At 48.5% G+C, this 144,179-nt stretch overlaps 1 protein-coding gene and 1 long non-coding RNA gene across 8 annotated transcripts in view; one reads left to right on the top strand and one right to left on the bottom strand.

Moving 5' to 3' along the window:
* The window catches only part of LOC133271277 (uncharacterized), a 24,121-nt gene extending 11,420 nt beyond the window's left edge, over positions 1-12,701 (top strand). Inside the window, exons 2-8 of one of the 7 annotated variants that reach the window (XR_009744051.1) lie at positions 3,609-3,663; positions 4,012-4,202; positions 5,334-5,414; positions 5,628-5,727; positions 6,897-7,030; positions 11,887-12,034; positions 12,491-12,701. This is a non-coding gene — a long non-coding RNA (uncharacterized LOC133271277). Of the gene's footprint in view, positions 1-364; positions 515-3,608; positions 3,707-4,011; positions 4,203-5,333; positions 5,415-5,627; positions 7,031-11,886; positions 12,035-12,490 lie in introns of those variants that run through there. The other 6 variants (XR_009744056.1, XR_009744055.1, XR_009744050.1 and 3 more) reach the window with 6 other exon arrangements.
* A 59,924-nt stretch (positions 12,702-72,625) lies between these two features.
* FGF18 (fibroblast growth factor 18) lies at positions 72,626-143,454 on the bottom strand. The gene is made up of 5 exons (XM_061456471.1): positions 142,981-143,454; positions 142,676-142,712; positions 115,735-115,915; positions 90,779-90,885; positions 72,626-73,697 (listed from the first exon to the last, which is right to left on the bottom strand). The coding sequence occupies exons 1-5, from the start codon at positions 143,010-143,012 to the stop codon at positions 73,431-73,433; spliced, it is 624 nt and encodes a 207-aa protein (XP_061312455.1). The 5' UTR covers positions 143,013-143,454; the 3' UTR covers positions 72,626-73,430.
* Between the last annotated feature and the right edge of the window lie 725 nt (positions 143,455-144,179).

Here is a 144,179-nt window from a genome sequence, read left to right as displayed (position 1 = left end):
GACACCTTCCACTAGGGCAGCTTGCTCCAAGTTCTATCCAACCTGGCCTTTGGGAGAAGGTGAGTGTCCATGGCCATGTCTTAGCCCTTACCAGTGCTTGCTCTCCTGCAAGGCCCTTCCTAGGCTCTGTGTAGGCTCCCTCAATCTCAGGTCTCCAGGTGATAGGACATGAACATCAACTTTTTCTTCCTTCAACATGTGTGAAGGCAGGGTGTGGTGGGGATGAAGTTTTTGTAGTGGTTGCTAATGTGATAATAGGAGCCATTGATGGAAAAATGAAACATACTCCTAAGAAAATGGTTTTTGTCTTCTTATTATTCTATACAGATGATTGACTCTTTCAAACCCAGATTGGTCTGTGGGATGATCTAGGGTGGATCTGTAAGAACCACTGAAATAATCCAAACCCTAATGACATTAAAAGATGTGTTGGTTTGGGTTGTTTTTCAGCATATGCTGCCAAGTGACCTTGGAGCTGCCGTGGAGCCAGCACCATGAACTTGCTCATTGTACTGTAAGTCTTCAGTATTGAGTGGGCTGGGTTGTGGCACACTGTGATGAGACCATGCGGTGTCCTGACCTGTGTAGAGATCTGCAGCAACTGTGACCTTCCAGTGGCTGTTAAAATGAGCATTTAGGATGCAGAAGCATGCACGGTGTCAGCCATGTAGGGAGATAGCAGTAAGGACCGCTGCGGGCAAGACTATGGTCAGTAATAAGAGCTAATGGTAATCTTCTCAAAGCTGGGAGAAGGAATGGGATGGCCTGAAGAGGGCCCTTGGACAGGAGCTGACAAAAAAACATAGGAGAGGTTGGGGATGGGTGAGAGCAGGCTTCTGTGCGAGAGGAATGGGAACAAGTGGGGGTTGAGGACAGTGGCACCTGGGTTTGGAGGGTAGAGGGTCCATGAGTCACGCCCGCCTGAGTTTCCAGCTGCTGAGTGCTTAGATGTGCTAGTCCTTACACCAGGAATTACCTGCTCAAACCATGGCTGAGAGCTTGCAACAGGCTTTGCTTGTTTTTCTAAACAGATCATTCATGTGACCCCTTCAGTCCTTGTTTCTGTTAACAGGCCAAACAACTTCTAAGTGCCAACATACTGAAGAAGTGGAAAAGTTAAGTTTATAGAAGGGAAAAGGGAAGGAAAAGAAAAACAAAACCCAAGTTATTCCCACAATGTTTGCATTCCCATGTTTTAACCACAGTATTCCCAGCACGCGGATTTTTATGATGCATCTGAAAACTAACCACAATGCAAAAGAATAAGGAAAGCAAAGCAGGGATGGAGACATGGAGAGGGAAGCTGGGCAGTGAGGAGGAGGGAATAGCAGCAGTGCCAGGCTTTGCTGCCTGCCTCACACCCCCATCTCCTGCAGTTCCAGCCAGGACCTCCCTCTGCAGGTGACCCAGGAAGCAGCAAGTATTAAGGTTGGGGAGAGCTGTAAAATTAAGTTATTTAAGGGGGGTTAGTTCCCTATTAGCAGGTTGAAATAGCAGGGCATGACCAAAGACAGGACGAAAGCTGGGGTGGTTCAGCCTGGAGGCGAAAAGGCTCGCGGAAGACCTTAGAGCAGCTCCCAGTGCCTAAAGGGGCTACAAGAAACCTGGAGAGGGGCTTTGGACAAGGGCCTGCAGGGACAGGCCAAGGGGAATGGCTTTAACCTGCCAGAGGGGAGACTGAGATGAGCTCTTAGGCAGAAGCTCTTCCCTGTGAGGGTGCTGAGGCGCTGGCACAGGGTGCCCAGAGAAGCTGTGGCTGCCCCATCCCTGGCAGTGTTCAAGGCCAGGTTGGACACAGGGGCTTGGAGCAAGCTGCTCTAGTGGAAGGTGTCCCTGCCCGCGGCAGGGGTTGGAACTGGGTGAGCTTTAAGGTCCCTTCCAGCACAAACCAGGCTGGGATTCTATGATAAGTACCAGATACCTGCAGAAGACCTCAAGCCGGTTCTGCTGCTCACAGGCTGAACTCCTGGATGGCCTCAGGTAAACTCAGAAAGGTGTCTGCACTAACACTGAACTGTACTGGTCTGCCCGGGAGCTCCTCGTCTGACCCCGTGTAGTGCTGAACAGTAGCCAAGTGCAATGAAGTGTTTTCTAAGCAACTCTTATTTGTATTGAGGAGTTGAGACTCTCTGGGAAAATTTCCCAAATTAAATGGAAAACTAATTCCTTTAAGCCACCTGAGCATGACTGACATGACTACTGGTGAGGTGGCTGCCTGGAGCCACCACAGCCTGTCCTCTCTGCTCCGTGGGGCAGCTCAGCAGCAGTGCTTTATGAAATGACTGGGGTTATTGTGTGGCTCTCAAACGTCTGCTTGAGCCGTGGACCAGGGGGAGACTCTCAGCTGGCTGGAAACAGCATCATTTTCTCAAACCCAGTCAGGAGGTAGCAAAGTGCATCAGCTGTGAGTCAGGGCCGCTGTGTCCTGTGCAATTCTTCTGTGGCTTTTTGTATTACATTACTTTGGTTGTCATCTGGGGATTCTGATGCCTGTCCCTCATGGGTTTGGATCTAACAGCATGCTTTGCTGCAGAGAGCGGAGTACCAACGCAAGCACTCTGCACCATGGTCTAAAACAGCATCAGTATGATTTTTGTTACATTGCTGTCAGCCTGGCTTCTGTAAAGATTACAGACCTGCTGGCTTAACACACTGCATGTCCCCAGTGCAGGGGACAGCCATTGCTGAAAAGGCAGTCAGAACTATCATTCCAATTACAGGGAAGAGAACAGAGCCTTAGATTTTCAAGAAAGCAATGCTCCTACAGCTGGGGCTAGGTCATATGTTGCTGGGCATTGAATTAATGTAAGCAGGCTTTCAGAAGAGCATCCTGAACTTCCCAGATTTGCATTTTTCTGGTATAACCTGAGGGAATTGCACAGGTCCACCCTCTCCACCAGCATCACCATGTCTCCTAGCACTGAGACTGCAGTGCATCTGTTGGACAGCTGGATGTCAGGTGGCCTGCTGAAAGCCAGAAGGGACTTTGAGTGTATTTATGTATGTCGTGTGCCCAAGAGCCTGGCTTACATTTTTGCAGGGTAGATTGTCAGTGTATGCACACATTGAGTAGTACAGTATAGGCATCTCGAGTATTAGAGCCCCCAGGTCTGTGTGCTAGACAGCAGACTTGCAGTTTGCGCTCGTGTTTCCATCCCAGGCTAGCTGCACACATGCTTTGGGAGCATGCATCCCGATTCCCTCTGGGATTCCCTGTTAAAAAATACACCAGCTCTAACCATGTTTCACATCATGTGATGCTGCCAAGCACCAGGGCTCTGCAGGTTCCTGTTCAGGTGAGGTGAGTCCTGCCTCTGTTGTTGCTCCTGCTGGGGAGAAGTGTTTGAAGGTACTCAGTGTGATAGCCAGTACCAGCATGTGTATCCCTGCAGCCTGTTTCCCACCACAGCCTCCTCTCCAGACACAGTGATAGTCGTAGTCACTGAGCTAACAAAACATTGGCCCCAACAGTGCCCCAGGAGCCACTTCCCTGGGCAGTGAGTCCGTCCTGTGCAATGGAGCTCCTTTGCTCTCCAAGGGTTTTGTCAACACCTCAGTATTATTAAAATGTTGGTTTTAAAGTCAATTTCCTTTTCTTTTCTTTGTAGTTTATAGAGTGTTTCTGAAGACCTTCTCCCAGGCTAAAATGAGGATCAGTTCCAGGTTTGCAATCATATCAACAGTAGGATAGTGATTTATTTCTGAGGTGCCTGTGTAATTACCCATACCCCACACACACCTCCCATTCACACTGCGTTTCCTTGTAGCTAATGAGTCTTCCCTGAGAGGAAGAGTTGGTTCACTAAACTCCCATGCCTCTAAAATGAGCCCAGCCTCTATATAACAGTGTCCCAGAAGCTGTTAGGTCTTACTGTAAATGGGAATGGCTCATCTTTCTTAAACTGAACATTGCTGCCATGTTTTGCCAGCAGTATCATGTCAGCGTTCCCTCTTTTTCCCGCTGTTCCTGGTTTTGATCAAGGTGTTTATGGATTTGTTTTGCCGTTATAGGTTCTGTCATCTATACCAGCATACTGTCTGCATGAGGCAGTGTTTGGCGAGTGGTGCGGAGCTTACAGCCCCAAAAAGCCACTCCTGAAGGTTTGGTTATCTGCAGCCAACATGCGCTGATACTGGGAAACGTTTGGAGCAGAGGTTACGTTTTGAAATTATGAAGTGCTGGCTTTGGTACCAAGTTTAAGGTAAGTATCTTTGCCACGCAAGTATGGGATGAGCTTTTTCAACCTCAGACCACCTTTGGATATCTTTGTAGGATCACATTTTAGCATGAGCTACGTGAATATGGGTGCATCTATACATTACAGAGAGGTGATGCACAGCAGTACTTACCAGGGTTCCTGGAGGAGGTGGGAGGAACCCTTGGGTAGCCCATTAGAGCCACCAACTCACCAGTCCCATTTGTAGCTCATAGCCCAGCGCAGGGTTGGAAGTCAAAGCTGGCAAGTGGCTGGTGGCAGCAGTGCCCTGGGTCCAGCCGGTGGCCTGCCTGCATGCAGAGCAGCTCAGGGCAGCCTTTGAACTCTGTCTGAAGTGAGCTGTGCATTGGCCCCCAACCTAAATGAGAGCAGCCTGGAGACTGTTCTGAATTACCAGACAGCTGTAGCCCCAGAGGCAGCACACATCTGGTCAGGCTCACATCGGGGGAGCGGTGCTGGAGGTATTACTTTGGCTCTGTCTCACAGCTGGACTTCCCTTTACTGGGGTGATCTTCTCATGGCTGCTGATGCCAGGATTGGGCTATCAGAGCTGGAAAGTCATTTCCATCTTTTCTGGAAATAGTAATCCTGATGTAAAGTGTTGTCAGCCTCCAGGCCTGCAGTCAGCCCTCTGACCAACATGCCTTAGATAGGATCACCCTTCTCTCCCCAGCACCAGCAGCTCTCTTTTGGGTTCCTTGCCAAGGACCTGCCCCAACACTGGCTATTTTTCTGCCCAGGGTGTGAATCAAAACCAGCAAAACCACGTTCAGCTGAGCTCCAGGAGCAGCCTGAGTTGAGGCACCCTCTGCTGATGTCCATGGTGTTGTCCATCCTTTTTGCTGGATTTCTGGTGGAGGTCACCCAAACTAAGATCCCTTCGCAACCTTGCTTCCTCCCCTGCAGGGCTGTGAGGAAGGATCTTCTTTATGTTTAAGCTATCTAGACCCTAGGTACTATTCTACATCTGCTACTGGCTTTCCAGTTTAAAAGGTTTTAAGGTTTTTACATTTTGGAAATGAGTTTCTGAGAAAGCAACCAGGGGAAAACAAACAACAAACACACCACCAGTGCGAAGAGTCACAGCGCTGATAATGTCACTTCTTCCTGAAACAGGGCAGGAACAAAGCACACAGCAGCTCTGGAATGGAATGAATTCTGGTGTGGATACAAACCACTTAATTCACTTACCTGCAGGTAACTTAGCTACTCCTGAGGATGAAAACCTTTCTAAGGATACTTCCCGTCACACTATTTAGGTGGAGAAGGAAGAGCATGGGCCAGTCTGACTGGCAAAGGGCAGCCCATATGCTCACTGTCCCAGTGAGCCATGAAGCCCTTAGCTGGCACAGCTCAGTTTCCCCCTGAGAATTAAGCAATAACCAGTCTTGATGCTGGTTTTCTGCTCAGGAGGAAAGTTCATCTTTCCAATTCAGTGCTCCTGAGTATTCTGAAGCTCTCCAACTGGCAGGAAAATCACATGGAAGAAATGGACAGAATCAGGTTTGCTGTGTATTCAGATCAATCGATACTATTTTGGATATATAAACTAATGTATTTCCTTTTGTAAGCATAATTCTGAGCATCAGGTATGAGTTTTGGAGGTTAAATGTTTGGGATCTGGGAAAAAAAATGTCCCTACTGTTGCAGTGCTGACAATGTGACAGCCAGGCTACCCTCCCACATCAGCTCCAGATGTGCTCTAGAGATGCCGCTGTGAAAGCCTCCTGTCCCTAAACCAGGGCATTTCCAATGAAAGAAGTGTTCAGTTTTTACCTTCTCAGCTTCATCAAGTGGGAAACAGGATTGTTCACAGAAAGGCTGAGTTGCTGCCCACTACGCTCCACTCTGTCGTGGATTTTGAAAGATAAGAGAATATTAATTATAACAACCTTTATAGACGTATTTGCAAGATCACTTCAAAAATACTATACAAATTAAGTGTTTGCAGAGACAATATATTGTAAATGAACAGCAATAATGAGGAAGTGGCAGCACTGACAGAAGATACTGAAAATTTCAGAGTTTTGGGTGAGAATTTTTGACAAATCACATGAAAGCTTTTATTCTGCCACTCCAGGGGTGCCTTGGAAGTTGGGAGCTAGATGTTGCCATTTATAGAATCATAGAATCCCAGACTGGTTTGTGTTGGAAAGGACCTTAAAGCTCATCCAGTTCCAACCCTGCCATGGTCAGGGACACCTTCCACTAGAGCAGCTTGCTCCAAGCCCTGTCCAACCTGGCCTTGATGGCACTTCCTTGATGCCACTTCCAGGGATGGAGCAGCTACTAGTTCTTGGGTCAACCTGTTCCAGTTCCTCTCCAAAGCACTACATTCATCTCCCAGTTCTCTTCACCCATCTCCCAGTTTGTTTGGTTTGGGTTTGGGTGTTTTTTCCCTAGAATTGAGGCTTTTAGTTGAAAAAGGAACAGTTTCAGGAACTCAGTTTCCTCAGAAGATTGAGGCATTGTATTCTATCCATAACCCTTATTGCAGATGTTGATGTGAAACATCCACTGGGTTGCACCTGGGTTGCACATGGGACAAGGCAGTAAAGCACATGGCCCTGCAGGACACCCTTGGTGGAAGAGGGCTCATTTTGCCATGCCCATTTTGTATTGGCCGCCTTCCTGATGTGAACTTAACAATCTCTGCTGTTTATTTGACTGCATGTTTAGGGTTGAATGGAGCTCCCAGGAAATCTCCTACAATTGAGCTGACTTCAGCAGACCTGCCCAAGAGAGCAGAACTGGGCTGTTTGCATCTGCTGTGTGATGTTCTTGGAGTCCCCCAGATGAGAGGTGCTATGGAGGTATGGAAAAACTGGATTTCTTTTCAAGTGCTGGGGTGCCCGGGAGGGGGAGGAGGGCTGTGCATGGCTATGTCGGCCTGGGGAGTACAAAGTGGCTTCCCATATGGTCAGTTTTTAGGATTTCTCCTGTTTCAGATCTGCATAAATGGCCCACTCAAGGAGGCCCAACTATTGAAAACAGCTGACAACGAAAAAGGGGGAGGTGAACGCCAAGCAAGCAGCAAGTAAACTATGTAACTGAGCTGACAGATGGCAAATTAATGTTGTCAAATAGAAAGAAGTACATAAAGCTAAGGAGCACTATGACCAGATTGCTTTCTTGCACATGAAGTCTTTAATCATATGGATATCCTTGCTATTTTTACTCTAATGAGATTGGGAAAGAAAAATAAGACAGAGACATCAAATTAAAGATGAATTTGCTTTGAATCCACAAGAAATTGAAGCCCTTGCAGAAACAAGGAGAATTATTTGCCAGGCAAAATTAGTGTCACAGATGAACTTGTTTGTGCTTCTGAATTTTGACATGTTTATTTTATTGGTAATATTGCTGTAGCAAAAGAGAGTAATAGCCAGTGTAGGTAAGCACTCAAAGGAAGTCGAGCGAAAACTGATGTTCATGATGCTTTTCACCCTTAGGCAAGAGCAAAAAAACCCACCTAAACCCTTCCATCTACTCATTGGTTAAAGGAAACAACAAAGAAAGAACAAAGCAACATTTCTATTGTAAGATACAAATGGGACAAGTGGGACATAAAATAACTGTTTGCTCATTGTGAGTTTTATACTGAGTATATGAATTTACTTTTTTCCATGTATTTCTTTAGTGGTAAGTGTGAGGATGTCTTTTAATCAGCAGCCTAATGTGGGCTCTGACAACTGTTAAGGTATTCACACCTCTGATTAAAGGGAGAATCGGCCTGTATCTGAGCAAGGAGCTTGGTAAACAAATACATCAATCATGGGAAAATATCCCCCAGTATGTGTGTGGTCAGAGCAAGCCAGCCAAGGCAGTTAAAAGGAAGCAATTTTCCACAGTGCTTGGAGGTAGGTAATATAAAATAATCCATAATTAAGTTTAATCGTGGCTTATCAGACCTTTCTAGGACTGTGAGCATTGTGGTTAATGTTTCACATATTACATTTGCTATAAGCTTTCTCTGATGCCATTTCATTGATGCTAGAAGCCCATTTTGTTTGGAAGTGGCAGATGTAACAGCTCAGGAGGCCCGATTCATAGCTGATTGGGCTCAAAATAGCTGCAGCAAGCTCTGATAGTATATGGACTAGATCCTCAGCTAATAAAAATGGGTTTGCTCAATGGAGCCAGAAGAGCAATCCAAGTTACAGGTAGGAGCCTGGTGTAGCTCTTGTGCTGTTGCTGTATAATGGCCAGATCCCAAAACCTAAGTCTTCCTATTGACTTAAGCTAGAAGCTGCTACAAGCCCCTTGAGAGGACCGTAGTTCTTTTAATACAAGGGGAAGGTAGTGCCTGCTGCTTGTAAAGAGGCACTTACCCTTCTTTTATCCTGCATCAGGCAAGGAACAGCTTCTTAGGGTTGGACCTGGATGATAAAAGGTAGGCTTTCAACTCAAGATTATATATGGTAAAAATGTCATTGATAGCCAAGGCTGTGTGCTGCAATTAAGAAGCCTGCAGCTGGTGGCTTTACAAAATGGATTTACTTTAGCAGAGTGTAAAGACATCTCATTGCTACAAAGGGCCTTCCCATCACTACATTTGTTCTAAGTTTTACAGGAAGCAGACAGTCTGTTGTTTCAGGCTGTCCCATAGTAGGCAAGTTGTCCTTTCATGAAATCAGTGCCAGGTAAATACAGAAGCATGAGAGGGAAATGGTGTTCAGCCTCTGTGGTTTCCACCTGATCCAACTGCAAGTGCTCACCAGTTAAACCAGGGGATGACATTCGAAGCCAGTGGGCAACTCCAGAAGCTCTGGGCACAAGGTGCCGTAAATGAGATACCTGCTGAGAGTTGGACTTGATGATCTTAAAGGTCTTTCCCACCCTAGTTGATCCTGTGATTCTAGGAGGAGACAGCAGTGATGGTGAGAAGAGAAGCTTGTCACTGAGCACCAGCACCAGCATTAGCAGCTTTGCACACTTCACTAAGCAGTGACAAAGACTTTTTTTCTAGAGGGAACACCACCAAACTTTCCCATTCTAATAGATACTTCTTGCAGTGTGCAGCCAGCAGCAGCAACAGGTCTCAAGCAAACCTTAACCTATCCATCCCTTTGAAAAGTGTATACCAGAAACATTAACATAGGGGAGCTGATGTGGGAGGATCTGGTAAACCATCCTAACCCAATCGCTACCACCAGTACTGATGCTGGGAGAAAGCTGGTTTACTTCACTGTTGCACCAGTAATGTGTAACATCTCAACCAGTAACATCAGGCTCTCAAAGGCTTTTAGTAAATCAGTGCCTTCAAGAATGATAAATTAAGGCCGTTCAGGTTTAACAGATCTATATACAGAAATATGTTCAGTCCCATAAGCCATGCTAATGGGCTAAATGCTGAAATCTTAGTCTGACCCTAACAAGGGTCATCTTAGTGACCTGTGACCACTGGGACTTCATAGGAATGTGGCTTCATTTTCCCCAAAATGTCAGACTTCTTGTGTGCCTCTTAAAGAGGATATTTCAATATGAGTAATCCCAGGGCTGGGCGTGCAGTTTAGAACTGCTGCTATATATTACAAGTATATAACGTTAACTTCAGTGTAATGCCACAGATCTTTTTTCTTAGTGTCTCAGCATTTAACTAAAGCCAAGCAAATTTTTGCAGGCAGAGAGTTTTGTTTCCCATTTCAGAAAGAAATCCAGTTTGGAGCGAAGTGGGAACTCTTCATTAATCAAAACATGCCATTGTAATACGGGCAAAATAAATGCTCTTATGTACTGAGATGGCATTTACAGAATTCAATTTATAATCTTGAAAATGAAAAAACACCATCCTGAAAACCAGAATTCAATGAAATGCAAAATATCTGATCTGAATTTTGATAAACTTGGAGAAAATGTTCTGGGGAGGGGACACAGTTTGAAACATCGCTGGCTGCTCTGGCAGTTCTTTGGTGGACTGAAAAATGGGTTATTCACAGGCCTCCCCTTTCTAACTAGCTGAGAGAATATCTGTTGACTGTTTTTCAAACCTACCCTCATGGCTTTATGTTTAAATGCTGTTTCCCAGTTTTTGTGTCCAGGCCATCATATTTTCCAGGTCCCTTTGAATTCAGACACATCTGGACTTAGGCAAACCTCCTTCATTTATTTTCGCTCTGGACTTGCTGAGCCATGCCAGGGTTTTTTGTGAGCGTGTGTGTGATTTCAGGCTCCAAGTCTGCAAGTGCCGAGCGTCCTCAGCATCCGCCCAAGGCTTGTGACTCCCCGTGGCACTTGGGGATCGACTCTTGATGCTGTATCACTGAGTTTCCCCACAAAAATCTTGCCCTCAGCCTGCAGGCAGAGGCAGGCAAGCGGAGAGAGCCGGACCCCAGGTCAGGCCAGCTCCCTCATTAGGTGCAGTTAATGCAAGCGCTTCATTTTAAGCATGTCCTGGTGCAGATCTGATTTTAGGCATGTGCTTAAGGACTTTGGTGAATCAAGGCTTGAGGCTTCTCAGGACAGGGCTGTTCTCCCAGCAGTGCTGGGCACTAGCACAGTGGGAAATCGGTTTTTGTCCAGGTTGATCATGATCCAAGTCACAATAAGAGCTTGCAAGCAGCAGAAAAACCAGTGCAGTCCCTCAGCTGTCCCCAAGGTGCATTAGTTTGTGAGTCCAGAGGGCTGTAGGTAGTAATCCTATTTATCACAAATGACAAGGCCTTGGAGAAGGACTCAGAGGGAGGTGTCAGCCGCCCTCACTTGCACTTGACCCTGGTATGGGATGGACCTGTGCCCACCTGGCAGAGCGGCTTCTGCCTCCATGCTAGTCCATGGCTTTGGGCTCAGAGCTATGCATATAAAAACAACAGCTAATAAATAAAGTGTTTGCTATTTCTTTGGCAAAAAGAGGAAAAGCTACAAAGAAAACACCTACAATAGGTTTTTTTTTCACATGGTTGGATGGGAGCTGAAGGTCTATCACAAAGACGCTTCTTTGGCTTTGATTTGACAGTAGATTTCAGTCGGTCCAATGGAATTTTAATGCTATGGCCAAATATAACATCCAATAATGAAAAACTTCAATGGTAAACATTAACACAAACATGCATCGAGTATATTAAGCATCTTTTAGAATGCAGCAGGCCAAATCTGGAAATTGGGAACAGGTCCCTGAGCTGGCACATTATAAAAGCAGGCTTCAGTTTGCCATCTCCAGGACCTGTCGATGGATTACAGTGCATATCTGAGTTAGGCTCCATTATGTGTTTAGGTTAAACTCTGTGTAGCATTGATTCAGTTATTTATTTTGGAAACAAGGGGCCAGTGTTCCAACACGGGTGCCTAAATGGGATGTCCGTGTAGCCCAAATCTGCACTGAAGGGGGGACTAAGTGCTTATTTTGTAAGTCTGGCTACTGAGGCCAGCAGCTGAGCCCAAGCCTTGCAAAGCCAGCGTTGAAAACACAACCAGCTCTTTCAAAACTTGGGGCCTGCAGCATGTGGGTTTTTCAACAGTGCAGAATCCCCTGCACTCCCACAGGGTGCAGGGGTGAGGACCACAGGCAGCGAGTCCCAGCCCCAGAACTATAGACATTGCCTCTGACCTATAGACTGACCGGATCACCCACTTGTTTAAGTGTGCCACACCAAAACAAGCCCAAAACCTGCCACATCTCAAGGTCTGTTCCAGCTGAAGTGGATTAATTTCTTTCTCTTTGACTGCCTAGACTTTAAAAGGTTGCTACCACGCACCAGTGGCTACAAAGCATTAGTTACGGGCTTGGCTGTCCTGTTTTGGGGGACACTGCATGGCTTTTGGGAGTCTGATGTTGGCAAAACGCACTGGATTGAGGAGTGATGCTTCTGCTCTTCCCAGTAAGTAAACCATAAAAAATACAATAAACGTGCTCTGTGGAACAGTCTCTGCCATTACAGTAATTTCTTAGCTATAGAACCCATTCATGCGTGAACCCCCATAGCATGCAAAGGCACATACTGTCGCCTGAGCATTATATCCTTCTGCAGGCAACTGGGCTATATCCCAAATGCCAGCTTCCAGCGGGGTTGTTTTCCCCACTTTGATTTATAATTACTGATCACATGGGAGGATGGAGAGGAAAGGCTCAAGCTCTTTTTTTTTTTTTGTTCCTTGTTTAATAATTTAATTTGCATTCTGATCTTCAAATCCCAATAGCATCATGTGAAGTAGAGAAACTCGGCAGGGGAGGGGGGAGGAGGGATAGAGGAGAGAGCCAGGGCTTTCTATTTCCATATGGTGAGCCTCTCCTCCTCGCGATCACAGCTTGTCATCTGTCTTCTTTTAAACTTCAGATCCCCTGTAAAAATCTTCCCAGCAAAGAATGGGCCATAAATGTGTCAGAAAGTCAGTCCAAGTGAAGAGATTACCATGGGTAATCGCAAAGCATGATTTCATTAGAGGATTTCTTTACACATGGGCATGGACATAAGAGTAACCCGAGCCACGGGAACCGTGTGTTTCTGAAGTAGGGCACAGTGGCAGGAGTGTTATTAATATTCTGGGGAGGTAAGTCTGTATATATGATATTCTCTTATACTCTTCTTTCATTTACTTGGCAGGCAAAATGATACATGCTTTTCTTGAAGTCTAGTTGTGGTCATGTTAAATGGTCAGATTAAATGACCACCTTGATTTACCTCGTTTTAAATAGATAATCACAGAATCATAGAGTCCTAGAATGGGACCTCAAAGCTCATCCAGTTCCATCCCCCTGCACAAGCAGGGACACATTCCACTAGAGCAGGCTGCTCCAAGCCTGTCCAACCTGGCCTTGAACACTGCCAGGGATGGGATATTGATGGGTGGCACAGCAGAGCTACCAGCGCTGTGTCACCCTGCCAGGGACTGCTCAGTGTTAGCAACCCCCAGCAGAAGGAAGGAAATCGATCTAGTTCAGAGGCTTTCAGCAGAGTGCAAGTCTTGTCACCTCCTGATGTACAGCCATGGGGGAGCAGAATAACACATTGCACCTGGTGGTTCTGTGGCCTTAATGCTGCTCACATGCGATGCTTCTGAACTTCTTTCTTTATTGAGTTACTTTCATGCGAACTGTACCTCAACAAAAATAAGTTAATAGTTTGTAACGTGACTCAGTGTAATGCAAGCAGCTCCAGAGTGGGTTCACATGCATGCCTCATGCAGCGGGGTTGCTCGCTCTAATGGCAGGGACAGCGTTGGCTACAGGTCATTTGTCATGGAAACTCTGACATTGTCAAACAGAAGGATTTCTGCAGGAAAGCCTTGCTTTCCTCCTGTGGCTAAGAAAGGTCTGCTCTTGCAGAAGTGGTTTGCGTTGGTGGTGGGGCCGTAGTGCCATGGGCCAGGTCGGGTAGCTGGGGAGTGACAGTGGGGTGCACAGCCAGAGACCTTAGCAGCTGTGCCACAAACATGGCCCAGGCTGGTGTGACCAGGTCCACTTCTGTAAGGAGGTGAATAGGTCATTAGAAACTCATATGGGAGCTGCTGAGCTGAGTCAAGGTGTGCATCTGATTTTAGCTATATGATTGGCTGCTGTAGGTCCCCATATAATGGCACAGCCAAAACATGTCTTTGTGCCCCACAGAAGACTCCAGAACAGAGCCATCACTTCTTTTTCTCCTTGTCTCATGGGTACATTGCAGACCCAGAAGACAACATGGTCTAGTGGAAGTTGTCTCTGCCCATGGCAGAGGGGTGGAACTGCATCATCTTTAAGGTCTCAGCTCAAACCCTTCTGTGATTCTAAGCATCTACAAAGACAGAAGCAGAAGGTTCAGCAGAGCCAGCGGTGGCTCAGTCCCTCCATGTGAGATGTTGTGGATACAGAAGCTCCTGCTGAGAGCCTTCCACCTGCCACTGCTTCTGCCCTCCCAGCTCTCACTGAACCACACTGTCCCTGTAGCAGGTGCCTCTTTTTCCTTCCCTTCTGCACAGGCTCAGATGAAGATGTGCCACAGTACCTGCTGTGGGCAAACCCAGGTCTTCCACCTCTTAGAAACTACACTGGACCTACAGAAGTTAATGAGGAAACCAAGTGACCAGCCTGGACCAGCCCCGAAGCTTGGTCTGTGCCAGGGTTTCCCCATGTTACTGCTCTGTTCCGATGAAACATTATACAGAAAGATATAGGGAAAGCATTATGCTCACAGCCCTTGCCAACAAGTTATGTTTTAATGTAATTTAACTGTAATCTCAGAGTGTTTTTGTTAGCTATAATTAGTAAAATATGTCTGTTTTCTGTGTTCCTTGAAGACGTCTGAACTCCTGCCAGTTCCCTATAGTTTTCCTGACATGCAGTGTAACAAGCAGACCACCAAAATGTATTTACCAATAACTGTTTATTTACATTCCATGAAATCTAATAACATTTGCTGCCTTCATTCGGGATAAATGCTGGCCAAAGTGTAAAGCATAAAAAAATAAACACTGCCTTAATTTCTAACCCAGGCCACAGAATATTTGATTTGTGCTCAATTTGCCCTGCCTGTTAGCGTTTTGGCGTTCTGCTGCTTGCAAGTTGAAAAAATCCACCAAAAGAAGTTGAAAATGTTCTGTAATGGATCTTCCTGTTCAGTCCAAGCCCTTGCAGGGATTTCCTGGACATTTTATTTTTCATTTCTAAAGTCTGCACGAGGCTGGGGTTTTGTTTCTTTGTTTTCAGCTCTCGCAAGCATTTGAAACTGTATTGTAGAGAAAATGTCCAGGGCACTAAACAGCAACGGTGGTTGGTGTTGCACCAGTGCCAGTGTAAAGCGTTTCTCATTCTCCCGGAGTCATTGGCTTTGCTGGTGTAAAAATAATCAGAATTAGGTCTGTATCTTGTTACTAACCAAATCTGCTCTTGTTCAAGAAAGTGTAACTGAGGGCAGGATTGTCATCTCAAATCTTAAACAGGTTCCTCTCCTCCTGTATCTGGTTTTGGTTATATGACTACATGCTTTCTCAGAGCCCAGAAAATTCAGATGGTGCAGGGAGGAGAGGTCACATACAACAGCTGTGGGCGGTATCCACAGCTGGCAAAATCTGATGCAACCCTGTGCCTGTCAGTGGTGCGCGGCCCTGGCCCAGCTGAGGAGTGGGCTGGTGTTTCTGACAGGTTCTGCAACGCCAACGGGCTCACAAGCACTTGTCTCAAGAGCATTGCAGAAGCCAGATGCATGCAAAGGAGCTGGATGGGCTGTGGTGGGCTGCATGTGCCTGGTGGGTGCCAGACTTCCGTGCTGTCACTGGTCTGTTGTGCTAGAATCCAGGCAGAGCTGGGTAGAGCAGTGCACTTGCCGAGTTGAGCAGCAAGATGGGTTTAGAGGGAACTGGAGTTCACAAGTTGCCTGCACTGATCTGAGCAACTGCAGCCATGAAGAAGCTGAATCCCACCACATCCCCTCCCAGGGCAGAGCCCGGGCAGCCACAGCTGCAGGGTGCCTAAAGACCTCATACATTTGGCTGCTGTTGCTGCTCCTCAGCCGCTGTGCCAGCGCCCAGTGTCTGCTGCTGCTGAGCTTTGAGCTGTGCCTTGTGTGGGGAGCACAGAACCGGCACAGTGCTGCCCCACCGCTGCCCCACCACTCCAGCCAGTGCTGGGCTTTGCTGCTGCCTGAAGGACCTGTCTGTGCAAGTTCACCCATCCATCCCGGATCTGGAGTGCCCACCACACCATATAGAGAACATCTGTTTGTTAGGTCTGAGGCCTGAAAAATCTCGGTCATGATATGGAGAGGCAGCGCTGTGCCTTGAGTCATGACAGGGTGATCGTCCCTTTTCCTGGGGCACAGGGTCACTGCTGTGTCTTTGGAGAAACCAGCTCATAGAGGAGCCCTAAACCCCAAGTGAGACCATGGTGCTGATGCAGCTTTGGAGAGCTCATTTCTAAAGCTGCTCCCCAGAAGGTGATCTCCATCTTTCTTTACTTCTGACATACCTGCTATTTTGTTAACACAGAGGCCATTTGCACTTCTCTAGATGCTTTCAGTTAAGGAGCTCCTTACACTGAACTTAAGGAATTGAGCTTCAGATTGTCCAGGAAATGCTGAGCAGCTCCATTCTGTGACAGAGATCATAGGAGACCTTCTCAGCTACATGTTTCCAAACTGCCTTGGGCTCTCTTGTCTCTGTACTCACTTAAATTGAGGGTAAAACTTTTCCTGCCTTCACATGAGAGCAAAATTTCAAAGATTTTGGAGGGCTTCCTTGAAAACTTTGGGCTCAAAGGTAATAAAAGTGAAATTTAAAATCCAGTCCAAGCAAAACCAGATGCTGGTGCGCGATGAGGACCCTGCCCTCTTAGCATCTCCTTCTGAACACGGCAGTGGTGGTGCAGTGCTTCATTCCCCTGACAAATTGCCCATCTCCCCAGGCTCCTGGCAAAGCTCAAGTATAAATCCTTTGGGATAATTAATAAAAAAAAAAGTATGAAAATTACAGGTTATCCATTTTTGGCTTTTCTTTGATTGCATTTCTGGGTTCCTTGTCATTTTCTACATTCAGGTTTCCTGTGTGCAAGGCTCGTGTTGTAACTTGTGCAGTGGAGGCACAGAGGGAGAGGGGTTCAGAATGCATGAAAGAACCCAGAGAAGACTCCTCCTGCTGACCACACTCGACAGACAATGTGCGCCGCAGCATTCCTTCATTGTTCCGGTAGGATGCTCTGTAAATTGAGCTGTAAATAACTCTGTAAACTGTTTACTGCTAAAACCATGTTTCTGAAAGCAGAGAGCTTTCAAAAACTAGTGTGTAGAGTCACAGCATGATGTGGTGGGGATGGAGGTGAAATCAGCAAAGATGAGGTGAGCACATGTGGCTGGCCCTGCCCTTCCAGCACCTTCCTCACTGATCTTACAATCATTGAATTATAGAATGGTTTGTGTTGGAAGGGGCTTTAAAGCTCATCCAGCTCCAACCCCTGCCACAGGCAGGGACACCTTCCACTAGAGCAGCTTGCTCCAAGCCCCTGTGTCCAACCTGGCCTTGAACACTGCCAGGGATGGGGCAGCCACAGCTTCTCTGGGCACCCTGTGCCAGCGCCTCAGCACCCTCACAGGGAAGAGCTTCTGCCTAAGAGCTCATCTCAGTCTCCCCTCGGGCAGGTTAAAGCCATGAAACTCAGCTCAGTGCTGAGCGACCATGTGACCCAGCCACCAGCCAATCAACAGGGCTGATTTTGAATGTTAAACACTGCTATAAACCAGCTTGGGCAAGATAGAGGGAACGAATGTTTACCTGGCATAAATACTGGAAAGCAAGGAATAAGAGGGAGAAAATTGGGATGCGCTGACAGAAAGAAATAACCAGAGCAAAGTGGTTTTACCCATGTTTAGAAATAAGCCATTCTGCAGCAGCTGCTGGGCTTAGTGAAGATGTGGCTTCAGAGTGGGAGAGGAAATCACCTTAGGACTTTTGGACCACATGTAAGTTTTTGGAGGCAAAGGCTGAAAATAACAAACAAAACCAGCAGCACAGAATCCCTCAGTAGAAATGATATTTCCTTCATTGTGGTGGATGGATTCACATGGATATGACTGACCGCAATCCCCAAGCTGCGAGTCATCACATGCTTTGTTGTAAACTGTGGTTCTTTCTCATTTAGGCTGGATATTTCTCAATTTGCTATCTGTAAAAGCAACAACAGAAACACTCTGTGACAGTCCAGACCCATTGACAGTGGTGTGAGATTTGCCATAAATACGAGCTTGTGCCCATGGTGCAGCTTTGCTGATCTTGAGGGACCGTTGAGCATAGCAGGGGGCCAGAGCCAGTGAGGGGGTTTGTTATTTAGTCTGGGGGTGTTTTGCTGAAGAAGCATCACACTTTTCCTGTGAGATACCTGCTAGTGTGGGACATTGCCACTCGGCTTTCTGCTAGGCATTTTTGTCTAAATACTGCCTACACTTTAAGGCATTGCCAGAATATAGAAGTATTTCAGTGTACAGAAATAGCAAGACCAGCTTTTACACTGTTATAGCTGAAACTGCAACATGGCAAAAAAAGATAAATAAGGTAGCTCAAGAATCATGGAATCCTAGACTGGTTTGGGTTGGAAAGAGCCTTAAAGTTCATTTAGTTCCAGCCCTGTACCATGGGCAGGGACACCTTCTGCTAGAGCAGGATGCTCCAAGCCCCGTCCAGCCTGGCCTTGAACACTGCTGGGAATGGAGCATTCACAGCTTCCTTGGACAGCACGTGCCAGTGTCTCACCACTCTCATAGTAAAGAATTTCTTCCTTATATCCAACCTAAATCTCCTCTGTTTCAGTTTGAAACCATTCCCCCCTGTCCTGTCACTACAGTCCCTAATGAAGAGTCCCTCTCCAGCATCCTTGTAGCCCCCTTCAGATACTGGAAGGCTGCTCTGAGGTCTCCACACAGCTTCTCTTCCCCAGGATGAACAGCCCCAACTTTCTCAGCCTGTCTCCTGTATGGGAGGTGGTCCAGCCCCTGATCATCCTCGTGGCCTCCTCTGGTCTTGCTCCAACAGCTCTGTGTCCTTGTTTTAATTCACTAGGACTTGCTAATATGGACTTGTCTCCTTTTTTAACCTTGAAATTGGCATTCTCTGGGGAGAGCACAGAACTGGATGGGTTAGAAAGGTCGCCTAGCTGAGAGTCCCACTGCCCCCAGCCGAGCGTCAGCTCAGTCCCTTCGTACAACACTCGGCAGAGAAGGTGGAAAAAGTAGGTCAGGCTCTGCTCACAAACACACCTCTTACATGTCGCCAATTCTAATGAAATTAGGGAATGAATCAATATGAAAACCTGGGCAAAGGAGATCAAAACTCGGTTGAACTCTCCTAGGGAGAGGGAGTCCAGCTGCAACTCCTGACTAGCCCGTGTCTAAAAAAGCTGTAGAAATAAAGTAAAATAGACCTGTGTGTTCTTAGAGGGGAAAAAAACAGCCGCTTTCACTCAGCGCTTGGTGCAGACGCGGCCCTGGATCTCTCCTTGTCTGTGCCCCCACCCTGGCTGCTTGTTCCCTCTTCCCAACACTCCAGCTCGTATTTGGTGATTTATTTCACAATCAAAAGCTGCTTTGCAGGGAAAACTAAAGCAACAACCCAGAAAGCTGTCTGACTCATCCGAGCAGGACCCGCTCTAGTTTGGATGCAAACACTGGGCAAACAGTGCAGGGTGAGGGAGCAGCAGCCGGAGGCGCGTTTCTGGGCTATCGTTTCAGCCCTGACCAAAGTAACTTCTCTTTTAATTGTTTTTTTTTTTTCGAGTACCCGACAATTAGTGGTGAAAAGGTCACCAGTAAAAATGAGCTCTGTGGTTTTGCAACTTTGCATTAAAAAAACCACCGGGCTGCTGGCACCGCGTCCCCAGGCTGGCAGCCGTTCCGCAGAGCGGATGGAACAAGCATGCAAGCTGAAAAGCCCGTTCAGATCCATCCCTCCAGGTCAGGCTTTCGCTACATTAGCAGGGTATTTGGGAGTTTGTGTTGCACCTGCCTGCAGTACATCTGGCTGGAGAGCTGAGGGAAAAAAAGCAAGGGTTTCATGTTCCCTTAGTCCCAGCTTCGCGCCCGACGTGAGCCCTGGAATATATCGTTTGCAATTAAAATAGAATGAAATCAAATTCTGAGATCATTTCAAAGTTACTGACCCTGGTGTTTAACAGGTTGTGAATGTTTTCACAAAGGCTGAGGTGGTAGAAATATTTTATTCCATATTCTTTATCCTTTAGAGACCTCAGAGTAATAAACAATTAAGTTGAATTCAAACTAACTGTGGATAGCACAAATTCCCTTTTATTGGGTGTCCAATACGTTGCTTTTTTCTTTGCGCTTTTAAAAGAACGAGGACCCAGGCTTGAGGTGTGCTCAGAGCTGATGCAAGCAGCTGAAAACTACAGTTCCACCTAAGGTTTTGCAATGAGAAATGGTATCAAATACAGCCTGGAAAGGATCTGACGATCTCTAATGATCAAGTATCTCAAGGAGTTCCAAACTGGCATTACTTCAGGCAAGTACTTCAGGCAAGTACATCCTAATGCATTTAGGACTTGTCTGAAGCTTCAATGAGCTTTGTGGAAGAAGCTACAAGTTGTTATATGAGGTTTTGAACTTCCAAGGCTAGGTTTTCATTGGTTTTGTCTTAGTCTTCCTCTGGTCTCCATGACATAATCAATCTGCCTCCCTCAAGCGTAGCTGCATCAATCAGGTTTCTCCATGGGGTATTTTTACTGAAAAGTGACTAGTGCCAGTGACCAACCCGATCCATCTTTGGCCGGGCTCTGGCCTTGAAGTGAAGTTATGCTTTCTGAAAAGTTCTAAGTGATGGAATCCATTTCTTCCTGATGGGCAGGATGACTGGCTGTGGGTCTGGGTGAAGGGCACGTGTGTCATCTCCTTTGCTGAATCGGCTTTTCATGAAGGACGAAGCTCAGACGGCAGCCATCAGGAGAAACCCAAGCTAACCAGACTGTACGTTACACTAACAGCTCAACTGTTCAGGTACTTTGAGTTGCATTTTATTCACCAGTGAAAAAATTAAACACAATTATACAGCTATTTAGTATCAACAAAGGGGTTGGGAAGAGCTCTTGGTCCTCAGGCGCTGCAGTCCACTTGGTGGAGCGCACCGAAGTGCTGAAATAAAAGGGAGGATTGTAATGTAAAGCCAGCTGCTGGGACCAGGATTCCCAATGTACCTGGTTTGTTCACATGAGCCAGAGAGCAGGATTTCAGTGGGGATTTCTCTCAGAATCACCAAGGCCCAATTTGCCTTGCAGCTCCTGGCTGCAGTGCTTGAGCAAGTCCAGATTTTGTCTGTGGTTTTTATGATTTATTTCTATCTTTCTAAAACACAGTGATCTGAGGAGTAAACAGTGATGTATTCCTCTTGAAAGCAAAGCATAACGCAAATGAAACACCCAGGGTGTGTGTCCTTCCCTTTGCAGCCAGCCCAGGGGAACATGGACACACTCCTGGATGGCCCAGGGCATCCAGCAGGTTGGGTTAGACTAAAGTAACATGTGCTGGGGTCCATCACGGTAATGGGATCTGAATTCATGCTGATAGCTGAGCCAGCATGCCTGAGCATCTTCCTTCAGCATCGCAGAGGGAGGCTGAAATCCCAGCTTAAGCAGTTTGGGTGAAGCTTATCAAAGGAAATGGCTGGTGGGGCTGTGGCTGACGCTGAAGAACATGGCTTGGGTTGGCCATTTTACCTCTCACCTAGGGGGAAATGCTCATGTTGTAGAGCTCAGGTATCAGCACATGGAAAAGGGAACAGTAACCCGTTTTCTCTCTGAGTTCTGCCCTCCAGGGATGAGCAGATTCCCTCCAGCAGCTTCCCACCCTCCACAGCTGTACCATCAACTGGCAACTACACCAGTGACTTAGGAAAACAGGGAATTCCTGAAAGCATTGAAGCTTGCCCTCACTACCATAACTGTGGCAGGATTTATGGTGGGATTTGGGGGGGATTCACAGTGCTGTGGTCCATCTGTATGAAAAAGCATTGGACAGGCAGGGCTGGTGCTGGGGAGGGAGGGGAACTCGGGTCAGGCTGCTGCCTCCTGCTCCCAGCCCCGGCTGCGTTTGAGATGCACGCTGCTCTTCTTTCATCTCTTGGATTCAAATCCACCATAATAAATAAAATTCTTCCTGTCTGAAAGATACATTAATTTTGGTGGTCTCAAAAGTAATGAAAATAAATACTTGACTTGGCATGCAGAGCCCTGACTGGAGCGAGGAGCAGAATGTGTGTACTTGGAGCTGTTTTTACAAGAACATAAGCTGTGGAAAAACCTTGGCTTTTAGCTCACGGGCTCTGTACATCTGAAGAGAAATGGAGAGATCTGAGAAGTTCAGTCAAACATACAGAAACATTGTCAAATACGAGTCTTCTATCTCTGTTTAAATGCTTTGAAAGCTGCACATCAAAGCTTCTCGATGGGGGCATGGTCAGAATTGAGGTGGGATGCTCAGGGAAGCCGTGGCTCTGCTGACAGAGAGGTGGCCAGTCTGGCCTGCATCGTTTCAGGCCTTTTTATAACACATACGAGGAAATTGCAACAAAACCAAGGTTAACTCAATAAAAGAGAGCCTCAAACCACCATTCATTGTGACTGCAGTTTTAAGAGCCTGATCCTGTGGTCCTGGGGCCGAGTTGCTGGGTACGGGTGTGAGTGGGGAAGCCACTGTTTCTGGTTTTCTACCTTTTTTTTTTACCTTAAATTACCTTTATAGGTAATTTGTATGCACTAGCTAAGGACCTTGTGATGGTCCCAGCATCCTTTCTTCATATGGAAGCAATAGGAAAGCTGGGAAGTAGAAATGGTACCCTAATAAAGTGAAAGACAGTGAGTATTTGAGTTCATCCGTATCTTCCCAAACCCATGGGTACCCAGCCCAGGACTGGGGGGGGAGGGAGGAGACCTGGGACCCTGGGGCTTCTCTGGGCAGAACTTGGAAGGAAGATACCTAGTTGTGCTCCAGCTGTCTCCTCTCCACCAGTGTTTGCACAGGGGGGGGTCTGGTCTCCGGGGCCAGGCCTGTGTTCACACACATACATGTGCACAAGGTCCTTTCCAACCCGAACTGTTCTATGATTCTACACTGAGCAGGGCAGGAGGTGTCTGGCCCTCAGACTTCTGTTTTGCAGCCACAGGGAGTTTGGATCACGGCGTCAGGCATTTGGATGCGACTCATGGCAGAGGACGGGAGGAGGAGGCAATAGTGCTTCTGAAGCGAGCACGCATCAAGGGTGTGCTTGGTCACTGAGTCCCTGCATGGCTTGCTGAAGCCACTGGTGACCCACCAGCACACCTGATGCAGCAAGCAGGAGCACACAGTATCCCCGGACAGCTCTCCTGAGGATGGTGGGAGACATATGATGGGACCACTGAAAAGCTGAGCCGGTCACACTAACAGGCTTCATTGCTGCTTAGCATCAAGTGGGTTTAGCAGCCGTCTTTCTAGAATGATGCTTATTATTTGAGGTCTTCCTTGTTTGAAAATAGCTTAGGTGTCTGCCATCATCTGTGCATATGTGCTATGGCAAATCACATTTCTGTTATTCAGAATACAGGCAGAAGCTGCTGTTAACTTTGGAGTACCTGCTAACCTGCTGATTTTTTCCCCTTTGACTAAAAAAGATGTGTGTTCCTCAGGGTCTGTGCTTCTTACTCTGCAAGCTGAATAAGACCTTTTCCCATAGAATATACCAGATCAGGAGTGCAGTGGGGTGAGTGTTTGGTAGTTCAGTGAAAGATGAAGTATAAAACTGCGTTTTAATCAGCTTTGTAGAAAATATCTGGCATCTCTGTGTCGTAGGATGAGAAAGATATTTCAATCTTGAATTAATGAGTTGCATCACAAAGCCAGCTCTGAGGCAGGCGCAGATATGAATATAAAACAGCATGTGTGTCTTACAAAGAACCCAATACCCTATAAAATGCTGCAGCGTAAAGATGTTAATAAAAAGCAGAGCTTACTTCAGATTAAATTAATAGTGAGTCTCGGGAATACATCCAGAAATTCTTCTCTGTTGATAACCAGAATCATTCAATGGCAGGTGCCGGGGGATGCCCTTCACAAGTGGCACCTACTGTTAAAAGCAATGTCCAGAACCATTCTCAAGATAGATGAAGAAGGTTCCTCTCTTGCAGCAATTTGCATGCACCTGAGCTCTAAGCCAGGGCTGCTGATGGTGGGGCAGCACTTGCTGCAGGGGGACATGATACGCGGCTACAACCAGGTGAGAGCCATATACAGGGTTCATTCTTCTAGCCCACTGGTTTCCCTTCTCCGGAAAAGCCAGTAGAGCCCATGGTGGACTGGAAACAACAGTGGTTCATTCAACATTTCTGGCAATACATTCAGCTGTATTTCAGTGAGTTGTTATTTTGATAAACAGCACAGATGCCAAGACCTTTCCAGATGAAGAAGCGCACACTCAGCATTTCCCAGAAGCTGCAGCATCGCATTTGGATGCAGTGTTTGTGTGATTTCATCTTCAGAAGCCGCTTGGTTTCATTATAATGTTGCTTTGTGCTTGCTGTGTTTTGAGAAGTTGGCTACTGTGATGGACCCAACCCATGACAGGGCTGAGAAGGGGTCAGTTTAGAGGCACAACATCCAGAAAAGCCAGCTGTGGGGCTCGGAGCTCACTGTGTCAGCTCTTTAGCACACCAGTGATGACACAGCACGGTCTTCGCAGAGGGAGATAGTGCTTTCACCAGCAGTACGGGGTCAGGGGATGGTGTTACTTGTGAAACCACAACCAATCAGCCTGGCCAAAGGAAGTCACTGGTGGAGGCCCTCCCTAAACCAGGGGTATTCATCCAGCACCACTACACGGGAAGCAGGCAGTACAGCCAAGGGCATTGAGGGAGGATGTCACTTACTGGCAGGTGGTTTGGTTTAGTTGTGATGGGTTGTCTCCTCTTCACCATCTTCTCTCTTCCAGTGATTGCCTCCAAATAGTCAAAAACTGTAAACTACTGTAATATAAAAACAAAAACCAAGAAAAAATGGGAAAGCCACAGGTCATAATAGATACATGGTGCTAGAGATGCCTTAATTGTTGAACACAGAATCCTAGACATTTTGGGTTGAAAAGGACCCTAAGCTCGTCTAGTTCCCCCTTGTCCTGTCCCTACAGGCCCTTGTCCCAAGCCCCTCTCCAGGTTTCCTGGAGCCCCTTCAGGCACTGGAGCTGCTCTGAGGTCTCCCCTTCAGGAGCCTTCTCTTCTCCAGGCTGACCCAGCCCAGCTCTCTCAGCCTGGCTCCATAGGAGATGTGCCACAAAGGGAATTCAGTTAAATACTGGGAGGCACACATGGCCTAAAGCCATTGCTCCTTACCACTAAGATGGTACCAGCTCTGACCTCAGCCCACATAAGCACTTAGATTTGAGCACGTAAGGAATTGTATCAACTAAGTGGAATCTCCTGATTCAGATACAGAAAACCACAGGGTTGCCTGGTCTGGAGCTTGTGCAGATGTTAAGCTGGGCACAGCTGTCTCCGAACCTTCCCCTATGGGAGCCAGGCATGTGAGGGTGATGCTCACCTCCCTGTTGTCCCTGTTCTCACGCTGCCTCCCCCTCTGCACGTGACTGATGGGGAGAGGAGCTTTGGAAGTATCATTTCAATCAGGTTAATTCAGGAGTTCAACAAGGAATTTAGCCCCAGTGTTGCGGGTCAGGTGACACTGATTTTTGTATTTAGCACTGGGAAGCAGTACACTGATGCAAAAAGAGCTGAAAAAAGGCCACCTGGTTGGTCAACACCAGAGGATCTGCCAACAGGGCCGGCCCAGCCCAGTCAAAACACTGCACTGCACCAGCCACCAAGAAGGAGAAACATGACTGCTACTGCTGAACCCAGGACACTGAACTAATGACCTTTGATACATGAAGCAAATGCTTCATCCATGCCCCTATACAACATTTCATTAGCAGCCATGGGAATTTACAGGTGTTAAATTAGCTGCAAGATAGCTCCCATATTGTTGCCTGACTGTAATAGGACATATTGAACAAGTTAATAAGGGATTGAGCAAAGGGGCTGCAGAGTTCAAAGAGAACCTCCTTGCCAGTTCAGTCTGAGGTCTTCATCAAGCTGAATTCCTGTATGAGCCACCATTTTATGTGTAATTCTGTTTGTTCCTTTCCTAAGCCTGAGCATCCACCAGAGAAGTACCTAGTGCTAGATCAATGAAGCCCCAAGAGAGGAGACACAGAAGGGATCTTGCATTGCTGTCATTTGATGTAATACTGACATACCCTTGCTGATTTTTGTTAACCTTTTTCATTATGAAAATCATTTTAAATGGAAAACACGGAGTTCCTTTTCCAAAACTGTTGCCATTAAAGAGTTGGGCAACTGCAAAGGCTGAAAACTCACCCAGACTTTCCAGTTAGACAGCTGTAATGAAAGCACAGCTCATTGTCTGCATCCGCACAGTACACAGTTATGTATTGAAATCACACACAAAATCTATTCCATATGATTTGCAAATAATAGAGATGACACAGACATCATTGCTTGGAGTCTTCCAGTGCCATTGGTGCCTTCCATGTGGCTGCCCCATCCCTGGCAGTGTTCAGGGCCAGGCTGGATGAGGCTTGGAGCACCCTGCTCTAGTGGAAGGTGTCCCTGCCCGTGGCAGGGGTTGGAACTGGATGAGCTTTAAGGTCCCTTCAACCCAAACCAGTCTGGGATTCTGTGATTGCATAAGTGCTCTTTTTGCTTCCATTGAAGCCACTGGCAGCTGCAGGGACACAGAATTTCTTTGTTCATGTCCTATGTACTAAGTAGGCTTTTCTGTTGGTAAGAGGAGCTGTCATTGTTAAAAAGCATTGTTTCCTCTCCTGGAGATAAAACTATGAGCAAAGTATGTTTTACAATAAAGGCAGGGAGGAGAGGTGAAGGGAGGGGTTTTACATAAGTAAGACTCTGAAACTGCACTACCATTTTTTCCTTAAACCAGTATTTTGTGTATTCAGAAATCCCTTGGGGTCACCAAACCCCCAGATTAAACACACAAGTTCATCTAATAATGTGAATAATTGAACAGTACCAAGTCTTTAATACACATCATTTACATCAGAAATCATGGACTGCTGGTGCCATCAGTGATAATACAAATTGCAGTAAAAAGTGCAATCAAATACTGGAGGAGTTTCAGAAAGCCTTGTTAAAGCCCTGGTGTATGCTCAGAGCATCCCCAGGCCTCTCTGTTCCCCAGACCATAGCATCACCGCCCAGGTTTCATGGTGGGAATAGGCGATCGGGACAGCTCATACTGGTAGACAGATGCTTAGTATGAGAAAGAATAGTCAAACCAAGGGGTTTTGGCTGAATTGAATAGAAGCAGCAAGGAAAACAGAAGAAAAGCAAGGTAGGGAGAGCAGATCCACCTGGTTATTCCTCTGTCCCTTTTTGTGCGTGTGTGAGATCAGTTCCTCTATATCAGAACTTGAATGGCTTCCTCACCAGCAGTGCACTTCTGCAGTGGAGACGGGGATGCTTCAAGGGGGCAGTGGGAATGCAAAGCAGATGACTGAATTACTGAGCAATCACAGCTCTACCTTAGGTAGAAAAGACCACAAATCAAAGCAAAGGAGCTGGGGTAGGAGGGGAGGGGGCATCCGTGTCCATCTGCTGACATTTGTTTGCTAACTTCATGCGTTCTCCTTGGTGCTACGGAGAAGCCACATGTTGTTCCGCAAATACGCTCTTCGTTTTCCATAAACAACAGTCATACCATCATTGCGAAGCTAAATGAGCCTGTGTGCATCATGCAGTGTCCCCCTGTAAAGAGGCAAAAATGTAACAGATGGGGAAATATACTAAAGTAATTTTATGACAGTTGTAACAAGCCAAGAAGCTATATAATGGCAGCAGAAGATAGAAAATGAAATGATAAAATGTATGCGTTGTGAGCTCCTTTCACTGCAAAGAGCCAGTGGGTGAAATCAGAGGACAAGAACCAGGAGTCCCAGACCCAGCAGCCTCTGATCTGCTGGTGCCCTGGAGAGGCAGCAGGATGCCCACGTTTGTGAGGGGTGCAGTGAAGGAAGGTTGATGATCATAATGAGCATCCAAGCGCTGTTTGCCCTCGGAGAGCTTCCAGGCATGGAGGAGCTGTTCTGCATTTGCTGTTTCCTGCTGCTCGGGGTTGCCTTGCTGACCCCTCTGCTGGTAAATGAAACACCTCTGGCAGCACAGTGAGTTTGATTAAAACCCAGGAAATGGAGGAGGTAAGACATTTGCAATAATGCCTCCCAAACTGCGGCCTCATCCGATGGCCCGTGTCAAAGCAGCGAGCACACGAGGAAGAGATGTGGGTTCTTGTCCTTGGTTTGCGATGAAGTCGGCTTTGGAATGAATCTCAGTTGTTTTAATCTTTCTCCTTTTTTTTCTGTGTTTTAAACAAAACTCTGTCTGATTTTCTCTTACAGTGTCTCCTGGGGGTTTGCATTTTCTCTGCTCTTGAGCACTGAATCACAGTATCTTACACTTATATGGTACCCAGAGGATCCCGAAGCATGCAGAAATTATAAGCCAAATTTTGCTCTTGGAAGCATGAGCTCAGCTCATACCAAAGTTAATGGGAGGTGAGCACAAACATCTAAAGAGAAGAATTTGCCCTTTCAGACAAAGAGGAATCGTTTCACCCACCGCTGAAGTGCAGCTGCCTCTGAGGCAAAACATGGCAAATGGTTAAAGGTTCAGAGCTAGGAGGTGCTGATCTCTATCAGTGCTTGAAGACGAGACCTAAGGATAGTCAACACCAGCAGTGGGGTGCTGAGCTGTGTTTCATGTGTCTCGAGGCACTGTCTCATCAATACACAACTTTCTTGGCTTTTACAGGCTGAAAACTAAAGGGCTTTTAAAATTAACTTTCTTTGTTTCTATTTTGAATGGGCTTGGACTTTTCAACTTGAAACATTTCATTTAGGGCCTTTTTTGGGCCAACACTTGCAGACTGGGAAGCCTGAATAAGGCCCTTGGGTGCTTGAGCATAAAGTACCATGTCAGGGAGCTGTGCTAGTTCCACTTGCACGTTGGATGGGAGATCCATGTGTACGTTCAGAAGTTGTTTCTCCGTCTGTTGTTGATGTTGTTCTCTTGCTCTGAACACCTTCAGGTGGCACAGGCAGATTACAGAGGGGTTTAAGTTTCCTTCACTGGCGCTAAAGAAGGTATTGGACCAGAGGCTGGTGGTGTGTGGCACACTGAGCTGGCTGATGCACCCTCTACTACCCGATGGCTCAGACAAGTACAGAGACAGATGATGATTTAAATCCAGGATCCAGCACCCCAAGCAGCAAAGCAAAAGCTCCCTTCCCATGCTCTTGTTTTCCTGCAGCTTTGCTAGCCATGGCTGAATTTCCAAGTGCTCCGAGTTCTTTCCTGGATCACCCACCCCCAAGATGCGATCCAGATGCGCAGCCAAGTGCCTGAAACCCCTGCACTGACTAAACCAAGTTACTGAGTTTGCAGAGCTGAGCTGGGAATCTCGAGCAAGCAGGCGTGCTTAGGGGATTTCCAGCGTTTCCTCCTCCTCAGGCTGGCAGTATCACAGAGCAGCCTCTTCCCATGGTGTTCTGGCACCCTGCACCTCCGTCCCAGCCAGCACAGTCATTTGCAAAGATGCCCGAAGTCAAAGGATTATGGGGGGAAAATATCATTTGGCCTCCTCAGAGCACAGAAAAGCTGCTTTTAAGCATGGGACAAAATGATGGCTTGTTGTCCAGACAGGTCCTCCTTTCCCTGACTCTCTGATGGTTCAGTAAGGAGACTCGTGCTAGAAAGACAAGCGCTGTGGGGACCTGAAAGCGAGCCTAGACGGCTCTTTTTCTTCCTGTTCCATAGTGGACGGGCTTTTATCAAAAGCTGAGGGTCACATTGAATGAAAATTGGAATAAGGAGCCCGGACTCACTCTCGCAGAGGGCCTCTCGCTCTTCATTAGTGTAATTGAAACCCTGAGGGCAAACCTAAGGGTCAGGAGCACCTGAAGGGAAGCCTCAGGGTCTCAGTTCTCAGTCTTAGCCACGTGCTGGCATTTGCTGGGGCAGTTTGGCACTTTGCTAGATACAAATGTGTCTCCACTCACATTTCCAGAGTGACTCTAACTCTTTCTTAGCTCACTGTTTACTCCAGAACTCAGAATAAGCCAGGATCCAGGTCATCTAATACACATGTAGGAGCAGCACCCACTCCCCATCCCTGGCCCAGCTCTTGGGAGCACAACACCCCTGCTGTGCTTCGTGCGGGGATGCTCAAACTCAAGTGCTTTAAACGCCACTGGTTAAGACACAGCAGCAGCGCTGGTAACTGACCTCAGGCTTGCTGCCAAACCAGTGCAAATCCACAGGAACTATTTTAGTTCAGATCCTAGGCTGGGATGAATGGGAGCGTGCGTGCATGCACACACAGGGTGGCTGTGGCTTGGCAGATGAGCGGCAGCTCATTAAGCTGCAATAACTCAATCACCCGCTATCAGCCCAATCTCTATTCTCTAACGCAGTGGTTTGATTTTTTCAGAGGCTGGGGAGTGCTTGCAGGTCCCACAGGCAGCGATGGGGCTTGCAGGTGCTCCAGCCTCCTGAACATCAAGTAGGTCTGTACAGATGGCCAAATACAGCCCTGCGCTCCGTACCCAGGTTTCAACGCCCTGGCACTAACCTTCTGCATCAGGAGCAGCCACAGTGCCTGTGTTCGAAGAGCTGGTGGGATGAGTTGTAAAGCACAAAGAAAGAGGCTTGCTTTTGAATTAGGAAATGCAATACCAGCCCAAATCATGGGGGATGGGGCCGGGGGGTGCCTGACCCCAGTGTGACTCCACAAACCCTAATGTCTATTTATCGTTGTCATTCTGAGCTCGCTTTTTAGGCTTACAAATGCAATGAACCAGTTTCCCTGAGATCATGTTTTAAATATACTGCCCTGGGGCTACTCTTTAAAATTCAAAACATTGGAGGACACACAGAGAGGGCGTTTGGAATCATTTTTGACAAGCAGAAATTCTCCTTGACAACCTGAAAGGTGAGCACCGGGAAGCCTGAACCCCACACATGGCGCAGAACAGCATCAGAACAAGACCACAAAAATGCTGTTTTCTCCTAAGACACTGACTTTTCATCTGTGCAATTTGCCCACAAATCTGAACCATGTTGCCAAAGGCTTAGATGCTGGATAACCCTTCTGAGCGAGCAGAGATGGCAGGGGAGCCTCTGTTTTGCACAGCCTGCCTCAGCCAGCTGAAGAAGTGATGGTGCTGAGGTCCAGAAAGACCCAAATCATAGAACAGTTTGGGTCTGAAGGTCAGCCTAGGGAAGAGCTCAGTGGACACCGTCTCCTCCCATCTTGCACACTGGCTGTTCAGTCTGTCAGGATTCAAAGTGTGGGCAGGGAAGATGCAGGCAGTGGTCTGCGCCTTCCCATCAGAGCACTGAGTCTCCATCTCCCCCCCCCCCCCATGCAGGCGAACTGGCACGGTTTAAAGCGATGATTTCAGAGTTCAATCAAAGCTCTGCACTTCTGCCAGCAGCCATCCCAGTGGACAGCCCGTATACCTTTAAGTGCTGCTCACTTGCCCTCTAAAAGGGAGAAAATAACTTAGAATAATAAGAAAAAAAAAGCTGTTGGGAGTTATATTACCTGCAGCAGCTGAATTTAATTAGTGCCACAAGCACAACAAATATTTAAAGGTCTAAAAAGCTGTGAAGGGAAATTTGCTTTCCTCGGAGAGAGCCGCACGCCCCGTGCAGCACGCATGACTCACCTTGGAGACACCTCACACCGCGGCGGGAGCACGGGGCAGTGGAGGGGAGCTTGGTACCAATGAGGGTTCCCTCATCCTGTTGCCGTGCCCGTTCCGAGCCCTGGGCTGTCTCTAGAGCCAGGGTCTGTCTGTGCTCTCTGTACCCCATCGCTGCAGTCTCTCCCTTCACTTTGCCTCGAGCTGGGAGGAAAGATTCTCTCCAACAAGATAAAACCTGATAACAACCAGCAGCAGGGAGAGGGAAGAGGTTTTCCTGCTTAAGCCCCACAAGCAGCACAGCAGCCCCAAGGGAGACACCAGGGAATGGCAGGACAGCTGAGCTGTTTCTGTTCCAGTGCTGGGCCCTGGATGAGGTGGGATGGAGCAGCTTTCTGCAGCCCTCTCTCCAGTACCCATACCTGATCAGGTAGAAATCAAAGGTGTTTATCCAATTGGGTTACACCAACACCTTTATTCTTCCCAGGTTTCCACTGTGTGTGTGCCTGTGTGTATTTACTAGACCCTGAAAGAGTAAAGATGATGGATTTCTCCTAGGGATGGGCACAGCAGACAGGAGCCTCAATATCCCTTAAAAACATCACGGTAGGAAAGTACCCCTGGTGGACAGGGATCCTTGCAGCCTGTGGGGATCAGGTGATGTGAGTCAGTGTCCCAGAACATCCAAAGAGATGCATTAGTGATGCTAGAGCAGTTTTCTAGCCCTTACTCCAAACAGCTCAAACCCTTTATCACCAGTCCCACTGGGCTGCACCTCCCCATGCAAGCAAGCTCTTCAGTTCTGGCCACTGCAAAGGGCCAGTGATCAACAGCATCTCTGTACTGTGCTGGGTGCCAAGCGCAGTCCTCACGTGTTTGCTGCATCCAGGGGTACTTCCTCCTTCCCTGAAGAGCCACAGGGCACCCTTGGAGATGCAGGCTGAATCCCCTGCCTGCAGGGGTGTTGGCAAGCTGCAGATTTGCCATTTGCACACCCCCAGTGCCTTTCCCTTCATGAATTTCAGGGGTTTGGGTGCACAGAACAGACAACACAGACTGCGAGTTCATCGAGCTCACACTCAGTCACTTGAGAGTAAACGCAAAGGCACTTTGAGCTCTGGGACCCCAAACTGTGACACTGGGGCAGGGTGACCATGTGCCACACTGGACATGTAGGGCTATGGCCAGTGCTACATCACGTGTGTAGAAATGAGGGGCATTTCTCTGCCACGGGGTAGATGGGTGCTGGGAACTGCTTGATGGACAACAGGATCAAGGATCTGGGTGGTCCAAATCCTTCCCAAGATTAGGGTCAGGAGGCCACTTGCAGAAATGGAAGAGAAAGAGGCTTTTTTCCTGCTTTCTTGTTCTATTTTAAGGAAAATATATGACACAGTCTGTGATTGAACATGCTTGACATACCAAAACTGGAGTGAGTATTAAAGAATCATCTGTCTGGGGACAGGGTCTGCTAAAAAAGGAACCAAGGTGGGGCAAAAAGAGCCGTGTAAATAGTTAACTTAAACAAGACACAGTTTGGTGCAGCTTGGCTCTGTGCACAGCCAACACATGGGATCTCTGGGCAAAACCATATTGCACTAGTTAGAGACTCATCTCATAGACATGGAAAAGACTTATTAGGTCATTGAGTCCATCCCACCTGCCAGTGAAGGATTGTTCCCTGCAGAATTTCCTCTATTGCTTTGTACAGTCCAATTCTAAATGATCCAAGCGATGTGGTCTCAGCCACTTCCTTGGGGAGGCTCTTGCACAGATCTATTTTGTTTAACCCAATCCTGTCAATGGTTAACCCTTTTCTGTCCCGGTTCCCCTCGCTTTTTCATTTGATGTTTCAGCTCTCTGACACATGAAAAGCTCCATTTAATGTTCACCGTGTACTGTACCTCCACAGTTGTGGCCATACAACTGTCACTGCTGCCTGCTCTCCAACAGAGCACCAAACCCAGTGGCTAAAAACACCATAATGTACCATGGAAAATAAAGGAACTTTGTTTTAGCCACGCTGTGCATCTTTGCTCCTCAAAGGCACAAAACAGTCAGGACATTGCAGTACAGCATGGCTTGGAGGGCATGGCGTGGGGGCTCAGGTATGTTCCTGTTTGCTGGAAAATTCACTGGTTTCTAGCTTCAGTAGAGTGTCCTCACCCCAGGCAGGATGTAAAGCCACCATAGTTCAGAACTCAATAAGGTTTTGAATGCATTTGAGATTATTCCTGTTACTTGAGTTCAGGGGGCAAAATTTAACCCAGGGACAAGCCTGGCTTGTATTTGCCTCATCTCAGTGAATGTGGCTCTGTAAGAAAAATTAAATCCTAGCTAACCAGAGGCTTGTGCTGCCTGTCAGGAGCTAAATATCTTGAGCTGGCTCCCATTCACTGCTCTTCCTCCTCATTCTTTTCTTCTGGCATCCCACAGTGAAGCGCACCATCAATACTCATCACTGCTGGTGCAGGGAGCTGCTCCGGTTGCTGACATGACTCAGCTCCCATGGAAGCGTGTGAAAACAGGCCCCTGAGGTGAAGTGAAGGAAGGGACTGATGAGGGATTCCTGAATTGAGGCTTTGGGGTTTCTTCTTCAAGCTGCAGAATGCAGTGAAATCGCAGTCATGCGCTCTGTGACTTCAGGAGTTGCAAAGGAATACATACAAGGAGGATGATGCACGGGTGATGGGACAGCCTTCATCCTGGAATGCCAAGAAAGTAACAAAGTGTGTTGCAATGCCTTGCTGGTTTCCCACACATCAAAGGTCAGGGATTGCTCCATTAATCTCATAATCCGTAGGAATCATGGAAATCGTGCGGTGTGTCTTTCTGGAAAGGAATTTTTGCAGAGATAAAGGTAGGATATGTTATCAGACAGGTGTGGATGAAAACATCCTGCCAAGCCTACAGGACAGACACTTGATACTGCTTCTGTCTGAAAAGTTTGGGGGTTTATTGCGCCAGCCAATCGTGGTGACAACACAATTGCTAATGCTTTTGGACAGGGGGATTTCTTACCCTTTTCCCTTACATGAAAAGCAAACAGGTCCTCCCAGTTCAAACACTTCTTCCTTTAAGTGAGCATCAGCAGAAGGAGCAGAGGACAACCCGCGACAGAAGCAGCCCAAAGAACACGTTCTCTCTGAGGATGTGCAGTCCGGTTTGTGTTTGAGATCGTTGTGATCCATGTGGAAAACTCACACCACAAAACACTCTGCGCTGCTCTTCGGGTTCATTGATGCAGAGGCGCACAGGGTCCGTCAGCACCAGCCTGGCCATTGCACCAGGGTGGTTATTTCTGCACACAGACACACGCTTGGCACGGCCCTGTCCACACCAGGTCAAACCTTCCAGCACGCTGTGTGCTGCAGGTACCCACGGGACAGCGTTGGACGTGTCCCCACTTCAGGCAGCAACGTCTGCAGGGGTTTGATGATGGGAGCACCAGCACATCCATTATGTAGCTGAATCCATCCCTGCCAGACACTGGCCTATAGCAAGAGGCTAAAGGAAGGAGGAGATTAAAGTGTTGTGGAACTTGTAAAATAAAGCAAGAGGTGGCAGAAACAACCCAATAGCTGGGGCAGCCAGACAGCAACTTCAAAGCAAATTCAGCCAAATCTTTCTTCACTCTTGAGCTGGTGTCAATAAGATGAGGAGGATTTGGTCTGTTCACTGGGGCTGTCACTGCTTGAAAGCCTCCAGACACCCATCATAGTCACAGTGGCACTTTGTCATGCCAGGAGAGTCCTTGAGACTCCCACATTTGTCCACCCCTGGAAGCAGAGAGCCAGGAAGCTGCCAGGAGAGACCCTGACAATAGGGGATTTTAATTTCAGGCAAGTTTTACTCCTGAGACATCACATGTGTGCATATATATATGTATACATACTGACAGGTTTGGGTTTTTCCGTGGTTGTTGCTCCTGAGCTGCTCAGACGGTGGAGGTGTCGCACCTCAAGTGAGCATTTTATCTGCTTCCCAACGGCAAATACAACCCAAAGTGCTCAGTTCACCCCATGTTGCTCGGCCAAGTGGAGAACAACATTCCTCACACGAGGAACGAGCTGCTCTGGTGACCACCTCCGAGTTGTGCTTTAGCACAGAGCTCACGTACCGCTGTAGCTCAGAAGGGTGGGGATGGGAGAGGCATTACAAGGACCGGGCTCCCTCTTCTGCTAGGACCATCTCAGAGGACACGCACCCATGGCTGTGCCCCTGTGCCGTGCCTGCCGTGTGCTCCGCTGGCTCGGCTCTGCGCGATGCCCGGCAGTGTCTTTGCGCGGAAGGTGGTTTCTCACCCCGGGGAAGAGAAGGGGAAGCAGCGGAAACCACAGCTGGATCCTGGGTGTTTGTTTGGAAACTCCCAGCCCACGGAGCTGGGATTGTCAGGGGGAGGATCGGGAAGCGCTGGGAAGGTGGAGGTAGGCGTGAGGGGACTCACGGGTGGAGATGAAGAACCACAGGGAGTCCACCTTGAGAGCTCCCGGCCCCGCTGCGAGGGTGGAGAAGGGAGAGGGGAGATGGGGTCAGGGAGGTACCAGTGGGTGAAGTGGGTCCCGGGAGGGAGGTCACATCCCAGCGTGGGGTTTTACACAAACCAGGGCGAGCCATGGATTGCTCGGTTTAGCACAACACAGATAACGGCGAAGGAGGCTCGGGCTGCCTCTGACTCGGGTTTCCTTTTCTGAGCTTGCTCAAAGATCACCTTTTATTGCCTCGTCTACAGCCAAGCAAAAGGATAAATAACCCTGTGCCTCTCCCTCAGGCCTTTTTATCGTCAGGGTGTGAGTAAGCCTTGGTGCCTGGATCCAAATCCACACTCCCAGCCTCCTGGGATGTCCCTCACGCTATCGCACTCAGACCTACATGCATCCTCAGGACTTGAACACACACCCACCTGTGGGGTATGGGCTGTCCGTAAACCCCACACCACTTCCCATGGGGGACCTTCTTAGGTGTGTTTCAGGGAGTCCTCCCACAGTCGATGTTAACCTGAGGGGCTCCGTGAGCTTGTCAGAGAAGGCATTTATAGGATGAAAGGAGGTTCTCAGGGGTATCAGGGTCTTTCGAAGCTTCAGATCCCATTAGGGATCAGTTATTAATTCCATCATCAAGAGGCAGAGGTGACCCAGCCTTTGACCGGCTTGTAGGGCATAGAGCAGAGCAAACCTGCCGCAAAGCATCCAACGCTGTTGTGGGAACTCCTCACCATTTCATCTGTGAAGACAACGCCTCTCCTCACCCACCCAGGCACGTCTCAGTTTTACTGCAAGCACAGCATATGTTAGAGCAGCGTCTCTACTCCTGTATGAACGTGAAGGTATGTAATGCTTGCTAGCAAGACCCCAGTCTCAATGTGCTGGATAAAGCATTTTGAGGCTTGTGAAGGAGTTGATGTAAATGAATGATAACAGTCAAGATGTGTAAGCACGCTGCTGCTGCCAGCACACAGCTCTGCGCAGGTGACCCACCAGGCCTACGGGTCCCACTACCTCCAGGATGTGTGAGCATCACCATCCAGTGCTGCTAGTGACTCCAACCTGCATCACCATCCTCCAAAGCCAGCAATCAAGTTTCAAGCTTTTCAAGGTGCAATCAATGGGAATCAGGGAGGATATCCTTGAGGAGCCTGGCCCGAGGCCACAGTGTTTAGCAAAGCATTTAAACATGTTGTTCACTGTCAGCATGTTGGTGTTCGCCTCCATAGAGGGACTTAGCCAGGCAGTTAATTGCTTGTCTGCATGGCTTCTGGCTGTGCTGTTGGACCAAGCCCCCGAGGGCTCAGCTCTAGTCCCTTACCACAGCTCACAAGTTAACCAAGAGCCCTGTGTGCCCTTGAGGGCAAAGCCAAACACATCAGGGTCTGGTCACCTTCCTGGGCTGACCTGCTGTAACCTGCTGAACCACAGTAACCCCACACGTCTCTGCCCCGAGGGGTGCTCATGTACCTGCTCCCTGCGTGCTCACTCCTGGCCATCGCAAGGGGAACCAGGAGCTCCCTGCGGGGCAGCCCTGGGCTCTGTGGGACAGTTACAAGTGCCTGTAGGGCACGGGTACACAGCTGAGCAGTCCTGGGGCTGCAACCATGCTCACCCTGCTCACCCAGCTGAAGGAAAGATGTTGCTGCCTGGCAACTTCTGCCAGTGCCTTCCCTGCAACAAGTGCTACCCTGCGGGTCTCAGTCCCCTCAGCATCCTCCAGGCTAAACCTTCTCCTGACACAGCAGGAAATGCCCTTCCTCTTGTGGAAGCAACAAGGGGGCCCGTGGGGCACTTTTCTTGGGCATTACCGCTTACATTTGAGAGGGCAGGAAGGGCTCAGTGTAACAAATGTGCTTCCTTGCTCCGCCAAACTCCAGTAATTTTAGAATCACAGAATCAGTCAGGTTGAAAAGCCCTTTAAGCTCACCCAGTCCAACCGTTCCCCAGCCCTCCCAAGGCCACCACTAACCCATGGCACTGAGGCCTCATCTCCACGGGATGACCACTTGCAGGGACGGTGACTCCAGCCCTGCCCTATGCAGCCTGTTCCAATGCCTGAGCACCCTCTGGGGCAGGAATTGTTCCTCAGCTCCATCTAAACCTCCCCTGGTGCAGCTTGAGGCCGGTTCCTCTTGTCCCATCCCTTGTTCCTTGGGAGCAGAGCCCAGCCCCTCCTGGCTCCATCCTCCTGTCAGGCAGTTGTAGGGAGCCATCAGGTCCCCCCTGAGCCTTCTCCAGACTGACCCCCCCAGTTCCTCAGCCATTCCACAGCTTCTCGCATTTTAAGCATAGGGAAGCCAATCCCTTCACCTGTGTGTAGAGCACAGTGCATCAGATGGTGGTAAGAAACCAATGGACGAAAAGCATGTTGCTCCTACAACATGACTGAGTAAAGCACGCATCAAACTCACCACCGCTCAGCTAGAATGTACCCACCTTCAGCTGAGATGCCATAGCAGCAGTCTGGATCCTCCCAGCAGGTACAAACACGAAGCAAGATGGGATGCTACCGCCGCGCAGGGTGCACATCCCCATATCTCCGCCGCGAAGCCCGAAGTCAGGAGCTCCTGACCTGATACAAACCAGCGCCAAATGCTCTCGATCCCTTCCAAAGGAAACGGCAGAGTCAGCGCAATCCTGCCTACACCCAGGCTCCAGCAAGTCAGCTCCGGATTGGAAAATCCCATTACCACCCATTGAGACACCATTAAACAGTTTCCCAGACCACGTATGGGCTGCAGGGGAGCCCGGGCTGCAGCAGCGCTGCCACGCTCCGCACCGTGCCCGCTGGGTTGCACAGAGCCTTCTCAGCCCTGCTAAATCCACCCAGGGCAGGAGCACACCTTTCATCGCAGCCAGGCTGGGAGCAGGAGCTCCGAGCACCACCTGCCACCAGGCTTGCTGCTAACCTGGGAGGTTTTGGGCCGTGAAAATACCGCACATACCATGCGAAGTGCTGTGCATCTCAGCGCTCGCTTGGCTCGAGGTAGCACTCTTCCCAAAGCAAGTATTCCAGGCTTGCATATGAATTAGAGCTCATAAATCAGCAGAGAAAAAATCCTCTCTTTGGAAATGGCCAACTTGTTAGAAGGGAGTTAAAGGCTGCAGACGGTTTTCAATGGAGCCTTGCTGGCTGTCAAGAATGCGCGAGGCAGCGGAGTTGTTTGGGTTGGGAGCACGGGTCGGATTTTTCTCCCCTCTTTTGAGGACAATGAAATGTAACAGCTTTCCTTCCCCTCCAAGCCATGTGAGCGACCCGAGCCGGGAGACAACAGCGCAGATACAATCTCTGGAAATCATGAAGTGACTGAAGAATGGCTGAGGAGTTCTGAATAACTAAATAAAGTCCTCTGTGTTTTCGTTAGCAAGTAAAGAAAATACTTTTAGCATTTTAGTGTGACTTCTGGGGTCAAGGGGGAATCTCGAGTCCAAATACAACAAACCGGTGTGGGAATTACTGCCAAGAGTCTGATAGTTAGGCTGGGAGCTTGCCTTGAGGCTCAGATGTGAGAATACCGCTCGCGGAAGGCAGGCTGGGTTTGAGGTTTTGCTCTGATCATGGGAATCTAGGACTTGCTGTGTGCCTTTGCTTTTAAAGCACTGTCTGTGCCAAGTGCCCCTCAGCAGCCCAGGGGAATGGCAGGTGCTAATGCTCCATCCCTCTTCAGAGATGGAGGACAGCACCCACGAGTCCAGTGTCGGGTCTCCACGTCTCTCAGCACAGGTGGGCACATCAAGGACACTGAGTCGCTGTTTTGAAGCCTACAGACAACCTCCCAGAACACATCTTGCCCTTGGGTCTGCTTCAGTACACCTGAAAATGAAGTGCTCCCAAACTGTTAACCGGGGCAGCTGGACTGGGTGCGGATGAGTGCATCACCAGCCAGCTCATGACAGCAACAATGGTCTGGTAAATTTTTTTAGGAAACAGATAATGAGCACAGAGTGGTGGGATCAGGGTCACAGAGTGGTGGGATCAGGGTCACAAAGTGATGGGATCAGGGTCACAGAATGGTGGGATCAGGGTCACAAAGTGATGGGATCAGGGTCACAGAGTGGTGGGATCAGGGTCACAGAGTGGTGGGATCAGGGTCACAGAGTGGTGGGATCAGGGTCACAAAGTGATGGGATCAGGGTCACAGAATGGTGGGATCAGGGTCACAAAGTGGTGGGATCAGGGTCACAGAGTGGTGGGATCAGGGTCACAAAGTGGTGGGATCAGGGTCACAGAGTGGTGGGATCAGGGTCACAGAGTGGTGGGATCAGGGTCACAGAGTGGTGGGATCAGGGTCACAAAGTGGTGGGATCAGGGTCACAGAGTGGTGGGATCAGGGTCACAGAGTGGTGGGATCAGGGTCACAGAGTGGTGGGATCAGGGTCACAAAGTGGTGGGATCAGGGTCACAGAGTGGTGGGATCAGGGTCACAGAGTGGTGGGATCAGGGTCACAGAGTGGTGGGATCAGGGTCACAGAGTGATGGGATCAGGGTCACAGAGTGGGCTAAAGGCAGAGTCAGGAGCCCAGCTCATGCGTAGCTGCTGCAGAGATGGAGCTCCGTGGAGGATGAGTATCTCTAACTGCTCTTTCTGAGTCTCATCTTGTCGTTACTGAAAAACCAAAGACCCTTCTGCTTTCAGCATCTCTGCTGCAAACAGGGTCTTTCAGGTTTCCTTCCGTGGCTGCCATGACACAGCAATAATAGTGTCTGGGGGAACATATTAGCACCGACACAATATAGATGGGAGCTGAAGAGGAACTAAAAAAGGCTCAATGAAGAAACAGGAAAAGAGGAATTCCTGTTTCTAAGCTTCATGACCTTTGATGCATTTTACTCTCAGAATTGTCATCTCTACCTATCCCCCTTAAAGCCTCAGCCTTTTTTTGGCTTGCACCGTTAAGACAGAGCCAATCTTCCAATGCCAGAGTCTGAACCAAGCAAAAATCAATAATTCCAGCTTCAAATATACATTCAAGAGATTTTTTTGAGGGGATTTTGTTTTATTTGCTGAGGTAGCAAATTAATATTTGCAGTGGCACATCCACAGGGACACACCGAGCCCAGGCCCAATTTCATCTGCCCCACCTGTCCTCATTTACATGGGTGGAACAACCCTGATACCATGAAGAGCAGAACTGCAGGTCAGAAGCACACACCATTAACCCGTTATGCTAGCAGTAGCATCACTGTAGCCACAATGGGCTTTTGCAGGACCAATGTAGCTGGAAAAAACAGACGAGCTTTCAAGGGTACAAAGGCTTCTGCTTTTCTGATATTATCACAGCCTAATAAAAGATATTTACCTCTCTCTTCACAGTGGTTTTTGCTATTCATGACATTCAGTCAAATGAAATACAGATTACAAGAAAGAGTATGTGTATTTTGTCTTATTTTCTTCTGTTACGCTGCTGTGTAGAAAATGAAGAGAACCCAGGGTTCCCACCACATTGCCTGTACCTCTTAGGTGGTTATACTATACAGCTCCATCATGAGGCCATCTGCTCCCACAGGGCAAGCCAACATCTGACACACCACGTACCATGCACCATGAAACAGCCTCCAAAGGACAGTAGTGGGCAAATGATACCCTGCGTCTGTTCAGCTCACATTCATTTCTAGCCACCTAAGGTTTGGCTGAAACAGCTCTTCTAAACCCAAATACATATGCTGGCTTAGAGGCACCCGAGTAAAGTAGCCTAAAAAACCAAAGCAATTGGTTTTAATAAGAATCTTGGCTTGTTTAGACAATGCACTGAATCTTCCTGCTGGCACCACAAATGTTTTTTTAGGAAAATGTATGCATCTCTGCAGCACTCAGCAACTAAATCCTCTCCTCACTTCATGGAAAGGGTTTCCTGGCTATCCACTTTCTAATGCATTCCAAGTCCCTCACAGCTGATTGTTGTCTGGGCTGGAACCACTTTTATACGATGCCCAAGAGTTTGCCCCCGTAGCGTGGCGTGTGCGGGTCACAGACCGTGTCCTTTGTGTCTCCTGATGTGCTTGCAAAGGCTGTGGGGAAGTCAGATGCTTCGTGCATCGCATTGTACAGATGTGTTTGGAATGGCTACGGAAGCGGCTGTCTCCTGCTACCCGGCCTTATTACAGGCAGTAGCAATACTCCCAGAGTTCAAAGGCATTTCATGCTCACTGAGCATTTTTCAGCGAGAAATCTGAGATTAAATAAACTTGAGTTCTCTCTGAGGAGAAAGCAGAAGATGGAGGGAGAGGAGCTGGCTCTGCACCGCACAGCATGCATCTCGGTGTACCTTGGAAAACACCCAGGAGAGGTGCACCTCAAACCCGCATCAGGCCAGGACGTTCCGCTGCTGGGGCCGGATCTGTGCCTGCTGCAGCGCTGTGGACTTTAACGGGGTTGTGCCAAGGCTGCCAACCTGCTCAAGTCTGAGGCACCCGGGATGTTTTCTAGCCTGTGGCCTAACATCTCTGGGCTGATTCCAGAATCCCAAGGGCTTGCTGAGGATAGGGTTTGCATTGGATTGACAGCTTTTCTCCCGTTTACATCCATAGAAGGTGATAAACTAGTCTGCCACCAACAGAAATATTTAGCTTTTAGTGAGTACAAGCAGAAGACCCTTTCTCTCTCACTCTTTTGAGTGCTCACCAGCAGAAGACCACATTCTGTTCTTGTGCTAAAGGAGCAGTGCCCAGGGCACATCAGAAGCCATGGGCAAAAAGGTGACTGTGAGTGTTGCTCATCCCGGATGGGGAGAGCACAAGGAATTGAACCATTTGATGTTTTCCTCTCCCTGACAACTCTCCCTCTGTGGGAAAAAGAAAATACTTGAGCCATACAACTGATGGAAGCATCGTTCCCGCTGAGGAGGGATGTTTGTGCAGCCTCAGCTGGTGGAGCACTGCCCTTAGCAAGCTGCAAATGCCATCCTGGGCATGCTCCACACCCTGAGCCAGGGGTGCGTACGGTGTCCCTCGACACCAGCTGAACACACACACACACTGGGGTGCTTTGTCCAGGTACCTCTGCAATGCTGAGGTCCAGAGGGGAGCCCATTGCCCAGGAGCAGGATCAAGCCATGTGCTCAGCTGCCTGGTTGGTGCTCATCACCTCCAGCTTCCAAAGGTGTTTGTGCTCCTAAAAATGCAGATACCTACAGATGTGTCCAAGGGGGCATGGAGACCTAGACCCTCAGCATGCTTCAGTGCTTAACCCCCATTGACTTCACTGAGGCAAAGACATATAATACCATAGAGGATCTGGGCCTAGTGTGGTTTGGGAAGTCCCACTAGATACCATTCCTCATCTTTAGGTGACTAAATACTTCCAAAATCCCATCCCAAATACCCTCAGAGACTTTGGATGATCTGCATGTAAGTCTTTCCTGTGCTGCCCAGTTGAAGGTCACTATCATGATGCTGGAAAAACCTTTCAGATTAAGCTTGACCTTGCAGAAGCCATCAAGCTCATTAAGCTGAGAATGATGTGGTGGCAATTAGCACATCTTCTCTGCTGTAGACAATACGCTGCAGATCCAGGACAGATCTAAAAGCCTGACAGGCAGTCATACAAGAGTGTTATGTCCTCTGTCTGAGAGCTGAATCCCAGGGAGGGTGGAAATAGCAATGTAGGACAGCTGTGAGTATGCTTAGTATTAATATCAAATATAATGGTAATTCAAAACAGAGTCTTTTGGTACAGATCTGAACTGCACAAGCCAAGTTATGAAATGATATTAGCATCTGGATCTGAAAAGCAGCTGAGCCTAAGCTGGCCAGCATTTGCCATATGTCTCATCTGCAGGGAATATTTAAATAAGTAAACACAATGAGTTAATAAATACATGAAATAACTTTGCAAGATAAGCACCTCGCTGTGCTAGTGGCATGGCAGATTGTCAGAACAATCACATCCAGTGGAAAGCCTGAAAAGGGGTAAATTCAGATGGCATGATTCTGAGAGGGGGAGTGCTGAGTATTCAATTCACTGAATAGCATAGCCCAGAATGGTGAACATTTACAGTGATCCTTATCTGTTGGCAGGTGAGAGAATCCTGTTGCCACTGCCAAAGCCTTAACTCATCTTGGAAACATAAGCTGAAACCTTTCAAAGACCTTCTAGCTACATCCCTATGTAGGCAAAAGGGACTATCATTTTAACAGCATCAAAGGTATAGAAAGTCATGCTGCTTTCCAGTAACTCCCTGATAACACCTAGAGGGTGAAACAAACCTGCTGGTGGTCTAATCTGAACAGGAGGGGGGGAAAATGCTAAATGTTGATTCTGGGAAAGAAATTGTTCCTTAAAAACAAGCCAGACAGATCCAGTGTCCTCATTTCAGTTTCATTTGTGCACGTACCAAAACGTCTCCAGCGAGGACTTAACCTAGAGAGGATTTCAGGATTTGGCCCAAGAGAAACTTTTGAGGGACCACCAGAGTTCAGGCTTTTTATTAAGAAATCTCTCCCCTTTGAAGAGCAGATCGAGGGCTCGAGCACAAGGTCAATGGCATCCAGTTGCTTGGCCATATCCACAGGCTTCTGAATGCATCCAACCCCCTGAGCAGTTCCCTCTGACTCTAAATCACATTCCTTTATCGACAGAGAAGGGAGAAAATCACTAATTGCATACCAAGGACATTTTTACCCGGAATTTTTTTGTAAGCTCAGCATCTCCCTAGAAGTTGTCAACAACTTGATTCTAACAGGCTCTGGCAATGTGTCATACTCTGTTTTATCGGCCTCAGCTTTTCTGGCTTGGGTGGTACAAAATGTTCCTGAATATGGACACTGCTACTAACAATAGGTGCTCAAAGTGATCGCTTGCAGTAAGTTCTAGCAGAGTTCAAAGCCTGAGTTTGGTTTGGCTCTCCGAGCTAGAGCACACAACACTGCTTTAAATTAGATCAGGACCTCGCTTCAGTTCTTGCACAGATGGATACAAACAGGACTGAACACCTTGAAGATGTGTAAGCTGAGTCCTCCTGGCTTCATCCTTGCTTGCTCCCCTTTTATGAAGGATATGATAAATTGGGTCATTGATAGAATCAAACCACATGCATGCAGGTTTCATGGGCTGTCTTTCAAACAGGTGTAAAATCCCTGTTTCACACACAAAGCAGTAATGCCTCTCTCTTTTAAGTCTTCCACCCTATAACAAACAAAGCAGAAAGGCAAACAGATGTGTATAAAGATCTGATACACAAAAGTGGGTCATATCTCCACAAACTATCAATAGAACTTTTTCCTTGCCTCTTGCATGTAATTTGAGAGCAAAGTTAGGTTTTACACAGGCCGGTTGCGATGCTTCATGGATTACATGGTTGCGATTCTTAGATGATAAATGTTTTAGAATTGTGTCTGAGTGGTAGAAACTGCACAAATAAACCCAGTTGCCATCCCAGCCTTCTTTGCTCATTTTGCTCCCTCACAGGGAGCTGCACATCTGCCACACAGGGAAAGCAGAAGAGCTCTGCACTGGGGGATTGCACTTCAGTTCACCACACCTTCCCACTTCCAGCTTTTAGGCAGTAACATGAAGGCTCCATACCCACAACAACTGACCTCAAGGGTCATTTGGACTTCCAGTGCCTGAGTTGAAGATGCAAAGCACATTGAGTGAGATTTTGTTGGTGATACAGGAATGTATAAAATGTATTCTAGTGCATGAAGCAGAAGGGTGAAATTGCTTGAACCAACTAGACGAAGCAATCAGCCCAAGAGCACAAACACACAGAAATATGATGGGTATGAAATCATTCGGAGCCAATCAGTAAGCTCCCAACTTCTAAAGCAATTTCATAATTGAGTAATGGGACACAGCAGGGTCTGAACTATTGTGTATTATAATCTGAATGGAATGCTGTGAGAAGGCTGGAGCAATCTGATCGCACCGAGCCCTCGCTCACCAGAAATGCCTTTGACATATTTCCTTAAAGCACAGCAACGAGAGCGGAGTAACTGCTTGTTAATGACACCCTGATGGGTTGTCTGCAGCACTGAAACTGAGATAGCATAGATTGGAAAGCATGTGCCTCTCCTTGGCTGGAGTTAACACAGCAGCCCCCACAGACTGCCCACCCACTTCAACCTTAATCGCTGGCGTGCCTGTACAATCACCAGTTTCACTTCACTACATATTTCCTCCCCCAGAACTTAGCTTATAAAACAAGAGGCACTAATAATCCGAGATGATACTATGCCAGCCTTCTGTCATGGCGTAGTGCTCTTGCTCCGTGCTGGCTAACCCATGGCTATCCGCACAGCTACGTAGGCTGGGCTGTTTCCTATTTTTCAGTCCCTCCTTGGGTATGCAGGCATTAACTCCAGCAAGAAAATACCCTCTTGTTTTTAGAGATCGCCCATTCTGCCTTCCCTTCACCCTGGTTCTTTCCAGACAAGCCTGGAAGGGAATAACAGCTGGACTCTGGAAGCGTTTGACAGTGACGCAGCATGGATGGTTTTGGGTCTGGACTCCCAAGATGTGCTGTGGGAGGGGGGCAAACCGTCTGAATGCCGAGGTGAAGGCTGGAACATGTCCGTTGTGTTAGAATCTGTATTATATCTGCGGTGTGATGTGGAAAAGGCTGTTACTGGGCAACAGACCTTGTCCTGGCTCCTGTGCTCCAGGCCAGGTGGAGCCACTCTGTGGAGATGGTGCAGCTTTCTGGAGAGCAAGGGGCAGACTCTGCTGGAGAAGGCTGCGGTGACAAGGGTGGGTGCAGCAGCAAGGGCAGCATGAGAGCAAACTGGGAGACTCCTGCAAGAAGCCCGAAGCCTGCTTGTGGTGGGGACCCAACCCACAATCAACCTCAGGGGTGATGGAAAGACCGGGAACCAGGAGGGACTTGCACAACCCATTGAACAAGCCATTGAACCTTCTTGGGGTTCAAGAGGTCCTCGCTCAGAGATCAGTTTGTTTTTAAGGTGCTTACACGCTTTCAAGAAGCAGCTTTGAACACACTTGTTCTCATTCAGTATTTCCATGCTCTAAGAAGATATCAGTCTGGAAATCAGGAATCTCCTGGTGTCCTTGTCATAACAAGGTTCTGGCCAGCTCAGGCTGGATGAGAGCAGTCTCAGCACCCTTGTGCTCTCAGAAATGGGTGTTTGCACATCAGAGTGTGATCTGCTGTCAGAAGGCAACATTCATAAAACCAGTAAGTCCGGGAGGCAAGACGGGCTTGAACTGGATGATCTTTGTGGTCCTTTCCAACCCAAACCATTCTAGGATTGTGCAATTGTTCATGCATCCAAAAAAAGTCTTATCTACTACCATAAATCTATCACACATCTTCCAAATGTGAAGCTCCCAAGACAAATCATGATGTCATGTAATAGTCTGAATGCATGACAGTTGAGGAAATCACAAAGTCAGGTGCTATTCTACCTCTTTTGTCTTGCTACATCTTTCCAGGCTGCCCCAGTCAGGCTGTACACACTGTGTGGATGTACGTGGCAGCTCCTCACGTTGAGTTCAGCCTGGGCTGTTTGCACTTCAGACAAAGCTGCACATCGTGATGTACCCAAAACCAGAGCATGGATTTCTCTGACTGACAGCCTTAAGTGCGCAATGATTATTTTTCTTTTTAGCTCTTCCAGTATATACTTTCATTAGTTTAATAGGAATTACTGGAAGTGAGGCAGTTGTGGACTTCAGCATTTTTGTTTCATCTTGTCCTGGAACTGACCACAGAACAATGTGCACTTTCAGTTAAGATCCGTGTGCCACATGAGATCCCTTTTGAGGAGATTAAATATCGGGTTGGACCGGCAGCTCCTCAGAACTGATGTTCTCCTTTGGCAGAGGCCCCTCCAGCGAAGACACGAGAGCACGCTCCAGTACATCTGTTCCAGTGAGCGACTCTTCTTGCCATCTTCCTCCTACTTTTGCATCTTGCATCTGCTTGAAATTTAGAGGCTGATTGAGCAGGCCTGATTTTGGCTCCTCTGAAGCATTCCGACTTGTCAGTCTCTGCAATGGCTGCTGCGAGAAGCCTTGATAACAACTTGGGTCGCATCCACTCTTAGAAGCCAGCGCCTAATGCTAGGCCATCTGGACACCCACAAAGTGCCAAACACTGTCGTTCTCATTTAGTCCTGCTTCCTGCTCAAGTCAAATGGTATTTTGATGAGTGACTGCTAAAACGCTCAGGGTTTGACCCGCTCGTGTTTGCCTCGCTGCCTCAGGCCCTCTCCAGCAGTGACGATGGTCTGCTCATCAGCTGGTGACTCAGTTTTGCAGTGGAGCCAGCTGAAAATCTTTCAACAGAGCAATTTCTCATCCAGTGAAGTCTATTCAAAAAATCAAAATATTTCTCGGCAGTTTGTCAATTTGAATGAGATTTTACAACAGGAGAATGTCAAAACATGGTGTTTCGTCACTGCTGCAGTGGTTCTTTTCGACGGCATTGACGCGCTTCATTGCATTATGGTCCCTTTTGCTTCCATTGCCGCACATAATTGAACATTGACTCAAACCTCATACAGATTTTATATTTTGCACTGCCTAATGCCTTAGTTTTTCCATTTTTGTGCAATAGGAAAATAGAAACAAAACCAGTGCCATTGAAATGAGGCTTTCTTTTCTGAATAGCTCCTAAGTTAACATCTCACAGGAAACTTCCAGATTTCACCTTTTCATCTTGATTCATAACAGAAAGACACGGGGAGTGTCAGAGCTTCCCCTGAAGTGGAAATTCCACCTTCAAGACCAGATCTTGTTACCACTCAGGCCTCAGCCAGCTGAAACCCTTGGCTCTGTGGGAAGGTCCAAGGTAGATTTGATTCACAAGCCTAGCAACAGCTGGAGAACACAACTGGCAAACGTGTCCTTTGTGAAACTCAGTGAATCATCATGGCTTTGATGCAGCCTGCCCTCCTTGCAAGGAAAATGTACCTCAGCAACAGAAATAATACCTTAAATCAAATCAGATGCAGCTTGAAATATCTATCTACTGTTCTTCTGGGAAGATGAACTGTAGTGGAATAAATCCTCAGAGTTATTTTACTCCTAAGATGGGAGGGGAAAAAGAAACATAAATATCTGAATATAGTTTGACCAAAAATGAGGGAGATAGATACAGGAATGCGAAGAAATTCAGGCCTCCAAAGTAATAATACCGTGTGATAGTGGATAGACAGCCTCCCACAGGCTTTGGCTGAGGAGCTAGAACCCAGACCAAATCCCACCACAAGCAGAAGAAACCCTTCCTGGAATGAGTCACATCACAAGTGCCTGTGAAACGCAAGACCACTGAGTGCAGAGAGGCATATCTGGGTGAGATTCAGCCAGTCCCTCCTCTTCCTTTGGACAGAGATGCTCCTTCCCTCCTGAAGGTGCCTTCTTGACTGCTGGAACTCATCTACCATTTGCTCAAGGTTGCTGGTTTTGGATGATGTAGCTGCTTCCTGTGTGATGAGCACCTGGTGGCGCAGTAAAAGAGGGTTGGTGGTCATGTAGGCTGGAGCAACACGGAGTGGAAGTCATCTGCAGAAAGGCAGAGGAAGCACGAGTTGGCAGGATCTAATCCTGCCAACATTCAAACCAATGCTGGCCAATCAACCACAGTTTTCTCCTTTGCTTTCCTCTGCTGTCCTTGCAGTTCCACACTTTGCTGGAAGAGCCATCCCAGAAATCCAGCAGTACTCAGGGAAGCGTTTGCTTAAAAGAATCCCCAAACTTTACACCTGTCCTAAAGGTTAGGGCTGTTTCTAAGACCACCTCTAGGATGACTTCACCTCCCCAAGGCAAGCAAAGTGTGGTGGTGTAGTTCTAGGAGCTGAAGAACCTTGCCCACCGTTGGCAAGGGAATGTAGATCAGGTAAATCCAAGGTTGTTCCTCTTTCCTCAGCTTTTGCTCCTACAGCCGCCAGTATTCAGTTGTACCTAAGCTACAACCTTTGGATCACGCTCAAGAAGAATACATCTAAACTATGACCTGCTCTTCTGTCCACCCTCCTAAGGGCTCTACAGTCTTTTCCATTTGACATCCCACTGGAGATGAGCGCAGTTGTGAAATGACCACATTCCCATCACAAGAGCAGGGGCACCAAGCTTTTCAGCCCACAGATGCCCACCCCCAGCCAAAGGGTTACAAACTACAAGGTTAGATCATAAGTAAAACAGGGTGGGAACTTCCTTGCAGAGCTGGGAAGCCTCTGAGGGCGATTTCAGTGCAAACAAACAAAGAAGAACACATTTCAAATGCGACTGGTGCGACACCCCAGATCTTTGAGGCTGGCTACCCTCAGGCAGAGCCCTGAGGACCAGAGGTGTCCCCTTGAAGAGCTGCGATTGCACTGCACTGACCACGTGCAAGTAGGGAGCAAAGAGAGGGAGCCAGGCTGCGGTTCCCCAGCTGCACGGCACTGGCCTGGGTGATGAAATAAGGCCCAGACAGGAAGCAGTTTTCCTCAACAGTAAGCTGCTATTTTTACCCATCTTGTTCCTCTGACCAGACGCTAGAAGGCTCTGGTTAGAGGAACAAGGTGGGTACAAGTACTGGATAGAGCCTCTGCTCTGCTCCAAGTCACGCCTGGAGGTGTCCTTTTGTGGGGCTGGGCAAGCAGTGCCCTGGGTCCCCACTCTATCAACACCCCTCTGACCATCAGCTTTGTCTCCACAGGTCAGACCACTCAAACCAAAAATCCCAGTGGACATATCTGCCCTGTGTGAGAGGAGCAAGATGGGTTGTGACTGATCTCCCATGGGTCAAGTAGCTCATGGCAAGCCCAAGAGCCAGCAACGGGGTAGCTGGAGGTGTGATGGAGCCTGCTGCATCACCTCACCAGCTGCTGACCCTGCTGCTGCACCACCCAGCACACAGTGTTAGCCTCAAGGAATTACAGAGGAGGAGCTGCAGGGCACGGATGTGTCCAGTGCTTCACTATTAATCACAGCTGCTATGCGAGTATCTCCTGTTGCTGTTTCTACATGGAGGGATGGTTTCCTATAGCCGCAAGCCCCTGCCCCTCGGGTCCCACCCCTGTGGCTGCAGCTGGGATGTCCGTGGAGGCAGGATCCATCTCCCACTTCATGCAAGGTGACAGCCCTGTTTATTCCCCATTTCTTCCTCTCCCCACCCCTCCAGCAGCAATGTGGGCTGAGGGAGTGGCAGCACTTCCCAAATCCCAGAGCAATAGATCTGGAGTGAAGTCACGAATAACTGCAGCTTCTTGGGAACAGCCTGGAAAGAGCTACAAGGGGGGGAACGTGCTGTTTATGCCAGAGCCACTTGACATCTCGTAACACCAAAAAGCAAGGTGTGCTTGAATGGATTCTTGTCTCCTTATTTCAATGCCTGGGTGTGGGAAATCAGCTGGAACAAGACGGAGCGAGACAGGCAGGGTCTGCAGCTCTGGCAAGGAGTCCTGCAGAGGGATGGTCAGTGGAGGCTCTCGTGCACAGCTGAGGCAGGTCGCTGAGGATCCGTGCCATCCTCCTCCCCGCTATCCCACATGACGTGTGTTACTTCAGCTCTCTGCAGCCTGGCTTGCTGTATGTGCACATGCAGTGACCAGAACATCCCATCACACTGCCCTGACACAGCCCCTGTCCATTATAAGCAGATGTCAATATGAGAAAACGCTCCGATCTCAACCACTCTTGCCAAAGCGTCGGTCCCACCTTTGCCTGCCCTGCTCTCCACGGGCCCTACGATGCTGCACACTGCGCAGACAACTGGGAGGCTGAAGACTAGACTCAGTGAAAACATAGAAATTAACATATGCCTCCTGGGGGGGTTGTTGGGCTTAGCTCATTAGTGCCTTAAAGCATACCCAGCGCTCCAAGTTACTTGTTTGTTTGTATTTTTGCAGCTGTCCTTAGTTCTCTTAGGTCAAGTAGAGGTGTGAGGTCCAAAATAGCATCGGGATGGCTGAGCTTATGTTTCCAGCCCTGAAAAAACAATGAAGTGCTAATAAAAAACAACAACAGCAACAACAAAAAAGCCTTGTGAGAAAGGTTCCCTCCAAAGCCCTTCACAAACAGCACACACAACAGCGTGGAAGTGCAGGAGCCTTTGCTCCCCAGGGAGGGGAGCTGCTGCCAGCTACTTTGGAAGGAGGAGAGGAATCTCGTTGGCCCGGGAGCAAGTTTTGGACACAGATCCCAGACTAAGGGAAGTCACTGGATCTTTGCTCCTGATCTGCAGCCTCTCAGCTCAGCTGAGCAGCTGACATTGGGCCAGAGGAAGCCATCCATCCGATCCGGCTGGTTGTTACTGCCGAGACCCAGTTGTGCCGGCACAAGTTCCCCACAGCTCTGTGGGAGCATCCCCAGGTCTTGCGGTGTGTGTGCTGTGCCTCTCCGGAGCAGAGGCACTATAGCCCAAGCTCGTTTTTGGCACATAGCCCTGCGAGGGGGTGCATGCTCTCAACACATGGGGACCACGCTCAGGCAGCTCTTTCCCAAGAGACCTGCATTTCCCGCATCACCTTGTCCTTAAAAAGTAAGTCCTTGAAGCAGGCACAATCCTGTTTTAAGGTGTTACTCCCTTTTCCAGCTGAGCACAGCAGTACAGGTGTGGAAGTGCATGTAAAGGCACAATAAAAGATTATTAAAGGCCTCAAAAAGAGACGTAGAAGTGTCATTGTTCCTCTCTGGGGTGCACGGATTGCCGAAAGCAACTCCCGCACACCCCTGAGCAGTCTCAGAAGGTGAAAAACTCTGATCTCTTCTCCAGCTGGTGATGTTACAGCGGACCTGCACATCTCGGCATCCTGAGATGGACAAACATCAAACCAGAGAAGATCCACACTTCTGGAGGGAGCAGGGCCAGTTCTCCAAGGGGCTTAATCTTGTGTGGGCAGATGACTGCAGGGCACTGTTTTGGGATATGCTGGATGAGAAGTAGGGAAGCATTGACTCCAAGAGGACCAGGGCAGCACCAAAATGCTGTGCTAACTGCACAGGCTCTGTGGCACATTCACTGTTAGAGGATATAAAATCAGCCTGCTAATGCAAAGCCTGCAAACCAACAGAAAGGTTACGTGAGGACCTGTCCCCTTGTTTTGGTTAGCTCCATCATGGATGCGCCATCGTTCGTTAGCAAAGAAACCCCATTAAAAATAAGTGATCTCTTGGCTCCCAATGGACTCCCCACTCCTGGGTATAAACATTGCTGGGAGGTGATGGAAGAACAAACTGTCAAGCAACACTCCAATGGAAACTTTATCCCTGAAAATTACCCTGAGCACAGCAGGAATACTGCTCAGTATCCTGCCTTTGAGAAGAGGTCAGGAAGAGTCTTCCCACAAGATCTTGCTCTTTCTATGACAGCCATTAAATGCAACCATCTTAGCAGAGAGAATAAAAAATGCATCACTAGAGCCTCAGAGGTGAAAGACAGCCTTTCCAGGGAGGGTTTATTGTAGTACCTAGGCATGGGGTGACATTTTGAGGAGCAGTTAGGCTCCAAGGACTGTCCTTTCAATGTTACAGCCTCTTAACAAGCAATCCTCCTCCCTCCCCAGGCACTCCTGTCCCCAGTGCCACCTAATTCCCATTAGGGTTCACTCTCCAATGTCATTAATGGTGGACCCAGCCTGAGCAAAGCCACCAGCACTTCCATTTTCTTTGGTGGACCCAGAACCCCACCACACAGTCTTAGGAAGGGGTAAGAAGAGGCTCACTACCAAGCACAAGACATGCCATGTAGCTGCAGGAGGAACTGAAGGAAATCTCAGCTGAAGCGTGCTGGGGTTCTGCCTCTGTGTCTGGCTGTGGAGGCCCCTTCCAACATGCGGGACAGAAGCTGGAGGCAGGCTTATCTCATGCCAGTCAAACTGAAGCCCATTCCAAGGGTTTTGTTGTTTCGTTCCTTCTTCAAGGGAATGAGCTCAGATGAAACTAAAGCAGGTGCTAATTAAAACCAGGTCTATCCTTCAAACTGGGCTTTTAATTACTGTAAGTATATGTCAAGGAAAGTTGCAAAAGGAAAGAAAAATAGTAATTTCTTGTGCTACCTGCCATTTTCACTTGATTACCATCACACTTTTCTGTAGAGCAAAACCATCAGTCCTTCATAACAAACTCCTCTCTTGGGGGCTAGTGTGAATTGAGAGCTGTGAGGCCCTGCCATGGGTTCCAAAACTAGCAGCATAATGTCTGTAACAGACATGCTACCTAATTAAATTGTTAGGGAACAGGCTTTTATATCTTTAACACCTAATTTACTATTGTTTCTTTGAAAATGTTTGGCTTCCCTGTGGTTTTTTGGGCCTCCCTTCTCAGTTTTACGATGGCTTTTAAGTTTTTCGTGTGTGTTTCAACTAAATAGCCATTTTGGAGGTTTTGTTAGGGTCCCGGCTCAAGTTGGACCCAGGGAAACAGGGGCTTGTTTTACTGTTGTTCATGCTGAGCGAGTTACCACTACTGTGCTAATTATGTAATTACCCCATTTTCATAGCTATTGTATACTGCTTTATTGCTAACAAATCTTATTTCCTCTTTCTTTGCTCACTGATAGAAGGGTAAAAGCATAAGGACACACACAAACATTATACTGCGCTGTAAACCACAATACAAGCTTTGCAAGAGTTAGCAGGGCTCTAACCATAAACAAGCATCTTCAAGGCAGCACTGGCTTTATCCAAATCTACATGACAGTAATGACTGTATTATTTTTGCTTACAGGGAAAACACGAAATTGGATTCATTTCTCAAATACCGAAGTGTTGTGCTGCAATGGCCATTCATCTCAATGTGAGTTTATATGGCGCGCACTGCAAAAAGCACAGCTTATACCCAAGATGTTTAGACTGTCGTGTACCAGAAATGAGTAATGAACACATTAATTGATTACTTCCTCCCTGATATTTGAAGCAAACTGAAATATGCGACCCTGGAGAGGTGGGGGTTCCAAAACATTGCTGATTTCTGCATAGTCTTTTGGGGTCCATGACTGAGAGGACATGGTAGGATACGGTCCAACACACTGAGGGTATCAAAATGCAGTTGGGCAGGATAGAAAGGGGAAATGCTATCAGATTCCTAGGAGGTAACTGAGTGCCACTGAAATCAGCAGATTTGAAGAACTATGCTTAAGGCAGAAAAAGATGAAAAGCATTGCCCAAGGGTATGGAGATGAGAACAGAATCCAGCATTTGCTGTCCATAATAGCATCCGTGCCTAGCAGGTCGAACCTAAGCTTGAAGGCTAAAACAACTGGGACAAGAGCTGGAAACAGCTGCTGAAATTATACCAGAGGTCAGCACAGCCCAGGGAAGAGTTAGATGTCCTCAAAGAAGTTGCAAGGGGAATGAGCTGCATGGTGGTGGAAGGGGGCATGGAGAGCTCAGGGGGCTTTCTCTCTGGGAGAGGAGGCTTTCATGGCAGACTCCAGCTCAGGCAGAAATCCCACATCCTGAGCCCATTTCCTGCAGTAAGAGCAAGGAACACATCTGGGGGGAGCTAAAAGGTCCAGAGGACTGTAATTTCAAGTAAAGGATGCTGCTGTGTTCTAAGATGGTACCAAGATGAAGTAAAAGGCATGAGGCATCTGGCATGCACAGTGATGAGAGGCAGCCTCCCCGGGGTGCAACACCAGGGGCTAGAAGAGGGCAAGTGACTGGCAGGGATGGAGGGGTTTGCTGTCTGACACATAGGGCTGAGGATGGGAACTGAGAGAAGGAAATTCTGCAGGGAGGAATTTCACTCATAGCTTGGTTTCTGACTGCTAAACTCTGCCATTACGTTCTGTATTTATAAATACACACATGTACTGATGCAGTGATTACTTAAGATTTAAAGAAGTCTATCCCATATGAAATTCCATCGTTACATTTACACCTTCTTATTTTTCCCTCTCCTTGTTTTTCACCACAGCCAGCTCCAGATCTCATCCCCCAGTTCATGTGATGGGGATCTAGTCTGCAGGCAGGTAAAACACACTTTGAATTCGGCTTGACTTTCACCTGCATGCTGCTGGTGTTGAGCACCAACTGCACCTGCTCATTTCTACTGACCCTGGTGGGCCCCAGAGCACCCAGCCCACCCTGCACACCAGGAGCATCTCTGCACACAGCAGCAGGCTCTGCTGCTTCACATTCCTCCTTAAATCCATCCTTTGCCAGCATATCTACCAAAGAAATGACAGCAAGAAAAAAACTGCATTAGGCTGCTGGTGTGCTAAGACCACTGTCTATCATAGTGAGCAATATTGGCTCATCGCTCCCCTGCGCTCGATCTCTGTCTGCACCCATCTGCTGCCTTTCCTCTCCTGCTCGGGTTCGGAGTGCTCGTACTGCATGTCGCCTAGGTCAAGGACAAAAGCTTTGGGATGCTGTGGTGGTATCAGTAAAGACAGAGGTGCATACACGTGTGTGTGTATGTTTGTGTGTATTGGTATGTATGTGTATGCATACATGTGTATGTATTTATACTTCTTTCTACTCGTTTCTATTCCTACTTCTATTATTTCTACCAAGTGGGGTCCAGCCTTTGCCCATCAGTACCTTGTTTCTCCTGGCTAGGTGAGAAAAAAAAAACACCAAAACAATCCCATCAGAAAACAGGACTTCACTGAGATACAAATGTCTGCAGAGCAGGCTCTGTTGGACTGTGCTTCTTCACAAGAAAAATCAAAGTGTTTCATTTCATGCTGGACCAAGAGACGTTTCCAGCTATCCCAGCAGCTCTGGGGACACACTGAGTAGTGTCAGCATGACCTGACACAGCACAGGATAACGGCATTCGTCTAAGCTCTGGTTAGAGGTCTCAATATTCTGAATTTCACTGTGTGTACCTACCAGCATCTCTTTCAGCATGGAGAGAGCAGCTCGCCATCCCATACCTCCTGCCATCCCAGGGCAGGCCATGTACCAAGGGCTTGACTCTGCCCTCCTGCACTGGCTTTTCACCCCAGAGTAGCTTTTACTCCCTCAATAACTGTATGGGTTTAGGACTATCCTGGCTTGCACACCCCCCCCCCCCCCCCCCCCCCGACCAGCACCAGAGCATGTCAGGAACAGTCTGCTATCATTTAATGGCTTTATGAGCTAAAACCCACGGTGACAGCCTATTAATATGTGGTCATTAATGATCAGATCTCATTCGTGCTGGTAAAAATTCAGGACTACATTAATTTTTAACAGTGCCAGGCTAGCAGAGCAGAAGCTGATCCCCTCCATCTCCACTTCTGATACCCAGCTCGTGTCGCAGCCACGTGCTTCCAGGGCACATTGGTGAGTTCTCAGAGGGGCTGGAGTCTTTTCCTCCTGGACTGCTTTTTTCATCCAGCCCAAAGCAGGTTAGGAATTCCTGGAAGCCACCCTTTGAAGACCCAAAAGGGAAGAGCTGGTGCATAGAGCCCAAGATCACAGTGTTCAAACTCTTTGGCCACAAGCATCACCTCCCTCTGATTCCTGCTTTGCTGCTCAGGAATCCTGTAGCCTCATCACTCCAATTGTTCTGCAGGGAATCATTGGCATGACCTAGCTGACAGCCATGCCAGGAAGGGGCAAAGCCCCAGCTGACATTGCACAACCCACATCACAATTATTTACCCACAAGCAGCTATTCCAAACTGATGTCCCCACATTACCTCTACCTCGCAGCCACTGGTCCATACCTTGTGCGATCCATCCAGGCACGATGCTGCAGACTAGCCCAGAAGAGCAGCTTTCCACCACCTACTGCTGTAACAACACCAATTACAACCTACCTACAACCTCTGCATTTCAGACCCCATATTAATTTCTGAGCCAGGCTTTTAGGACACCCCTCAGAAGGGTCAGAACCTGATCAATTAATCACAGCCTGTATTCTCAACAGCTGTAGGGATGTTAGGTCCACACGCAAAGCACCACTCCCCTTCCCCAGGTCACAAATGATTTCCACCTGCTTCTGCCTCCCACCCGCACATGCTGCCCTGAAAGAGTTAAGAAGAATTTACAGTACTTTTAACTTCTATTACTCACTTGTATTGAATTATTCTTGGATCAGATATGAAATGGAGATTTTCCATATAATATCTGTCACAGATGGAAAAAAACCCATCATCTATGGTGAGTGTAATCCATTCATTGGTTTACGGACCCAGCCCTCTCCAGGGATTGTCAGATATAAACACGATGTCCCTGTTTGCCGGGTTTTTGCATTTGGATTGCTGAGCTAGCTGAAAAAATGTGTGAAATCACGTGTAAGCCGACAGCTCCCTATTGACTCGGCATACGAACAAGCTCCCATGTGTTATTTATTCCAGGCAAGCCCACGGACTGTGTCGTGCACATGAAATGCAAGCTTGCCCTGAAATTCGAGGGGATAATAATCAATAATGCTTTGTTTGTAACGCAGCTTTCCTCCACAAAGCCCACAGCAGCGTCAGGGCAGGGGCTTTGCAGGGGAGAAAGGTGGTGTTGGGGGGGATGCGCAGACCCTCACCCAAAAGGCAGAGCTGGAACCAGGCTCTCCAGTCCAGCAAATGCTAGGGACAAGCTCCCTGCTGACGAGGCACCTTTGGCATCTCTCAGACACACTAAATTAATGGACTTCTGTTTGTTTGTTTGAATGATTTTTAAGGGAACAGTCTCTGCTAGAGCAGCTTTCCATTTACTTGCTATGATGGACTGCAGCAGTTAAAAACTACTTGCTCTTTTGGGAGCTCCCAGGAGGAATTAAGGATATCGGCATGCCCGAAGCAAGGGTATGGCAAAACAGGAAAAGCCAAGCCTATTTCCACCCAAGCCCTGCTAACGCCTTGCTTTTACTCCTGAACACAGCAGCCTCCTCTTCCCAGGCTGGTCACACCGTGTCCCTGTGGATCACGCAGCTCTCTCCGAAGTGATGCTCCATGCTGCCGCGCTGCATGGCACGGCTCCAGGACAGCATCGCCCTCACCACACAGCTACCGGCTTGGGGGATAATTAGTATCTCCCCCATCTGCTAGATTAGCTCGGGGAGGGGAGGCAGGGGAGCGCTGCCAAGGTGCACTTAACTCTTCCATCCTCAGGCGTTTCTCTGCTGCTCCCCCTTCGCAGGCTCTGCTGCATCATGGCTGGACCCTCCAAACCGAGAAGGTCTGGGGAAGGTGGCCAAATCCTGCCCAGGGATGGGGCTGCTCCTGCCTGCGCTGCTGAAGGATCCATCCTGCTCCCATGGGGCCACCACCAAATCCCTGTCTGCGGCAAAATACCCACCGCTGTGCCCACCGCTGGATGAGCGGATTTGGGTTCCTCAGATGGAAACCCTCCAGCCAGCCCCAGCCAGGCTGGGAGGCACTGTGCCCTGGGCAGCGTCCTCTGAGCACTGCTTTACAGGGGGCACTCACGTTTGGGAGACAAGGGAGGATGCGGACAACTGCAGCCCAAATGTAGATGCAGGATTAATGCTGCTCTCAGCAGCAGACTCCTTTCCTGCATTAAAGTCAACACATCACCCAACACTTACTTCACACCCTCCCTGGGGTGGCCAGAGAGTTCCCTTTATAAGGTTAATACCTTCTCCTCCCCCAGCCCCCCTGAAGAAACAGGATATTTCCTAGCTAATTTGTATGTGTCTAATTTTCATATCAACAAAACCAAAGTCATGATTCGGGGCTTTTTCGGTTTGCTTGATTTCTCCCCATATTCCCACTCCTCCCGAGTCCGTTTCCATTCCTCCGCTCCTTCCCCAGATTCCAGTATCCACAGGTTTCTGGGTTAACAACAAAATAACACAGGCTGGAACCTGTTCAGATGGTTTTCTCTTTTCTTTTTTTTTTTTTTTCCCTTAATTATTTTTATTTTCTTGCTTGGAAAACCTTTTCCCCTCTCTTTCACCCTCCCCGCCGGGGAGTTCAAAGGGACATGTTCTCAAACACGGGCAGCGCTCTCCACACCCACACTTGCCACCTTGAGGGAGGGAGCGGCACGAAAACTCGCTGGTGAACATTTGTGCAAATATTCATTTGGCATCTGCTAATGTCAAGTCTGGCTGGATTGGGGCTGGGAGCTGGGGAAAAGCAGAAATGGGGCGGGCAGACAGCAAAAGCCGAGCTACTTCGTTATGCAAACAGGAGCCTCTCGCAGCAGCTCTTGCTGCGCAGAGAAGGGGCTCTCACGCCGCATCATTTCTTTCCTGCTTTGTCCTACCCTTTAGTCATGATGACTTTTCTCATGCAAGGCCCCCGGTGTGCTAAATGCTAAGCCCCAAAAAGCTTAGTCTCAATAAACTCCTGCCCAAAGCTTTGCAGCCGTGCACAAGCAGCAACGGCACCTGAACGGGGGCCGTTCTGCCCCCTGTCCTTGTGTCTGTCTGTGTTATTGCTGTTCTTGTCACATAACTCTGCAAAGTGTTTCAGGACTGAGCCCCTGTGAGATACCCCGTGGTACATGAGCCTTTGGTCCTGCCAGCTCCCCGGCTAGAGCAGACAATGCACGCAGCTGCTGGCCTCTGCTCACAGGGCAGGTAGCAATGGAGGGCTTGCTGCCAGCATAAGCAAACCAGTCAAATAATTGCAAATAACCCTGGCATTAATGGGGCAGCCACAACTGTCACATGCCCCATTAATAAAACATCCTCAAGTGATAACAGACCCAGGCCAGGACACAGGGTGCAGCCTAAGAGGATCAGTTCCCACTCCTTTACCTGGTGGCAAACCTTCCCTGGGCATCAGTGGGACCTTGTATGACATGGTTGACCTCCCACGCCTACAGAAGGGGTTTCACTGCAGAAACTTTATCCCTTTCATGTAAATTGAACAGCTCTGGTGCAGCAGCTGATGGCCCACATGATCTATAATTTACAAGTAAATTAAATACAATCAGTATTGCTTTCTGGCAGTGATGTCTGCAGTGCTGAGCACGTGATGTGGAGGGTCCTGGGAAGGGGGTCACAGCACACCCTGCTCTGGGGCTTCAGACACAGGCTGGTCTGATGGCATCAGCTTGATTGGCCATGTCAACACAGCTCTGATTCATTCCAAAGCTGAACTCCTCACTTGTGCCCCGCTCTGGATGCGTGCTGCCTTGCCAGGCGTGATGCAATGTTGGGGGCAGGAGGAGAGGTCCTTGCACCACGCTGCTAACCATGGGAAAATTCAGCATTTCCATTTCAAAACTTACAAACTGAACAACCTATGCTAGAACTGGCTGGAAATTTCCGCACATGTACAGATAAGCAAAACCTTTGCACTAAAGAAAATCTGCATTTTTTGTCAAAAGTAGAAAAACTGGGAGCTGAAATGCATTCTTTTCACATTTCAGTATTTCTAGACTTTGTTTCTAGGCTGGAAAAATGCAAAGAAGATTCCAAGGGAAAAGAAAACCAACCTCTGGTTAAAAAAAATCAGAACTTAATCCTTCAGCTGTACTTTTCAAGGCAAAAAGGACAGAATTCCTAGCCATATTTCCCTGAACCCCTAGCTGATTCCTGATTTAATGTTTAGTCTTTGTTTAATTGTCCCAGTCCAATCCCATGTTCAGCTGTGGCTGAGTTGGGTGCCAGCACCAGGGTGTCACTATGTGACCTTGGGCTGGTCACTGGGTGCACATGGTGCCAGGGGCTGCTCCGGGGCATGGACTCCTATCCTAGTCCAGGGTCATGCCATGGTCACCAGCGGAATGGGTGCCAACTCATCCCATTATCAACCCCAGCACTCCCCACTGGCATCCCTCCCCACCTGAGAGCAGCAGGGTCTTGGATTCCTGATTTTGACTGGAAACACTGGGGAGATGAATCTGAATTCCTTCTCATCAGCCCAAACAGTTCTTTATTATTTATGGTTGGGAACGATTCCCACCAGAAACGTGGAGCTGGTCATAATTTAATGTTTTTTCTAACTCAGGAAATTTCCAGGAAGGTCAAACAGCAAACACAGTAATGTGCCCACGAGTCACAAATCAGGGGTCCTGTTGGTTTAATTCATTTGCCCAAAAAATAATTGATGCAAAACTGATGTGGCTTTTGTTTGTTCTGTAAACCAATGTTATCAGTACATGCCCTCAGTGCATTTTTACTGCAATTATAAAGGTTTTTCCAGCTGGAAAGTGAGTCAGCTTAACTTTTTCTTTTAAACTAATGACCATTTAATGTCAGATAAAAGGTTTAGAGGAAAGGATTAAGTACCACTTTCAACAGAGATGGTGGGAGATAACTGACTCAATTTACCCCTGACATAGGTGCAGGGCACCCGCACATGTATGAGATAAAATACAGCAGAGCCAGAGCAAGGGACCCCGCTGGAGACACAGCCTTCTCCCCATGCAGGTGGGTGCTCATTTTCCTTTCCATCTTCCCAGCACATTAGGCTCAACATCCCTAACAGGTATCCCTGTGCCCTGCGGGAAGACGCAGCTATTCCTGGTCTGGAACTAGTAACACCCTTCAAACAGCAGAGGAGAACTTGCAGGACAGCTGTGAAGCCAAAAATAAAACCCCAGAAAGCAGATAATGGAATGAAATCCTCCAGGTCAGGTACTTGCCAGCAGACACAGGCACAGCCCTCTCTTGGTTCTCCACCTCCAGCCACATTTTCACTTGCACCCACCACCGCTCCTCTGGAAGCTTCCAGACCAAATAACTTTTGCTAATCTTTCATCTCTGCATGCTCCTTTGATCCGTTTTCCTTTCCTCCACCGCTGCCATTTTCAAGAACCTTGGGATAGTTTCTCCTGGACCGATGTGCTTTGCCATTTGCCTGCACAGGTGACCCTGTGCACAGGACAGGCTCTTGCAGCAGGGCTGTTCTGGGTGCCAATGCTCCCCTCTGCTTCCCTGGAGCTTTTTCTCCACATCCCAAGGGACAGTGTGGCTCTTTTTGCTCTGGCTGTGAAAAGCCAGGAAAGGCTTTGATTGCTGTTCTGGCGTACGAAGCACTTGGCTTGGGTGGAAAGGTGTTTAATGGAGCACATACTGTAAGGATATGCACCCCATCGCAAAGTCCCGCTCCCAGCTCCCTTGCAATGTGGCACTATACAGAAGCCACCTAATAAATGTTGGTGTCATTAATGCCACCTAAGGGCAGGAATTAATGCGGACTGACTTGGTTTATTCCCCAAGTCAGTCACTTTTTGAAGGTGATCCCCTTGCCTCCCGAGGTGGCTGTGAGCTGGTATCTGCCTTGTCCCATGCATATGGAAAACAATGCCTTGGGGAGGGAAAAGGCTTCTCCAGGACTTGTGGCTGAGCTGGCAACAGTTGGGTCAGTCCCACCACCCCAGTGGAGCTGCTGTCTGCCTGGAGAAGCCAGCTGCAGAGGATGAGGGTCTGTTTTCATTGTCTTCTTGAGCACATGATCTCAGTTCACACCTTGAAGAAGCAAACATCCAGCCCTGAATCACTTGGCGGCTGCAGTAGATCATAGATTAGAACACTTTGGGTCTGGTTCAGACCACCTACTGCAACGTCTGACAGCAGCACCCCACTGCTGAGCTGGCCAGGCCAAACCTGCTCCCTGTGCAGACGATGGAGAGGACACCCAGTTCCTCTGCAGTACCCTGGAGCTTTTGGAGCCAGACTCACCTCCTGCCCAGCAGCTATATTTGATGCTTCCCAGCAGATCATGTACCTCTTTGGGTTCCTGCAGTTTAGCATCCTGCCCTGTGCATGGATCTTCTCCTGAAATCACAGGAGAAATCTGGCTGCAACTTGCCAGATGGATGGGACTTGAACACCCAAATCCTCCGGGCGACGAAAGATCTCAGCCCAAATGTATGCGAGGAGCTTGTACAATCAGGCTGTGAAACGCTAAGCTCAAAACTTGCCATGTTCAAGACGAAACGAGTAATCTCAACCTCTCCACCCCCAGACTGGGACCATTTGCACATTTAGCTGCTCTGTGTGGCTGGTGTGAAAGGCAGCAAGGGCTGAAGAATACCTGGGTGACCCTATGGAGGCAGAGGCTGATACTTCTTCTCTGCAATGCCAACCAGCTGGTGAGGGTGGCCATACAGCACTGCCTCGTGCCAGTGTGGGCACTGTCTTAATGGTGCGCAAATGGGATGCTACCTGAGTGACATGGGAAGAACTTCTGGATCCAAAAAGCACCAAGACAGAATGCAAACTAAGGTTTGCAAGCAGGGTGGCTGCCACCTGGGCAATGGTCTCCTGTGGAGCTTCCTGTGAGGATGGAAATACCAGAGATAGGATGGACCCCTAAAAGGGTACTTCAAAGCCACCATGGAGTGTCTTTGCTGCTCCTTCAGGCAGCAAAGGACTGTGAGAAATGCCAGGCCTATGTGACAGGACAGACAAAGGCCCAAAGCACACCTGGAGGTATCTTGTGCTCTGTTTAAAGCTGTTTAACATGGACAAAACAAGGTTGAACCACCCCGGCTTTCACTGCGTGGGATGGAAGAAGCACCTGTCCATAAGGGAATATGCTGCCCACCGCCCTGCCCTCCCGAGGCCGATCTCCAGGCTCCCATAGTCTGAACCCAAGGCTAATCACCAGGCCACATGTTAATTTCCCCCAAGTCAAGAACCTCTCTTTTTCACCAGTTTTGTAGTTTGCTGCTTTTCATTGAACTTCCCCGCCTGCGTTAGGAGAGCAGGTGAGCGGGAGATCCCAATTTACTTTCCCTGCAGTCTAGACTATTCATTACTTTCCTGTCTCTAAATGAAGCAGGCGCAGTCCTTTCAATACCTCCATAAAGCATTCCCTCACCAGGCCTCTAATCATTTTCATTGTCAGCCTCTGAACACTTATTATTTCCCCTATATCCCCTTTTGAGATCAGATATCCAGAGAGGAGCTCGGCATGTTAGCCAGGGTCTCCTCCGGATCTCTGCTGTGAACAGGCAGGCTTTCGGGAACATTTTACATCCCTCTCTTCAACCATCCTCATATTTTCTTTTACTTTCCCAACAGCAAAAAGGAAAAAAAGACCCCCGAGTCTCTGTGGATAGCTCAATAAAAGCATAAATGATTACAATTAACTTGGAGCCCGACAACATGCATGTGTAGCTCGAATTATTCATCACCGTGCCTTGCCTTGCAGTTGTCAGGGGTGAATTTTATCTGCCATTGTGCTGCCCATTCACCTAGCTTTGTGTGGTCTGACAATATCTCAACCCAAGGTGGTATATGGTTGCAGGCACTGCCGCTCTTGTTATTTACAATGGCTAATTAAGATCCTGCTACAACCTTCATCCCACCCTTAATTCTTATGAAGCAGCCAACAAAAGGTTTTGATTTCCTTTTTGGCTGGAAGACCTTTTGGCTTCTGCAAAAAGGGGATTAAGAATGAAAGCACATAAAGGTATGTGCACAATCACAAAGTCATAACAGCTCTCCGAGTGCAGTCTCCCAGGAATGAAACGCAGCATTAGCAAGAAGGGCTAATTGGGACTGGTTTAAAGCACACATTGTGTAGCCGAGTCCGGTAACACTTTTGATCAGGCAGACAACACAGCCACAAATTGCTTTCTTCCCCCTCCAAAATATCTGACCCCGCAGGACGCGGCGTTTTACCTTTCCCAAGCAACCCAGACAGGCAGACAGGCAGACGATGGAGCTCACACAAGAGCCTGGGTCCCACCAGCTGCTCTGCGGAGCACAGCCTGGACAAGCCCTGCTTTCCAGGGGCCCCAGGCAGATGGAGGGTCCCTGTCCCCCACACTCAGCCCTGGGGTCCCCAAGGGTGATGCGGGGTCCGGTGACGATCACCGATGTTGCTGTCATTGTGACCCTAGGATCAGATGGAGCTGTACATACGCAGCTAGCTCAGACTTTCTCTCCCGGGAGTGTTTTGAGCACAGCCACTGGCTGTGAGTTGAAGAGCAATTGCTCTCCACCACCTCTTTGCCTTCAAACAGAGATGGGTGCAGATATTGGGTCTCTCACTGCCTGCAGAGAGCCTCCCGATTGCAAACCTTGCTCCAGATCCTCCTGACTGCAAACCTTGCTCTAGAAGCAGCAACCTTCCCCATTGCCCTATCCTCCTGCAGGCAGGCACCCCTCGAAAGCTCTGCCCAGGGTGCTGTGATCCCCAGAACCTGTCCACAGCCCAAAGGCCTCCTCTCTTAGTCCCTGCAACCCCGAGCCAGCTCTGTGAGCCAAACTTGGGAATCTGGTTCATTAGCTCTTGGCAATGCCAACCCTCAAAATGTCATGGCATGCAGAAATCTATGAAAACCAGAGACCCCAGACATGTGTTTTTGTTTGTTTGCATGTGCCAACATTTCCAATGGCTCAGAAATGTGTGCCTGTGAAGGCTGCATGTGTGTTATTCATTTAGGATCATTTTCAGTCCTTATAATAGGAGGCTCGTTTTATCCTTTTGAAAGCTCTTGGGCAGAGATGATCACAGCCCTAAAGCCTGCCATGGCTGTAAACGACATTTAAGCTCCACATAGCTGTCTCTCCTTGGAAAATAGTCCCAGGAAGGAGTGGAAGGGTTTTCACTCTGTGCTCGTGTCAGATACATAGATAGATAGGCAGCTCTCTCCTCTAGGCTCCTTTGTAAACCCCAGCCAAGATTTTTACATTCTGATTCATGCAAATACGATCATCTGATCAAAGTAACATGTGCTACCTCCCAGGAACTAATGCACTAATCGTTGGCGTGCCGCCGGCCATGGCCTATCTCACACCATCGCTTTCCCTCCTTGTTCCTGACGCTGCTTCCTCCTGTCCCTGCACACAACATCCCTCAAGCAGACAGCTGGCTCTGAGCTAGGATGGGGTCTGCTTCCAGCCACCTCTGCACACAGCCTCACTCACCCTCACAGAGCCTTCCCTTGTGCCCTTTCTGCTCCGCGTGCCAGGGTTTCTTGTGGTCCATCTCTCCCAGCTACCGATGGAGAGGTGATGTACCCCACAACGGGCACGTGTCTCCAGATCCCCTGGCTCTGAGGTTTTGGGGTGGAATCTCCCAATTACAGATTTCTCCCAACGCTTCCATAGCTCTTTTCATTTACTCAGGGTGGAAGCAGGTTTGGAATTGCCTCTTTTGGGAAAAAAAATTGGCCCTTACAAGCCTGGACTGCATAAGCTGGTGAAACCACAACCCAGAGGAGGAGTCGGTCCTCAGTGCCTGTCTGGAAAGAGGGAACTGCAGCATCACCTACGGTGCTTCCCCTGGCCAGGCCATACTGCCCTTCACCCAGGACACCCCTCAAAACACACCAGGAATCTCATGACACTTGTGCTGCTTAACCAAGGAAGAAACTCCCATTAGAGGCTCCAATGCGGTTACATCTTCTGTTATTCCTGGCCGCCGTGGTTGTTTTTTTCATAACAAAGGCAGTGTTTTCTATCCTTTAGGCCCGAGCAGACCAATTCATCTCTCTTCAGATGGGTTTGATGTGGCTTGGGAAACTCAAGCGGTCGTTTCCCAAGCCTGGCATAACCCAATTACACTTCCTGTGGCTCAGCCAAGGGTCCCCCAGCCTGGCAGACTGGGGATGTGCAGACAGTTACCCTGTTGTCTGCCACAAAACTGGAAACAGGCTCTTGCCCGGGCAGGTGTCAGCCACCTTTGGACTATAACTTTCCATAACTGAATAGAAACAAGTCCCACCCAAAACAAACAGGGTCAGGTACGGCAGTGGTTGCCACCAGTATCTGAGGGTAATCACTAAATCCACAGGTCTTGACTGACAAACCTTGCCATGGGACAGGGATGCTGCAGGTGATGCACCAGAGGGGATGCTCGTGGACTAGGTCTCCTTGGGTTGGCATCCTAACACAGCTGTTGCAAGCTTAAAATGCCGTGGGAGGAAGGAAATGGGTTATGAGCTTTTTTCCCATCAGCCAGAAGTCAGCCTCTGGAGAAAAGGGGGTGGCAGCCGGGGGGGTTCAGCAGAAATAAGTAAGACAGGGCCAAACCAGGGAGGGTTTGGTGTATGGACCCCTCAGCAGGCTCTGTGGAATGGTGGTGGGAGTTACCAGCCATGGTCTCATCCAGTGGAGCAAGGTGGGATTTGCTAAAGAAGCAGTAAACTGCCACAGAAATGGAGTTTTAGAGAGTGCTCAAATCTATTCAGGGACATTGAAAACAGACTCCACTGAGAACAGGCGGAGGAGATTTTTTTACACATCAAATACTGCTTTTGAATCCAAAGTGAAGCTTCTGATTTCTCTTTCCCCCCTTTAAAGTCCCCTATATATAAATAAATGAAATAGATTGTTAAATGCAGTGAATTAAATGTCTTTGGTAAACCCAAACCTCTCCACCCTGTACTTTGTCTCACTTAAAAAGAAGTTTCAGTTTGACCTGATTTTTCCTCCCCAATTTTTCAGCTCACACCGTTGGAAATAACAGAGTCTGTGTAGGTTACATCATCCGTGAGGAATCTCCTCTCATCCATCTCCAAATGAATAACAACGAACAGTCAAAAAATAATTGAAGTTTTATATATATCCCTTGGCCATTCAGGTGGTATGGCTGGCACGAGACATAGGCACTTGAAACAGCTGTTGTGAATCTTAAGTATAAACTTCCACCCTTTGGCACTACACCAGGAAATTATGCATAGGAATTTACCTGCTTTTCCTTGCAGCAGACCAAAATCACGATGTTTAACACAATATGGGTTTAACGTTGGGAGTGGACAGGAGACAAAAGTTTTTTCCCTAGAGGACAACCAGGCTTTGTCTGATTTTTTCTTCTAGGTGGGATGAGTGGGACCAAACGGGACTCCAGGCTGTGCCATATCAGGCAAAGGGCTCTGAGGGCAACCCTTGCAGATAGATGAATATACACACACCTTCTCCTCCTTCATTGGCATACACCTGCATTTTCTGGGGCACTGAAATGCCCTACAAAGTACAATCACCGCTCCACACACACACCTTTCCACATAGGACAACCTCAAAGGCAGGTATGGTAACATAGCATGCTCTTTTAGTCAAAGTCACATGTTTTCCATTACCCAACCTATCCCACCCAGACACAACTCCGTTTGCTCAATCAGATCATGCTTGGTGGACAAACTCACCTAGACAAGACAAACTGCTAGACCATATTCTCTATCCAGAGCCTGAGGTCCTGGCTGTAATCTCATCCCACTGCTTTTGCAAAACCATGGAGGCACCAAAACTCTCAGTGAATCCAGGAAAGTTGATGGACGTCCATGGGGCAAAACACTGTTCCTAGCACTACGCACTAGTGAAGCCTTGCACCAAGAGCTGGAGCAGGCTGGGCTCAAAGGGCTGTTTAAACCAAACCTAACTTCTACGTTGTTGTGTTTCCATGAGCCAGGGTAAATAAGCTATTGCAAAGACCAAGACAGTTTGAGGCAGTGCAGATGGCAGGGGTTTGCTGAGCTCAGGCCTCATGGTGCTTTCCAGGATCCTTCCCAAGCTCTGCTCCACTCCCACACGCATCTCCCTGTAGACACAACGGGTTCACGGGCACTACAGCACCCAGCTCATTTAAGCTATGGCATAAACTCCACAAGTCATGGACCTAAAAACTGGGTCTTCTTATCACTCAAGCATCAGGGCAACATTCCTTCCCCAGACTTCATTATTTTTGCCCCAGTTGCTTCTTTCTTACTTTGTCCCACCCAGAGACATTTATTGGAGTCTATCAGCTACACACCCAGAAGCTAGTATTAATTGTATAGATATTGTACATACTGCTGTGTAAGTGATGTAGTTGAAGCGATCAGTTCCCTTTCAAAGGTAGGCTACACCTTTGTGCAGGTGCCATAACCTCCCACCTGCAGAAGGGCACAGCTAAAACTGCAGCTGTGCTCCTGGAAGAGGCTTCTCTGCTGCTTCACATCTGCAAAAGCTCATCTCTAACTGAGAGTCTGTGAAGCAGAGCTATGGGGATGATCCTGAGCTAAAGACAACTGCAAGGACAGAGGAGAAAAAGCAGTACCAAGTTTCACATGCTCCCAAAGGATACATTGCCAAAAGCCAGCTGCTGGCAAGAGGGATAGATCAGGCTCAAACAGGGCAAATGAGGCGCAGCAACCACTTGGCTTTGCAGCCCAGAGCCTGCAATGGCACCTACATCTTCATCAACAAGGCAGAGGCAGAGCAAAACTACTTGGCTGTCAAGCAGGAAAGACCACACCACCTTCGGGGCACCAGCTGCAGGGATGTCAAACGTGATCAACCGCTCCCAACAGCTCTGTGGTCCAGGAGAAGCTGCAGGGAGCTGGAAGAAACCTTGCACAGGGACCAGGACACTCTGTCTTTTCAGCCAGTGGTGAGCCTCAGACAGAGCAAGACGATGCTGTGCTGAAGGGTCTGCCTAACCTGAACTAGACACAGAGCATAGCTGAGCTTTGACCACCCATCCTTCACCATCAAGGAACAGCACAGGAGACCCACCACCCGGAAGGTCTCACCGAACAGCAGTCTGGTTTGGGCAACGTGCTCAACGTATTGACAAAAACCTCCCTGGACCTACAAAGCTTCCCTCCTGGGATGGACTCCCATTGCGGCATGCCCAGCGGCTTCATGACAAACCCCACCACAGCGTTATCAGAGCGTGCCACTATCTGATCTCAGCTATGAAAACACTGCTACAAATCTAGCAGCATTTCTGAAACAGAAGCTACAATATACTCTTATTAAATCCAATTAAGTAATGTATTTGTTTTAAAGTGTGCCCACCCAGGGCTCCACACACATTCATTCCACCAGTTGCTTCAAGCAATCACCTAATGTTACACCCCTCGCTCTTGAGGTTGTTTCCACCATAGTAATTAAATCCTCATTAACAATTTTCAATTATAAAGTAAATCAAATGTAATAGCCTACATGGGGAATCTCAGCTCGTATTCAGGGAGCCTTTAAAGGAAGGCATGGTAAACACCACAGACAAGCTGCTTCTCCAGAGTCTGGAGGTCAGGAGAGCGACCTGTCAACAGCCACTTGCAACCTCCGTCCTAGCCACCAAGCACGACCCAAGCACAGAAACACCATGTGCCTGGTGGCAACAAACACAACGCCCATCACTTGGCACGTGGTGGATTTCCCACGTTCCGGTTCATTTCTTGAGCCCCTCGTCCCCAGAGCACACTTTTGCCCAGTGTGAAGGTACTCTGAGGGGTACGAATTCTTCTTGTCTTTGCCCCTGTTTTTGTTGCTGTTAAGAAAGCCTGAAGAGCAGACGTTCAAACACAAATACTTGATGCACACCATCCTCAGCCAACATCTCTCCAGTGGCACCTAACCCAGGTGAGCATCCTATCTCCTCACCACACTGACTTTTCACTTTTTCACCTTACTGCTGTCCAGGAAATACTCTTATAACTCATCAACACAAGTGCCAGAAGCCCCTGCTGCCAGTTGCATGACCCCTATTTCCAATGTGCTGGTCTCCAAAACCGGTGGGCACTGTGGAAGAGGGAGCAGATCCTCCCTGGTTGCTCACAGAGATCCCTTCTACCCAGCCTCCTCCAGCATTTACTGCCTCCACCCCTTCAATTTCCCCAATGGCAAACCAACCCTGTCGTTCCGACTGTGAAACCATCAGTGCCATGGGCCATGGCGATATTTCAAGGAGAAAAAAGGCACCCATAAATCCTTTCTTGCTCTGGAAATTAACTGGGTTTCTCCTCTTGGAGGTACTAACACAGCAAATCTCCAGCCGCTCCCAATCCTCCACCCCCAGCGCTCCTCTGAACTTCCCCCAAATCTCTCCCACATGAATCAATCTGAAGGCAAAGCTGGCCAAGCCTTCCAGCCGCCACCAACCAATTCCACCACTGTGCCATCAGGTCCCGCTTCCGTGCTGGTCTCCAGGTGCACCAGGAAAGCAGCTCCCAGTATATTCACTGGGAGAGGAGCTACTCAAGTGACCACCCATGCGTACCTGGGGTGAAGCCATCACCTGTAAGGCTGCCCAGCTTTTCGTGGAGCAGCATTGGAGTGACCCTGCTTAGCACTGTTCATTTTTCTCTAGGCTTGCAAGGTTTGGAGATTGTTTCAGATAAGCATCCTCAAGCTTGCATGCTTATCTGCACCATCTCCCAAACAGCTTTGATCTGCAGGAGTTGGCTGCAGCTCTCAAAGTTATCTTGAGAAAGATTGTTCCGGGGAGAGTCGTTCTTCTGATTAACAAGAAAAAGCTTTCTTAGTGGCTTTGAGCATTTTCAGGCCTGGCTGGCATCAGCGAGTGTAGCCATGTCTGCACACAGAGAGAAGGAAGAAGTCAAACGAGCTTCTCCTTAAAGCTTCACTTGAGCTCAGTTCTCATTTTCACTAAAATCTGAGGTCAGTTAGTTCATCTTACTTCTTTTGCCCCCTTGCTGTTCCACACCGACTGCATGGGTCAGTCTGTGGATACAGGTTCACACCTTGCATTTATATGTGGCTTTACATCATCCACATCATCTGCAAAACACCAGGCAAAGCTGGCTGGACCAACCCGGAAAGCAAGTTACTGACAGGCTGGGAGAACTACACATGAAAGGGAGAGGGATTCGTCCCACCGAGGGCAAGGTTTGAAAGATATAGTATTGGATTAAATAGCTGAAACAAACAGCCCCTCTCAAAACCTCTGGTGAAGGAAGCACAAGCCATACGTCAGTATGTGTGAATTGAGTCAGGCGCTGATTTTCCAGTTTACCTTCTGCTTGGCCAAAGCTTCAGGAAATACTTGTTGGGCTGAAAGGGATCAAATACAACTCTGGCTCTTGAAAAATACCAGTGTGGAGTTGAGGATTCTCGCACTCTCAGCCCATCATCACCCATGCGGGATTTCTCCCTTGTGGGAACACCAAGGGAAGAAGACAGCACTGAGGAAAAGGAGGAATTGCAGAATTAACAATGAAGATTATAGTGGGGAAGCTACCCCAAACATATCCTGCTGACCTCACATGAAAGATAAATATGCATTAAAAACCCCACTACTCGGGGAGGGGAAAGAAGTGTGAACAGCAAAAGTATGTACACGTGTTTTAAATAATTTTTTTAATTGTTGAGGCAGTAATACTTGGTTCATGGAACTGCAATATACAGAGAGGTGAAATAAATAGCTTATATATATATAATATATATAATATAGCTGGTTTTAAAATATTCCCTTATCATTGGTGTACTAGGTCATCTTGTAGTCACTTGAATGTAGTTAGCAGCATTCTCCAGAACTGAGCATAATGCAGGATCACGGAGCCGTGACACCTTATGTCGTCAGAAAGGTTACAGAAGATCGATGCGTCGAGAACTCCACGGAAACTCACTCACTGCAGCACACACCATCTTGTCTTGGGCCGGCGGGCAGCAGACAATAAATAGATTACTGCAAAAACCGGCACTTTTCGGGGCAGGGTCTCAGTAACTTTGGGAAAGAACTTTGGTTTTCTTTGGTTTTTTATTTCCTTATCTTTAATAATCACTTGGTTGGTTGGTTTGTTTTTCTTTTCCTCCTCTGGGGATCTGCTTGAAAAGTTGTCCTTTCCAAAAAAAAAAAAAAGCAAAATAAGCACCTGTGTGTCATCAACAACAAGAAGTCAGTTTAAATAGAGCAGTTCGGTTTGTTTTTCAAGTCACAATAAATCCCTAACAGCTTTTCCCCAGCGTTTGCCATCTAGTCTTTATTCCTTTTTTTTATTTTTATTTTTTTTTAAACACAATGTACAAAAATAGAGCTTCTTCCTTATTTTTAATGTAAAAATATTCCTCTGGTGCAGTTTTTTTTTTTTTTTTCTTTTTCGTGGTTTATTACTGTGACACTGTTTGTTTTTTGTCTATTTTTAACTGGGGTTGGTGGGTCGTATTCTCTTAGTCCTCTTGGTGACTGTTGTGTACTTGAAAGGTTTCTGTATCTCCACTTGCCCCTTTGGGTACCTCTTCATGAAATGTACATCTTGCTGGTTTTCCCGGGTCTTGGGCCCTTTCCGTGGCCTCCCTTTTTTGGTGAATCCAACATACCAGCCTGAATATTTTGCTGACATCAGTGCCGTGTAGTTGTTTTCTAGGACTTTCTCGATGAAGACACACTCCTTGCTGGTGCCATCGGGCTGAAAAAGGGAAAAAAGGAGGAAAACATTCATTATCCAAATGCAAGCCCAGTGACCAAAACCCGACTTGGCATAAATAAAATCATCACATCTGGACCTTGTTTTGGGTTCAAACATTGTTAATAGGAGCCGTAACGAGCATCAGCTGAAATAAAAATGAATAAAAAGTATAAAAGCATGAGATCATCATTTCATTTCTTAAACACTGCTATCCAAGGACAGAAAGATGTTTCAAAGACAGTTGAGTTTATCCAGTCCAGCTCCTTCAATTCCAAGGAAAGCAAGATATTTAGCTTTGCTTTTTCCACTAGGAAAGGAGGATGAATTGAGCTTGTGCCAGGAAAACATCATCCTTCGTCAGAAAAAATAAAACAAATCAGAATTTTATCTAGGCCAAACAACAGTGTTTCCCCTTCTACCATTTTGCTATGTTTTATGAAAAATCTTATGGACTCGCATCCGTACTACCCAAATCCCACTAAAATCATTACAAGCCTTAGTCTAAAAGTCTTCCCAGTGCTTTGAAAACAATCCCTTGGCAGCATCCTGGACATGATACCTGGCAAATGAACCTCATGTGGAACTCCAGGCATGAGCCAGCGGGGTGCAGGAGGTGTTGAAACCCCTGACCCCACTCCACTCCTTGGGACCCTGCAGAGCACCGAAGCCAGCAGTTATTTCCCAGCCACACTGCACACCCCAGGCTCAGCTCCAACTCGCATCCCTGATGCTGGTGTTGTTACAACAGTAGTGGAAAGGGCTGTTCCCATGGCAGAGCGACTGCCCGGATGAAACAGCATCCCACCAGCACCCTGATCGGATTGCAGCTACAGGACGGCGTGCAGCAGTTTTCTCAGCCACCAGTCCCACCACAGCTTCACTGCCAGAGTGGGTGACCCAAGCTCCTGGTTTTACACCGTGTCTCAGAGTAGGCTTTGGTTTGGAAGGGGGTTTCGTTTCTGGTGGCAAAGGGGACACGGTCCTTCCCCTTTCCCAACCTTTCAATCTCAGCCTAAAAGCAGCCACACAAAGCTCAGGGACCTGGCTTAGCAAGGCATGCCCCTGAATTACTTTCCTCCGTGCAGAGGAGCTAGGATTAGCACAGAACTGGAGGCCAAAAGCTCCTGAGGACGAGTGAGGCTCCCCAACCACCCATACTGCTGGGACTGACTCCTTTCCCAGTGCAGCCACTGGACTGAGATGTTGGCAAACAGGGCTCAGCTCAGCTTGGTGATCTAGACCAACAGACCCAGAACTGGACTTTGAATGCAGCAGCACATGGACCTCTGGCTTTACACGGCACTGGAGAGAGTTGCAGCAACACTCAATAGCATCTTTAAGTCCTTCAGCACAAAGAAAATTCTTTTCACACATAATCTTCTGCCAAAAAATATGTTTTGCCCTTTAACTGCTGAGATACTGGTGCTGCACCTAGAATGTCATATGTCGTGTACACTTTGTTTTATGCATCAAAAGATATTACAGAGTAGATACAGGCTCACTTTAGCCCTGGGTGTTTTATGGAACCCAGACAAGGATAAGCACAGCATGGAGCATCATACAGAACCTAATCTAATGCTCAAGAAAGCCAAATGAAAGATTTTCATCATAGTACTAGCCCAAACCAGCTCTCCACTGAAGTAAAATAATGAGTTTTTCAGTACCTCAGGTCTATGCTTGCACCTCGGATTCCCAGACAGCCATGTACAAGCTACAAAAGGATCTGTGAGATGGGAACCATCAGGCACAACAACCCAAGCTGGAGTCACACAGGCAGCAAGAGAGGGAAAGCTTTGCCATCACCAGCCTCCAGGACCCGCCATCCCTTAATACCTTCAGCAGAGCTTCTATTCAATCCATGCAACAATATGCGATGCTTACTCTAAAATCATGAATGTACCATCCTGCCCAAAGGGTCTCATTTCCACGGGCAGGTCTCGTTAAGAGGGCACGGGAGGATCACAGCAACTTCTGCATCACACAGACTAATCCAAGGTCTGTGTTCCCTATACATGCCCCCTGTACAGGGCAAAACCAGCTCTGCCACAGGACCAGCATTCTTCATCCCTGGCTAGGCACAAAGGTCCTCATTTTATCATCTACAACTGGAAGCTCACAGATGCTTTAATGAATGGCAGAACTGGGTAAAGCTCAGTGGTTCCAGTCCCTGGGGGGGGGGGGGGTTGTTCTCTGAGCCCTGGTTTGATCAAAGCCACATGAGTGGGGAAGGGGGAAATCAGTCGACACCACGGGGTTCCACCAGGTTTCAATGGGAAGCCATAAAACCCGCCCCAGGTTTCTCAGGGCTCAGCCCACTACAAACCCTTCCCCGGTGAATGGCGAATTCTTAAACAATACCATGGCTGAGTTTCAAATCCACCCAAACCCAGGTGCTGATGAGCCGACCGGATCCGTACCGCAGGGGGAGCAGGTAATTGGAAGGGCTGTTTCCCGCACACTCGTGGAAAGGTCCTGGATTTGAGCCCTGACCTTGTTGCTAGGAGAATTAAGGCTTTTTATTTTGTGCCATTTGGGAGGTTTCCGCTTGTACTGCAATGTCAGTTTCTCATGGAAAACCAAGGCTGGAATGAAAAGAAAACGTGTGTGTAGGAGGGGGGAGTTATTCTATTAATAACAAAAAAGTATTTACTTATACCTCCAAATCTGCCGACAGAGCCTAAGACGGAGACAGGAGGTGGAGGAATAACAAGGTGCAACTTCAGGCCAACCTCAGGGCTAATTTGAAGTAAACAAGGTGCATGAGATAAAATAACTTGCTTCTGGAAGAGGAAGAGCTAAATGATTTGATAACACGGAATTACAGTAACATTTACAAGTACCTTGAGATAAATCAGGATAAGGACCTGACTTCCCCAAACAGAGCATTCCTGTACGTGCTAAGACACGTCAGAGGCAGACAAATGATTTTCAGATACTCACAAGACGATTTTACAGCATCTGGTGTAATTCCCAATAGAATAAATCGCTCGCACATGTTACCTACACCATGGAGAGCTGGAGCTCCATTAGGGGGAAAGGGTTTCTAAGGGTTTTCAATGACTTTTAAGTGTCACTTTGTTTTCATCAGTGACCATCACATCAGGTCTTATCATGTCCCTGTTTAAACGGCAGTAAAACACTCATTGGGTCTGTCATGCATTCCCTTGCCCCTCCAAAAAGGGGAGGATGGAAAACAGAGACAGCTCTGGGTGAGCATCTCCCCGTGCTTACCCTTTCCCAAGAGCTCCCAGTGCAAATGTTGCTGCTATGGGGCTGCACCCTCCACTGCAGCATCAGCCGGGAGGTGCTGCCAAGCCACATTTCATACATACTTAGCTGTCAGGATGCACCTTGCAGAGCACTCACCCTTCAAAACATGGAGGCTTGGTTTGAACTGATGTTTTAAAATAAAGAAGAGCTCTTGAAAGCCTGGGAGCTGTGCAGGAATCGCCTGGCCTGGTGTGATGCCACAGCCACACAGTGAGAAGGACCCACACCCAGCCCCGCATCCCCACCAGCCCCACATCACAGTGTTCTACATGTGCGTGGCAGATGAGCTGCTCCTGCATTTCACTCACCACCACCCCACGGGCAGCATCTCCAGCCGAGCTCCCTGCTCAGAGCGGGGTGAGATCCTCCTTATACCTGTCACAAGCCACCCCCAAATGGCCAGTTTTGCCCCCAGGAGCAGCTGCCTGACCCTGCGACAAAGCCATGCCACCGCGGAGGTGACACCTTGCAGCTGAGCTCTTTGCAGAGGTAATTCAGAGCACTTTTTGTTTGAGCACACCCCGGGCAGCCATGGGAAGGTGTGGTACCCGTTAGCCAGGCTCCGGATAAATGCCTTATAAAGTGCCTGCTCTAAATGACGCCTTCCACAGAAACCCCTAGGGCATCACCCAGGTCCAGGCAGAGGCAAGGGACACCAGGAACTCGCATAGCCCAGGCAGCATGAAGCACGGGCTCCAGCAGAGCATCTCCTCTAAATAATAGCTGGGAACCAGCTCCAAGTGCCCTGAGCTTACCAAGGAGCAGCACCGGATTGTTTGTGCAGAGCATTTGGCGACAGGCTCTCCAGTATTAAACGTGAAACACATTGAACTGACACTAAAGCAGAATTAAGTGCCAAAGCATTTGCTGCTTCTACAATTACACTCTGGAGCGCTTTGGTGCTCCTGCTCTCCTTTTTATGACCCAACTTGGTCTTATTGTAGTTTGGCTTTCTCGTTTTAAGTTCTCCAAATGGAAAGGATCAAAGGGCTCTTTGTTGTCGTAGCAGGAGCGCTCCTCGGAGCGAGGCATTCCTGCCACTAACAGCTTGCTGCTCAGGGGGAATTCACGGCTGCCTCTGTGCCACCAGCCTGAGCCAAAGCATTAGCAGGTGCAGCAGCCGCCTCCTCCCCATTAGCCTGCCACACTAAGCCACCTGAGCAGCTTTTTATGGGAAAGGGAGGCCAGGGCAGGTTTTCTCATTTGTGCTTCACAAATCTGGCTCAGTGGGCACCGGCAAATCCAAACTTCACTCGGCTTTTACGGCAACAATAAGCTCACGCAAGCGGCTCCGGTAACACCGCGGTGCGGGAGAGATGCCTCCAAGACTGAAAGGTTTCTCTGTTTGCAAAGATCAGGGCATGAATTAAGCCCTATGAGCTAGGCTGTGTTAAGCTGTTGTTAGCTAAGCTGATGTTAAAACACTTCCCCCCTCCTCAAACGGTGCCGCAATTAGAAGCTCTCTGGGTAAAGGCAACTGAATGTGCTGATGATGTGCTGCAAATAATAACAAACACCAAACCGCGTGGAACGTGGCTGTGACGACCCGGGAATGCCGGCTGGGCACAGGGCACAGCGAGACTCCACCTTTCAAGTGAGAGGAGGGGGGCTCTCCTCTCTAATTATCACCTTACTGCAAGTTCAGCCCCCCAGGCTGGAAATCAAATTGTGGCGATACCAGCCCTCCATACAAGAGGGACCACTTCCCTCAGCAAGCAAAGCAAACCCCCTTCTTCCTAAAACCCCTGGAGCATGCTTGAGCAAAAGGTTTCCAAGAGCACCTAGGGTTTTTTCCAAGGAAAACCCTTGAAAACAGACCCTTTCTGCATCCCTTCCTACCCCTCCACCACCATACAGACAGACAGGGGGGTTCCCGAGGAGCGGTACCCTGCCATGCTGGATCTCACACCACCCCCAGGCGCAAGGTTCACCCACTGAGCTTTGCAATTACTGCAAAGGGCTGGTAAAATTCCCCTCGCACGCTGGCACTGTTACATTCACATGCTGGGGTATCCGGAAGAAATCCTGCCCTCTATTCCCTAAATTTCAGTGTGGTGACAGTAGGGTTTTTAGGGAGACGTGCAGTAAACCACTCCTGAAGCATCCCCAGCTAAAGGCCAAGGGCCAGTACACCCGGCAACACTGGTAAACCCTCTGAAGCCCCAGAGCTGTTTCCACAGCATGTTCCTAGTGATATATGATTTTCAGGAAACATTATTTCTCTGGTTATGCACACAGTCAGACAGGCAACGCTCAGAGCCTCCTCCAGACCCACTCCATGTGGCTTGGAAAATCCCGAGTGGAAGAAGGTAAAGCAGGAGCTGTGTTAATGTTGCAGACCTTAGCACTGCCACCTCTCCCCCTTCACACGAGCACCTTTTAAAGGTAGGTCAGAAAGCATGACAGAGAGGTGGGTACAGTGGCTGCCAGATCCAGCAATGCTGTGGGAGATACAACCAGCAAATCTGAGTGCTCTGGCTGCTGGTAAGCTGGACCCAACCATCCTCATGCACTTTGAGGGCATTATCAGAACAGATCCATCATATGCATCCTGATGCTCAGCATCCTGGATTTACAAGGCATCCTGACCACAGAGACACCTTTTGACCCAAATGCACATTCTTGCTCCTAGACGGGGCTGTAAATCAGGGAAGCTGCATCTATAACTGCCAAGAGTTACTCAGCTTCATGCGCGCTTCCTCCAGCTCTCTGGCCTCTGAACCTGCACAATCCTCTGAGGAAAATACTTAGGAGTCGTGATGGGCAGTTCAATAAAAGAGTCTGCCAGAGCAGTGGAGAGGTTAATTATGTGTACAGGACATCTAAGTGCATTCATGGAGCAGGGGAAGTAACACAAAACCCACGCAGAGGAGACTCTCCAAAGAGGGCACATCTCCAGCCAGAGGCCCAGCTGCAAAGTGGCATCGCCCAGGTTTGCACCCAAGTGCACTGGGGGTACATCCCCCTCTCCTGAAAGCACACCAACATGGGCATGGTTGTGCATGCATGGGGCAGCACCTGCAGGCTTTGCAGAGCCCTGACTCTCTTTGTGCCAGACACAAGCTGCAAGCACCAAGGAAGGAAGATACTGGCTTAATTTATTTTTTTCCTTCTACCTTTCATTCAGAAATTCCACTTTTTCTATTACCACTATTTCCAATATTTCTAACTAATACTTGTTCAGTAACCCCCACACTGCCCTGGAAGAGCATTTTGTCACAGGATAAGAGGAGGATACAGAGTTGAAAGGAGTGTTTGGAAGGAAGAAGCAAGCAAGGCTGAGGTTACTCCAGGACATGCCTTCTAACCTGCTCCTTCCATCACAGGCACATTTATTGCCAACAGTACATCAGGACAGCACACACCACTATCAGAGCAAACGAGGCTGGCATCATCTGGGAAGATGCACATTGGCTTAATAGAAATTCCCAGTACATAGCTACATGTACTTACTATTAGTGATGAGAAACATCCCCCACTTTTAAAAGGAACTTTATGAAACCAATAGAAAAATGTAGGAAAACCTAACCTGAGTCAAAGCAGTGGGTTTCCTGCAATAGGAAGCTACTGCTTCAGGAGATATGAAACCAGGGGCAAGTTTCAGGCATGACATCTGAGCAGATCTATGGCATCTACTGTTACCCGTGCCTACTGATTCAGTTACACATATGCTTTCAGGTGCTTCTAGGTGCTAAGTATGGTAAGAGCTGGGAAAGCATTTTTACCCATCCATGCCACGTACAACCTGTGGGTTAAATGCACTGGTGGCGTTTGCTGTGTTTCCTTTTTGAGCAGACATTTTAGCTCCACAGGCTAGTCCTGAACTTTCTCTAGAAGCCAGCATATTTTGGGTAAGCATAAATTCATTATATAGGGACCTATGCCACCATAGGGTTTGGGGATTTTTAAATTTGTTTAAAACACCAGGTCTAGAAGATGAATGGAGCAAGAACACGGGACTAGAACAATTGCTGACCCCATAGCAGGTCTGGTAAATCCCGAATTTATCCACATTAAAACAAGCATACACACCGACTTTCTAAGTTATCATCTCAAATGAGTGCAATCTCATTCAGATGACATTCTGGGAGTGACACCAGTTTCCCTGGGGCAAGTTTAAATCAGTGGAATTCAGGTCCAAGAAAGGTCACTGATTGTCTGTAGGATGGCATTAGTTCTCTTCATGCCAAATTACATTACTAAGAAATAAGAGAAATCCATGATCAAATCAAGTGGCATCCATAAAAATGATCACGCAGAATTGTTCCAGCCTGTGAATGACCAGCTTCTATCCGTATAAAACAAATGCAAGGCTTTCCATATTTAGCCTCCCTTAGGAAAACTTAGTATCTTTAAGTACCCAAAAGACAATGACAGAAAATGTCAAGAACAAAAATGTGTTTAAGCAAGACCTACTTTTCTTTGACCTTCATTAGCATTGTAATGACCGTATCAAATGGACTCTTGCTACTCTTGGAGCATAGGTTTTATTCTCTATCTCAAAATCAGCCTCTGTTCTCACTTCATCTCCAAAAGCAAATTGAGAGTCAAGTAGAACAGTCCTTGAAGAGCAGGATCCACCTGAATGTGCATCTCAGCTGCATCCACTTGAGGACAAGGCTGCATTGCTTTGTTCCTTGTTGCAAGTTAAATACATCAGCATATTTGCAAAGTAAAGTTTAGAAGAAACATCACCCTCATCCTAGAGATGCTCAAGACCAAGAAAAATTGCAATTGGCAGATAAGATGCTCTGAGGGAAGCAATTAAATTCAGCTTGATACTTGCCAGCACAAGATGCATACAGCATACCCTCCCCACCAAAAGAGGCTGAGGCATGACCAGGGCTCAGGGATCCCCTCTCAATAATTTTAATTAACATTTAACCTTAGGGAACTGAAATATTCCAACATGACACACAGCTGCAGCCACCAAGAACCACAGGGGACAGGACGTTAGCAGCTTTATGGCGACACTTGCTCCCTGAACACAGAAAGGATTAAATTAAATTATCACGGAGCTTTCAAGAAAGTGGTATTTTTAACCTGGCAGGGGATATACAGCTACCAGCCATGGAATAGGAAAAAGATGTAAGGTCAAGCTTGCAAGTCTGGTCTGCAGTGTGACAGCCTGGACCAGCACTCACATCCTCGGCTGAGCAACTGTGACTCTCTAGCATAAAACCAATATAATGAAGAAATCTGGTTTTAAAATAAAAGGACCTTTAGCTTTATTTTAGAGCCAACCCTTAGAGCATTGTGGCTGTGCCAAGAAGCCTAAGTTAACTGAAGATGCTCATATACAGCTAAAACATTATTGCAACAGCCTCTTGACCACACGGACTGGCCCAGGAAGTGAATGTATTAAGTACTGGTCCCATCTTGGATGTTCCCACTACCATCCAAGGAAGCCTGACTCATAGGATTCACAGTTCAAGCTATGCACAGCTCCTCTACCCACAGTGTGGTTAAAGCAAAACCTCCTGTCCTTGCTCAGCCTGAGAGGAGCAGCATCCATCCGGGCTGCTCAGGAAACTGCAAGAAATGAAGGTAGTACAGAAGGGCTTCACATAGATCTTAAATATTCACATTACTCTTACAAGTTCTTAGGTGATGTCCAGCCAACACTGTCCATGTTCTGCCTGGCAAAGCAGCTAAATCCAACCCCAGCAGCACACTGTGGACATAAATGTGCCTAATGATGCTCTCCATTTCTGAAACCCATGACCTAAATCCATCAGACCGTGCAGGTAAAATGAACACGCAGCACTAACAACCGGTCAGCAAAGGGAAGACAAATGCCTGTGTGGTGGCATAAGCCGCTCTCTTCATTCAGTGCCATGAATACCACAGTCTTCTGGCTCAGACAGCTTTCAGGGCTTTGGCATCCAAGCTTATGTGCTCACACAGACTCTGTTAAGAACTGATGCAGTTTTAACCATTTATGAAACAAAGGGGTCTTCCCCATACCAGTATGTTTCTTCCACCTCCTCAACTTCTTGTGCCACGTGAGCCCAAGCACTGCCAGTGTTCCCCAGCTACCCCATTCCCTCTGCAAACTCCCCCATGTCTCCTTCCCAAGCCTTGCAGCTGCTCAGTATTTAGCAGTATGCACCAAACTGCTCTCCCTCTTCTGCACACAGAGCTTCCAAAGGACCCCTCTCCTCTCCCTGCTATCCCACACCACTACAGAACAGCTCAGCTTCTTCCACAAAAAACCATTACCCACATTCACATCATTTCCCCTCTCCTTCCCACAACCTCCAGAGAAACTTCAGAGCAAAACACTGCTGTAAACAGATCACCACAGCTACAGCACCAGGACAAGGCCCATTGCTCATAGCAAACATTAAGGCTGCAAAGGTCCAGTGAGCTCACACAAACTGCTACCACTTTGAAGGAACCACGGCAGCACCGGAACCCATCCACTCTTGTGCCAAGGCAGCCTCAATGCAATAAACACTGGAAAGTAGTTTCACTGGGCTCAACCATAAATGGCTTCTTGGGAATCATTACTTGGTGTGCCATCCAGAGCAAGGGTTCCTGGAAAAGGCAGGTAACACTCGAGTTCTGATGGCTGCATCTGCTCAAGGGCAGGAGCTGTTCCAGTGGGGCTGGAACCCAGCACAACAGTACTCACCTCAGGTAGTGACACCCCATGCCTGTGCCACCTACAGCCTCATCACGGTGTGCAGAGCCACTGCAGCCCCTCAGGGAAGGTGCACAGTGGGCTCTGGCCAGGTTTTAGCACATTACACCTACTAAGAGGTAACACAACGATTATTGTGTCCACACACCCTAAGCCTGCAGGGTAACAGCACCCCTGCTATAACATCTACCAACCCCTCCTTGGGAATTCTTCTGACATTTCCAGCACTGTAGAGATTTGAAACTGAAGTAAAGGAACCAGACAATGGAAATTCCACCAGCATCCACCAAAGTTTGGATGGGATGCTTCAGATCACCCAGTAATAGGAAAGGAGCAGCTATGAGAGGTTGCAGTGTTACCAAAAGCCTCTTAATATTTGGAGAATGGAGGAGCATGACTGCTGATTTTAGCATCCACTTCTGCTTTTACGTCATTGAGAATCTCAGCTTCTAAGTTTTCAGACCAATAATTCAGGTGTTTTTTTTGTTGCACTGGATGCAGGAAAAAGCCTGATGAGATGAATACAGAAGATCCTAACAGCTCAACTGAAAGAAAACTGGTTTTGTCATCTCATTGCTTTAAGACATTTGCAATCCTGCAGGCTCAGATTCAAGATTCTTTGACATTTGAGGCTGGTTTCAGACCAGGTCCCTGTTCAAAGTATGACAGCGTCCAAGGCTGCTTGGCTCCATCTTCCACTGAAGTCATTTATTCAGATGACCTAAAGTAAAACAGACTCACAGAGGAGCAAAAGCCTGGGAAGAATTCACTTCACAAAAGGACCAATCCCACCCTATATGAAGAACCAGACTGCAGTTACAATGAGATCTGAGCAAGATCCAGCAACAGCCATGTCAAGTTTTGCTTCCACGTGAGATGCCAAGTCAGAACAGTTTACAGCTGAACATGTCACAGAGACTCGCACAAAATGCACGTTATTAAACCCGAAACCCCACTAATTCTGGTCATGTTTTTGTTGCAAATTCAGCATTCAGTCACAGAAAATGTTAGGTTTTACAAGCCCCTTTCAAGCAGCCCAAATACTGCGTAACTCCGGGAAAAATCCTGGATAAGCATCAAAACCCTGGGAAACGCAGAGTTCTGCCCCAAATCCAGGCTGCAGTTAGGCGTGGGTTTCAATATACAAGCTGAAGAGGGCAAACACCTCATTTGCTACATCAGTTTCAAGCTGCAAACCTCTGAGTGCCCCTTGTGTTTGCCCCTCACCTCCCAGCATCTCCGCAGCGCATTTGGCTGTCAGGACAGACCCCAGCAGGAACTGGGACAGGACTGGGGTAAGCAGCAGGCCTGAGGCTTGGAGCTCATCCCTGAGTCTCCTTGTCTCAGGCTAACACAGACCATTGACCTTACAGCAAGGCACTGTTTTCCCTCCACCGGTGTTTCAAAGGTAGCTTCTCAAGGAAGCTCAACCTCAGCCTTGAGCGAAGGTCAACTGATGAAAAAGCTGGTCCAGGTGCACGGATAAGGCTTTGGGGAACCAACCTTGTGTCTCCTACTCAGGTAAATCTCCTTGTCTTACAAAGCATGGCTCCCACTGAACCACCTGGAGCTCCTGTGACATAACAACCTTCTGTAGAGCCAGAGGCATCCTATGCATTGGCCATAGTGAGTGCCTTCACTTTTTGATGCTGTCAGAGGTTTTTTAGCCAACTTTCCCGACTAAACACACACATGCTTCAAGAAAACCCCTATTTTAAAGCTGTAATGTAAACAACCCCAAATTATTACTATCCCCTAAAGGGTCCTGCTGGCAGGCATCAGTGATAAAGCTCTGCCAGAGCAGTCTGGCATCTAGCAACAATTTGTTTGTTGTCCTGCAAAAATACAGAGAGCCTTGCCATATGGTATTAGCAACTTTCTGGTAACATTCAGAAATATATTGGCTTGGAAAACAATTATCACAGCAGACAAAAATCTTACATCTGAGGGGCAGGTCTCTGCTGTAAGCGGTGTCAGCACGGTGCTGGTGCTGGTGCTGGGCGGAGGCAGCGCTGGTCAGCAGAGCCATGCCACTGCAGCCCTTGGCACAGCCACGCTTTGGCTGGCACAGCTTTGCTTCATAGGCTGGACTGTGCTTGAGGGCACAAGCTCAGCACTGCTTGTCTGTGCTTTGTGCTACATCAGCAAAGCTGTCCCCAGAAAGCACCCCACATACCTGGCATCGATCTGAAGCAGTGTGCAGCCACCCTGACTGGCCGGGGGGGTTCCTACCTTTCACCAAACAGCTTTTCCCCACTGTTCACATTAAGCATGGAGAATGGAGGAATAAACCCAAACTCATTAAATTGCTTTTTCCAAAAATAATGCACCTATATGAGCTTTTTCAAGAATAACATGTATATAATGATTTTCTGAATGTGTATATGCCAGGTCACTGAGGATTTATGAAAGAAACCCAGATAGATGATGAAAGCCAGCATGTGGATTTGGTGGGAAATCACCCATTTTATAGTATTGTGCACTCTCAGGACTGAATTCATAGAAAGAGCTGAACTGAGGTAATGAACTGGGACTTCTTGGGATACGACTTTACTGCTCTCACCTTCTGTAGAGCTGGCAGGGATGATACCTGTCATAGACCCCATCCTGTCTATCACTTTTCTAACTCTGCCCCTATTTCTGCAATCTCCTTAGCCACATCCTATCTCAGGAGGATTCACCCCATTTACAGTGGTGTGGGAGCTTCCTACAGGCTCACAGCATCAAGATTACAGCCATAATACATGGAGCAGCATCACATAGGGGCACAGCACACAACTGACAGCCACCATGCTCTACCAACCCCACCTGCATGCTGAGTCCCATCCCACCCTGAGACAACGGCTCCAGCACCCGCCACCTGCATCTCCTTCCTTAGAAGACTTCTGCACTAACAGAACTATTCTCAAAATGAAACCAACAGGGAACAATATTGCTGCTGAATCTGGAAAAGACTTAATCTACTTAATGCCATGGAAGAACATTAGTGGGATTACTCAGAGCATCTTTGGAAGAAACTTCTGGATCAAAGATGTGCTTAGTTTTTTCCCCATTCTTCTCTAATCTCCTGGATTCCTTCCAGTCATTACTGGCATTCCCTACTTCTATACCTTGCTCTCAAACCCGATGTCTCCCTTGCCACAGTCTGCAATAAGCACCCTTTCCTCCCACTTTGTAGCTCTGGAGGAAGCCAAGGTCCATTCTCCTCTGCCCCTTGGCCAGTCCAGAAAACCAGGCCTACTCTCTCCCTTTATAGTCTCCTAGTGTCAACCAGACTGTGTGATCCCACGGGTGGCTGGTACAGAACCATCAGAATTCCCTGGTGACAGTGCCTGGGATTAGATGCTCTGACCACCATGTCTCAGCCACCAGCCCCAGCACTGGGAAAGGGAGGAGCTTTGATCACCCTGTAATGGAGCCAACAGATCCATTTAAGCCTCAGAGATATCTCTGACCACTTGCAAATGCTCTCCTGACCAGGGGGCTGGGACAGGGTAGGGAAGGGAAATCTCTACAGCATCCCTGTTCTTGAGTTCTTGAGTTCCAGGTGGCCAGGCATGCTGTGCCTTGTCACAAGTGGACAAGTCACATTGGTCCTCTCTGTGGAAGAGGAGCTGAACCTCTCAGTTCCCTTCTCCCCCATGGCTGTAAGGAGCCTGAGATAAATACACAGGAATAATAATTGTAAAGGTTTTCTAGTAAAGCACCTAACATTTCTGTTCTGAGTTTTCATATTTTAATCTCTCTCCTTGTAATATAACTCCACCATAAAGCCTGGAGAAGAGAAGTCTCTGGGGAGACCTTAGATCAGCCTTTCAGCACCAAAAGGGGGCTTCCAAGAAAGATGGAAGTAAACCTTTTAGCAGAGCCCACTGTGATAGGACAAAGGGGGATGGTTTCAAACTGAAAGAGATTTAGACTAGACATAAGAAAGAAATTTTTTACAATGAGGGTGGTGAAACACTGGTACAGGTTGCCCAGAACAGTCGTAGATGCCCCATCCCTGGAAACACTCAAGCCCAACTTGAAAGGGGCTTTGAGCAACCTGATCTAGTGGAAGGTGTCCCTGCCCACTGCAGAGGGGTTGAACTACATCATATTTAAAGGTCTCTTCCAACCCAAACTATTCTATGACGCTATGATAAAGTTCAGTGGTCCACAAAAAACTTCAGCAAAATCATAAAACTTAGGACCTGCGATTTCTACATAGAGGCACCAGAAACCCACAGGCAAAATATATATATATATATATGGTCAAAAGGAAAAAAAAACATGAAATGAAACGTTTCTTGGGCCTTCTTCAACATAACACCAAGGATCAATGGAAAAACACAATCACATTTGTTTTCTCCTGGTGCTGGTCATGTTTAACAGAAAAGTCACTCCCTGTACACTTGCCCTGTCTCCAGTTTTCATAAGCAGCACATAGAGCATCAGTGACCTCGCAGTTGCATGCTATGACAATAAATAAAGTTAGAAACGTTATTTGGGTTAGAAACCCACAACAACTCCTTTGGTCCCCATTGGTCACAAACACACATGCAGTAGCAACTAAGCAAGGGAGAAAACACCAGGTTTGGGGCTCCTGAGAAAGCTCCATCAGATGGCTCCCGCTCAGAAATGCTGTCATGGGTGCAATTTCTGATGAATGAATGAAAAGACACAAGGCTGCTCTTCTCAGCCTGTAGGTTAGTCTGTTTGCCTGCAGCACAACCGGCTCTGAAGTGGGGAGCAAGCCCCATCTCTGCAGCTCTTGTATTCATCACCCACTCCAGCTGAGAACAACAACCTGCTCCGGCCTGCAGTACCCTTTGTAGGTGATTATGGGAAACAAAAAGGACTAAATTCAAAGCAGGTTTTCAAGTGGGGGGGGGTGTCCAAAACTGCTGACTGAGGAGGAGGACAAAGCCAGATGGCATATGCTGGTATTGTTAGGGATTGTGCAGTGTAAGGCAATAGGAAATGAGCAGAGAAAAAGACCCGGGTTGGTCCCATGGCTCCTCTCTTGCCAAATGAACATACCAGGGTGACCATGAAACAATCAGTTTATGGGTCTCATTCCCCTCCACCCCGAGACTGAACTTAAATATTTGTATAAGCCCAGGCATAACTTTTATCTAACGTTTTCCTTGGGGTTTACTGGATGTTTCGAGCATTCGAGCTAAAAAGCATTCCCTCAGACTCTTGCCACAAAAAGAGCTGAAACCATGATACTAATTAAAACCACACTCCTTGGTATCAAGAAGCCATGCTATTATTTTCTCCTTTTGCTCATGAGAAGCTGTTAATACGGGCAACGCGTCTGGAACATTTTCCTTTCAAACGCCATGCTCTGTACCCCCTCCTGCTCAGGTCGGCTGGTTTGCGAACTTGTCAGCAGTCTGGGGTGGGAAGGCTCGTACTGACATGCACAGGTTTAGTTCTGTTTTTAACAACAACCCATTTGCCAGCTTAACCTTATGAAAAGCACATCAAGGAGACAAACCACAGCACCTCGACGCTGCACGAAAGGTGACAAGCTAAAGAACTCTCCTGCCTTGGTGCCCAGTGGGCCCAATCAAGGGATGAATCTTGCCAAAATATACCATACGTTTTGGAAAACAGGCTCTGACTTTGCCAAGATGCTCCTGGACACTCGGATTAGACCAGAAAAGGATGTGGGTTGCACGGCGCACCACTGCTGATCCATCCTGGGCTAAGGTCAATTGAAGAAAAAGGTAAGATTTCATTCTCATTTTACCATGCCTAGTTTGAATGCTTCTAAGGTCTCCATTACTGTGGTATCAGCACCTCATAAACGTTAACAAAATTGTCCTTACAATGTTTCAGGGCAAAACTCTATTATCACATTTAAAGGGTGGAAAATTAGAGCACAAAAATAAATCAAAATCAAAAGGCAAGGTTTGTGTTCAGTGCAATCTTTAAAAGCACCCACGTGTGTCCTGAGAGGGCTAAATCCAGTTAAAAACGAAGTTTCCCTGTCCAAGATCAAACAACAGTGTCTCATCCAGAGCCTAATTGCACCACAGAAGAGCAGGAAGCAGAGAGAACCGACTGCTTCAGTCCAGCCCTCCCGCAGCATCAATTCCCAAGTCCCTACCAATCTGAAGCAGCATCCTGGATGCTGCCTACTTTGCCAAGCAGCTCTGCAGCAGGCAGGAGCTGGCTGCCTCAGCCGGTGGCTGCTGCGAGAGATCCGGGCTTAGGAGCATCCACACCACGCACAGGGACAGGAGGGGAAGGCACTTGTCCCGCAGGTGTCACTCTCAGGACCACAGAAGTAAATACTGCTTCATCAGAGCAACCTGGTTTCTGGTTTCTGTTAGGGAGCGCGGCTTTCACTGCATTGACTCAAAACAAAACTCAGCTTCCCCTTTTAACAGCCACAGAGATGCCAGATTTTAATTCCTGGGGTGTAAAGTGCAGGCAGTGGAGGAGAGGGGCCTTTGAGATCTTCTATTTTACATGTACTTTCTGGTGATAGTTTAGCTTTGAGCAAGCTCCTGCCTGGTTAGCAAGCTCCTAGGTTCGCCAATACAGAAGAGCTGCCTAAGTTACAAAACCAAGTTAATAGACAAAAAAGTATGACTTCAGCAAAGGAGTTAAGCTAGATGGGTGAATAGCTGTAATTTGTTGCATGCTTCCACGGTGCAGGGATCCAAAGTAATAAAATGTTCCTGTAATGCTAGAACCGTGAGGCCCAGCCCCAGTGTGATGTTTGGATTCCAGTAAGAGCCCTGCCACAGCATCCATTGGCTCACCACTGGAAGGAGCCTTATGTGCCTACCTCCCTGGTGCTGACCTCCCTGCACAGCCCTCTGCTTGTCCTTTTCTTTTGAATTCCCCTCCAAAGAAGGTTCAAGTAATGAAGTTACCGCGGAGGCAGCCACAACAGTGGGATGCCAAGATGACAACTCACGTCAACACAATGGGAAAGCACAAACCCATCCATATCCAAAGGGGAATCCCAGGGCTGGCTGCAGAGCAAAATATTATAGGGGGGGGGGGCTACAGAAGAGCATGGGCTGCCTCTCAAACCCCACATCCCCTCCGTCCTGCTTCTCATTTGAGGCTGACAGGCAAAGCTCGGACACATCATTACAGCCTTGAGGAGGCTGCTAAAGGTAACACTCATGTTACAAATGAATTAATAGGAAACACTTACCTTCCCCACTAGCTTGCCTTTCCTGTTCATGCAAAGGTAGAAGTCTGTCTCCTTCCCTTTGATCCGGACTTGACTGCCAAAAGTGTCTGTTTCCACTAGAAGCTGGGCTTGTAAAGGAAGAAGAGAAAGAAAAGCATTTACCAATGTGGTCCAATTAAGTCAGAGCATGCAAAGCCCATCAGCACATTGTCCCATTACCTCCACTTGAACCACACCACACTGGGATGCTCTGCAAGTGACCAACCCAAGGAACCACCCAGGGCTGAGCCCCAGGCTCGGGCAGAGGTGCAGACACAGCATATCTTCACTGACCCCTGTATGGATGCTCTGGGTTAAATGCCTGTTTAGCACAGAGTGTGCACATACACGTGTGCTCCATCTATCTACACCAACCCCACTTCCCCATCAGCAACACAAAGCTCAATGCTAGCGTTCTCCTTCATACTACAGGAGGGTTTTCAGAGGGTAAGAACATGGATTTTATCCTCATGAAGAAAAGAGGTTAGCATGACAAGAATAAAAACCCTTTCCCCACAGCCAGCAGCCCTCAAACACTGCACAGAAGTGGTCCAGCCACACACTCGTGGCACAAAACATCACAGTGATCTCCTGAAGGTCACCACTACAGCTAGCAGGGGAGAAATTCAGTGCTGCTTGTTCTGTCTGATGAACCCCTGCCCTGCAGACATCCTCTGTGTGTCTAGCCACGTTCCCCAGAGGTCACCAACTGCCTTCTGGCAGTCCAGGTCCATGACTCCTTCTCTAGCTAAGAGAAATATGGACAACCTCATAGTGCCTCACATGGTTATTGAGGCCAGAGCTGGTTTGCAGCACTGCCAGGAGCCGTGGTAGAGGACAGATCTCTGCTGCATCTTCATAAACCACCTGCCCTGACACAACTGTATTTGCAGAGGTGCCAAGCTGCCACCCAGATGTGTATGCACCATGCCATCATCATCTCAAAAATCTGGACACGGCCAAATTCAGTGTTTTATTCCACCTCTGATCTAAACACACATTCCAGTCATGCTCAAGGTTCGGATTCCAGGAATTTCCCTGGAGAGGAAGGAATAGGCAGACTGGACATTTTGGTTCAGATCCACCTCCGATATGGAGGGGGAGAAAGGAGACATGGTCGAAACACAATGCAAGAATGTGTAAGTGTCAGCAAGCACAAATCCACGGTCCTGCTCTGGAAATACTCACGCTTGTAAGACCTGAGCTGTACCGTAGAAACAGAGCCTTTGCCAAACTCTGGAGAATGTTTGATCTGTGCTGCAAAAAGTCACATTCTTTTTGGCATTCATATTTCAAACTTCAAAACTCTCTAAGAGCAAATACGTTCACTGTAAGGATTTACCATGGGGATAGAAATAGGAGTTTGTTTCATTTAAACACATTAATATTTTTCCCACTTGTAAAGTCAGCTTCTGGCTTCTGCAGCAGTGCAAATATCACAAACCTTTAACTCACAAGGGCCCTAAACAGAGTTTTCCCTTTGCAGCTCAGTCATATAGGCAAGGTCAGGGTTTTCCAGTTACTAGCTACTTACATTTACTTAGATGTATTTGTTAAACCCGTAATCGAGGGGGATATATTTAAAGCTTGTTTCTGACAGCAGATGGGATAACGCCTTTATTACAGTAGAACATTACTTGCAATCAAGCATAAATATGGAAATTTATCGAAGTCTTTCAGAATTGTACCATGGTTTTGGGGTGTCTGTGACAGAAAGCAGCTTGCAGGTGACAACTGGGTGCTGCAGGCTTTTCTCTCCACACCTGCCAAGGGGGAACTGAACCAGCAACCACTTAAGTGTGGAAGAGCCATCTGAACCAGAAATATATTTTAAGGATATCAAGATAAGCCAAGCCAGGATGGGGAAGGATGGCACAAGGCCAAAGACAGGTCTTCAAGGGGAGACTGACCAATATTGGTATATAACTTGGTGAATGCTGACTGCTCCAAGAAGTCCTGTGAGGCTGCTCAGATGCAACACAGCATTAATAGGCAAGGGAATAGGCAAAGGTACAGAATCCTAGATTGATTTGGGTTGGAAGGGACCTCAAAGCTCATCCAGCTCCAAACCCCTGTCATAGGCAGGGACACCTTCCACTAGAGCAGCTTGCTCCAAGCCCTCTCCAGCCTGCCCTTGACAATCTTTAAAGAGGTGACTGTGAAAGGTCTTCCCCACATGCAAGCAAAGGGCTAATGGTCAGCCTCAGAGGGAAGAGCAGCAGCCTGCACACAGGGGAAGAGGTCCCAGAGGTTGGCCCAGGAACCATGGCCACCACCCACAGCACCAAGGAGTCACCCACAGATCTACAGGGTTGAATCCAGCCAGGCAGCAAATGGACCCCGAGCCCCCCACCAAAGGGGTCTGGTGAGGGCTCCACAGCTTGCACAAGCAAGAAGAGGACACAGCAAGTTCCCCAGCAGGCTGCAAGGCATTCCTTGTCCATTCCAGTCTCAGTGCTGTGACTAAAGCTGCCAAGCATAATGCTGCACATTAGATACGGGTTGTGGCCAGCCCAAGCAGGAGCTAACATTGATCAAACGCTCCAAAGTGAGAGCCTTGAGCTGTGATGGACAGTCGGTACCCTGCATCTCTCCAAGGCAGGTCCCCATGGCAGCCTGCGCTCAGACGGACAAACCCTCTCCCTCTGCAGCCAGTGTGAGTAATATCCAAGCTGATTTTAATTTGAAAAATATCACCTTAAAAAGATGCCGGTTCCCTGCTGTGAAAATTAAAACCATCTGGATGGAGTGATTTCAAATAATTAATCTAGGTCTCCTTTGGCACCGCTACTAATTAAAATATGATACCTTCCTCCCCCTTGTTTTTAAATAAAGAATTTAAATAAAGTTTAAAGAGCTAATAAAAATAATGTCATAATTTAAAACTAAATGGAAGTCACCTTTCCTGCGAGCTGCAGAGGTTACACCAGCGCTGAGATCCCTCCTGCGCTAATGAACAGCACGGACCAAGCAGGAGCGAATGGGTCAGCATCCAGGGTGACATCCACCCCAGTAAACACATTCCCCAGTACCCTGAGGGGGGCTTGCGAGCCCCAGGAGTCATCCTGCACCCAACGCCTAGAGTGGGAAGCAGAGGAAGGAGGTTCAGCTGACACTGTCTGCTCCCCGCTGTGACCCTGGTTGCCAAAATACAGGCCAAGGGCACCCGTAGGGACCCGCTTCTGAAAACTCTGAGTCTAAAGATGCTGGGAATGTGTTCTTATTTCTAGGGATCCTTGACCTTCTTTCCTACAAGATAGATCAGTGTGGCTTTAGGGTGAGGTTCAGAACCCAGGTGGCTTCCAGCCTAAGTCATCTCTTACAGTTGATTTCTCCTTTTTACAACAGGCATCTCCCTAAATGCCCTCAGGAGCCAGACCTCGGGCAGCACATCTAGTCAGGTGAACCCCAGCCCTGAACACTGCCGCAGGAGGTCCTGGGGAATGGAAGCTGGCCCAGCAGAAGGGGCCGCTGAGGTCTCCCACCGCACTCACACATGGTAAGGGAAAAGCTCAGTCACCACCAACAGGAGTTAAGTTCACATAAACTTGGCTTGATGTCTGGTCTCTATGATAGTCTACAGCCACAACTAAAGCATTAGGGAAAATCAAAGGGAATTTCCATTGAGACTCAGGTAAAATAGGTCCCACCAAGCCAGGCCAGTGTCCCCACAGCAGTCTGCTGCTCCAGACCCCTGACTCCCAGCTCCATTAGTCCCTGGATACATCAGAGAGATTACAATCTTTATTTTCAACAGCCCTGCACTCCAGCCTTCAGATCAGGTATTATTGTTTAAATTCTTTGACAGCTAGATATTCTGATATATTTTCCAAAGGGGGAAAGAAAGAGCAAAAGAGAAAAGATGTCTTTAGAGGGTGAGATCTTCTGCTACATGCTTTTGCCTTATTGGCCCATTTAACCTAAACCTTCCTGAAAACTCCCACTGGAAGAGACTGGAATTCCTCACAAGTCTAGGTGAAAAGGATTACATATATATGCTGAAAAGCTATCTTCCAGCTAAGAAAACATGAAGTCAGGGAGATATGTGAAGGTGGCAGAAAATATGCCAAATTATCTTTCAAATATATCCTGGGAGTGGGAGGACGGGAGCCAGAAAAGCACGGGCAAAGAAAAGAGAAAGAGGGCACCTAAGAAGAGCAAGGTTTACATGTACCTATCACAAAATCCTTAGCACCAGCCAGTTTCAGATAAATAAAGAGATAAAGGGGAAAACAAGGAAGGTGCAGAAGGACTGGATACTTTCAGTCTATTCACCATTCATTTTTTTACAAAATAAACATGTTTTACAGAAATAAAGTGCCTCCGCTTACGCTGCCCACTGGCATCTTGCAGCAGGTCAGAGATCACAGATTTCCTGGGTCAAGGGTGCTTAGAGAAGACCAAGATTTTGTTGCCTTTGATGTAATTATGAAGTTGTGGAAGCCACTCTCAGCCCTTAAAACCATTTCCAATTAATGAAGAAAGAGGATGTACAGATACCCCAAGGCTGGGACCTGTGATGGAGGAAGGCTTTCCAGTTTAGTGACTGTGGTGCTATGAACCCAGACAAGCACATTTCCATAGCTCACAGCATACACTGTATCTGATGGGAGAGTAAAGTTTACTCTCTGCTAAGACTGAACCCCAGCATGGCCAAGGGTTCTTAAAATAGTTGAAACCTGTTCAAACACAGCCTACCCCCTACCAAAACCATGTGAGTCCCTTACGTGACCACAACATAGGAGAGAATGACCCTGTCTCCACTTCCCATTCCTGACGTAATGACGAGGCAATAACTTCAAAATTAGGTAAAGTCTGGAGGGTCTCATAAAGCCCACAGGCTATGAACGAGTGAGGGAATGTAGGCTGCATCCTCCAGTTCTGGTTGCATACTTGTATATTCCTCCAAACTGTACCATTTTAGACAGTTACAACTCATACAACCCGATTGCCTTCTCAATTATTCAGGTGCCAATCAGGAGTAACCACCAAAATCAATAAGGCTGGTGCTCAGGAGGGCAGAGCTCTGACCCACATACCACTGCAATTAGCTCATCCAGTCTGTCTTCAGCGAGCATAGGATATGTATGTCAAATTATTAAAAGGGATGGTTGAGGGGAGGAGGACTGAGAGCAGCTCCAAGATCCAGGCTCCAGATATTTACTTTTTTAAGGCACCACTTTGCACAAGCAAGGGAACAACCAGGTGTTGGAGCAGGGGGACAGCACCGGGAGCAGCACACCCAGTCGTACCCCAGAGTGCTGTTTCCCTAAATGAGATTTTCCATTAAACATCATATCTTTTGCTCAGTCAGCTGATGCAGTGAGGGAAAAGGCATCATTTAGAGTGCATGAGTCCCTCAGAGCATCAACACTTCAATATACACCAAGTGGCAAGTCTCACTGTACTTCTTGCCAGATTTTGGGTTGGGAAGGGGAACAGGACCAAGGGCTCTGTGTGAACAAAGGAATGACTGCAAAGACAACCTGCCACCCATGTAACAGTCTTAGTAGCTCTCAGGAACCAGACAGGTTAAATATTTGCATGGGAGACATCAGAAGAAAATCTATAATGCAGCAAAGACCTCAAAGGCACTCACACTGCAGCAACCTGATCCTGCAAATACTTTCACACAAAGGACTTCACACACATCGGAAGTCTGGAGTGCTGATAAAGACCCCTTCTTTGCTTCAGCTTCCCGCCCCTGCCACCAGCTGCATGGTTGGACATGCTGGGAACACAGCTTTGGACACAGTCCTAAGCTCCCCTCCTCCCCAGCCCTGTGCAGGGCTATCTTCTTGTCCTGACTACCTGCAATCGCTCCATGGAGCACATCCATCGACGTGATGGAGACAAGTGCAGGATCACAGCACTTTCAACAGAGAAACAAGGGCTACTGTTCCCCTCTGAGGAGCACCCCTCTCTGGGTTTCACCTCTGCACTACCGATAAGAGCTTCAGTCTCTGGGAGATGCTTTCAGGCTCTCCCATCTGCAAACCACCATCCTGTCCCATTGCCAGGATGCTGAGCTATCCCCTCAGTGCTCACTGGGCACGTCTGCACGACACGAGGCCAAGACATGCAGAAATCTCCACACTGGTGCCAACCACACCAGCCTGAGCACCCAGCCCAGGACAGATGTGCAGGCATGACACGCTGCCGCAGCAGTTAACCCCGTAGGGTGCACAGGCCAGGATATTAGAGTAATAAAATACCACGTGCACTCTAGTGAAGCCTCTGCTATTTAAACGTGTCACACCATTACACCCTGAGGAGAAGGACTTCAGGTGCTGGTTGATGAAGAGCTCCCCATGACCCAGCTTCAGTGTGTGCTTGAGCCCAGAACCCCTCCACGTGCTGGGCTGCACCCCCAGAGCGTGAGCAGCAGTCGAGGGAGGGGATTCTCCCCCTGTACTGTGTTCTGGGGAGACCTCCCCTGCAGTCCTGATCCAGCTCAGGGGCAGCAGCACAAGAGGGATGTGGGGCTGTTGGAGAGTCCAGAGGAGGCCATGGAGATGCTGCGAGGGCTGGAGCAGCTCTGCTCTGGAGCCAGGCTGAGAGAGCTGGGCTGGGTCAGCCTGGACAAGAGAAGGCTCCTGAAGGGGAGACCTCAGAGCAGCTCCAGTGCCTAAAGGGGCTGCAGGAAGCCTGGAGAGGACTGCCAGGTTCCTAAAGGATGACAAAGCTTCCAGACACAGTCCCTATAAACTAACTCTACTCACCACATCCTGGGAGAAGCTCATATGAAAATTTGCTAATTTGAGGTCTTTTATCAGTCCATGCATATAAAAATTGCTTGACAGTTTAGCTGACCTAAGACCAGAATAAATACCAAGGCAGGCCCTAGAGATTTTGCCCAACCTAAAAACAAGCTTAATAAATCCCTGCATCTGTGATTCTATGAAAAATAAAACATCTGAGGACAAAGTGGACGTTATCAGTACCATATTACCAGCCCAAGCCTGCACTACCCAGTGGCCAGTCATCATTTACCCACGTGAAAAATGAGTGTAAAATACTGTCATTCTGACACGGAGCCATTCGCACCCATTTGTAGATGTAAGAAAACAGGATTAAGCAGTGGGGAATCAGACTTGGCCTCTTGCAGATGTTTTATACATAATTCACCATGAGAGACACGAAAAATATTTTGGCAGTTGCTTCCATGATGGTGAATAAGCTTATTTAGACAAGATTCAGTAAAATTGGAGGCGATAGGTTGTGTGCTTTAAAAACCCCTGGGCGGGGAGCAGAAGTGAACAACTTCTGCCCTGAACTTTGCCACCTGCAAACTCTCAATGACTAAGTAGGCCTGGAAAGAGAGACGTTTAAAATGTTAGCACAGAAATTCCTCTATCTCACCAGGGTGTCTTGCAGCCTCCAAACACAGCTCAAGTGGACAGCATTTCTACAGAGGCAGGAAAACTGCTTGACAAGCTGCCAGGCTCTGAGTCTGGAATTAGTGAAGGATGAGCCTCAGAAAAAGTTCAGAAGCTCTGTTATGCTTGAAAAAGCACCTAAAATGAAAAATAAGGGGCCAAACCCTCATGTCTTTGATCATTCTCATTTGAATAAACTGCTACTGACACAGTCAAGCCCAACAGACAAGGACTTCAGGACCTGGCCCTGAGCGCCCAGCTGAAACGCGTCCAAAGCACTGGAGTCTCTTGGGTCTGGAAATAACGTGAACCTTCCCGTGTCCCGCGGAGGGTTAGGATTACCACAAGAACAAACCCTGCTCAAGTTATTTTGACTCTCGTGTTCCCAGTCTCAGCTGAACCCAATGAAAATAGTGATGCACACAAAAATAACAATAAGCAGAGAATGACAACTATGGGAGCCCCACGTACTCTTGCTTCTCCAAAGCCACTTCATTTGAGGCCAGAAGCATGGGACAGACCACACTTCTTCTGAAGCACTCACCCACCTCTCTTGGGCAACGCAGTGGTTGGCTACTCATCCTGAGCAATGGAGTAGGTGTGATGTTACCACCACCATATCCTCTTATCAAGGAGTCCCAAACACATAAATCCCTCCTGTATGCCAACACCATGATGGTTTCATACGCTCCAAAAGTTAGTCCCATCCAGGTTCCATTGTTGTATTTGTGAGTGCTCCAAAACGGGGCTAATCAGGAGAAATGTGTGAAGCATTTGCAGTGCTACTTGAATTTAGATTATCAGCCATTCCTTATATACAAAGATGTTAAGTTCCACCAAGGTTTCTTATTCTGTGCCATTAAGAGTTGAAATTGTGGAAATTAATTTTATGGACAGGAATATAAGCGAGGGGCTCATTGGAACTTTCCCTTCTTCCAGTAACTAACATAATATGCTGACAATAAAGTTGCAGGATGCTCCAGTATTTTCAGTGGGATGCTTGTGGCTCTGGAACCCAGAGGAGCAGAGGCAGCAGCACAACCTACCAGAAAAAAGCATGCTGGCCCAAGGGGAAAATTCCTCTATATTTTAAGATTCTAAACAGGCTTTGCTCTTACAATGGATGCAACAGAATCTCAAAGATATCTGACATATTCTTAAATGAAACAGAGAAAATTGTCATTGTTAGGTAAGAGCATGACTATTTTGGGGCATGGCTTGAAAGAGATGGACAAGAACTGAGCTTGTTTGGGGACAAACATCCTCTGGAGCAAACTGCAAAGCAAATCCCTTGGGTGAAGCACCTTGTTGCAGTGCCCCTTCGAAGAGGTCTCTCCCTAGCAGACACAGCACAATTCTTCCAACTATTCTCACAGCAGCAGCAACAGAAATAACAACAAAAAGTCAGATATCCCATTAACTTTCCCTTAGCACCTTTGGTTCTATATAGTTATTTTTGGAAACACATTAATCACAGGGCTTTTCTTAAACTATTACCCCCCCATTGGTAAGATTATTTACTTGCTTTTTACTGCATTTTAATTGCATGAGAAGTTTTAAATGTTTGGGGCTTTTTTTTTCCTAGAGTCATCTGGGACAAAAAGCATCTGGCACTGGGTACTTCAATAAGACCTCTCAGAACTGTAAAATTAGTTTTATGTTTTAATAAAGGCACTTTAAAAATCTCAAATACAATCCTGCATTCAAACCATAAGTGTTTGGATTAAGAAAAGGAGATCCCATGTTAGATTTTTATATAAAAAGTAAATCAAGTACAGTGCTAAGCCAGTCCTCATCTGTGGTGTTATAACCAAGAGCAGCAAAGGAAAAAGGCAGTATCTCTAATTTTGGGGTATTATTTGGCCTTATTTGGGGGTATTCTGGGTTTAAAGAATCAGCATTAGCAATGTAAAATCTGAGCTGTATTATTGTTACTTATCCCAGTTTTAGTTTATGTAGAGACCCAGGTCACCTATAAAGCTCAGACTCAGCCCTGTTTTCAACCCATTTTTTTCAGCCCTTTTCTCTCCTCCCTGCACTGGAGCATCCTCCTCTCCTCTCCCCACACCAGAGGGGGTGGCCCTGGGGACCTGCAGAGGCAACAGTCTCTTGCGGCAGTGAGTGCCATGCTTGCAGGTGACACTGCTGCTGCTGGTGTCCAGCCTATACCTGTCCCAGTGTGAACAGATGATGTTCATCTTGGAGGGCTCTTCGGACAGCTCTGTAATCAGCGTGTCATTCACTGCAGAAACCTCCAGGCACACAGACAAAGGATAAGACCCAAGGCACAAGCAAGCCCTCTTTCCAGCACTCGCTACCCCACACCAGTGAGCACATCCCTCCTCCCGCCAGGACACCGGCACAGGGCGCCCAGAGAAGCTGTGGCTGCCCCAACCCTGGCAGTGTTCAAGGCCAGGTTGGACACAGGGACTTGGAGCATCCTTCTCTAGTGGAAGGTGTCCCTGCCTGTGGCCAAGTTACCCCACACCTGCTGCCACCACCCCAGCTGAGAGCCACTGCTGCCACTGCAGGAGCTGCCAATGCCCATGACACCCATCATCACATGAAGGAGCCTGAGGACACACCACAGAACCCATGGGGCAAGAAACGGCCTTTGGCAAACACCACCTTATCTGCAAGAGCCCAGCACAGAGCTGCAGCCACTCGGGCACTGACCCATCACATAAGAGGCTCACTTCTTCACCCAGGCACCAAAGGAGCAAAGGAACCTGCTGACTTGAGCTAAGGAGCTTCTGTGCAAGCTCCCGGTGGGGGACGCAGATGGTTTTCCCTAAATCCTGGTGCCCACCAGGCCTGGCCCTCCACTGAGGAGGTGAAGTGAGCAGAGATCCTGCGCACAGGCAGGCTCGGGCCAGCCTCCAGCTCCCCGGTGTCCCACCGCAGGTCCACCTCCGGTGTGAAGAGTTAAAGCTCATCCCCCAGCAGGCCCGGATGAAAAGGAGACAAAAAAGCAGGATGTTGGTGAATGCCAGCAGTGGGTGGCCGGCGCTCCGCACACAACAGGCACAGCCAAGTGTGTCTGGCACCAGACAATTATTTTCGCTGGAGGTGTGTGAGGCGGCAGCGCTGAGAGCCATTCTCCCGGCGAGGCAACCAGCCATGCCGGCAACAAAGCCGCTCGCCGGGAAGCGTCCCTCTCCTTGCTCCCATCTCCTCACCGAGGGCTGGGGTTTTATTCCTTCCCGCTGGGGCATTCGCGGCTCTGACAAAAAAGCAGGTCAAACATCCCCGAATGGTGCGTTTAGCGCTTCCCCTCCGCTTCCCGCGGCTTCCCTGCCATTTTCCTCCCGGGCTCGGAACGCGGCAGTATTTATGGGGTAGCAAGCTGACCCCTCGGCTGCGGTGGGCGAGAGTGCCTGACGTTAAGTGCTGCTAATGCGTTTTGCATTTGTGCTCGGGGGCAGGAAATCTCAACTTCCAGTGCCAAGGGGTTAATTATAATTTATATAGCAAAATCTCAGGCTGGTGGGTTTTTTTTTTCCTCCAGCTAATTAAGAGGTACAATTACCTTTGAGAATCAAAGGGATATTTTGGTACCCAGCTCTTAGAAACAGATTACAGGCACTTAAAACACAAGGACACCTTTGCTTCTCTACGAGTGCTTAGTTTTTGATTTAGATCATTAACAAGAAACTGTCATATTCCTGATCCACCACCACAGCGGACTGGAGACCACCTATAGGAGCTATTGCAATAGGATAGCATACAGCTTTGCTGTTTTCCCTATGTTTCCAATTACATGTTTTACTGATACATCACCTGCCACTCAGGGCTCTGGCAAAACTTCTGCTTATTAATTAACAAAGCTTCATGATGACCTTGGGGGGGTAGCACCTAAACAAACCAGTCTATGCTCAGGCTGCAATCCTGTGACTGCTTACTCCTGAGACAAGCAGAAGGCTGATGAACCCTATAGCTGTATCACAGAATGGTTTGAGTGGGAAGGGACCTTAAAGCTCATCCATTTCTAATCCCCTGCCATGGGCAGGGACACCTTCCACAAGAGCAGGTTGCTCCAAGCCCCGTCCAGCCTGGCCTTGAACGCTGCCAGAGATGTGTCATCCCAGACGGCATGGCAGCACCTCTGCATTGCCCTATTCTGCCCAATGGCCCAGTACAAACTGGGATCACCACTCAGCACACCAGCCCTGGGAACTGGAGCCAAGGAATAATTGCCAGCACCAGAACCCAGGGTAGAGGTGAGCAGCCAGCGTGGCTGGGCAGCCAGGGAGGCAGCATCCATAGGGCCCACCTCCAGCAGCTCCAGCCATGGGGATACGTCCATCACCTCCCACAATCTCCCCCCATCGGCTCCTTGCTTTCCTGTTTGTGCAGATGTTTAACAGTTACTGGTCCCTCTCACCACTCTGAGGTGTTTGCTGAGCCATTTGCAAAGGGTTAATGTAATTGAACATTCAGATGTAGGGAGAGGGGGGTTTGGGCTAAAGAGAGCAAGAAGAGGTTCGAGGGAACCCTTAAAGTCCTGCTCCAGGGAGTCACTAGAGTTACACACACAACTCAGGCTGCAACCTCAGCTTGACTTGGCACGGGCTGTGCAAATACATCTTCCACCATTCATTGCTTTTTAGGGATGCAGTGGGCTATTACTGTCTGGGAAATTAAGCGCTTCAGTTAGAAACTGATGCTGTATAATTGTCAGCAGACCTCATACACCGCAGGCTCTCACGCATCTGTACCAGCAGCCTCCACCCTGACCCATAATGCAGCTAGAAGCAGACGTGAGGCTGGCAGTGGCAATAAGAGTGGCCCTTTCTCTGAAGAGGAAGTTACCATTAGGACCAAGAGAAGCACCTGTCCGTGTGGGTTAAAGATAAAGCTCATGCTGCCAAAGCCAAAAGGGGAGCTCAGCAATCAGTATCCAACATCAGCTCCCCTTGATGTGCCAACAACAGCAAAGTTGCTGTGTTGAATTCACCATAAAGCAGCAGAAGCGTACAAACCAATGTGGAGCATTATTATGAAATTCAGAGGAGATAACACAATCAACACCTCAGCATGGAGAGATGTCGAGTGGTACTGCTCATCTCAAAGGAGCTCTGACATGTTCATTTAGAAACCTGACAATCAATATATCCTACAGGTACTTCTATCCCTTGAAGCCACTCTTTGACAGACAACTGCTAGAGAAAGGGCACGTCACTTGTCATGAGCCATTTCAGAAGAACATCTACAAAACTATGCAAACCAGTACTGAGCAGAGCATTCCAGTACTACAGGGGTCACCAAACAGAACATTCTGTTTCATTGCAAAAGACCAAGTGCGAATCGGGAAAGCTTTCAACGTGAAGCTTGAGAATAATAAGGGTAGAAGAGGGGATGGTATCTTTTAGAGGGTTTATTAGTGCGTACACAAAGGCATTTCTCTCCTCACACCAGGTACAGCAATGGGTGCAGGCAAGAGGCTGTGAAAGGGCCTGGGCTCAGCACTGGAAAAAGCAAGACAGGGATTACAAAACTGTTGCTTGTAGTCTCAGTTTAAGCCATTAACCTGCCTGACTCCTGTGGAAACAACTTGTAAATGCTTGATCAGCAGTATGACCGAGTTATACAGAGAAGAAAAAAGGAAGGGCAGATCCAGAGAGAAATACACATCTATACCAGCACTACCTTCCCCTACAGCTTGCTATTTATTGAAGAAGCAGCAAAAGCTCCGATGCACTCCAGAATACAAACGCTGACACGGAAATTCAGAGCTCTGAACCGCTTCCAACAGGGAAAATATACTGACCGCAGTCTGTTTGGAGGTCAAACAAAATCAATAGCCTTTCTCTCCAGTCTGTCTCTAAACTAAGCTTCTTTCAAAGACATCCAGAGAAAATGGATCATCTTTTGTTGTTGTGTGTGGTTTGGGTTGGGCTTTTGTTGTTTCTCCTTTTTTAAGTGGTCAAACGTTCATACGAGTATAAGAAACTCCTTCCTCCTGCAACACACTGAAAGGACTGTTTAGAGGTCAAAACTGCCCATCAGTTTTACTACACAATAGATGAGTTATCCTCTTCTTGGGGAGGAAACCAAGCTGGAAGCCGCTTAACACTCGGTTAGAGAGGAAAAAATAAATCAATGTATTTGCTTGATCGTGGTACGTTTAAAGCTGGTTGTCAATTAGTTCAACACAGTTTGCTGTTACAAAGCACAACAATTTAGCCCCAGGAGCTGAAGTTTGCTGCGTTTCCTCAGATTCCTCCTGCTGAGAGACAGATATTGGCTGCAGACAGGTCAGGCACTGAGGAGGAGGAGGAGTGAGGCTGGCAGTCACAGCGCAGAGTGCGAGCCTGTGAAAGGGAGCATGACATGGGATTCAGCAGGACTGGGACTCCTTCCTTCCACTCAAAGTACACAGTAAGCCAGATTTGTGTCCAGAAAGGAGTTGAGATGGTAACTGGCTATTGCACCAGTACAAAGTGTGCCTCTCCTCTCCACAGCATGCACCTTTTAAGATAAACTACAGTTTATATACCCCTCTGCAGATGGTATTGTCTTTACATATGTAAGTTGGTCACGCCAAGCTGAGGGAAAGAGCAAAAGGACCAAAGTGGTAGAACAGAAAACTTTGCCTACATCTGATTTTTTAAATAATACAAATTCTTTAAATTTCAATACAGCAATCACAAGGTGAAAAAGGAGGGACAAACCACAAAAAGCCACTTCCTAAGGGTCCCTCTGAACGCATCCGGAAGGAGAACCACTGCCTTCAAAGCAATGCACCACTGATGGCTTTATCTGCCAGTTCTGTTCTGACAACCTGCGTTGAAAGATGCTCACAAAATTATGTAGGCTGGGGAGGCTCTCCAGAATTCATCCAGTTCAACCCTCTACCCCAGGCAGGACCATCAGGGCTCCTTAGCTGTGCTCCAGCTCCCCTGCAACAGGGTGCCCTTCCTAAGACAAACAATATCTTTGTCTTGCACCTAAGGGTGCACTTCACTGTCAGACATGGGGCTGGAGAGGGACAGACACATCTGCAGCTGACTTGGGCCCCAGCACCAGTGAAACAGAGAGCAGACTTCAGCAGGAGTGAGCTGCCCATGGCCATGACCATGAGCCTCTGTTGTCCCTGCAGCCGTGGTCCACAGAGCCACACTGACTCACACTGACTCAGTGGGCATCCCACTCTGCTGATGTGTGCTGCTGTTAGTACCTATACTAGTTATTAAAGCTAATGTATACCTCTTACTTCCATTCTGAGTGCAGTACACAGCACACCAGCACCAGCAGCAACGTGCATCCTGACTCACCCACCAGCCTGCACTCACAGATGCTGCAGGGTTTGTTCCACCAGCTGTGTAAAGGGCACCTGAGTGAACATATTTAGCATCTTCTTATTAGGATCTTAGCTTCTTCTTGTGCCCACACAGGCTTGATAGTTCCAGCATGAGAAAATCCTGGCAAAGCTCAGAACAGGTTACAGCAACAGTGATCGCCAAACGTTCACCTGAACTCATGGTTGCACGAACAGCCAAGGCTGATAGCTGGGAACAAAAGCACGGTTTCTTTGCAATGCTTTTACCTCCCCTCCTCCAGTCTTCCCAGGTGGAACAATTCACCCGGTAACTATAGAGCTCTTACGTTTGCTTGTTAGCACCCCCAAATTAGTAGGTGTAAAGTCAATATCCTTTTGCCTATTTGCTCCTAATGAGTCACCAGTCAGAAACTTAACTTGAAAAAAGAACGGTTACAAATGCAGATGCAGAAGCAAATGAAATAAAGGCCAGAATCACTGCTGAGCAAACGCTGCACAAAGGCAAGGGGCTGGGCACACCACGCAGCACAGGACCATTGTCACCAGCTAAAACCTAACAGCTTTGATTTGCCTCCCACTGGCTAAAATGGTTTGAAATGCAAGGTCTTAACAAAGGTGCAAGACACAGGAGGAATGGGAAGCACTGCTGGGCACTTAATCTCCTTTCAGTCTCACACAGGAGCTCCAGGAATGGCTCTGCTGAAGGCGGTGGAGTTTCATGAGTGTATGGAAGAGGATAATCAGGCCTCAGTTCTAACAGAGACCTAGCCCTGTGATCCCTCCATGCAACCAGCAGAAATGTTATTTGGGATTTATACTGAAGTTGCCTTTAGGCAAGCACCTTTGCTGCTGGAGCATGGGACATCGCTGATCCCAACAGGACAAGACCAGCTTTCAGCAGCTGTGAGGTTCACCCTCTGCATCTCCACATTGTGTGATTTGAAACTAGGAACCCAAAGCACCCATCATGCTGCTTCGGCACTCACCCCTGCAAAACGCTGCCAGAGCAGTAACAGGGGTTTTGTGGTCAGGATACCACTCAAACTCAGACCCATGGACACACCGTGAGCCTCATGACTGTCCCTGGCCAAGCACTGGGGCCATTTGAACATTATATTTTTATATTTATCTGGTGTTTACATGCAATCCTATTCTTAGCCCTTCCCTACACACTGAGGTCTTCACCATTGCCAGCAGCTGTGGGTGATGTCCCCTGCTGCTGAAGCTCCCCTTGCACATCCCACCACCCCTTTCCTCTCCTGCTTGTCCCCCCAAGAACATCAGGTATAAACCAAACCATACCAGCCCTGCCAACTAGAAGCCAGGACCCCAAGCCTACATCACCTACCAAATATCAGTGACTTGCGTCACCATCGCGCTACTTAGGCGCAACATCTGCTCCTTCTCCATCCCAGCAGCCCAGCTCTTGGATGAGGATCAGAAGCCACCAAGCAGCATCAGAGAAGGAGGACTCCTCTCCACAGCCCTACCTGGGGCTGGCTCCCTCCAGCCAGCACTGCTGCCATCCAGTCACGATGGCAGGGAAACTGCTTGTTGGAGAAGACCCATAACGCTTTGCAGCTAGAAGAAGGCAGGGTCGTGGCAGATGGCTGGATGTTTTTCTTCTTGCTTTGGGAAGAAAGGTGCCCTTTTTGGCAGTTGTGAATGCAGAGGAGGAGAAGGCCTTTTAGGCATTCATTTCAGCTCTCGGATATGAGAGCAAACTAAATCTGAGCACTACCCAGTGATTCCTTAAGCTCAACCACTCCAAGCAGCACCAGCAAAGGACAGGCATACCCCCACCGTGGCTACAGCACAAGTCAGGGACACAAAGCTCAGGGGACATTTAGAAGGCCGCAGCTCCTGTGTCACCATAAAAGCATGAATCTGCTATGGGCATTCAGAAGAAACTTAAAATCCATCAGGGACCGATGCATGCACTACTTACTGGTGGCACAGCTCATTAAAAGGGATGCTCACAGAGCGCAGCCACGGGACCATCTCCCTCCAACCCCAATAGCCCCTCTCTTCCTGACAGTAAGGAAAAATAAGGGTTTATTTTTCACTGGGCCTTCTGCCTCCCTTCACTTCCAGCTTGCCTTCCCCCTGTAGCGAGCGCTGAGACCGCAGACGCTCTACACGTGTTCTCCTCTGCATCCGACTGGCAGGCAGTCTGGAAAATGCCAGTATTGGAACGGCCTGAATTCAGCGGTTTCTGAATGCTGATCGGACACTATTTCATTCAAGCCACAGATAGTCATTTTTGGGGGGTATTTTCAGCTCCCTTTTTGGACTCTTCCACATTTCCAAGTGTCATGCACCCGCAATTTCTCCTGTTAGGGGCTTCATTATTTTCACCTTTCTGCTGAGCCTGAGGCTCAGTGTAGTTTTGAAGAGAACCAGGCTGTTCCCTCCTCTTCCAGACGGCCACGCAATGCTCCTGGTGTTGTTAATGTTTGCTGTGCTCCACCTCTCAGCTGCGGAAATTCCTGACTATCTGGTTTTTACAAGAGCCAAGGTGAAATCTGAGCGATTGAAGTGCCTTAGTGTTTTAGAAAGTCTAACACCTTTCTTGAGGAAAGCCCAACCTGGAAACGGGAATGGTCTCACAGCATCTAAAATCACCAAGTAATTACTTCTAACCAAGGTACCGATGTGGTCTCCATTACCACCGTCTCTTCAGCATCTTTCCATTCGCAATGCTTTTATCCTGACAGCAAACCTAAGAGGTGAGGAAATGGTGCAAACCCTTGGTTCGGAGCTGAAGGAAGGACACATCAGGACATTGAGAAGATGAAATTCATACCACTTCGTTGTTTGGTAAGAGCAAAGGTCCTTCTCTCCACTGCCTAGAGAGCCCAGCCTCAGTGTCCCGCCACCTAAACTGGGATGCTCCAGCTGAGTGACTTGGCCAACACCACCAGCATTAAGTCTCCTGCAAAGCAAGCTACTGACTTCAGGTCTCAAATGCAACCTTGTGAGATCCCATGTTATCTTAAAGCAAAAGGGTGCTCTTTGCACACCAAGTTCCGAATTTCTCATCCTGTCTTTAATTAAGCATGTTCTTAACAGTGTTATTGACATTCTTATGAAGGCCAGATCTCAGTGGCCACTTGACAAACGTGCATGGCAATGTACACCAAAGCCAAAATTTACAGGACAGTTGATGAAATTTTACTTTTCCCTTTTCAAAATAAAAGCAATTTTAAAAACCTTTCAGAAATTAAGACTATCCCATTCACAGGGTACTTTTAATTGCATCCAGACTTGAATTCATGACTGGCCTAATGCTTAGATATGGGAAAACCTCAAACACCACAATGCAAGGCTTGATAATAGACACTAACATAAAACAAGCGCAAGAAACTCAAAGCAGCTTTCCCAGTATTTGTGCACAGAATCACTCATGGCCCGGAAATACATTTAACATGATGCAAACTTCTTCCAGAGCTTCACTATAGAATCACAGAATGGTTTGTGTTGGAAGGGACCTTAAGGATCATCTCCTAGTATCCACCCCAGGTACAAATTTCAGATAGAAGCAATCTTTGCACCAATATGCACGATGCATTTTCAGAGCTATGGAAGAGGAAGAGAAGCCTTAACTTTGTTTCTGTGTTATTTCATCAAGGCCAAGGAAGAGCATTTAGTGAAGCAGCTGCTTGAGCTACATGGGAAAAAAGCTTTATCACAGCAAGGCAGGAACAGATAATATCATATTGACCTGTCTTCAGGGTCTGGCATTCACATTTTCATAAAGTGTCTTGGAAGATAAATCACTATACTAATAATATTTGTATTGATTATCTAAACTGAAGCAGCAATCGACTCCATTGTCTCACTTCCTCTTAAATTGCTCACAGATGGGATCCTATTTCCTATTCTGCATTTCTAATGGGAACACTTAAATCACAGCCCAGAATTATGTACACGCACAAACTGTTAACAAAAACCTTTTTATGACTTGCATGAAAATAAAGATTTTTCACTTTGTAGCTCACTTCCCACTCCGCACAGAAATCAAAAATGACAAATTATCAGCAGACCTCAAAATTACTTCTCCTCATTATTTCAGGGCCCCTAATATTTACTGACAGACAGGCCTATGTTTTCCAAACCCTCATTAGTGATTGCGGAGACTTGAAGTTTGGACACAGAGCTAAAAGGTGATGATGGTTTTTCCCCTATGAAAGTCAAGGCTCTTTAAGCTATCTCAAGGTCCAGAAATAGGGATATAAAAAAGTCACTATAGCGTCAGAGGGAAAATAAACAGCTTCTGCTGCTGCTACACGTACAAAACAGGGACTGCTGCAGAAAGAGCTGAACTTCAGATGTGAAGCTGGCCACAGTGGGAGTTTGGATTAGCAGTTATCAAAACCAAAAGTAAAGGAAATTGGCAACAAATGCATTGTTTGAAATAGGTTTGTCGCAAATCAAAAAGCAAAAGGCACGGATTTTTCCTCCCAAGCTTTTCATCCCACCTAAGCAGAGTTTTCCCCTGCCCCAGCACAGGCACACGGTATGGCAGAATCAAAACCAAAAGTGTCTTAAATGCCAATTCAAACAGCTGCTGAGCCTTTCACAGTGGCCTGGAAGGTGAGGGCAGCCCAGGCTCCTCGCTGCCCAGTACAGCCCCAGAGCTCCAGCTCTGGTTCAACAAAGCAGGAGCCGGCGCAGCACATCAGTTTATCCCCACTCCCGCACCACTGCCCTGCTGCAGACGAGAACAGGAGACATTTTAAGGAATAAAAATGAAATCAAAATAAAATAAAGCAAGCAGGGGATGTTGGGCAAGAAGGGAAAAAACAGAGCCACAACACAGCAGCTGGACGGCGCAGGCTTCTCCGGCTCAGGCCAGTCCCCAGGACCCATATGACTGTACAGCTGCCATGGTGAATGATCATCCCTTGCGCTGAGGTCAGCTCTGCCCCCGGGCTAAGTAAGTGAAAATAAATGGTTGAGAAGATAAAAGGTCTTTTAAAAAAATTATTTGTCATGTTGTCATGTCAAAACTGTAATGGGAAGAGACTGGAGGCAGCGATAGGTCCTTTAAATAGGAAACAGCCATCCTGATGGTTCAGCGGAATAAATTACAAAGCAAATCACAGTTCGTGCCTGGTATAGGGCTGAGCAGGACAGCCCCTTTGGACGTACCTGGTTCCTGGGAAGAAAAGTAGTTTTCTGAACATCCAGCCTGCGGAAATACAGCTATATTTAACCAAATCACACTTAGGCCACATCTCCTGCCTTTCTTACAGGTTAGTTCTGCACCTTCTAGCCACAGTGAGTTTAGTTTTTAATTCCCACTCTTCCCAAGAGGGGGATCAAAATTGATTTTTAACTATTCTAGGAAAGGAAAGGGTTAATCAGGTTTCCCAAGGCTGCTTGCTGTTAAGGTGCCAGAAATACCAAGGGGAAAGAATGACTTGCTAAAGATGGGACAATGGCACTGGTATTTTGCATTTGTTTCCAGGCTTTGAGATAGAACAAATGGGAGTCATTAGTGAAATGAGTTTAGGGAGTTCTAAATTAGCTGTCAGGCTGCCAAGCCCCAAGAAGTGCTATGTCAGCCATTAACTCTGGAGAGCACAGGATTACCCAAACCTAGGAAGGAATCCTGTAAAGTTTAGAGTCAATTAAAGGAGGCTATTTCACTATAATATTTTCCACACATATTACACCTCTTCATGGAACAGAGCCCACTTCTACCACAAATGAAATCTCTGGCGGGCTGCAGTGTGGCTGATGTCTAGACAGCCGTAATGGGCTCTCCATGGGCTTGTCCACTGGCATCTCTGGGAAGCTCCTGCTAGAACAGCAGGCGGGACTGCAAGCTGTGGAGTGCATCACCCAGGCTGGGGTGGCCCCAAGTTCCTTGCCCATCTGTTCAGGGTGTGATATCCTGCACCAGGAACACCCATAGGACGCAGAGGTAATGCCTGGATGCTGCATGCACACCACCTCTTGAATTTGCTTTCCTCCTCAGTGTGCCTGATCCCATATTTGTTGACACCCCGCTAGCAAACCCATGCTTTGTTAACCTCCCGGATCAGGAGCACATCTTCAGTCCTGAGCTAAACCCTACTGGTCTCAAGGGGGAGTCTTCAAGTGGACTTGGCTGGCTCAGGGTCCATCCCCTGGGAGACTGAAGACAATGAGAAGGAGCAATGTCATACCTGTGTGCTGCCCCTCACCCAGGGTGGCTGCAAACAAAGCCTGCCATGCTGCAGACAAGAAGCTCTATAAAACTGAGGGTTTACAACCTTCTAGGGGATCCAAGAGGTTCTGTTTAAACTGTGATAGAGTAGGTCTATGGGCAAAATACCACCGGATAGCCACCTGGAACATACAGGCTAACAATATACCTACGTGTACCGTGCCCCAGCCTTCAGGACACCCAAGCACTTGCCACGATAAGCTACCTCCACAGAGAGGGCAAGCCCAAAGCCCCCTCAGGCCCCCCTCGCCTCTCCTGATGGCTATCACTTCTCATTGCCCCACAGGACAGCAGTAGCTGGGGATAAACTAAAACAAAAATCACGTGGCTGTGAAATACAAATGAGGCAAGAAATGCCTTCACCCAACCAAGAGAGCTCTGTCTCCCCAACTGCGCCGCATTCAAAGATCGTGAGCAAACAGGATAGGATGTCTTCTGCCTTTTGTGAAATGAAAATAAATGAAAGGATCTAAGGTTTCAGGTCACTGATCCCTCTCTTCCCTATCTGTACCATTTATCAGAGGTAGAATATAAAGGTTCCAGGTCCTTTTCTTTTTTTTTTTGTCCGCACTTTAATGGTTGTTTTTTCCCCTTCCCCCTTTCATTTTCTGAATGAAAGGACCACTTAGGAACCTGTAAAGTAATAATAAGCTTACACCAGGAATATTGTTTCTCTGGGCCAGTGCAAACTCTTTCTGAATAGGTTGAAGAGATTAAAGTAAAAATGCAATCTGTAAATAGATCAGTCCTTTAATTAGTTTATAGTGTGTTAAGAGATAATATTTTGCTCACATAGATCATCTGTTATCTGAAGATCTCAGCATTTTAGGAACATCAATTACGCCTAAAAAAAAAGCCCCAACCTTGGGAGATAGGTAAGTGTATTTAGATTAATTAGCATTGTTGTGAGCATTATTATTAGATTTAATTTAGTCCAATAATTGACTTATCTATTAAGGGATTCTAATTCATCTGAGAAGGGCTCAAACCCATCTGATTAAAAGAATTACATCGATTCAATTAATTCTATTAACTGACTTAATTTGCTATTTAATAATTCGACACATGGGGCCAGATCTTGGCCCTGAAGAGCACATAAACCAAAAATTACATGCAGGAATTATTATGCCAACAGAACTATGCATTGCGGCACACGCGTTTTTCCTTGCACATGGCATTTGCAAACCCGGGTAAAACATTCCAGGGGTTTCCTTAGAGCCGATTCCCGCAGCCTTCTCCCCACAAACCAGGGCTGGCAGGTCATTGTGCTGCACTCAGGGTGGCTGCCTGGAAATGAGCAATTCACTGCCTGAGAGCTGCCACCTCCCCTCTTTTCTGGACATTCTCTTCTACCAAGAGGTGAGAAGTTTTACAGAAGTCAATAAAACCTTGCAATAAAACTAACCTCCCTTCAAAGGCAGGGCAACCCTCCCACGCCAGCCATTTGGAAGCTGTATATGTGCAAAAAAGAAAAAAGAAAAGAAAAGAAAGAGAGAAAAAAGCACCTCTTCACTTGGACACTGTTCTTTAACCAGTTGTGAATGTACGGGAGGAGAGGGGAAAGAGGTGCTAAAATGTTATTAGCTCACTCATCCTTACAATTCGCTGGTGCTAATTGCTGGTGATGAGCGCTGTGGACTCCAGCCACACAAAGCGTCCCCCATTAAGAGTGACTTTGTGTCACCTTTGTCTAACGTTACCTTCTCTTAATGGGACTGAGTTGTTGGGAGAATTCGGGGCTGGAGCCAGCTCATGGGCACCTTTCCCCGCATCTCTTTTCTCGGACATTGGCTCTTGCTCAATCCCCCAGGCTGCAATCCTTAGGACATCAATCCACATCACCTCCAGCATCATCTCCTCTGCCGGTGGGGACAGGGTTAAAACAGTGGAGAAGCAGTGGGGCTATGTGGCACTGCCCAGTGCTGAGCATGGCTCTGACCCACCGTGCCAGCATAGGCACTAGAAGAGGGGAGAAGAGAGAAAGGGCAGGAGGAAAGGCAGCCATCTGCCGCCTGAGAGGAAAGGTGTCCTGCGCCGGAGGAGAATCCGACCAGCAAGACAGAGATGTGGATCAAAAGTTTGCAACTGTTGAGATCCCCAGACCTGGTTTAAGCCTCTCTCTGGTCTTGATCAAAGGTTACTCCATAATAATGCCGCGGGGGGAGGGGTTCCCAGCACATAATGAATCCTGTGTCATTGCCTTTGTATCCAGTTTTGGCTGTAACACAGATGGTTCTCACTTCAGTAACTCCGACATCTCTCCCCCCTTCATTATCACAGCTAGGAGCTCTGCGTGGTCACATCCTGGACCTCCGTGTCCCACCTCACTGTCTCCCCGATTATCATGCTCTACGTGTTCCCGTGCCAAGCAAGACGATGCACAACAGATTTCCATAACCTTTCAGCACGGATAGGGATGGGAAGGCTTTGCAGCTTGACGCCTCAAGGAGTTTTATTAGGAGGCGCAGGGGAGGGAGCAGGCGGGGTGTCAGCAAATGAGCAGAGCACTCCGGGTTGTTCCGAGGATGCCAGCAACCAGGAGCGGGGAGGATTTGGTGGCAAGAAGAGACACGGGCACCGGGGAGCTCCCGAGACGGGCAATCTGAGGCTCTGCAATTGTGCAGCATCACCAGCGGTCACGAGCAAGCACGCTCCTGTGTGAGGATTTGTTGTTCAGACACGATTGCATATGTATGAAGGGGACAAGATGGGCTTTGACACATAAATTAGCACTTGTCAGCTGCTCACGGGCACACTTCCCTGCTGCACCCCACTGTAAATGCTGCCTTCTTTTATGGAGAGGAAAAACGACATCTCGTTACCTGACAGTCACTGTGGGCAGGAGCGTTTCCTGGGAAGCCAGCAGCCAGCACACAGAGACTGGTTTACATATCAAACCTTAAGAGGATGAATGCAATAAAATGACACAATAATTAGCAGCCAAGTGGCACTTTCCACTCCTGTTTTATCTGGAAATTTGGGCATGACAAAAGACAAAGTTGATGAGACCTCAGGGCAGGGCTTTCTCTGAGAGACGGGGTAACCGCACACAACAACAACCCTCCACAACAGCCGTGGGGGTTCATTTCACACCAGCCAGGTGCTGTCTCTGCTGTCACCTCCCGTGGCATCACGCTGGCAGCAGCTGCCCCCATGCCAAGCACAGTTGTGTACCTCATCCTGCCTGGAGCTCCCCGAGGGAACAACCATTCCCACAGTTTGACCTGCCATTATCGTAGCCCACCTCCACCTCACCACTGCCTCACGTGAACGTGATGCCAGCTAATGCACACACACACACATCTCTGCAGCAACGTGTGAACACACAGGCTGTACATCCATAAGAAAAAAAGAACCAGTTTTCTGAACAAACCTAAAATCCTTCCAGCAACCAACCTGAGCAAAAGCATCCCTGCCACAACCTTCCTGAAACATACCAGAATTACAGAGGTCTTTCATAATTCAGCCTGCTAGCAGCATTTGTAGCATGTTGCTTGTGTGCAAATCACATTGAGAGTAGTGGAACAGGGTGCTTGAACCAGGCAATGGTTCGATTATTCAAGTTCCTGCAGGATCCACATGCCCTGAGATTCAACTTATCCTCTGGGGTACTCTCAAAGTTCTGACGTCTGCTTAATTCCAGTTCAAACCCAATATCCCTCCATCCAGAAAGATGAGAGTGCTTTACTGAAGCACTAGATTCACCCAACTCAGAGTTCATGGGGCAAGAACATCCCCAATCACCAGCCGGGGTACCATGCATGGATTACAGTTGACAACACCGAGCTCATCCATTGGGCAGAAAAAGATTTTTCCCTTCAAGCACCATCATACACTAATAAATTGGAGCATGACATGACTGTGGGAACTGCCTGCAGCTGGGAGCTGGGCTGACAGCCTGCTCCGACACAACAAATGTTCTTAACCTGGAAAGGTTTTTTCCCCTTTTATCCTGTTCTTTTATTGCTCTTCTTATTTTTCTCCCAAGAGGTTCTCAGCCCAACATCCAGGACTAAAGCCTTTGACCTGCAGGCTGGGGGATCCCAATAAATATTCTTACCATATTTATCTCCATCTTCTCCTTTGGCACTGATCCTCCTGCCGAGCACTTGGATGTGTTTCCCACTTGTCCTGCTGTAGAGCTGATAGAGCCGAAGCTGCTTCCTGCTCACGTCGTCCCTCGCTCGCGTCTGGTTCTCCACATGTATCCGAAAATCTACATTCTCCTCGGCAGCAAACATCTGGGAGCGAATGGGGAGAGAGGAGAAAACAGAACAGACCATGAGACAAAACAAGCATCTTGGACAGAAAGATCACATATCAACCTGCCGACAGGCACATGGCACAAGAGGACTCTAATTTGGCTGCCCTTCCCTTGACGGCTGCAGTGTGAGGCACTCAACATGTAACTCTAACCAGATCTGGCTCTCCACAGAAAGCCATACCTGGGGTTTTACAATCAAATTGTAGGGCTTTTCTTGAGTAAAAACTTCTGCTCCGTCCTGCTTTGATTTAATCCTGGTCAGTCACGCTGGCCGTAAATTAGGCTCTCCATTGCATAGGCATAGGTTCTACCAGGATACACGGTCACGTATGGGAGAAAGGGGATGGACAACTCCATTTCAGAGATTTTGTGCTTCACCTTCACCAGCTGCATTAATTCCCCGATTAACTGCAGGTACAAAGTCAAGGGAAAAAAAAACTATGCTGACATTAGCAGACTGGACTCTAGCTTTGCACAGGCATAAAATCTACTACAATCGAAGTGTCATCCGTACATGGGCACTCTCCTGCATAACTTTTTGCCAGCTCTGCTTTTCAGTGAAGCCAACTCACTGGTGACCATCCATGGATACGCCTCTGTCCACCTCAACAGGGCCATGGCCTGGGGTGAGATCACAAGGACCAGCAAGAGCCAAACCAGCACGTCCAGACATGAGGCCAGTATCAGCAGGGGTCTGCTCGCTTGAGCCATTGCATCTCCTTTTTCTGCCAATGGATTAAATTAACCTTAGTTCAACACAGCCTTAAAGTATTACCAGAAACTTTCTCTGACACTTCTCTGGAGATCTTGTTTCTTATCTTAACTGCTCCCAAGAAACAGCAGAACAGGAGTCCTGCTTTTGCTTCCAGAGACTCATCCTGCCTTGCCCAAGGTTAGAGGACCAGACAACCCAGACCTTCTCAGGGGAGGCTGGGCAGCACATACCCCCAGAAGCACTTAACACCCAAACAACATGAAAGCCCAGAAATGGCTTCATGATCTGTCCCCACAGGCATCTGCACCACAACATCCATGCTGCCAAACTCCCAGATGGACAATATTTTGGTGGCAGACCCCCTTCACAGGACAATAAATCAATTGGAAACCAAAAGCAAAAGGTTATCTAGTGGCACACACACCACACGATAGGCAATATTTAATTTGACCAAGACAAAGACCAGTCAAAGTCTATCCATTGTTGGTAAGCTATAAAGCTGGGTACCACTTGCATGTAAGAGACAAAACCCACCATAAAATAAGAATCACATGGGAGTTTAATGACGCCTAGCTTTGGGACTGGCAGAGTACCAGCATTTACTCCTAGCAGGGTTACTACTTCTCCTCCTAACATATTCCCATTACAGCACACTTGTCCTCCCAACCTAGTATTCTGATATATTGGTGCGAGGATGGAGCTGGCAATACAAATGAGAAACGGTCAATAAATCCTCATTCAGGTCTGTTCCAGGCTAAAACACATAAGAGCAAGTGGCCATAGCACACAAAACAACCCCACTTCAGTCTCCTGCATATGTCATCTCATACCATACCAGCAAATATCCTGAAGCCAAATACTCCCTGAAAGTCAAAACCTCAAACAGAACTTTTTAGCGTTTCCAGTTATCGAGTAGACACACAGATCAGCAGCAGGAGGAAAACTTTGGGCAGGCAGTGCTGCTTAGCACCCGACCTTCACTAAGCAACCCAAACAAAAACATTATATTCAACACAGTGGCAACAGCAATGAGGTTCACAGGGATGTTGCTGCCTTTATGAAATGCTGGGATTATGCTATTTGAATCCCAAGTCCTAGAAGGGAAAGAGATTTAACTCTCCCATTTTATGGTCAGAAGTCAGAAGGAGACTGCAGGAGCTAAACGCATGGGCTGAGAAAAGGAAATTCAGGGTCTAACCAGACATTGGAGGTGATGACAGCGGTGACAGACAAGAACTGCACAATTAATGGGAGTGATACTTCCCCTCTCAGGAAACCAAGGGGTGCCCCTCTCAGGGCACCAAGAAGCTGTGGCCCAACACTGAGGACGCATGTGGAAAAGCAGCCTTGGTACCTGCAGGAGGGCACCATGGGATGCTCACCAAGCTCATCCCTGTCCCTAAGCCAAGCTCTGCTTGCCTTCCTCTCCCCAGGCACCGCGGCTGTGTCTGAGCACAGCAAGGACTCAGCTTTAGACATGAATAATATTAATTTCTTCTTTCTACAGATTTTCTCGCTTTCTTTTCAAACTATATTATTGCAAAGGATGCTAAACTACTAAAAGCAGAGATGTTCAAGTAAAACGTTGACAGCCTGCCTCGTACCCACAAAAGCAAGGCTATTTGCAGTTAAGATTCTGGCTCCATCATTTTAAGATTTAAAACAGATTTTAAATCAAGATGACGTCGCTACATTGCTTTCACCACATGTTAATGAATTTCACATTTTTCTAGGAAAGGGAAAAAAAAAGACAAAACAGGTGGGATCTGAAGCGGGGGGAAGGGCAGGTTGCTTTGCTTTCCTGGAAACTTCAAACAGAACAGGCAATCTGTTTTCCAAAACATGTTTTAATTCTCTATTTTAGTTGTCTCTTGAGCACTCACACCACAGAGGCCCCAGCCGCAGTGCTCGGGTGGACCTTGCAGCACCCATGGAGCCATCCTGTACTGTGATCTGCTCCCAGCATGGCACAAACATGCCTGCACGCATTTGTCACAGTTCTCCTACCCCAAATCAGCTAATTAAACATGTCCTACCTGCTCAAGCAGGGCACACTGCAGCCCAGAGGAATGACATCTCCTCCTGCCCAGGCAGCATCGCCTACAACCCCAGCACCTTGTCCAAGCCCAGCAGTAATTGGATATGCAGGGATCAGAGGGAGCACAAACCCCACAAATAAAGTCAGCCCAAGCGTGTACCACTCCATCACTTCCCCAGCAACAGGCCCAGCTCTAACCCAGGGAAAGAAACCCTGAAGGGCAACGTGCTACAGGCTCTTGCAGCTGACCCGTCCCTTGGTCCAGAGCAGCAGTGAAACCACCAGGATTTAGCTGCTGCTTAAAGATAAGCTCAGACTTAACCACTCTGCTGAAACAGGATGCTCTGCTGGAGTGTGGCCAAGGTGGTGCAGCCTGGGCTGCATCTGGCCCACAGCAGAGCATCAATACTCTAAAATAAAATTTCATGCAGCGTCGATTTCATGAGATAAAACCTATTTGATCATCGTTGAAATCCATTCTCACAGTATCCCTGCCCTAAAGAGTATATTCCCTCAAGCAGTTAACTTTGCTGAGATAAGAAAGTCCAGTTGTATATACCATAAGAGAGACTCTCTTTCAGAAATCTCAAGAAAAATTGGTAACATATGCCTCCTTTGGTAACACTCACTGAAGAAGGTCACCTAAAACCAAGTCATTCCACCCCCAAATGCATTTCCATAACAATCACAACCACACAAAAACGAATGCAGAGATGTCTTTAGTCCCATTCCCCCATGAAAACTTCAAGGCTTCCCCTTCTGTTCACCAAAGTAATAGGAAATCTCTTTTTTCTCACTATTAATATATTATTACTGCATATAAAAACATGATACACAAAATGACAACCTGGGTTTTTTTGGCCTTTCATTCTGATCATCCACACGTCCATACTGGACATAGCAAAACCTAAAGATCCTGGATCCAGAGTTCAGCACAACAGGTCCCTGACATGAACAGCAGCTTGCACCTTCTAGCTCCGAACCAGCAACACACCCTGTGGGATGCTCCCCAGGGATAGGAAAAGGATTTCCTGCATCACCCTATCTCCTCCAGCATTTTGGTAGGATTTGGGGTTATACTGTGGACTATTTTGCAAATACATCCAACTGGTATGGGTCACCCTCTATGCAGGACAACTTCAGCATCTCAGGATAGTAGGTCTCATGTAACTCCATCTCATTCTTTGCCAGCAGTCTATGGTCTGCAAAATCCCAATTGTTAAAACAGAGCATCAAATTTGGTTTCATTTTTATTTTTGCGCTTTTTTAATTTCCAATCAGTTCCTCACCCTTTTACTTATTTGTCACTATGTCCTTCAGTGATAACATACAGCTGTACAGACATCATACATATACAGGTGTCAATACAGATCTAGGCAAGGGAGCGAACAAAACCCCTTTTAAAAACAAGCAGCACCTCAAGCAGCTAAAGCATCAGAAATGCCTCACTCCTGAGAAGAAACAGCTCTCCCATCCCCCTGTTGTACTTGCCCAATCATCCAAGGTAGGAGCATTTAGTCCTACCTCCTTTCCAAACAGCCACAGAAACCAGAAATGACATCTGTCTTCAGACACAGCCCATACTGGAAGATTTTCAAGTGCCTTTTTTTGCTGAATGATTCTGAAACAATGAGTGGATTTCATTCTAAACGTCTTTACAGCAACCCTTCATCTTAAAGAACAACTCTGCTATTTGTGCAATCCCAGGTGGAGAGCAAGGGAAAGACCATTTTGCTGATGCAGCCTAAGGCTTCACCATTAAGTAATCCAAGAAACGCTCAAGAACAGCAAAAGCCTCTGACAGCAGCACTGCGATGTTAGTCCTACCCAAGCCTGTGCCACATCTCTGCAAACACCGATGCCTTGTTGTGAACGGAAAGCAATCACACCTCGCCAAGGTCAATGAAACCCTCATGGTGCCAAGCCACGTTTATGGGATTTGGCTTTCCATCCAACCCGCCTCTAAGCACTTCAACTCTTCTATTTTAAGTTTTCCAGTAAAAGGGGATGTTAATCTGTTATTGTTCATGTCATAAAGCGTTACAGCATGAGATGTCCAAGGCCCACAGCATGGCCAAGTTAGCTGGGAGCTGGACTTCAGAATTTCCTGATTTTTTTGCTATTTATCCTACAGAGCCTCCAAGCCTCATCAGAGAGCAAACCATATGTCATTCCCCAAACTGAACTCGGAATACAAAATCCCTCTCGCTGAGGGCCGTAACAATTGCATAAGATAAACAAATCAAGCTATTCAAAGTCCTTTCAAACCCCATCTGATAAGCAAGGAAATACTTATTACCTTTCAGCCATCAAATCAACCTAATATTAATGATTTTCTCCATGACCTTCTAAACACATGAAAGTTAACTCAATAAGGTCAACAAGAGGATATCCAAGACAGATCTCTCTCAAGTCCGCAAAGGCAAGTAACAAACCACTTTGCTTCCATGACTTTGGCAAAATTCCTCTATGCCAATTACAGCAGGATTTGCTAGCTCACCATGACAGCCATCCTCGACATACTGTGAAACACAATGCATTCCTTACTTGCTGCTTTTTCCTCCTCTTAACTGCAAAGTGAATCCATTGCCAGGATACTGTTACGTTCAGGTTACAGAGCCTAGTTCGAAGCCAGATTAAAGTGTATGCACACTGCTCTGACGTATTCACTTCTTTGGGCTGAGAAGCACATTTGGAAATGTACCTAACACAAAGTGCCTCCATATTCAGATGCACAGCAGGAACCTGGAGAGAAGGGAGAGGGCACTTTGGAATGAATCTCTGTGCATCCAACTGGAGAGAGTCTACGGCATGGCAGTGCCAGAACTGCACAAGTGTAACTAAGCCTTTGGAAATAACAGAACTTAGACCTTTTCTTTGGGGTTTGTTTCTTCTTGCAATCAACAGAAACTGTTGGTTTTTTTTCTTAAAAAATAAATATCCAAAAAGCTAAGTTGCACTCTCAGTCCTTGGGAAGCAACACCTTGGATGATGACTCTGTATCCTCCAGGATGCACTGTGAGAAAGGGCAATGCAGTGGGTGCTCCATGGAAGCAGTTCTTCAAAACGATGTAGGCCTGAGACTCCATAAACGGCATTTATGAAGTGTTTCACTTTAAATGCTTTTTGGGGTTTGGGGCGTTTGGGTTGGGTTTTTTTTTCAGTGGGAAAAAAATATTTCATCAGAGAAGCACAAATGTCCTATTTAAAACCCAGATGCCAAAAGATCTTGCTCCATGAGAGCTGTAGCACTTTATAGCCCATTCATAAATTGAGTCATGAACCACCTTTTGTCTTTGCTTCCTTAGAAAAAGACTGTTTCAGAAACACTTCCCTAATTTTCTACCTCATATATTTACATCCAGTTTACCTTCATTTGTTCATGTACCAACAATGTCTTTCAGCTTGAATACTTTTCCTCTGTGTGCTTTTCCTTGCAATGCATTCAGGCTATTTCCTTTCTCTGCTCTCTTCCCAACATCCGTTTCACCATACTGGGAAAGAAAGAAAGCCAAGCACCAGACCACCTCCACCTCCCCTCTTGCATCTGCCCTCATCGCAGAGTTGCTCCTGCCCACACCAAGGATGGGTGCCAAGCTGTGCCTTGGCATGGAGACATCAGCCCATCCTGGAGAGAAACCCAGAGCTCCCCACACTCCTGCACAGATATGCTCTGAAACTGAACCACTCACTTCTTTGGCTTGAGCTCTTTCAAGTTGCTGCAGTATGTGAAATTCAAGGATGTTTGCTCTTTGTTAAATGCACTCTAAGTGAAGTGCGTGTAGGGATGGAGCTGGAAAGAAGGAAACGGGGTGATGAGGGAGTCGAGCCTGCCCATCCCTTTGGATTTCAGAAATGTTAAACAAGACCCAAAGAGAAGACCATTTCCAGGGCTTGGAAAAGGGGACATACAGCTCAGCGAGGTGACACATACTTGGATCCAAAAGCTGCTCTGCAAGCGAAGCCTCCTCTTGTCCAGAGAGCTGCCTGCTGCATTCAGAGAGGCCACACATTAAACCTCCTTGGGCAGCCCTAGACATCCATTCCCTCTGAAACCCCTGTGGAATACAGCTAGTGCTCAGTTAAACTGCCCAGCACCTCCTCGAGATCCCACCAGCTTTCCAAGCCAGGTACCACTGCTATCCAGCTCCCCTAACGCAACGAGTCCATCAACCCTCGGATGGCAGACAGCAGCGTTACTGAGCCTGGTATGAAACCACAAGGAAGACAGGAGCGAGTGCCAAAAACCTGGAACCTGAGAGCTTGAGGAAACGAATGTTTTATGGCCCATCAGTCAGTATTTGGCCATTTTCTAGAGAAAGATGATGCCACCTTCGAGAAAACCCAGTTTCTCCTTTTGATGATGGAGTGAGCCATAGCCAGAACTGTGAAAACGCACCGTTTGTGAGATGGTGACATTTTAAACTTGTTCCACCCTGGGAAACGGCTCAGTCTGGGGAAGAGCAGGGTTTCAGCCTTCATTAATGACTTTTAAAGGCCCAGCCATGCTCACATGCAGGCGCATGCAGTGAGTGCTCCAGCCGGTGCAGAGCCCAGCATGAGCATGATGCTGAGGTGCTGCAGTGCAGCTCTCCTGAGCAGCTCCAACACCCTGTCCGCCACATCTCCACCTGCATCTGCCCCTTCTCACTGATTCAGAGCAAGGTCACTGGCTGCAGCCCCCAGGTCACGTTATTAATACAATTACCACGAGTGAGAGCAGCAAGGGGAGCCCACCCCTGTGCCATCACCTTCCTCCCACAGGAGCCTGCGTTGTGCCCTGGTGCAGCCGGGATGTAGCAGCCAAGACGAGCCACCTCCCAGTGCCATAAGGCACCATCTCCCCATGGGACGAGCTCCTGCTACCTGTACTAACCAAAGCAAACCAGCCCCATGCATCTCCAATGCAGGGGTATCTGCAGGATGCTCCCTCTTGCCACGAGCTCTTGACAGTTTTGATTCTCCAGAAATACAGTTCAGACTTTAACTATTTTTCATATTTTTCCCCAGTTGTGATATGTTGTTATTTTTAAACTCAGGGCTGGCATTTGTTACCACAGCTATCAATCAGGCAACGAGCAAGCAGGGCTTTTTCTTTCTTCCTTTCTTTCTTTGTCTTTCTTTTTAATGCTTGTTATATCTCTGCTATATACTTCCTCTCCACACAGAAATACCCCTTCAAAGCTTGATATTATTGAGCAGCTTTCAACCATGCCCAGCAGAGCCATGTATTCTCTGCATTTGTCTGGCCTTTGTTTCTAGGAATGAAATACCAATGGCTGAACAGTGTGACTTCATTTCACTCCTTCATTCCAATACTTGTTCTATTTCTATCCCACTGGGTCAAACTCACCTATTGTGAGACCTCACCGATTTCAATTACATCAGGGATTAATTTGTTCCATTGCGTTGAAGCTGTTAATACAATCCTTGCTGGCTCTAGATTAGAAAAGGCACGGTGGAGACCTCCCTCGCAGGCAGCGTGTTTAACAGCGGTCTTGATCTTCATTTTTGTTCAGCAGTGGGGTTTTTTTCTTCCCTTTGTGCCCCTTTGCCCCTCTTTTCACAATCTTCCCCTTCCTTTCTCAATTGCCCTTATCAGAACTGGGTGGTCCTTCTGACTTCCACTGTGACTGGCAAAACGCTGCCTTCCAAAGCTGCTGCCAGGGCTTGTGAGGGAGGTCAGAGCTGGAAGGAAGGTCCGACCCGACACCACGCAGATGTGACCACTCCAGCGTTGGCACCTCATTTCCCCAGGATCATTTTGAAGGGTCACTGCATGTCCTCACGCACTCAAAGGGGTCTGCGGGTGCTTGGTTCTGCAGCTCCAGCCATTGGCTGACCACCATCCGTTGACTGAGGTCTCAGGGGGAAAACTGAGATCCTCCATGTAGCAGATGGACGCGCTGAAATGCACATTTGTCCCTTAACTGTGGTTGGACTTTCTGCTGTTCCCAAACTGGGACACAACATCTGGGCAGAGCTTTAAAACGTCTCATGGGACATCCATGACACCAGTTTAAGCTGACCTCAGCAATCCTGACTCAAAGTTGCTGTTTATCTATCTGACTGTGTCTCAGGAAGACATACGGACACAGGGAGACTTGGAGCCCACGCTCATGCAAAGCAGTTAGCTTTGTTTGAGTGCTACACCTCTGTCCCACAAGACCCACTGCTTATCCATTTCAGAATATTCAACTCTTAGTGAAACCATATTTTTAGGAAATAGCGTAATGATTCCAGAATAAAGAGTTTCAAAAAGAGAAGTTAGAGGAAAAAAAAAAGAGGATATTTAACTAAAACCAAACAGCTCAACAAACAGATTCCTCCCTTGCTTACTGAAACACAGTTCCATGGTGTTCATGAGGCCACCTTAGGCTTCCATGGGGCATCTTTGTGCAGCCTGGGCTGCAGGAATTTGCAAGGGTTAATGCCATAGCTGTAAATAAACTCCCAGACAGAAGCTGGACAGTCTGGGTTTCAGGGCTCCAAATTTGTTCCCATGTTCAGCACCTGCTTCTCCAAAATGTACGATGTTCCGTTTACTTCTGCACTAATTTTACTGGAAGAAATGTAGGAATAAGCTGATCACATGTCACCCAACAGCTCATTTAGCTCTGCCACTCACCTGAGATCATGGTGGAGTCATCCAGGGACAGGATGAAGCTCCCACATCCCCTCCAGGCACTGCCCCATCTGCCACTTCCCAACCCCGGCTCAGGTCTCATCCTCTTTGGTGCCAAATACCGCCTGAACAGCATCACCTTGTAACCACCCGGACAGCTTGTGATCACAGCAACCCAAACCTTGGTGCCAGCAGAAACCCTCGTATCTCCCCAGGACTGAGACCGAACTGTACATTGCTCTGGACACATCCTACCACACAGATCAAACCCATCCCGAGACACGTAACCCATGGGGAGAAGACAGGGTCGGCTCTGGAGGATGTGTTACACTACAATTGCTTTCACAACAGTCCTGAGCTACAAAAATCACTGCTTCCATAAGCCTAAGCTTTCCAAAATACTCCCCGTTATGGCTGAAATCTCCTGCCATGGCTTCTCCCCAAGTGGTTTTGCTGGGGAAGAGCTACGCTCCCATAGTTACCGCTTCACCATAGTTATTTCTGACACCATCGAGTTCAACGAGGGTAAAACAAAGCCTAAAATAACTGCCCCATTCCCGAGGGGTGCACTCCCTGCTCAGGGGGAGGTTTCAGTATTCATTAATTCCCCATGTGCTCTGCTGACCAGTGGCAACATCCTTCAGGCTTCACTGGGGCCATGCGTGGCCCAGGATCCCTGCATGGCTCCGTGCCCCCAGCACGACTCCCTCTGCCAGCACCAGGACATAAGCAGTTTTCAGAAGTAGTTCCATGCCTGCGTCCCTCCTCGCAGCACAGGTATTGCTTCAAAGAGAACAGCCCCAACCAACCTCTCTGAGACCATGGATCACAAAGCCAGCAGTTGGATTCGGGGAGTTCAGCATGCTGCAATTGTCTCTACCTCCTTAACCAAATACCTTTTCTTAATGGGGAAAATGCTCCTTCTGAAACAAACTGCCCTGATGCACAGGAATTAAAACCATTCAGCAATTCAAACGGCTGTAAGTAGTTGTTGATTAGTTTTTGAGCAGCTGAAACAGGCATTCAAGAAACAAAACCTCCAGAGGAAACCGTAAAGTCTCTCCAACCCAAAACATATGAAGAGCAAGCTTGGTCCTGGACCAGGCAGCGGCACAGTAACCCGTGTGTGAACTCACATCCTCTGCACAGTGAGCTGCAGAGTACACCCCTTTCAAAGCAGACCCAGCAGCATCCTCCAACATGCTCCTAGAACAACGTAAAAGCCTTTGCACAAAGCACAGGGAGACCTGCAAGGGTGACAAACAAGGGTGAGGGGCTCCCCCTCCCCTGCCCCACTCGTTGTGGGATACGGCTGAGCCCATGGCTCGTCCCCATTACCCTGTTTCACACGCAGTGGTGGAGGAGCCCAGCCTGGCCACCCCAGCGGGGTCTCAGCAGAGACCAGGGCAGTTGTCCCAGCGGGGTGCTCTTGGGAAGAAAGCTGCAGCACCCCACTAAAAATACTTCCCAGCAATTTGTTGGTCTCTTCAAATGAGACCTGAGCCCGATCACTGGAACACCTGCCAGGTTCAGAGCACTCCGGAGCTTTTCTCTCCTTCCCTCCACAGCAGCAGCTTCCTCCCAGGGCAGATGCTCCAGCTGCAGACCCGTTTGGCCACGGCACCGGGGCAGAGCAGAAACCCCAAGGCCACTCCACTGAAACCAGTCAGGCGTTTTCCAAACCCTGGGAAAAGGCAGTCGTTCAGCCCTAGGATTTACAGTGCTGGTTTTAAAGCACGGGCCCATCATCTCTCAGGTGACATCTCTGGCTCCTCTTCTTGATACCAGCCCAGCTGGGACCTCCGTAAAAACAGAAGCAAAAGCACAAGACATGGGAAACCCAAGTGATACCCACGAAAACACCGCTGTCAGGAGGAGACAGAAGATCAGAGACCAATCTCCCCATAAGAGAAATAAACATCTGCACCGGCAGCACCGCAGCAGTGATCCGATGTTTACCCTGGTAGCTCCTTTCATCCCGGTCCCCTGACTTCGTCCAAGGAACACACAGATCCCTGCTCCCACTGCAGAAAAGCAACTCCCTCTAGGGTAAAACATGGCAACTGCCGAGCAGCACACACGAGTTCAGGACACGATTTCCAAAACACCTTTTTCCATTGCATCGGCATTGAAGACACAGATGTGGCTCAACAACTGCCTCCCTGGACAGCAGCTCCCAAGCACTGATCTGATGTGAAAGGTGGCTTCGCCAGAAGCACACAGCTGGTTCAGCAGAGCTGCCTGGAGACCCTATTGAATTATCCTGTGCCACTTTTCCTCTATAGTTTCCTCTCTGGAAACCTTTTACTAAGTTCCAAACGGTCCCACTCCTTATTCTGGCAAGATAACACCTGGTGACCCTACCCAGGAATGGTGCCAAGGAGACAGGGCCCTCATCAGGTGTCACTGCTCGCTCATCCCTTGGTTTGGCAGCCTCTGCACAGTGCTGGGATATAAGAAAATGGTTGTGACCCAGGACAGGGAAGTTAGTCCATCTAACAGTAACTGGAGGCCAATCAGGGGATTTACTGAAATTGCAGGAGTCATTCCACTGGGAATGTTTGCACTGCCGGTACCTCACTTCTGCTTGGTGTTCTTTCCCTCTAGTCTGCCTCCAGTTTTTTCATGCTTGTTTTTAGGACTACCTGACATTAGCAGATTGACACCCAAAATACCTCCCATGCCTTGCACCTTCTCCTCCTACATTTAAAGTTTGTCTTCTCCATCATTCAGCTGAGCATCTTCTTTACTCCCACCATCTCCAGTAGCACCACTCTGAAGGGAGACGTTTGCAGGTTCAGGGCAAGTATGAAATCCATGTTACAGAAACTACCAAAGTATCACTGGAAACTGGTAAATACACAGCAGCCTCAATGGTTTCCTGTCTCCTGAATGCCAGCCTGCGAGTATCAGTTACTGAGAGGGAGAACTCCTGTCTCCCTGGACTGATCTCTTTGTCAGAGCCTAATTACAACACTCGATGGGGATGCCTGGGGACGGCCTTCCTGGGCCCTTCATCCTCACCCAGTGAAATAAAGGCAGCAGGGCTGGTGGTGCTGAATGTGGCTGGCACACGGCAGCACTGCGAGGGGTCACTGCAGACCTGCCCCAACAGCCAGGCTGATCCAAAGCTTTTAGTGTCTAAACAGGAAAAGGAGCTGCATATGAAGACCTCTGCAAACTTCAGCCTATGGTCCAGAGACAGGGACTTCTCCTCAGGTCTAAACCCCCGATAAAATACCAACCACCACAGGGCATCAATTTTCTCCTTCCATTTCCCTCTTGTCCATGATGCTGGTAATATGCAATGACATGTTCTCTGTCCTTGGGCTTCACCCACCATATCCAAATGGTCTATCAGACAAGCTGACTTAGGTTGCTGTCGGAAAAGCCAGGAAAAAAGCACTGTTTAAAGAGCAATGTACAGAGCTGCATCAAACCCCAGAATTCACAGAAAAGGAAGAGAGGGGATGTAAGATTTGTCTGCCCTGTTCGCTCAGGGGTTCAGAGATGCCCAGCATCGCTGTGTCACAAGAAAGGCTTAGGTTTGGAAATGATGTTGGAAGCTCCTGAGGAGGAGAGAGCAGGGAACCAGTACAAGAGCACAGCACAACCCAGCAGGAGACCAGCTCCCAGGAGCAAGCCACCAAGCTCTCCGAACCCACTGGGACTTGGTAAAGACAAAGCCCAACAGCACTGAGGAAGAGCAGCCTGGGTGAGAAGCGGAGTAGGCCAGCAAACTACCTAGAAACAAATGGCAACTGTGAAACCACAGCCATGGAGATGGGCACCACTTGTCCTTCAAGCAGCTTTTCCCCATTTCGGTTGCAGACTTCGCCAACACATTGCTGACAAGTTTCCTTTTCTTCTCCCCAAGCAACCAGGACCGAGCACCTGCAGTGTTAAGAGTTGCTCCCACATAGTTTCTTCCCACGTACATAAGAAACATCTTTGTTTACAAAAGCCTTGCAAGTTATTTCTGGAACAGGGCTTTCCAGAGATGATTTCCGTCAGTAATCTGATCAGTTATTTGAAAGATAAGGTGCAAAATTTCCTTCGTCTCTGCAAGGGAGGCATTTTTTGGTGATCTTGCCTTCTGTTTTGCTTGCCTTGAAAAAACTGTTTAATGAATTATAAGGCAGGATGGAGTTCCCTGGACATCCTCCGAACCCCACATACATCACCACAGGAGCCCTGCTGATGTGGGACGTGGACAGAGCCCATTTCTATTTGAAAGCGTCCCGCTTACTTACTTACCTGGGAAGACCTACTTTTATTTAGCAAAACTCAATTTAAGTCTCGTTAAAAGCAACCTTTTCTGCTTCCTATCTTATCTCCAGGGTGGCCCCACCTCAGAGCCACAATCTGAGATGCTGCACAGTAACACGCTGCAGAGCTTCCAGGAGCAATCGGTAAAGCAGGATTTCACCCCAAAGACATCCCCAAGTAAGACCAAGATGTTAAATGGCTTAAAAGTTCACATTTACTGAAGAAAACATGTTGCCAGCTGCAACACCGCCAAGGGTGTCGAGATGCTCCTCATCAAGCCTGGCACTCTCACAAGCCCGCAGAGAAGCTGCGAGACCTGCCAGCTCCATCCTGGAGATGGGAAGAATGGTTTTGGAGCAGTGATTTAGGGCTGTCAGTCACACAGGCTTGGTACCTGCTAACAGAAGGGTCGAGCATTTATGTGGCACTGCCTGTTTCCCTTTGCAAAAACCCTGCTGCCACACTGTCCCCTTTCCAGGGGAGCTGGAGAGTGCTTCACCTCTGCCTGTTCCTGCTTGCAGACACAAGGGGCTGATCAATCCTGCTTAAACAAGCTGCCCAGATGCAAACCCTGCTGTGTTGGGCTAACGGGCTCTGTGGGCATTTTCACTGACTTATCAACTCCGCTCCAGGCTGCTCCACGGAGCACCCACAAAACCCATCAGCCATTAAGAGGGAGCAATAACAAAGCATCCCAGCTGAGCTGGTCTGTAAAGGCTTGTCCTCCACCACAGCCAGCCATCATCCCGTACCTGCCAACAGCCACGAAACCTTCCCTTCCCTCAAAGTTCTTTGAAATACATTCTCAAGCCCTATTATCTCCCCTGTTTATACCACACTCCCTCTATTATCGAGAAATCTCCAAGTAATTTATAAGCCCACAAGCTCCTGCACTAACAGGGCAATAAATCAGGTTTATATACCCCATTGCCTACTGTTCGGTGCCGGGCCGGCCGGGTGAAGTGAGGCGGCAGGGAGCAGCCACTGCCCTCCCCAAACCCTCCACACCATTTCTTCAGAGCAGAAGGCAGTTTTGCTCCAGATGTTTATTTTTCAAGTATCCAGAGAGGATTCCAGCCTGTGTCCTACCTCACTGTGCTTTCCCCATCTGACACCAATACAAGCCCACAAAAGAGGGCTTTTCTTCTTATAAAATCAAACCAAAGGAGGCGGATGTTTCTGGCTGTTTTCCTCCAGGAGAGAGGTTGCCCACCTAATAATCCCTAAATGGGCAGTGGGTTGCTGGGCTTTCATGTTGTGCCTCCGAGCCTCCCCTTGCCGTGCCAGGTCGCTGGTTTTCTTTTCCACAGAGTTGCAAAACCCCTGAATAACAAGGTTTGTGCATGGAAGTGCTGACACAAACCTTAACTACAGCATCCTGAACATGATACCAGAATAAGGACGCTCCCTGTGTGGCCCAGCGCATGGATAAATAAAGCATTTCAGCAGCCAGCGCCGACAGATCATAAACCTCCACGAGCATAAATACCAACAACAACCCAAAAAGATTAGAGGGCTTACGGGCGAGGCAGGCTGGGATGATTTAGGGTTGGGGTGGAAGGGTCATTATTGCTGAATGGGTGAGGGTGAGCGGGCCAAAGAAATCAATAAACCATTCTGCTGCCAGGGAAGGAAGGGGCCACGCTAATTGTGCAAACACACGTTTTCCGTTTGAGGCTCACCCAGCACGGATGGATGCAGGGAACGTCTTGCTGAGAACCCAAGGGCTTCACCCCAAGACACATGCCCCAGGAGCTCCATCACTCAGAGGAGAGCTTGCTTAAGCACCTCACTGGGTGCGACTTCCTGCTGGAGGTAGCTTCAAATGAATGCAGACCCAGGCAATGTTTATCTCCAGCTCCATTAACTTCATTCTCTATGAAGTTAATACGTAGTTGGGATAAGGATCTCATCTGCTTTCAGCATCACCGTCAAGTCAGAGCTTCTCCAGCACCCTATTCCAGCAACGTACAAGCACCCAACAGGTCCTGCCAGCACTGGTTACCTTCAAGCACCAAAGATAAGCTTTGAGACCAACTTCACCCCTGATGAAACAACCACATTTGCATTGGAGGTGGATGTAGCCCCAACATTAGCCACAACAGATCACTGCATCCTACAGCAAAACCTTGCAGCCAGGTTTCCGGGAGCACAACTGCTGAGCCACAGAGTTCAAAGGCAACAAGTAATTCCTCCTTTGCTCTTCTCCTTTGGTCCTCCCCGTTCTCAGTTCTTCCACCTTTTTTCCCTGCTTGCTTTCTAGGGAACAGAGCAGTGACAAAAGACACCAGTCTGGAGAGTGAAGCCCATTGATAAACAGAATAAATATATACTATACAGATAACTGTCTGTACCTCATGGGCTAATGTACCTAAAAGCTCATCTCTGGGACACACCAAAAGAGGTTGTTGAGAGAACCAGCAGACAGTGGCAATGCCCACTACTCCCATGAGGAAACCCAAGCGTGTACAAGTGCAAACGGTGATCATCTCCATTCCCAGCTGACCAGAACTGTGAGCTGATGCTGATGGAAAGAGGAACCTGCTCTGGTCCCTCTGCACGAGCCGGTCTCCTCCTCTGCTGCCTTTGCAAAGATATTTAGAGAAAACCTTGTACCAGTTAATGAAATAGCTCAAAACCTGCCCAGGTCATGTCAAGCTGACTGCCGGCAGTCAATGGATTTCAACTTTACTTGCCACCTTGAGAGGTTTTTAAATCAGTAATTTCATCTTCCCTCCAGAAATAAATTCCTCGATGGTTTCACTGTAAAAACACCCCTAGGAACAGACAATTCTGCTGCTCGTGCACTGAAGACCGCACACAAAAAAAGAATCAGATTAATATTGAGCCTTATCAAAAGTATGGCATAAACCGTGTGTTGAATTTAATCCAAACCAAACTGTCAATCTGCCTTCAGGATCCGATACAACAAACATGCGAGCCCAGGGCCAGAAATGACAAGCACAGTTTGCTTTCTAATAGAACATTTGTACTGATCTCTCCTAGCTGTGCTTCTGCCTGGAAATCTTTATGCTGCAAATGCAGAACAAATAGGATTTCTTATCTTTCTGCTTTGTTGAGTTAGGGGAAAGCTGGATTTAATTCCATTTGCAGGGAACAATTTTCAAGTGTTGGAAGATGAATCCTTTTTGAAACTTTTTAAATAGAGGAGGAAAAAGAAAAAGAAAAAGAGGCGTTACAATCGCAAAGGCACCTTCCGAGGTGTGGCTGCTGCATCCCTGTGCTGCTTGTGGGTACCAGGGGGAGCCCGACACGCTTTGCTGCATCCATCACCATGCACCATCAGTAGGAAAAAATGCTGCTGGGGGAAATTCAGGCCAGCTGTGGGCAAACACGGACAGGAGAGCTCGTGACATGCAGCCAACAGCCCCTTCTTTGAACCACGGGCATTCATGCCTACAGCACTGGGATGCTGTAAAGCACTGTGGCTCCCCACCCCCTGCTCTCTGAGCATCCTTTCGCAAGGGACCTGTTAGAGCAAGTCAGAGGCCCCAGCACACAAACAGTGCCCATGAAACAGTAGGAACAGTTCCCTGTTTGGTGTGGGAATGGCTGTAGCTCCCCACCACCTAGCTAACAGAGCAGCTTTGAAAGCTCTGCCTTGCTGGCCCTGTGTCAGAGTCAGCACAGATTTTCTTCCTCAGCGAAACCCCACAACTTAACCTGGTGTTCTTCAGCTTCTTGGCACGCACGGTGATGGTGCATGCTGGGGAAATCAGGCTCCCAGAAAGAAATGAAAACTGAGCAAATAAATTCCATTTTCTTGTTTGCTAAATTCAAAGTGCAATTAAATTCATATTACCTACTCCTTCAACATAAACAGCACAAGAGCAAGCCCTCTGCCTCCCTGGCACGCTATTCCCATTTATTTGCACCCTCTCCAAACTGGCAAATGCAGCGCAGCCGACCCAGGAGCTGGAGGCACCCCCACGATGCCCACACCAGCAGGGTCAGGGTGAGGATGATGCTCTCTGGGTGCCTCAGAGAAGCCCAGTCCCATCAACCCCCACTTTGGCAGTGCTTTGGTGGCAGGTTTAGGGGGATAACTGCGGTAAAGCACTGGGGCTCACCAGATCCACATCTGCAGGCATCTGCACACCTCCAATCACTCAGCCCTCCAACCTAGCTATGAGTTTTGCCACAGATGAGTCAGTTTGGCTTACAGGCGCAAGAGTTCTCTTGTGGGGGCTGAGATAATGTTATTTTGAACTCATAATATATACACAACAGAACCAGGGTGGACCCTCAGTGCCTGCCCTGCAGACAGTGCTGGGCTGGCCATGCTGCCCTCACTCCTCCCTTCCACTCGAGGTGTACCAGCTCTGCTGACCATTGAAAACCCCAACACGACAACGTGCTCACCCCCTTTTGCACTGCAAAGTTATTTGTCCCTGGCTGCCCCATGCTCAGGCTGGCTTGCTGCACAGCTGAGCACCCAACACAGTCTCATATCTAATTTCATGGGGAGTTTGTAGAACTGCCTGTTCCCCAGGATAAAAACGCTGTGGGTATGTGGGATCAAACATTACTCCTGTAAAAGGCCCCAGCCACCAGACCTGCTGGTTTCTCTATTGATTGCTGGGGGGCTGTTTGCTATTCTGATCTCAGCTGGTCGGAAATCTCCCCAATCACAGCAAGGTCGCGACCATAGGGTCAGAAACCTGCACTACATACATCACAATTTATTTCACAGATAATCAATACTGCGCTGCACCATGCAATCTTACAGTACAGCCCCACACCGAGGGACTGACGCTACTCAGACAGGGTTGTAACCTTAGGGCTTGGCAGCTTAAGGGGGTCAAAATCAGCTTTTAGTTTATAGTTGGAAATCATGGCTGGAAGTAGAGTACGCATCGCGCTTGCTGTTAGCTTGTGCCTTTGGACAACTGGATCAAATTCTGCCTATGGGTTGAATCGAGCTTGGGAGAAGAAATACTGCTGTCAGTTCAGATGTGACTGGAGAAGCCCAAGGAGCAGCGCATTAGGGTTGGTGACCCCAGTCCCACCTGCAATGAGGGAACCCATGCCATCGCAGTACTGCTGTGCCAGCTTTCCAGACCATCCCTCTCTTCAAATGCATTAACAAAGCAGCAGCAAAATGCCCTTCTATCAATATTATCCTTCATCCCATTTTCTAAGGTACACTCCTGGGGCTTCATATCCCGCCAGCCATGCCCATGGGCCCTCAGCACACATGCTGCAAGGCCAGTTATGTACCAGGCTTGCCACTGCTCTGCGCTTTCTGTTCATTCTGGATTGCTGCAGAAGAGTAGCTCAGGGTATTCCAAAAGATACAACAGCTTTTTAACAAGCTGTCCTTAAAACTGTTGCCAAAGATAGTATTTTAGCAGGAAAAAAAGGGATCTGAAATACGCAGCAGGAGAAGAAGGAACTGGGAGGAATAAGGAATACTGGAAATACCTTGTAGGAAGAGCAACCCGTTACTAATTGCTGTGTATCCATGCAATATGCAGTTCCCTGGGACCTTCGGTGAGGTTTAGGATTCGTAAGTCCCAGTGTGATTCGGATGATGGAACATTAACAGAGGAATCACAGGGCACACCCGACCCCTCGCCACTCTGCTTCCCCTTGGTGCTGCCCCACCACTGAATGCAGGATCCAGCCCTGCAGCCTGGTCATGACTGTGGCCCACCACCCCATGTCTGCCCTGCTGAACCTGGGAGAGCACTTCCACCCCAAGGGCTGGGCTCTGCCTCACCTCCCACCACCACAGGTGAGCAGGACCTGTTCCTCACCGCCCAGGTTTTATCCCATTTCTTCTGCCCCCCCAAGGCAGGAGCTGTGATCTCCCAACGCCACCACCTCAGATCCTCCCCCTTGCTTCCCAGCTTGCCTCCAAAGCAGCCAGCGTGGCCAGCGGGCACGCACCCAAACACGGCCATGAAGCAGGAGCACCACACTGAGACAGGAGCTGCACGCCGGAGGGTGCTGTCAGCCGCCGGTACTGCACCCTAAGGTCAGGATGCTAAAGGCATTTCGGATTTCCCAGCAGCACGGCCCCTTTTCCACTGGCTGCAGCGGAATAAAGCTGATAACCTCATGAAAAACCAACTGCGTGCTGCGAGCAGGGGGTAAGTGGAGTTTGGCAAAGGGCGCGGTGCTGTGCCTGGGGAGGATGCGCCGCTGCTACGTGGAAAGCATTGCCCTGTGGTTTAGCCTGAAATCCAGCTGTTTGTGCGGGCAAAGAGGCAGGGAGGTGCGGAAGCGCTGCCCGAGGAGCCCGGCCCCGTGTCCCAGCAAGCGGGAGAGCCCAGCGCAGGGGCACAAGCCCCCTGCCTGCCCTGGCCAAGCTGGGAAGATTGGCACATCGGCTCCCACCCACCGCAGCCCCCAGCGCGGCGAGGAGCAAGCACAAAGGGAAACACGCAGACCATGACAGGCTAAGCCTCCTCCTTCCTCTCTCTGTTCCCCTTTCTTTCTCTTCATGCTATGGCGAGGCTGCTGAATGCCAATAGGAAAATACTTTGGCAGAGCCAGACAGTCTTTTCTATTTCGAGGTTTCTTTTTTTTCTTCCTCTCCCTCCAGCTGCTTCGCTGGATGCTTAATCCTCCATGGACATCTGGAGAGGTACCAGCACACAGAAGAGACATACCAGGTAGGCAGCGGAATGCACAGCTCTGCATAATTCTGCTTGTACCTGCTACTATGGCACCGCAGGGAACAAAACACAAAACCCCAGGGAAGGAAACACAAAAAATGGGTTCAGACCTTCTCTGGCCATGGATCCCCACTTGGAAGCCCCCCCCGGTCGCAGTAGCAGAGCACAGGAAGATCATGCTATGCAGCAGAGCATCTCTCTCAAAAGCATTTGGGGCTCATGCTCACCCACCCACAGGCAGGAGGGTATTTAGGTGTCCCCCTGTGCCCAAGGCTTCCACCCCCCCAGCACCCATATTGTGACCAACCCCAGCCTTCAAGGACAGGAGCAGTTTGCTCTAAGCAAAGGCCCTGGCAGCAGGTATCCATCCTCACACAGCTCTGCCCGGGCACCAGCAGCAGCCACTCCTTCATTTTTTTCCCTGTTTATATCACACTGAACCCATTTTTCACCTCTCTTATCACAACTGGTACCTAAAGTGTCCACATCTGGGAAAAAACAAAGTGAAATCTCAGCGAGGAGGGAGGGAAAGCGTGACAGGGGTTTTCCCAGCGCTTAAGGAAAGGAAGAGACCCCTAAAAGTCCTCCCAAGGATCCCGGAAGCAGCCTCACAGATCCAAAAACATGATTTGCAGCCCCAGGGGAGTCTTTCTCTCGAGCTCAGGCCCCCGCAGCAGAGGGAGGGATCCACTGGAGGCTGCCCAGCTCCGCGCTATCAACTTACAGCAAAATCAGATCCTCTGAGTGGCCACCCAAGTCCCCCCTGACACCGTTCCTCTTCCCTGAGCCCCAAGTGGCCCCTCAACAAAGGGCCCACCATCAGCTGCATCACCATGTCCTAAACGCACCCGCAGGGCTATGGAAGCATCAACCCTTCATGCTTTGTGCTCTTCTCTTTCCCACCTCAGTGTGCTACAGCCAAGCTGCTCCACAAGCAAAAACAAATAGGGTTTGAGCGGGCAGCACTGCTCCAAACCCAGCATCACCCGCCTCCATCCAGGCTTGGACGTGCCATGGGCAAGAAGGAAAGCAAAACAGTAATTACATGTAAACCCCACGATGCATCCAGCTATCTAAAACAGGGGAAATCTGAGCCCTGCACCCACTGTGCCCTTCTGCATGCTCTCCTCAACAACACCCAAGTTCCTCTCTGCTTCTCTGAAGCATCTTGCACATCTCCGGAGCTTTGAAAAGGCAAACTGCAATACATGTGGATCGAAGCCTCCAAGCAGCAGCTCTGCTCTGCTGCCCATTGCCACAGCACACCCCGAAAACGCCAAGCCCCCAAATGCCAAAGGAGTTCATGTTTGTTTCTGCCTCGCTGGGATGGGAATCTGGAAACCAGCTTTGTCCCTGCAAATCTTCCTGCTAAACACGTGTTGGAGGGGTTTCCTGGCAGCGGGCCTGGCACGGCGTGTTCAAGAGCTGGGGACCGTGGGAAGCACAGGCAGCATGTGCCCAGGACAGGCAGGGACAGACGCTGCGGGGGGCACGGGCTGTGCACCCCATCCCTGGCAGGCAGACCCACACCTGCACTCACCCTGTGCTAACCTCAGTCTCACTTCTCCCATAGGAGAACCAGACTGCGCATCAGCACGAGCGCCAGGCCGGTGCCACTTCCCCATCCAGACAACCGCTCCAACGTGCCTCCTCTTCCTCCATGAGCCTGAGCTCTCCAAAGACCAGGAGACAGAAGCAGGGAGCGAGGGCAGCTTCAGGACACAACACTTCACACACTGGAGCAATGAGTTATCAGGGGGGGAATAAAACTCCCTCGTGGCAAGCAGCATGATTGCTCTGGAGAGCAAGAGGGGTTGAAACAGGAACAAGTGACTTTAAGCTCAACCAAGCCCCTGCGGAGCCATGCAAGCAGGCACTGCCTCCACCACAGCAAATCCAGCAGCAGCACAGACCCAGAGCCATGGACCAGCTCATCAACTCCAGCCCGTGATAGGGTTATGCACTTCATCAACACCACTGAGCTCCTCCTCCTCTAATTAAATCAGGCTTTGCTTATGCAGTTTCTCTTATCTTCTCACTGCCTAATAGTAAAGAGTTGGCTGTGATGGGAAAAATCAGCAGAAAACTCCTCAAGCCTTTCCCAGGTCACCTTTGCCACATTTTGTCCTTCACAGCATCACTCCCACACCTTGTGCGCTCACAACCCCACACAAGCGCAGGGTGGGTAAGCTCAGGCAGGCATGGCAGCACTGCAGGAACCACAGCGAGACAAGGCTGGAAAGTGGAACTCACTTGGGATGTTGTCATGGAGGACGGGGCTCAGACACCTTCGTGGAGCCAGAGGGTGGTCCCAGTCCAGGCTGAGTGGAGATGCCAAACATAGGATCTCCCAGCCTGGGAGCTGCAGGTCACAGGGACCCCACTGAGCCTCAGCATGCAGGGCTTTGCCATGAGGAGCAGCACATCACATCGAAGTAGCCCTGCCACATCCCACGGCACAGGCTTTAGAAGTGATGCAGCAATGCTTAAGCCTCAGAACCTCCATCCCTGGCAGCAGACGCAGCTTTGGCCACCACCTCAGGTCAGATGTGACACCCAAGGAGGGTGAAGGCAGGAGGATGCCCATCTGCAGGGAGGGTAAGCATGAGAATAACCCTGCTGGGGCCATGCGATCCACCATGCCTTGGGCACCAGCCACCAGCACCACTGCCAGGAGGGCGAGGGCAGGGCGAGCAGGGAGCCCTGGGCTCCAGCACCGCCTCGCACCCACACTACAGGCAGCCAGGAGCCAGCCGTGGTGAGGGCCATGCTCCGGCTTCTCCACCACGGTGCCCCCGTCCAGTGGCCCCGGGGAGGCTGCAGAGGAGCAGATGGGGAGTGGGAGGGAGCGCTCAGCAGGCTCACGCCTCCGATGTGTGCTGCGCGCTGCCTCGCCAGACCGTGGGCTCTGGCTCACTGAGCGTGTGGAAGCAACGCTGCTCTGTGTCTCACTTTACAAAGCCCCAAACAATAACTGTCTGTCGCTGCACAGGAGCTTAGGAGAAACACAAGTTGCTATTGGCACGGCGCGCAGCAGCCTGCCTCTTACACAACACCGGCAGATGTGAAAATAGCCCCGTGCTGCTTTGTGCGCTCTTCTGACCTCCTGTTTGCTTCTAGATCAGATTCCAAAGCTGGATCTTAACCTACAAGAGCCATAAAAGCAAAGGATTTGGCCCTGTCAGGGACCTCTTCATAATCTAAGACAGATGCACTTCATGTAGAAGAAAACGTTGAAGTTTATCAGGGCAGAGAAGAGGCTGAGGCAGCATCAACCTCCACTCTATAGTGGGCTGGGGCAGCCCATGTCAGCATCACCCCATAGCCCAGCTCATGATGCGCTGGAGGTAGCCCTGGGCAGAAGAGCTGGAAGCTCCTGCCAACCATGGCAGCACCCCAACCCGTGCATCCTACTGCTCAGCCTACACCAAAGCTGCCTCCAGCCCCAGCAAAGAGGGACCTCTGAGCTCCTGAGGTCCCATGCTCCTGACCCCAATGTCCTAAGGGCCATGGGGGCTGCCAGAGATGGCACAGGGAGGGAAATCCACACCATCCACAAAAGGTGCTTGCCCATGAGGTTTCTTGCCCATGTGAAGACTGACTCCAAAGGCAAACCTGAAACCGCTCTGGGACACCAAGAGAGAAAAAGCAAGAGGGCAGATTCCTTCCAGAAGTGTGAAAAGGCAGTGGGAGAATTAAACTGAAGGATGTTCAAGATCAGCGATAGAGGAGAGATTACTAGCGAGCAAAAAGCATTGCTAAGAACAACCTGTGCAAACAATCCCTCTAGTGTCCCCAAAGATATCCAGCGCCCCTGCTGCCTTCGGGACTGCAGCAGCCCCAGGCAGCAGCAGAACTTCCCAAGATACAAGAGAAGGAAACGATTTGGGGACACAGGGGAAGGGACCAGAGAAGGAGCTGTCCTCCTCAGGGCTGCTCTCATGGCCATGCCAGCACGCAGCTGCCAGTGCTCCAGCAGCGCTTCCCTCCGACCTGCCACACGCTGTTCCTGCTGGTATCCCTCAGTGGAAATCTCACCCCATGGCAAGTCCCTGGAGGAGATCACCTCATCCACAGCCTTCTCTACAGGTGATGCTGCACCCAACCGGGTCACCTGCAGAGGGGGGCTCAGGGTCTACAAGAAAGCTTCTAGCCAGCAGCAGAGCCTCTGCACCACCTAACTGCAGGCAGCTCCACATCAACGCAGGGCAGCCTTCAACCATGAGTAACTCACAGAAGTTACCCAAAATGCCCGAGCTATGGTATTTTGCCCCAGAATATCTCCAGCCCAGTGCAGGCTGGAGGGGTTTCTACCTTTGCATGCTGAGCCACAGGGTAACAGTCAGCTGCAGAGGAGTGCAATTCTAAGGCTACATGTGGGACGACCGCTGATCATGGCTTGCACGGGAGGGCGAAAGGCAGCCTTAGAATATAATCCATTACAGGCACTCTTAAATCTCCCCAATACAACACAGAGCCCTTTAAGCAAAACTAAACAACTTCCTTTAGCCTAAATAAATATTAAACCTAAGTGATGCATTAATTTACTCCAGTTCACCAAAGGCTAACTCCTACCCAAACTGATCATTATAAAAGAAATCCTATAATCCCTCGCTCCCATTCAGGCTCAAAACATGTAATCCTGTGAATAAATCCAGAAAGAAAGTGTAACAAAACGGGCAATAAAAACTTACAGCATTCACATCTTTTCATCTACCATTAATACTGTAAACACTCACTCGAAGGCCCTTGAGTATGACTAATCTAATGTTTTGGCTCCCAACTCTAATCGCCGACAGAGCTCGCCTCTCGGTGTGACACCCAGCGAGATCCACCACGGCCCAGGACACAATCCTGCAGCGAATCCCTGCCTCACACTCCGCCAAACGCTGCAAGATCAGCACGGAATGGAGCAAGTATGGTTCTAATAGCACCAGAGAGCAGAGCTTTTCTTCCCCCCCTTTCTTATTATTTTATTGCTTTGGAAGCCTGCAAGCTCCAACTGTATAAATGCCAATAACTTTGTTTTAAGGCTGCTGAAGTAAGAGATCAGATTTTAGCAAGTGCTTTCCAGGCAGCCAGCCAAACTTTTTCTGATTCACTAAAAGCACCAAAGGGAGGGGGAGAGGGAGGGGGCTGGAGGCTGATTAACTTCAGTTACCGCACAAGCGCACAAAAATGTCTCCCTGCTGCAAAGGTGCCGTCGCTGCGAGCCTGGCGCAGCCTGGGATTCCTTGGGCTTGGAAAAAACCCACAGAAAACCCCAAAACACCCAACTGAAAACGCACCGGAGAAACAGAGCAAACACCTTCCAACCGCAGGGTAATTTACAGCTGTGGATCCTCTCCTCGTGAGGAGGCTCTGCTGGTGCTAGGTTCCAGCTACAGTTTTCAGAGGGGATGAAAAAAAGGCTGTGACCAGGGATTTGTTCTTTTTAAGGGGTGGAAGAGCTGGGGATGGGGCTGGTTTGGGATTTACCCTGGCCAGAGCAACGGGAGCCCCCTTGGAGGCTGCGGCTGCACTTGCCCAGGCTGTGCTGCTGATGCTCACCCAGCACCATCCCTCACTTCTGTTGGGTTTCTGCAGGGACGAGCAGGTGCAATCGCAGCCAAAGCACAGCATGGGGCTGAGGGGTGCATGAGAGGTCCCCAGCCCCATGGGATGGATGATGGGCAGGAGCCCCTGGAGCAGCAGCACCTGCTCTGCCCGGCCCTGCAGGTGGGTCTGCTCCAGGAGACCCGGCTAAAACCCGCATCCCAGGAGGTGTCAGGAGACAGCGTCCACCCTGTACCACCAGACACCGTCCCCGTCCGGCAGGCGCCGGGGCTGCAGAGCCTCACCGCTCAGGGTGTTCCTCCAACGGCTTCATTCCTGCCGAGGCAGGATCAAAGGCAGGAGCTGACTTGGACGGCTTTCTACTGAATAATAGGGAGGGAAGCATGCAGCCTGCTTCTCCTGGCTTAGGAAACTCGTGTTTTTCAAAGTATCAGTTTTTGGGAGTAAGTTCCCTAGGAAAGGGGGGGAAAAATGAGAAAAAGAAAGCAAAGGGGAAAAAAGAGGGCGAGCAGGAGAGCGCCTGCTCTTCCAAGGCAAGTGCATCAATCAACATTGTGCAAGGAGGAGAGTCCAGCACTCCCTCTCACATCATTAGCCAGGCTAATGCACTCCAGAGGATCCCACTACCGGTCGCACCCGGCTGCGCCCCAGCCCGCGGCCCGCAGCGGTGCCTCGGCACAAGCGGGCACCCAGCGGCCGCAAGGCGAGACGGGCAGCCCCGCTCGACGCTCCAGCATCTGCCGCGGGGATCGGTTTAATACGGCTATAAAAACTAGAGAGGGAAACAAGTGAAAGCCCTCGCAAAAACCTGGCTGGCACTCCGAGGTCAGCACGCCGCCTTTGTTTCTATTTTATAACCAAAAGCGAAAGAGGACAGAAAGGACACGTACCTGTACCTGAAAGCACAGCAGCAGGAAATGTAAACATCTGGAGAGGAGAAAAAACAAAAAAGGCAACAAAAGATCAAATGATGCGGTAAAATGGTTAAAGTTGATTTTTTTTTTTAAGCTTTGTTTTTGTTTGCAATGTTTTAAAGGGTGCAAAGCGATGCTCTGCTTATAGAAAGGCTCGAGTCCCCATTACCACCTGATTGCAAGGAAAACGCAACCGGAGCCGCCAAAATGAGAGTTTAATAAAAAAATAAAAGCAATAAAAAATAATAAAAAAATATTTCAAAATATGCCATAATCCTTACAGGCAAGTGCAGGCGGAGAGCAGTGAATACATCGCTGGGCGAGGAGAGGGGGAGGTCAGTGGCTTCACGCTAGCGGAGTGCAGTCCCCCACCGCCGCCCTGACATGGGAGCGATCCGGCCGGCGAGCTCCGCTCCGCGCTGCTCCTCGCCGTTCCGCGCAGCTCCGCGCCGCCGAGAAGTTGTGGTACCGCCCGCTTTGCCTCCTCCGAGTGACTCGCTTAGGCATCAGCTCTCCTCTCCCCCTGTCTCTCCTCCTCCTCCTCCTCTCCCTCTCTCTCTCTCTCCGCCTTTGGGGGGGATGAAGGTGCTTATTGTCAGTAACTTCCGACCATCAGCAAGTGCCCCCCCCCCCGCCGCCCCCCCGGCCCGGCCCTGCGAGGCGGATGAAGCGTCTCGGCGGCCCCGCGCCCGCTCCGCGCCCCGCCGCTCCGCGCGGGCGGCATGGCGATGCGCGGGGCGCGGAGCGGGAGGCGGGACGGGGCGGGCACCGGCTGCGCGGAGGGATGGGCGGGAGCGCAGGGCGAGCGGCAGCGGGGCTTGTGAAACAGCGAGAGAATAAAGAATAAGGCGGGGGGCGCGGGGGGGGGGAGCCGCGACGGAGCGGGCAGTGCCGCTGCCGCCCGCAGCGCCAAGGGAAACACACACACACACATCGCCCCCACACAACACACCGGCCGCTGCCGCTCTGCCCCTGCCCGCTCCGTGCCAGCGACCGCTCCGCTGCTCTCTTACCTCCGAGGGGCAGGAGCACGTCCAGTCCCCGGCGCGTTCCAGGCGGGCGGCAGCGGGGTCCCGCCAGCCCCGGCTGTGCCCCCCTCCGGGTCGGGGCACCCTCGGGCAGGGCCGGGCCGCGCCCGTCCGGGTCCATGAGCCCGGCAGCGCTCCCACGGCGGGATATTGACACCGGGGTCAGGTACCCGTTGCTTCCCCGGCGGCGCTGCCCGCTCCGGCACGGCTCGCCTGCCCTCCAGCGGCCGCGCCGCCGCCGCGCACCCCGGCTGGGCTGGGCTGGGCTGGGCTGGGCTGGGCTCTGCGGGGCCGGGCGCTCGGGCAGCCCGCGGAAGCGGAGCGGGTTCCCCTGCCCAGGTCTCGGCTCATTTTTCAGGCAGAGGCAAACATTCACACGCTGGGAGCGCGCCGTGACTCCTGCCCCGTCTCCGAGAGCTGGTTTAGAGCAGACAAAACGCCAGGCACTGCTG

This window comes from Pezoporus flaviventris, unplaced genomic scaffold (assembly GCF_033815535.1).
Source record: "Pezoporus flaviventris isolate CSIRO_AGI_PZ_B2104156 unplaced genomic scaffold, CSIRO_AGI_Pfla_v1 ptg000023l, whole genome shotgun sequence".
NCBI classification, from domain to species: Eukaryota; Metazoa; Chordata; class Aves; order Psittaciformes; family Psittacidae; genus Pezoporus; species Pezoporus flaviventris.
This window is presented reverse-complemented; position numbering and strand designations above follow the sequence as displayed.

What these genes read in the sequence shown, in the direction of transcription:
- FGF18 (XM_061456471.1), bottom strand. Translation starts at nt 143,012, where the DNA reads ATGTATTCACTGCTCTCCGCCTGCACTTGCCT. An exon ending in AGAAGATGGAGATAAATATG is followed by an intron (nt 90,886 to 115,734) that starts GTAAGAATATTT and finishes TTCCTTTACAAG; the next exon opens with CCCAGCTTCTAGTGGAAACA. An exon ending in AAGGCAAGCTAGTGGGGAAG is followed by an intron (nt 73,698 to 90,778) that starts GTAAGTGTTTCC and finishes TCCCTTTTTCAG; the next exon opens with CCCGATGGCACCAGCAAGGA.